Genomic DNA, 129,281 nt, shown 5'->3' on the forward strand with positions numbered 1-129,281 from the left:
TGTTGTTACAGCATTGCTGTTTTAAAATGAGCTGCTTTGGAATCTGTAGAATAATAGAGTCAAGCAGGATACTGAATAAATATGCACAAAGTTCTATGCAAAACCAGTATATAAACTTTCATTCTATTACAGTAATCCCCAAACTCTGGGCCAAGACCCACTACCAAGCCTTCAGCCTTTCGGAACTGGGCTGCAGAAGTGGCAAGTGAGCAAGCAAGCAAGCATCCCCACTCACGCAAGCAGCAGGCACGCATGGATGTGCACATTTCATTTGTGCAAGTGGCGGGCGCGCATGCCAGCTGCTCACACAAATGGAATTGCACACATTTGCCCACTGCACACATGAAACCACCACCCCCCAGCCAGTCTGCAAAGCCAAGAAAGTTGGGGGACACTGTTCTATTACATAGGAAGAAGGCTGTGAAAAAGCAAAGAGAATGTGTTCAGAGAAGGTGCAGAATATAGAACAAGTACATAGAGAAAAATAGAGGTATATTGTAATGCTGGGGAAAACTTTAGATTCAATGAGAGAAATGTGGTTCAGAGCTTAAATAGGGATGCATATAACACCAGTCAGAAACCCCAGTGAAACACACTCAAGCGTATTTTTCTTGTAATCATGTAGGACTTATAAAGGGCACAAGTTGAAGAAAAATGCAGCCACCTTTTATAACTGTGCATGATTTGAAGCACAATTTTCCCTCTGAATCTCAAGCCCTGCATGTACAGGTTTCATTAGTGCCTTGAAGGAGATACGCTATTTCTAAAAGTGAACAAAGGAAGCAAACTTTCTTAAACAAGGTCCTAGTGGAAAAGTGTGCAGTGGGAAATGAAGCACTACCACTAAAATGATGAAGAAATGATGAAAAAAGATCCATAATTCATTGGTTACAACAGCTGTTACACAAATCACAAATACAATATAATTCCTAGGAATCCTAGGCTGCCTCCTATCTGAATTTTGGAAAGCTTGCAGCACTCAGTCTTGGCAATACTGACAAAGATGAAGAAATGGTATAATAATTTCATATAATTCAACCTTTCATCTTTAATTTGATGGGAGTGTGTAGAAAACGGCCTCATTCAATTATTTGGCTTGCACAGTATAGTGCCCAATTTCTCAATTGGAATGTAATATTTGCTGATGTTGAAATAAATCTATGTTTTGGGGACCCACCAAACTTATGAAACCAGTAATTGTCTTTTGAATATATAAAATGATCAACTTCATTATACAACAGATTTAGATGTAATAACAGACACTAATATTTTCCAGACCTTGCTTGTTTTGCTTTAAGCAACCAAATAATAGAGAGGGCAGGACGCCACCTAGAGGTTTAATCCAAAGCATCTGCAGAGTATCACGTTCAAAAACGCCAGCCTCAAAGTAATAGCAGTAATAAGCAATGTATTCATGGACTGCCTTTAAATGCTCAGATTAAACAGTTTCAGATAACCGCAAGACAGAATACTTTCTCTTGAACTCCTCCCACCCTTCTCCTAAAACATCAGCATTAGTGAATCAATTTAGTAAGCAGCAAGCACTCTGCAACTAAAATGGAAAAGAAAAGCAATGCAGTTCCTGCAAGCCTTCTTAGGCCACAGGACATCACCTATCTGCACAGACAATATCGCCATCAACAGGCCATTACAGTTAGTTACACACATACACAGCAAGGACTCCTAAAATGTCGCCCTGCTTAATTAAATTTAAAAGGCATGGTACTTTCCACCCCCACTTTTTTAAACTGCTGAAATCTGGTAAGACTCTAATTACTAAAGACTTCTTTTTGCCACAGATAAGACAGATACCTAACACATATTCTCCCTTTTTCATATGCAGAAGAGGACATTTCTTTTCTTTTAAAAAAAAAACGGTATCTATTGAAGCTTTTTCCTCTTGCAACATTAGTCATTTCAGAAACTTTGTCCTACTGTAAATAAACTCATAAAATTACATTAACTCTGCAACTAGGACAATTTTTAAGACAGATTGCTAGTTGGTTTTTTGCAGCAAAAACAGGTAAACAGTCGTGCCATCTTAAAGAACACCCATTTATTATTGCCTGAGCTTTCTGGGATTATAGTCCACTTAATCAGGTACACAGAGCATAGCTTGTCAGAAATGTGTGCAGGCATATGTATGTCTGACACAGTCACAGAGATGATTGGGGACGGAGGGAGGAACTTAGAATGTCAGGTATTGCATAGATATTTATGAGTGTTTTCAATTTTCTTCAGGTATTGTATCCTATGATATCCCTCAGCTAATTATTAATTTTTCATATAGATCATCAAAAGACAGCAGAATATAATTTAAAAAGTCCCAGGAATGAAACAAAGAGACTGCATCATGGGTGAACAATAAAACACTCTAAGGGAGTATTTTATTGTTCACCTATTCAACCTTGGCAACTTGAAGACTTGTGGACTTCAACTTCCAGAATGGCTGGCTGGGAAATCTGGGAGTTGAAGTCCACAAGTCTTCAGACTGGCAAGCTTAGACATTCTTTACCATATTATAAAGAGGAGGAAATACATTCTTCCAAAAGGCAAAGTGAGCAAAAGACAATTGCTGCCTTAGAAACACATAGCAATTTGAGTAGCACTGTTACTATCAAGAAATGGTCTAAGGTCTGGTTTTGATATCATACATCTTGACTATTAGGAAGTATGTCTGGAGGTGGGGTAGGAGCCTTAAGGCCATAAAGCAGAGGTGGGTTCCGAATTCCGTTGCAACCGGTACGTTGTGACGGGGCTAGGTGACGACCACATGCACGTGTGCTGCGCGCGCTTGCACACCCACTGCCCATGACGTTCCAGCTGCTCAGCGGAGCGCAGGCACCATATGCACCGTGTGCATGCACAAATGGCCTGGTTGGGTCAAATACAGGTAAGGATGGCTGGGGGTCGGCCCTCCGGAGCACCGTACAGAAATGGTACCTGGTGCTTCCGCAGGCACTGGTACACCTATACCAGGGCATACCAGCCATAACCCACCACTGCCACAAAGTACTTGATTCTGTTTTAGCATCAAGCAATATTTGATAAACTCAGGATATGGGAAGAATCGTAGATCTGTCCTTCAGAATATTATGGGGAAGAAAGTGACCAAATTTGAAAAACATTCAGCCAGTAAAATTCCGGCTTAGATATGACTCTTCTTTATTTTCTCAGGCAGTTTACTGTTCTCACCTAGGCTGCCCAAGAGCATGAAGCAAACTCCCTATTAAAAAAAAACCCTTTTATTAATTTACTGTGAATTCTGTTCCTTCACATCCAGCAAAGTCTTTCAAGGGAGGATTTACAGTCACAGACCTTATTTGGCTTGGAGAGCTGCCAGGCCATATCTGCAAAACTTGGCAAGGAGTCTCAGTCACATTCCCTTTCACTCCTCCTTTATTTCCACTGACACGAGCCATTCATCATCCACTCCCAAGTTGACCCCTGGCAACTCTGCGCATGTGTGCACTGGAAACAGGCTCCAGCTGTTCATCTGCCTCACTCATGTCTGACTCTGAAGGCATCTGATAATTGGCATACAGCTCTGGCTCCCTCTCTGCCTCCGACACAGCGCCCTCATCAGAGCCTTTCCCAGACTCAAAGACTGGCCCATGTTCCTCCCCAACCTCCTCACTGTCTGACTCTGCTGCCAGCTCTGCCACACTTACTTTCCACATTTAGGTTTGCAAGTTCTAACAGATTTATACTCTGCACTGCTTTTGTGACCAGGCAACAGATAAACCAACAGCTGGAATTAAACTGAATGGTGTTAAAGTCTCCTAAGAAGCAGCTATTTAATAGGTAACTTATACTTCTCTTGAGGCATAACAAACTGCTTTCTAAAATAATCTTAAGCATTGAATTAGCATATACCATATTTGTGGATCTAGAATGATAGATACTCTTTAATGTAGCTAGCTTTTGGTCACTTTCATACAGTCTTGTTCTCTTTTATTCTGTAAATCTGGACTATGCTAGCAAACAAGAGAGGACTTTGGAATATCTATTCCATGTCACTAAAAACTTTTACAATTTACTGGTGCACAGGATTTCATCTTTCACTATAGCACATAAAAGCATATGTAACTAGCACCTGAGAACTTACACATTTCATTTGCAAATATGAGTAAAAGCTAAAATCTATTTCAGATGTTAAAATACCATAATCTTACAAGTGCTCTTCATTTATGATATCTTGAATATACAGTGTTTCTCCGAAAATAAGACATATCCTGCTAATAAGCCCAATCAAGCTTTTCAGAGCATGCGCCATAATAAGCCCTCCCCCGAAAATAAGCCTGCCCCCAACTATTTGACTGCATGTGCAACCGGTCCCCGCCATTACCACTGTAAACCTACCGGTACAGCTTGCGGGGGAAAAAGACGGCCTGCCACAAAAACAGGGAGGCCAAGCAAAGTGCTTCCACCCCCACCCTTCCCTCCCACTCAAAAAGAGCCTGCCGCAAAAACAGTGGCAGGCGAAGCAATGTGCTTCCACCCCTGGCCCTTCCCTCCCGTGCAAAGAGCCTGCCGCAAAAAGAGCAGCAGGCCAGCAAAGCAATCACCCCCTCCCTGCCTGTTCCTTCTCGTGCAAAAAACCACCACCCATCCAACCCCAATGGTAAAGGCAGCCTGCCTGGTTCCCTTCTCCACTGTCCCTTTAGTGGGGGGTGGCAGGTGTGGGGGGGAGAAGCGAGGCGTGCCTCTTACTTTCCAGGTCATATTTCATGGGGCAAAAGAAAATAAGACTCTGTCTTATTTTGGGGGAAACACAATAGAATGTGGTGAAGAAATATATTAAAATAAGATATTTATATTGTTTTTTACAGAAGCTTCCTGGGTTCAAATTTTTATCAAAATATAAAATACAGAAATACAAATACAAAATGGAAACCATCAGAAAATAGGGGTGGAGAAGGGAAAGAGCAAAAAGTTAGGGTAAAGGGAAAAAGAAAAGCATTGACTTCTGGGTTTATTTTGGATTTTTGGGAGGGCAGTAGAGTAAGGCAGTAACATACAACCTCAATGTTTTACTTTTAATAATAATATATACTAGACATTTCTATAACAACAAACCTACCTAATGAGCAAGCTTTTTCCAGAAACTTTAATAGCTTATCTCACTATGCATAGAACCCCAAACCACAGTATTCCATTTGTTAACCTGCCCTAGAGCAACCTCTCCTAATTTTCTAGCAATAAGTGCAATCATAAGTGTATTGCTTTATGAGCTTCCAGTAACTAGATTAATGTTAGAAATGGCTTATTTTTAGATTTTACATAAATATGATTTATGGTACTGTGAATATGCAGACTATCATTACTAAAGAAACCATGATTTTATGTGTTATGTCAACCATGTCTGCTTATAGTACAGAAATAAAAAACTAGGCTAGCTTAATACAACCTGAAAGGATAAAATTATTCAGATTCCATTATTGTTCAATCTGAGATTCTCAAACCAATGGTAACCTTTCACCGGGGTTCAGATTTGGGAAATAAATATACGAGTCATAATAAATACATTTTACTTCATATATCAGTTTTTAAAAGTCTCATAAAGGTGGGTGCCAATAAATTTAGTAGTAAGAGGAACGTTGCAACTTTAAAACACTGGCACCAGAAATAAATACTGAAAAAACTATATAAGAACATCGGGGGAGGAGGGGTTGAGCCAGCAATTTCATTTCTTGCTCCGCATTTACATTTCTATTATTTATAATCAAAACTTTCATATTAGAGCAACAATTATAGAACATTTTGACTTTGCTTTGAGCTTGTTCAATAGAGCAGGAGTATGTTCTGAATACCAATTCAGCCTTAGAAATATAGCGTATGTCAAAGCCAGAGCTGTCAACTTGTTGAGCTATAGTGAGAGTGAGTTTTAGAAGAATCCTTCTCTGTCAGCACAAACCCACCCAAAACTTCACCCATCGTTAAATTTTCCTTATGACTATTTATCAGGTTGCAAGCTACACTTGGATAATCCCTAGTTTAATCCAATACTGAACAAACATTCTTATTTTTGTGTTCTAAACTAGATGAATGTCTAATTTTTCCTATTCATTGTAATAGAAAAAAAATCAATCATAATCTACAAATCAAAAAATTTATCTCTGAAACATCAGAATCATAAAGACGTATCTCCATCGGATAGATAAATAGTAGCAAAATTAATACAAAACAGCCAAGATTAGAAATGTCTGTGTTCCAAAATCTGAAAAACAATACACAATTCATAATACCCGTGTTACCCTGAAAATAAGACCTGGTTTTATTTATTTATTTTTGCTCCAAAAGATGCATTAAGGCTTATTTTCAGGGAAACTCCCCCCCGGCCTGCCCATTCTGTCCAAGCATGTCTTTGCTTGCCTACAGCTGTGCTTCCACCTGCTGCTTGGAGGCCCAGCCCAGCAGTCATAGCACTTAGACTCAGTTGTGATGTGTGGGCTGTGCAGCCTCAGAGTCTACACACCAAGTGGATGGTGGCCTGTGGCTGATGCCGGATGCCATTATCTTACCTGCGCTTGCTGCTTCCAGTACTGGCCCCTGCCCCCCACCAGGACTGATGATCTTAACTGGGGTTTATTTGGGGGGTAGAGCTTGTATTATGAGCATCCTAAAAAATCATGCTAGGGCTTATTTTCTGGTTGGGTATTATTTTAAGGGAAACACAATACCATAATTCTACACAGTCACTAACATATTTCTGCTTAAACCAATATCTGCAAAGAATCTTTTTAAAATGTGAGTAGCTGCAATTTCTGCAACGATTTTCAATTTCTGCCATGGAAATGATCTTCTAATACAATGCCTCCTACTTGTAGATATTTACAAGGGTAAGCAGTCGGTGGCAAAGTGCACTATAACATAAATATTAATACAAACATACATAACTATTTTGCCGAATTTTAATGTAGTAATCAATCTCTGAAATATCTCTAATAAGGATCAGTGAAAATCCAGAGTTTTCAACAGTGACTGAACTAAAATGGAACCACAATTTAAAAGTATTTCTGCTACCTAAACATAAGGAGAAAGGAATTCCCAAAGCACAATCAACTTCTGAAAGTTACATTATATTTCCCTGATTAAAAGATGTAGTCTGGACTGAAATTAAGCACTACTAAGTGTACAGATACTGTTAACCACAAGATTCATTATTTTTAAATAAATTTTCCCTCCAACTGATAATTTAAAACAACTCAGGGACAAAGTCTTAATTCAAATTAACTTTCTGCTAGATAACACGTTAGTTACTAATGAACAAGAGAAGCATTACAAACTTACCTTAGAGAACACTGCTACAAAATCCATTTTGTTCAAAATGTCCAAGCAATTCCAGGAAAAAAAAATTAACTGCTAAAGGTATGTATTTCTCTGTAGATGTTTCCAATTCTGAGAATGAATATTTTTTTCCTCTGTAATAGAAAAAAAACATTTTGTCAGTGGAAATATATGGACTGCACAGAGCATGCATTGCAGTGTTGTTATCTTTTACACAAAATTTTAAAAAGGGCAAAATTTATGAAATGAATTTACAAATATGCATTTGTTTGGCCAATACATGCTAAATACATGCTAAACCAAAACATAATATATTTGTGGCTTAAGTGTTGTCCAAACTCAGCTAGTGTGGCAATTAAAATCATGTATACAATTTAATGTATTTTGCAAATTCAGTTGTAATTTATTCCCTAAATCAATTATAAACAAATTGTGGCTTAGTATATTATATAAACACAGCTACCTTTGTTACAACAATCCTTATAGCATACATACATGCATGCATGCATGCATGCATCATTTATACCTGGGAGAGGACAAAGGTAAAGAACAAAATAGCTGCCCCGCCATTCTATATATTTGATAGTAACTAATGAAGTTAGCAGCTGAATCTTCCTTCACAACTGGTAATAGCTTCCACAACTGTGGATAACAGAAATGTTTGTACACTTCATATGGTAATTGTAACTCTAGTCATTTTTGGACTAGGCCACATTACCCAATAGTTTTAATTTTGCCTAATGATAGAGCCAACTCTGATCCCTCAACTTTTACATGTTCTTTCTGCCAACTAATCACTATTGTGTCAGGCACAAAATCCATCCTAATTGTTCAAGATCAAACTTTATACAGCCTTCTTCTTGGAGTTATTTTCATACCCTAGATACATCTTAAATTCACCGTGCATTTAGTACATCTCCCTTTTGATCAAACACACAGAATACAGCTATAACTTGCTAGTGATTTGAGTTTAAAGAACTACTATAAGAAATTGGAGTAAGAAATCAGATACCTGGTTTTCATGCTGTAGTTTGAAAACTGATTTTAACATTAAGCATGTTTTAGGGAAGATTATGTTATCTAACACACATTGAGAAAAACACAGTAGAAATATGAGTAGAAACATGAGTCTGCATCCCTACTTCCACATTGCCCATTCTATTCCTCAAGAGTCTGGAGTGCTTAATAGTATAAGGCACAAAAGATTACACATGGAATATTCATGCAATCTGCATAGAGAAGTCTCAAAATAGTTATATTGTCTTGAAAGAAGAGGCTAAAATTTCAAACAAATTTTAGCCTAATTTATATCTATGCTAAACTATAGTTTGCTTTAAGAAATTTGCTCTTTAGCTATTTGTTCCACAAATTCAATTGCATCTTGTTTTTATTTATTAGAGATGAAATGTTTCATAACCTCAGTATCTTAATAAAATTAATCTTTGGGCACCATTTTTCCCTACTATCAATAACTTGACAAAAAGTGACGAGAACATTTTTGGTTGCTAGCCACTTCACACTTCCAACAGTTCCTCCGTTTCTGCAAATTCAAATATTGTATTTCCAAACTGGAAGCTCTCTCAATAATTTGTATTAGAAATTATGGAAGTCAGTCAGGTATATTGAAGTGTTCCAGGTGGGAAAATTGCAACAGATGAGTTTATTTTCCAATTGTATCCAAGATTAGTACATAATTTGCTTGAATAACAAATCTACTGTATGCCTTTCTTCAAACAGTAAAATATATATACAATAGAAAGTATTATTTTTTCAGCAAAATCAATGTCAACATAATCTTTTGCTAATGCATGTAATTTATTCTTGATAATTGTTTTATATTTGAAAGTTGTTTTTATTCTAAGATGAAAATGGAATCAGAAATGTTAATGTCCAAATAACTTGGCAAAATAACTTTTCCTAACAGTAGATTATATCAAAATGAACATACTTAATGAAAGTATGAGACCAAAATATTTGAAATACAGTAAAAAAACCTTAACTAAACTAAGATTATAAAATATATAATGAATGTATGGCCCTGATATTTGTATTTCTTGCATTCCCTGCTTTATTTCATAAATATTTTTAAATGAGAAATAAAATATTTAAGGACATTTATAAGAAGCTTATATAATGTAAACTACATCATCAACATTCCATAAGATTATGCTAACATAATCAAAAATACCATACCCATGTGAGAAAGCTACACCAAGAATTCAATCAAAGTTTACAGTCTTCCTTTAAATGTCTATCCTCTTTATATAATTTTTTTCTAATTGTTATACATGTACATGTAACAATTTGTAAGTATTTAAAAATATTTTGCTACTTTTTTCATCTTCTACTGTTATAGGTCTAGTTATGTATATTTGTTCAAAATGCTTGGGTATTTGTTGCCCTTTTCTCCTAATGTGCAGTAAATTAAAAAAAATTGCACCCAAGGAACAGATCACTTTGACAGTGTAATGAAATTCACTTTCTCTTGTTTATTACTAAATTACTTTCTGTCAGGAGCGGATATGTAATAAAAGAGAAAGGTTTGTTTCTACAAATCAGTACTTTTAAATTGCAATCTTATGCACTTTTATTAAATAGGCTCTATAACACTAGCAACAAATGGATTGTTCTTTTAGCTGTTCTTTTAATGTTAGGGTTAGGGTTATTATACAGCTGAATTTTTATTTGACTAGTATTTTCATTCTGTTTTCCAACAAATCTCTTTAAAAACATGCATTGTCATTTTCTTTCAAAAATTGTTTACATATACACAACCAGTGACGTAATGCAAATATGAGGGACTGATAAAATACTTAAAGCAATCAGATTTATCTCATTTTAAACATATGAGATATTTCTATTTTTGGTGATATTTCAATACAGCCCAATTACAACAGAAAGATACCAGCTAATCCCATCTTTTTACAGTCATTCTATACCTTCCCCTATCTGACATTTATCATCTGCAGCCAACTTATGAATGTTAGGAGTCATAAGTCTAATACAAGACCCAAGTTTTCTCCGCTTTCCTTCCTGCTCCTGGCATGAAATCAAGAGTCCAAGCATCCACTTCTCCATATATTAACTTCAGCCAAACTCCTGTTTAAATCCCCACAAATATGACTTTTTGAAAAGCTTATGTATTCCCAGCAATATCATTAGCAAGAGTCGGGATCCTGAGGCCCTATCCCTACAAAAGGGATGTCTGCACTTGGTCAGTATAGAAAGACATTTACCACAATCCTATATCTTTTAACTAATACCAACCCCCGCATAACTTATACTTCTGGGAAAATATGTACAAATGAATGCTGTCACTCTGTATATGGCTCTTATGACAGAAGTGATGAGCACTGCTGTCGCAAGGGGAAACAAATGTGGGCTATAGTCCCGACCCAAACTAGAAACAAGCCCAGTCCAAAAATCCAGGGAGGCAACGGGCAGCATTGCCTTTAGATAATCCTCGCTGCTAGAGATTCCCTGAGGGGGACTGCTGGGCCTTGTTTGACTCGCCATCGTTTTCACTTGCCCGTACCAATATTGTAGACGGTATATGCGGGTGGGCGGAGGGACAGAGGCTGTTCCGATTGTTTTGCTTTTCGCAAATCAACGAGAAGAACTTCCAAAGTTCCGATGCCTTGGATTTTTGACAGCCCAAATTCACTTCTGAGGTGTTCTACGGAGGTATCCTTCAAGCCGTAATAACCTTAATTCTGTCCCCTCCCCAACTCCGATTCTCCTCCCTCCCTCCCTCCCGTTCCTGGCCTGTCCAGACAGTCTCCGCTACAGCAGTTGCAAAAGCTCGGCTGGGCAGCGTCGCCCCTTCTTTCCCCATTTTCCTCCCGCTCAATCAAAGTTGAAGGAACGGGGCTGCCCAGTTAGTCGGCCTGCAATCTACGGCAGGAAAGGAGTGTACATGTGTGTGCGTGGATGGGATACGGTGGGGGGGGGGGGCGCCTCCGTTTTCCAGCCACATTCCTCCTCGGCAGCATGCATCTGCAACGTTACGCCCCCACCCCATTTTCCCCCATTCCCACCTCTTCACCTGCCTCCCCCCCACCCACCCCTTTAATCGCCCCTCTGTTTTTGCTCCCTCCTATTTGCACCAGCTGGGGAAGCTACTCCCATACCCCCAACACCTACCTGCACAGCTCAACCAGCCTTGAAGTGGGTGTGGGAAGTCTTCCGCCCTCCTCCCTCCTCATTGGCTTCGCAGAGGACAGAGTCAGCCGCGGTTGGATGGAACATTGTCGGTCACAGATAAGGGGAGGGGCCGAAGGACGGTTGGATGCTGATACCTCGGGTTTATCCCTCCCTTTGCTTGTATTTCCCGAAGGTTGTGGGGGGGGGGGGGAGTGTAAAATTGTGGGAATACCTAGCAAGGCAGGGCCCTTGACCCGATCCACTAGTACAGTATTTCTTTACATCATACTTAGCCATACACATCATTTAGTCTTTTGATTGTAAGCATTTCAGGAGAGCCACTGAAATGCAACACTGTCAGGAAAGCATTCCAATAGGATACTCCCTCAGATAGATGGGGAAGGGGAAGAAGATGACTTCTGGACAGAAAGAAGGGAGTGCAACGCGATTCACACACATACACAATCCACGACCACATTCTTTTTTAAGAAAAAAAAAGAGGAAAAGGTTGCTTGTTCAACTTTACCAGTCAGACAGAGCTTGCTTGCAGTACAGAAAGAAGGCAGAATAGGGTTTTTAAGAGATTTGCAAGATCCAGTGTGGTGAGAGAAGGTGCAGGGACGTGTTAGCTGCTGTCACTGGCAAGGATTTTTTAAACTTATTTTTTCATTTTATTTTATTGTTGTATTTTAATCTGGTGGGTGGTCCTCTCTAATATAGTTCAAAAAGAAAGTAGTCTAAGAAACGTGATGGATATCCCTCCTTTATTTTTGTTGCTACATACATATCCATTGGGCTATTTTTGTTGCTACATACATATCCTTTGAGATAGTTAAATAGTTAAAAGTAGAAATTAAAAAATAAAAAATAAAAAGAATTGGATAATTTATATCAACATTGTTCATTTTCCATAACTCATTTTTGCATCCAACATATTCATACATTGCTTCATAGTTTCCACTCCTTCCACTCTTCTTTCATACATTTGTTTTGAAATTGGATTGTTTTTTTTCTCTCTGTATGGCCAAACTGCCTCAACCTACTTCTTTCTTAGTAGTTTTTCATTTTCAAGCCACATTCTGCCAGAAACCAATAATTTCTGCTTCCATCTCTTTTTTCACACACACTTAAGTATACCATTCCCACTTCACTCATTTGTAATAATTTGTCAGATTTATGATATCTTGAATATAGAATATGTCAAATTTACAGATATTAAACCAGAATGAAGCAATAGCAGGATACATACATATTGCATGAATAAGTGTCCCCTTGTCTATTCTATACTGCTTGTATAATGTTGACACTCCTTTAAAAAATGTAAAGTGTTTAATAAATGTAAAAGTACTTTTGAATTAATCCTCATAATAGCATAAGAAACAGATTTCATGTTTTTTCAAACTCTTAACCCATTAATTTGTTAATATGAAAATATTCCAAGCCCCTATTCCAGAATTATTGCATCTAGTAACACTCTTTAAAAGCAGTACTCTCTTTAAAGTACAAGTATAATCTTTATTGCCATTGTACTTAAATACAATGAAATTGGTTGTATTTATTTATTATTTATATAAGTTATATAATGATTTATTAAAAGAATTGTAAAATCATTCAAAATACGTACCATTATTCACAGCAATTCATGAGTTTTAAATGCTAATGTATCTGAATCAAATTGCAAACAACTATATATACTGTGATATTTTAGTTTGAGCCAATCTACATTCCTCCAGTAGTAACTCAATTTAAAATTTGCTATAAATTAATCTTAGATACTGATACCTGCATTTGCTCATGACTTCTAGGAGAAATATCTGCAGCTTTTAGACTAGGATCAGTGAGTGGAAGTTTATCATGTGATATCATGATATAGCAATAGCAATAGCAGTTAGACTTATATACCGCTTCATAGGGCTTTCAGCCCTCTCTAAGCCGTTTACAGAGTCAGCATATCGCACCCACAGTCTGGGTCCTCATTTCACCCACCTCGGAAGGATGGAAGGCTGAGTCAACCTTGAGCCGGTGAGATTAGAACCGCTGAACTGCAGATAACAGTCAGCTGAAGTGGCCTGCAGTACTGCACCCTAACCACTGTGCCACTTCGGCTCTTTTTTCTATCATTTATGATTCTATCCGAAAAAGTATTTAATTCAAAAACTGAATAGTATTTCTAGTTATTTTTGTTAAAACAAGTTTTTAAAAACTTGGCTAAAAAGAGAAAAACCTTTGAATATGGTCTTCTCATATACTTTGATTTGTTTAACTCCTACAGCTGCCTATTGTAGGCAGTCAAGTAGGTATACTGTTTTGCATTTTACATAACAGTTTCAATCAGGGGTGGGTTCTGGCAGGCACTACTGCTGGTTTGCTCATGTGCACGCTGTGTGGGGAACCTGTTTGAGGGCATGGCAGGCCTGGGTTGTTGCCTGTTCCAGCGACCCAAGCTGCCAAATCACTACCGATTTGGCCAAACCAGTAGGAACCCACCACTGGTTTCAATAAAGAATTGCCATATTTTGTTAGAACCATTCATACATAATCTATGTAAGTAATATCAGTACTTTAATTCATTTTGATTGTCCAACTATCATTTGTCATCTAATAGATATGTATGTTAAAATAATATGGAAGTCTAACAACAGTAAATCATAAACCATATCTCAATTGAATAATATGTATAGTAATTTGTGTGTTTGTGTGTGTAAACAATTTTAGGACATTGCAAAAACAATATTTAAACAAAGCATTATTCTTCCTATTATTTTTTATTTTTTTATTTTCATTTTCATACACTCACATGTATACTGTACATTAAGGTGACCAGACGTCCGTCCCGCTTTTGGCGGGACACCCCCGCTTTTTAATGCATTTTCCCGCGTCCCGCACGCTTTTTTAAAAAGCACGCTTTTTTTGGCGCTCGCAGCTCCCGCCCATCAGCTGCTAGCTTGCTGGGCTGGCTCATCGTTCTGTTCTATCTGCTACCTACAAATTTAAGCCAGCCCAGCCTGCCACTCACTGATTTAATTGGCCAGGACTCCAGCCAATCAGTGAGCTGGCTGGGTTGGAAAATTTTCCATCCCAACCAGCTCACTGATTGGCTGGACTCCTTAGCCTGAGGACGCCTGCGTGAGTCTCCATTTTCCTTTCGTCTTTTGGGGTTGCAGCTGCGCTTGTTGGTGAGTAATCTAATCTAATTCTAATCAGAGAATTTTCCGCTCGCCGGGGCAGGAGGAGAGGGTGGGGGCAGCGGCAGCCGCCCGCAGAGAACTTCCTCTCACTTCCGGGGCTCCCGCTGCCCGGCAGACTCCCCTGAAGCGGGTGGAAGTTCTGTGCGGGCGGCTGCCGCTGCCCCCACGCTCTCGTTCGTGCAGAGAATTAGCCTCGGCTGCTGAAGGGATCAGGCCGCCACTTTAACTTTCTGCTCCTCCTCCTCCTCCCACCCTCAGCAAGAGAAATGGCAGCCTGCCCGGGAAACAGACACTTTGGCAGGGCTTGCACAGCGCTGTGGAAGCCCTGTCAAAACGCACGTTTCCCTCCTCGGCTGCTGAAGGGATCCGGCCGCCACTTTAACTTTCTCCTCCTCCTCCTCCCGCCCTCAGCAAGAGAAACGGCAGCCCGCCCGGGAAACGGACACTTTGGCAGGGCTTGCACAGCGCTGTGGAAGCCCTGTCAAAACGCACGTTTCCCGCCTCGGCTGCTGAAGGGATCGGGCCGCCACTTTAACTTTCTCCTCCTCCTCCTCCCGCCCTCAGCAAGAGAAACGGCAGCCCGCCCGGGAAACGGACACTTTGGCAGGGCTTGCACAGCGCTGTGGAAGCCCTGTCAAAACGCACGTTTCCCGCCTTGGCTGCTGAAGGGATCGGGCCGCCACTTTAACTTTCTCCTCCCCTCCTCCTCCTCCCACCCTCAGCAAGAGAAACGGCAGCCCGCCCAGGAAACAGACACTTTGGCAGGGCTTGCACAGCGCTGTGCAAGCCCTGTCAAAACGCACGTTTCCCTCCTCGGCTGCTGAAGGGATCGGGCCGCCACTTTAACTTTCTCCTCCTCCTCCTCCCGCCCTCAGCAAGAGAAACGGCAGCCCGCCCAGGAAACGGACACTTTGGCAGGGCTTGCACAGCGCTGTGCAAGCCCTGTCAAAACGCACGTTTCCCGCCTCGGCTGCTGAAGGGATCGGGCCGCCACTTTAACTTTCTCCTCCTCCTCCTCCCACCCTCAGCAAGAGAAATGGCAGCCCGCCCGGGAAACGGACACTTTGGCAGGGCTTGCACAGCGCTGTGGAAGTCCTGTCAAAACGCACGTTTCCCGCCTTGGCTGCTGAAGGGATCGGGCCGCCACTTTAACTTTCTCCTCCTCCTCCTCCCACCCTCAGCAAGAGAAACGGCAGCCCGCCCGGGAAACAGACACTTTGGCAGGGCTTGCACAGCGCTGTGCAAGCCCTGTCAAAACGCACGTTTCCCTCCTCGGCTGCTGAAGGGATCGGGCCGCCACTTTAACTTTCTCCTCCTCCTCCTCCCGCCCTCAGCAAGAGAAACGGCAGCCCGCCCGGGAAACGGACACTTTGGCAGGGCTTGCACAGCGCTGTGGAAGCCCTGTCAAAACGCACGTTTCCCGCCTCGGCTGCTGAAGGGATCGGGCCGCCACTTTAACTTTCTCCTCCTCCTCCTCCCGCCCTCAGCAAGAGAAACGGCAGCCGGGCTTCCGCCACGCCCCCGCGCCGCCGCTTTTTCTTCTTCCCCGGCCTTCCCAGTTAGCTTGCTTGAAGCTCCGAGGAGGCGGGAGGAGGGTCGCAGGAGTGGAAGTGGGGGGAGGTCTCCCCGGCCGGGAACAGCTGAGAGGCTGCCGGCCCCTTTCGCAGGAAAGTTAACTTTTCTTGGCGAAATCCTGCCCCCCCCCGCGTGGTTGAGTGGTCCGCTGTCCTCTTCCCGTAAGCCGCCCGGAGTTACCTGTGTGTGAGGTGGGCTGCCCTATGCATTTGCGTGTGTGCGCTGGAGAGAGAGTGAAAAAGAGAGGGAGAAATAATTATATTAATTAGATAGATCAGTCTTTCTCCACCTTGGAGACTTGAAAGTGTGTGGACTTCAACTCCCAGAAAGGGAGTTGGGAGAAAGGGAGAAAGGAGGAGAGAATGAAAGGATGATGGAAAGAAGAAAGAGGTAAGGAGAGGAGGATGGAAAGGAGAGAAAGAGGGGGAGAGAGGGTAGAAAGGGGAAGAGGAAGAGCAGGAGTAGGAGAAAGGTAAGGGAAGAAGGAAGGGAAAGGAGAGCAGGAAGGAAGAAAGTAGAGAAGGGAGGAAGGGAGAAAAGAAAGGGAAAATAAGGTGGTGTTATAACAGGAGGAAGGGATGGTAAACAAAGCAACCCAAACTGTATATTATAACCTATTAAATGAAATAATAAATGTATAAGAATGATAAATGTTAAAACACTTGTAACCAAATGACATGCTATATGTGATGATGGGTTTTTTTCTTTTTGTTTTGTTTTTATTGTTGTGGGTATGTGTCGTCTATGTAACAAAAAAAAATAAAAAAAGTTGATAGGCAAGAGGAAGGAGGAAGGAAGGAAAAAAGAAAAAGAGGGAGAGAGGAAAGAAGAAAAGATGGAACTAGAAAGCAAAGAAGGGAGGGAGGGAGGAAAGGGGAAGACAGGGAAAGAGTAGAAAGACAGAGAAGGTGAAGGTAGATAGGCAGAAGGAAGGAAGAAGGAAGAAATAGGAAAGGAGGGAAGAAGGAAGGAACAGAAGCGAAGAAATGGAAAGAGCAGAAAGACAGAGAAGGTAGATAGGCAAAAGAAATAAAGCTGAAAGAATGGAAGGAGGAAGAAAGAGAAAAAAAGAGGAAGGGAGTGAGTGAGGAAAGAAGAGAGGATGGAAGGAGAAAGGAAGGAAGAGAGGGAAAGAGCAGAAGACAGATAAGGTGAAGGTAGATAAGCAAGAGGAATGAAGGAAGAAGTGAGGAGTCTCGAGGAGGGGGAAAACATTTAGTGACCAAAGTTACAATGGCATTGAAAAAAGTGACTGATGACCATTTTTCACACTTAGCGACCGTTGCAACATCCTCATGGTCACGTGATCAAAATTTTGTTTGGCAACAGATTCGTATTTATGCTGGTTTCAGTGTCCTGGGGTGACCTTTTGACAAAAAAAAATTTTTTTAATCAACCCACCCCCCCACCCCCCGGTCAAGGGCGTCCCTCTTTTTCAATCTGAAAATCTGGTCACCTTACTGTACATAACCAACGCCATACAGCATTAAACAATAATTGCATCAAATCCTCTTGTCAACAATGCCCCAGAGAATAGAAACCCAATATAACTCTTCCACTCTCCATACACCAGTTTCTTCCACCACCCTCCAACTTTCTATCTTCCCTCCATCATCCCCCTCTACCCTACTTCCCCTCCCCCTCTACCACTCCTCTCCCCACATCAACTCCCCCCCTTCCTTCTCACCTTTCCCTCCCACCCTCTCTCCCATCCCTCTCTACCCATCTTTCTTCTTTCCCACTCCTCCACTCCTTGGTGTATTTCCACTACATATCAATATACTTGGCTATCCTATTTTTAAAGAGAAATTTAAAAAAAAAAACAGTATACATGTGAAGTCACATTACATTGAGATGTAACACATCTTGTCTAACCTAATATAAATCCGTCCCTCCCCCCACCCTCCCCCCACCCTCCCCCCCAACTCCCCACATCCTCCCCCCCCCCCCGACTTCCCAGAACCCATACACGGTATAGATTTTTAACAAACACAGTCTAAAATATATTGAAGAGAAAAGAATAAGAAATTAATAACATCTCTACATTGAGTTTAGCTCCTTCTTGCTAAACTAGCTTTAGACAACTTAAATCATTCCTGGTCTTAAGCATAGGCTATCTGGAATTTCTTAGTCCTGTATTTATTTTGTATATAATCAATCCATTTTTTCCAGTCTTGTTTATATCTCTCATTTGAGTGGTCTTTAAGATATGCAGATATTTTAGCCATCTCGGCTAAATTTGTAACTTTCAATGTCCATTCTTGAATTGTAGGCAAGTCTTCCTTCTTCCAATATTGCGCCACCAACAGTCTTGCTGCTGTTATTAGGTGCAAAATCAAATTAATATCTACCACTGTAAAGTCCATACTTATAACTAACAAAAATAGCTGAGGAGTAAACTTTATCCTTCTTTTAAAAATATTTTGCATAATCCACCATATTTTTATCCAAAATGCCTTAACCTTTTGGCAAGTCCACCATATATGGAAATATGTAGCATTGAGAGAACCACATCTTCAACATTTGGGTTGTAAATTCAGATACATAGAAGCCAACTTTTTAGGATCTAAATGCCATCTATAGAACATCTTGTAAAAATTTTCTCTCAGGTTTTGAGCTTGTGTAAATTTCACATTTCTTACCCAAATTCTTTCCCATGTATCCAACATTATGGGTTCTTCAATATTTTGAGCCCATTTTACCATACAATCTTTAACTAATTCTGTTTCCGAATCCATCTGTATTAATACATTATATATCCTCTTTATATGCATTAAACTTTGGTCTCTTATTTGTTTAAGTAGATTATCCTCAACTTGGATAAAACCAATTTTTTGATCTATTTTCCACCTGGCCTGTAATTGCCAATATTGGAACCATGTTTGAACTGCATTCTCCTCTTTCAATACCTCTAATGATTTTAGTTGTAGTGCCCCCCTTTCCAAGATGAGGAGCTGTCTATAAGTAATTCTATCCTGTTTTTGTGCTATATTCATATTTTCAATTGTATGTCTAGGAATTGCCCACATGGGTATCTTGTCATTTAGTTTATGTTGATATTTTTTCCAGACCCGCAGTAAAGCATTTCTTAAAATATGACTTTTAAAATTTTTGTCCAATTTTTTGTTGAATAACAGGTAAGCGTGCCAATCATATACCAGATCATATCCCTCAATATTCAATATCCTATCATTGGTTAGATTGATCCAATCACTAATTACGGACAATACCACTGCATCATAATATAGTTTTAGATTGGGTAGTTTCAAACCTCCCCTCTCACGTGTATCTTGCATTATTTTCAGCTTTACTCTCGGCTTCTTTCCTGCCCATACAAATTTATTGATACCTTTCTGCCATTCTAAAAGATTCACATCCTTTTTAAGTATAGGTAACATTTGGAAAAGAAATAAGAATTTTGGTAAGATATTCATTTTCACTGCCGCGATTCTTCCCAGCAAAGATAAATGTAACTTCTCCCATTTTTTCATCTCTATCTGTATACTATGCCAGAGTGGTTCATAATTATACTTGTATAATTTGCCATTTGAGATTGAAATATTAACTCCAAGATATTTGACCTTTTTGACTACCTCACATCCTAACATTCCTCCTAATTCTTCCTTTTGTTTAGTATTCATATTCATGGCTAATATTTTCATTTTCCCTAAGTTTATTTTAAAGCCAGACACTTGACCATATTGATTAATCGTATTCATTAAAACCCTACTGGATTCCTGCGGTTGTTCCAATATTATGACCAAATCATCCACGAAAGCCCGCACTCTGTATTCTTGCTGCCTAACCTTAATTCCTTTTAGACCCTCCAGGCCCCGTATTTTATTCAATAATACTTCCAAAGTTATAATAAACAATAGTGGGGACAAAGGACAGCCCTGTCTTGTACCCTTTCCAATTTGAAAAGAGTCTGTCAAACTTCCATTGACTATAATTTGAGCTGTTTGCTGTTGATATATTGCTTTAATTGATTGTAAAAAATTATCTCCTATCTGCATTTTTTGCAATATCTTCAGCAGAAATTGCCAATTAACTCGATCAAAGGCTTTCTCAGCATCCATAAACGCAGCAGGAATTTGATTGTTCTTTCCCAAGTATTCTAATGCATTAATAATTAATCTAACATTACTTTTCATCTGTCTCCCTTGTATAAAGCCTGTTTGGTCAGCGTGTATCAATTGTTGAATAACCAGCATTAACCTGTTTGCTAGTATTTTAGTAAAAATTTTATAATCTACATTAAGTAATGAAATAGGTCTATAATTTTTTGGTTGAGTAGTATCTTGATCTTCTTTGGGTATCAAGGATATAAATAGGCTGTCTTCCATGAAGGAGGCACCTTACCTTCCGTTTGAATCTTATTAAATAATTCTCTAAGAGGTTCTACCATTTCTAACAGTAGGTTTTTATAGTAAGCCGCTGTCAAGCCATCTGTGCCTGGTGCCTTCCCTGACTTTAGCTGCTTAATTACCGTTAGAATTTCCCCTGAGGTTATTGGTTGGTGCTCTTCTTTAGCTAAGGGTATTTTCTCTTTATCTAAATATTTGTCTATATCTAAACCATTAATTTTATCCCACTTATACAACTCTGTAAAAAATTCCCGAAATGCCTTTTGAATCTCATCCTGTTGAAACACCTCCTTCCCTTTGTAGGTCAATTTAGATATATTTTGAATTTTCCTTTTTTTCCTAATCTGATAAGCTAACCATCTGCCAGGTTTATTTGCGTTACAGAAAGTATTGTGTTTTGCTTATAACAAACTAGTAACTACCTGGTCAGAGATCAACATATCAAATTGAGATTTTAATATGGCAATTGCTTCCTTGACTTTTGTATCGCCTGGATTCAATGTTAACTCCAGCTCTTTCCTCTTAATTTCCTCTTCCAATTCTATTCGTTTTACCCCTTGTTTATGTCTATGTGCTTTATTTATATTTATCAGTACTCCTCTCATATACGCTTTGCTTGCATCCCATACAAATTCCATAGGTGTACCCTTATTCATATTAAAAACAAAGTATTCGGTTAGCAATTTTTTATAATCATTGATATACTTTTCATATCTAAATAAGTTTTCATTCAATCTCCAAGACCTTCTTGCGTGTACCACCCCTCCCAATTCCATCCAAACTGGGTTATGATCCGAAAGGACCCTAGCCGCAATCTTTGTCTTCTTTACCCTAGAAAGCAAATCATTAGTGATTAGTATGAAATCAATCCTAGAAAGGGATTGATGTCTATCAGAAAAGAAGGTAAAATCATATTCCTCTGCATTTCTTTCTCGCCAGATATCTCTCAGTTCAAAGTCATCCATCATGTCAAAAAAGGATTTAGGTAGCTTTGCTCGCATCTTAGTATTTGGGCGAGAAATCTTCTTGTCTCTCTTGGTATCTATAACGCCATTCCAGTCACCCAATAGTATACAAGACCTATAATCCCACTGTACTAATTTAGCATAAAGATTTCTATAGAATCCGTCTTGCTGTTGATTAGGAGCATAAATTCCTAGAAGCAATGTCTTTTTCCCTTCTAGGATTAGATCTAACGCGATGTATCTTCCATAGGGATCTGCTTCAATTAATTCAGCTTTCATGTCTTTTCTTAAGTATAAAACTATACCATTTTTCTTTTCCATAGCAGAAGCTACAAAATGTTGACCAAGTTTTGGGTTAATCAAATATTTTTGATCGGTTGATTTAATATGAGTTTCTTGCAAACAAATTATATCATTCTTAAACTGTTTAAGATAGTGAAATATTTTCTTTCTCTTCTGTGGAGAATCCATTGACATTCCATGTTAAAATCTTAGTTGTCATCTTTGGTTATCTGAAGCTTTTTTAGAGCCTCCTGCATGGCCTGTTTAACCTTTGGCCTAGCTCCTCCCACTGCTTCTGGACTTGCTCCTTGATCGATGGCCGGTGATTGTTGAGGTTGTTGCCTTTTAGCTTGTTTCTCCATTCATCTAGTAATCATACGGCTAGGTCTTTGTTTCATAACACCTTGCGCTTCTAGGAGAGAGATATGATCCATCTTATCTGGTAGTTGTGTGGTTTGCTGTCTGTCCTGTCCTTCTTGTGGTCTTTCTCCGGGTCCAGTTGGTGCAGGATGTCCAGCCTTCAAAATGTTATGGTAAAAATCTCGGGCTTTCCATATGGAGTTGAGACGATATCTTTGCCTATCAAATGTAAGTATAATGCCAAATGGTGCGTCCCATTCGTACTGTATCTGGCGGTTTCTAAGTTCTTCAACTAAAAAAGCATAATCTCTCCTGGCTCTTAGCATTTGAGGTGGTATCTCTTTCAAAACAGTCAGGTCTTGACCCCCAATTTGGAGCTTAGTGTTATAAGACTCTTGTAATATCGTGTTTCTGAGCTCTCTTGTAGTGAAATATATAACAATGTCTCGAGGGAGCTGCTTCTGCTTTGCAAGCCAAGAGTTAATGTGGTAAACTTTATTGATTTGCCAGTCAAACTTAGCCCCCGGTCTTCCCACCAGACAATCAAAAGCTTCTGAAAGAATCTGTTTCAGGTTCTCCTGTTTTTCTTCACGCAACCCCCTTACTCTTAATGCCAGTTCCATTTGCCTGTACTGAATCATAATAATTTCTTTTTCAGCATTTTCAACTTTTTGTTGCACCACCTCTGTTTTCGATGTCAAGTTGATATTAGCTTCATTAAGATCCTCTAGACTATCTTCAATTCCGGAAACATGTTCTGTCAGTACAGTTACAAGCCCCAGCATTTCATCTTTAATTTTAACAACCCTGGCATCAATTTTATCATAAAACTCCTCTTTAAGTTCTTTTATTTCCTCTTTTATCTCCTGTTTTATCTCCTGTTTTATCTCCTCTTTAAAGTCTTTAAGTTTGTCTTCCATTTTAATTGTCTGGGTGTTGAGAGCCTCATTTAATTCCCTCAAGAAGAATTCTTTCATTAGGAAATCTCCAGCAGGGGGCATGGAGAGCGGAGGCTGCGACTTTGTGCTAGGTATTGGAGATGTGCTTCTGGGGGCTGAGGGGGGGTTTCAAATTAGGATTTGGTTTTGAGGCCATTCCAAGTTTTATCTTCAAGCAATTAATAAAACTCTACTGGCCCACTCTACAGCTATGGAAAAAGATACTGAATCTCCCCCTTTATTTTGAAGTTTTGAGGCTCGGTAGGACTTTGCAAAAGGTTTCAGAAAATAAGCATTGTAACGAGACAGTTCAGCATATTCATCACCATTTTAAGTGTCTCTAAATTAGCAAAATTAACGGAAGAAAGAAAGTCTTGTAAAAGTGAAACTAATTAGTAAGACTCTGCTGGCTGGCTGTGAGGCAGAGTAATAAATCACTCCTTTCCTTTGAAGTTTTAAAGCTCTGTAGAATTTAACAAGGAGATTAAGAAAATAATCATTGTTACGGAAGAATCCAGCAGGCTCGTCGCCATTTTAAATGCCTCTTTAGGTAGGTAAATTTACAGAAGAAGATCTTGTAAAAAATGAAGCTAGGATTTGGATAAACAATTAAAGTCCTCGCATACGAGCTCAGCTCGTGATAAAATCAAATAGTTCAAACTTTGATCTGAGTGGGAGGATTCTTACTTCGTACTGCACAACAGCAGTTGGAGATTCCCAGCACGGATGCCGTTCTGCCTTCGGCTGCCCCCCTCTCTCCGCAGACACAGAAGCTGCAAAAATCAAAGGACATTTGCACAGCAGAACTAATCTTCTTCCCTTCTTGCCCAAAGAGTAAGAAACCTGTTAGATGTCTGATAGATGATCATCTAAACAGATACGCGACCAGGAACTCGGGAGCAGCTATGTTAAGCTGCTTCCATCAGTAAGCCCCACCCAGGAAGTCATTCTTCCTATTTTTTGATGCAGACTTTTATAGGATATGCACTTAGTAAAATATAGTGGGTTCATCTATTTTGCACAACAGATTGAGACAAACCAAACCAAGTCACAACGTCAATGTGTGAAAGCCAGAATTTAATTGTTAAGACATATTATTAGCACCATGCCATCAAATTAAAACAGATTATTAAAAGTAAATAAATAAGCTACCAGGTTACAGTTCAAAATACCTGAACTTGCAGAATATGCAAAGTCCAGCCAATCACACTAACTCTTTGCCTAAAACTTGAAAACTAGTTTCATATGCTTAAGATCAGGGAGGCAATGCTGAGGTTGTTAAGAACTGGAACTGCCTAGCCTTGCAGTGACTGTAAGAAGCCATTTAGTGATGTCATTGGAAGGAGAATAAAGACCATTTTCTTGGACCCTTTTCATGGTATAGTAGTTAAAGTGCTGGCCTAGAAACCAAGAGGCTTGTGAGTTCGAGGCATGAAATCAGCTGGGTGACTTTAGGTCATTCACTCTTGCTCAGGCCAACTCACAGCATAGGGTTGTTGTTGGGGAAAGAGGAGGAGGAAGGAATATTACCTATATTCGTCATCTTGTATTACTTATAAAGTAATAAAGGTGGGATAAAAATTTAATGAATAAATGCATCTAGGGAAAAGTTAGGATGGAAACTGGAAACAAGGTGCTTGTAGAAATTCACTGTTCTTAGCCTCATTCTTTACTGCACAATTCCATTACAAAAAAATAGTATTGATTTGAACTTTAACCATTCAGCCATTTAACTTTAGCAATGAAATTAGGAAGGGGGTTGGATAAGGCATATTCATTTAAGACATATTGCCAATTACATTAACATTATTCCATTTACTCAATGATAAGAGGCCTTGACAAATGCAATTATAAAATGTCACTGAGTTTTTCGTTCATTTTGCTTGCCTTTCATTGAGATATTCTTGTCTTGGGAATCTAAATCACAGTAACAAACTTGTCTCTCAGGAAAATCAAAATCAAAATAAAAGCTCTTATGAAATCTTAAATGAATCATGCCATAGCTTTCATGAATTGCTACCAATTGATCAAATGCGCATGTATCTTACAAGTATTATTGTGATTATAAATATACTTTTCTGTCTAAATAGCATTGTAGGGAAATTAAAGGAACAGAGTGACCATTATTTTTTAATTCTTTTATCATTCACAAGATATTTGCTACATATAGGAGAAATTCCTGTGCTGGTAAATAATTAAGATGGTTAAATAATGTACACACAGCAATTGACCCTCTATAGCCTGCCAGATGATGGAACAAACCATGGCAGTAATGGTTTGCAGGTCATTTTGGCCAAATTTAGCCATGTTCACAATAATTGGACAGCTAATATTTCTTTTTATTTAAATTCTATAAATATATATTAAAGAAGTAAAAATACATCAGAACTATTATTAATTGGATGGGGGGAAATTAGCCCACCACCCATATGTCTTCCTCCCTACCAGATTTGGGTTGCAATTATCTGGATTGCAGATCTTGTAACTCTACTTTCCAAACTTCTTATACTTATTTCATCTCTGTAGAGATGGGCATGTCAAATTCTTCAACTTTTAATTTCCAGACATTAAAGATGCTCAAAAGTTGTGACATGCAGATTGTAAAGAGATTTTGGTTACTTTAATAGAATTTTGATATGCTTGGTAAGTAACTGCATAAATATCCTAACTTTTTAATATTTTGTTTCATTTCACAGATTCAGCTGTCTTTCTCTTTTTGTAAAACATTATTTTGTCTGAGAGTGTTAATACTGTTGGCCTCATTTCCTATGTGTGTTATAACTGATCTGTAATGGCTTCTAAAAAAGAACAAGACTGGGAATATTTATTCATATGAGCAACCTAAGTGGTATTAGTAGAGACTTGTTGCGATGCGACATTCTCCGATATGGCCTGCTGTTAAGAGAAAAAAGGAGTGATGACATTAGAAACTACCCAGCAGCCAGTCTTGCAAGAGACATATATCCCAAAGTGCTTGAAAAGTGGGAATGAAAGAACAGTTCTTTTGTGACCCTTATTGTAAATTCATGAGTGCCAATCTTGAAAAAGATCTGAGAGCTGGGATCAAGCCAAAAACATATCTCTTGGTAAAGCTAGATATCAGAGTCTTTCTCTATGAAACTTGATAAACTGTTTGTCATCCTCAAATGCAAGGGTCAAATTGTTTTGTGTGCCGAATTCAGCTGTTCTGCTGGCTGCAAAAAAGCAGCTCACATTAACTGTACCTGCCCTAAGGAGACGAAGATAACATTGAAGGAACTTACTTTCATTAAAGGTCAGAGAGACAAGACTGGTTCTTTTGGATCACACCAGACTGGTTTGCCAGATGTGCCCAAACAGAAGCAACTAGGCAAAAGGCAAAAGTGGCAAGACGCTGAGAGACAAAGGCTCCCTAAATATAAGCAAAGAAGTATTCCACACATTTCAATACTGACAAAATTTCACCTTGATGCATAATAAGCTGGTCCTTTGCCTAGGACCTTTCCATGTATAGTAGTTTAATTATACTATTAAACATGATGCAAAAATATTGTCCTAAATTCCATAACTGTATATCACTTTAACTGCTGATTATCTCTAATTTAGGTTGGTAGAAGTTCAAGAAGACTACAGAACAGAAATGGTGATATTAGGAAGAGTAGCTTTTTCTCCCACATTAAACTAAAATGCATTTTTGCATATTAGTAGCCTGATTCACATATCCTCCCAGATTTCCTTAACAATGTTTTGTTGAATTATATTCTGATTTGCTGGACTCTTATTAGAGGCAGTACATCATCAAAGTTTAATACATTGATGGATTAGTGTCATATATAAGTAGAAATGTGTAGTTATTGTTTCATGAACTGGCACTCCAAGCTATCAAATGCTTTGAATATGATGAAGAGAAATACAACAGATGTGTCTATTTGGAAGGAAAAGCCATAAATAACTGAAATTGACGCTACTTAACATTTTGATATGTATCTTAAAATGTTCTATAACTGCTGAGATAAAAAATGAATACAACACTGATTTAAATATATTACCCCTCTCTATTTGCTGCTTCTTTAATTTGTTTAAATCTTCAAGCCAATAATCCATGATAATGATAACTGGATGATAATTGTTCCTGCTGAACAATTGTGTGCTAACACACTTTGCAAAATGGTTATGGAAAAAAAGGAAGATTAGTTGTGTCTTCTAAGCTTTTAGAAGTATATCGAGATATGACTACACTAAAGTAGCAGTAAATTCCTTTTCTGTAATCACATCAGAAGTGGATGCTTTTTAAATGAAGAGTTGAATAGTCAGCAACAACAGTAGGCACAGTATATCAGAATTTTGTAAGAACCCATAATCTGCTGTGTTATCATTTCGTAGATATTTCCTTACCAGATTCCTCAATGCCTTCAACAATGACAGAATTCTAATGTATTGCCTTCATTGGAAAAATTCTCAAAAATTCAGGGAAATATTCAGAGATCTTTGTCTTGAAAGTAGGCCATGTTGAATTGTGTAGAACCATCACACGCGAGGAGTTGATCACAGAAAATGTTTTATGACATTTTGTATTATAAAATGCTTTATAAAATTCCCCAAATTTCAATTCTACAGGAATTATGAATTCCAGATTTTTGATGCATTCTGTAAATTACCCCATTTTAGTTATCTTGCTTGACAAGTTTTCCCGTATGATGCATTGTTTCACCCAGTTAAGTTAGTCATAAAAGTGTTAGTATTATATAGGTATTATCTTCACCTTTGAAAAGCTGCTAAAATGCAGCTATTACAACACTGGTGTGGGGATCTGCCCCATAATTGGCCTGGTAAATTAGCTGAGATCAAAAGAATAATAAACTGTTTGAATTGATCCCAGTAAACATTTGCCAAAAGCCATATGGAAAAAACAGTCCTGGGAAAGCTTTAGATAAGAGAGAGTCGAATTCATTTCAAGTGTTTATGTGAATAGCAAAACACAAATACACACAGGAATGAAAGGCCTCTGTTATCTGAGATATAAACACGCAGAATTAGCCTTGCATCCTTTTGCCGCCTCATGTAACAGATCAGTCACTCCCATATGCCTAATGTAGCTCTCTATGTGATTTACAATTCTATACCTCCTCATTTCCCCTTATCAAAGCAACAGTAAAACCTTTTGTTCCTCCTCCCTGCCCTCTTTATCAGGATGTGGAATGATAGAATGTGAAATCCTTTTATCAAGAAGTGATTTGTAACATACTGTGAAATCCTTTGTTTGTACTAACTGCTGATGATTTAGCTTCTTTGAACTTTCCTAATAAAAGGTACTTTGGGAAATCCAGAGATTTACCATTTTCACCCAGACTGCAGTGTGTGTGTGTCTCATTACCAAAGCAGCCTAGGAATTAGAATTCGTGGAATGGTCCATCGGATTGGGGGAATTCTTGCATTTTCATTGCAAGCTTATTCCTTCAAGTGGTGACCCCGACGTGATTCATTTTACAACGCCAGGAGTCAGTCGAGGTGCGACGCAGGGAGGCCCGGACAGGTCGGACGGACCCACAGCGTGCCCAATATCCCCATCTCTTACCCAGCGCATTTCGTAAGTATGGGGACAGGTTTGTCTAAAGGGCGGGCGGCCCACCTTAAGGAAACAGGACCCCTGTCCAGAGAGCAGAAGGCTCACCTTAAGGAGATTGGACAGATAATTGGAGCTCACAAAATTACATTAAAGAATAAAAGTGAATTTCCTACAAAAACAGGAGTTCAGGTGGCAAGTAGCAACAGACACATAGACTTAAATGATTTAGAGACGATGGCTGCTTTTCCTGTTGACTTTGCAGGAGCAAATCCCATTCACACACCCCTATCATTTGATGTGTTGAAAAATTTGAAAACGGCAATATCAACATGTGGGCTACAATCTCCATATGTGCAAGGTTTATTGCAGAGTTTGTCTGAAAATTATGTTTTATTGCCAAATGAATGGTACTCAGCAGCGAAAATACTTTCCACTTGGCAGATCGTCACGGAATGTTTAAAAACTCATGAACAAGCCGTGATGGGGGGACCAAACACCCCCCGCTATATTTGAAAACCTCTTTGCTAAATTCACACTCTGAATCCAAGGCTTTCTTTTCCCTTGTATGCATGCCTTTGTTATCTTCAGCCTTTGAAGCTCCTCAGCATTACGCTTCGGGAGACTAATTTTGGGGCATTCAGCTAGCCCCACACAAAAGGCTGCCTTTTATTTTCCTTCTCATTTCAATCTCTTGGCAAGTGAATCTGCCAGGCTTTTCCTATTTTCCTCCGGTGATTCCGGCTATTTCTATTTCATTATGCCACTTTTAGTCTTTCCTCATCGTGATTTCATGTCTCAAGGAGTTCTTGCTTACTGATTCTTCTGATTTCTCTTCTGATTGCTTTGAGCACATTTTTCTGCCTGAGCACCTGAAACTTTTTCACAGATGTTTCATTTCTCAGAAACCTGCACTTTTTGCAGCTCTAATTACAAAAGCCCGTGTCAGATCTGAATTGGAATGGAGAAAAAATGTTTTTGTGCGTGCATGAATGTGTGCCTAAGTTTTTGTGCACCCTCAAGGTAATTGTAGATAAGATATTTTCAATCCAAAAGACAGGGATTTTAAAGTGTTCAATTTTATAACAAATTTGCTGACTTTCTGGCCACCATCAGATGAAAATTGTTGCAGCTGTAATAGTTGTCTTTTAAAAGAAAAGTAGAGCTCGAGCCCCACCCAGATGCAAATGATGTGCTTAAGGAGATAGAATGGGCATAACTTCGAGCAAAAGTAAGAAATTTAGTAAGTAATGAGGTAAAGCCTGACTGAATGGGAAGACCTAGGTAATTGGACTTGATTACTTTGACGTAATGTCTGTTAAAAAAATTCTTAGGTGTCCATCCCAGGTTCTATAATTAAGGCACGTATTCGACCGGTTATTTTAAAATTGCATGTTAACTTGTGGGGGAGAGATTTGTTGTCTCAATTTGGGGCAACCTTAACTTTGGAATGAGAAATAGAGTAAAGAAAGAGTGATAAAAGAGTGAGAGAGAGGTAGAGGGAAAAAGAAAGTGAACAGAGGTAAAAGAGAAAGAGGAGAAGTGAATTGAATTGATGTTTGATCAGCTAGCTAAGTTTAAAAATGGGTTTGGGCTTGAAGCCGTGAGGGAAAGAAGAGTAGTTAGGATTTAAACTGCTCTCTGAATTTCCCCGCTGCTTGAAGAATGATTGAAATGGGATTTTTGTATGTGAAATTAATTTACACAGGCAGTAAGAAACAGTAAATTGCAAAGTTGTTTAATGGTATGTGTGTGTATGCTTGTGTGTTATCATTTCCAAATTTGTTGAGAGAAAACATGTCTTAAAGAGCAGGATAGCTGTCTGTAGAATCGTTAAACCCTGAGCTAAAGTTGATAGTTAACTTAAGTGATTGCGTGCGTGAGTTCCACCCCCCTCTTTCCCCCTGAGTCATTCTTTGGAAGGAAACAGGAGAAGGGGGGAGAGAGCGTGTGTGTGTAATTGCTTTCAGACCTAGAGGGACATTGAGAAAATAGAGCTCATTGGCTTATGCACAGCTCTTTGAAATGATGGTAATGAATGTTTTGTATTAAGAATAAATGAAATGGATCCCTTAATGAAGCTTACACTAAAAGATGACACTCCCATATGGATTGATCAATGGCCACTTCCTATTGTTAAATTAGAAGCCTTAAAAGAAATTGTGCAACAGTTGTTATTAGATAAAAAAATAGAATTGTCAAATAGCCCTTATAATACTCCTGTATTTTTAATTAAGAAGAAATCAGGGAAGTGGAGAATGCTTCAAGATTTAAGAAAGATAAATGAAGTGATTCGGCCCATGGGACCCTTGCAATGCGGTCTGCCAAATCCTAACATCATTCCTCAGAATTATGAATTAACAGTTATTGATTTAAAAGATGCCTTCTTCTCAATACCCCTACATAAAAAGGACAGAATATTATTTGCATTTACAATTCCTGTACTAAATTATAGTGAGCCAACAGTAAGGTATCAGTGGAAAGTTTTACCCCAGGGAATGCTAAATAGCCCAACGCTTTGTCAATATTACATTAATAACATTTTAAAACATTTTAGAGCCAAGTATAGAGGTATCCTATTTTACCACTACATGGATGATATCTTGCTAGCAATAGAAAAGAATGCACAGGATGCACATTCACAAGTAATAAAAGAAATCATACAAGGATTTAATGATAAAGGATTTAAAATTGCTTCAGAAAAAATTCAAACAATGCCACCGTATTTGTACTTAGGACATAAGATAATGACAACTCATGCCTCACCAGTAATTCCAAAACTGCCTGAAATGGATAAATGTAGTTTGGTGCAGTTACAACAATATTTGGGTTCAATTAACTGGGCACGCCCTTACATGGGATTAACTACAAGTCAGTTACAACCTTTATTTGCACTTTTGGCAGGGGGAAAAGAGCCTGCTGCAGTTCTCACGATAGGGAACCAAGAGAAACAGTGTATTCAGGTCATTGAAGCGGCCCTAGCAAAGGAATGGGTAGATAGGATGATTTCACACGTTCCTATTTCAGCAGCTATTTTCAATACTAAAAACTTGCCCACAGGGTGTTTGTTGCAAACACAACAGAAAAAAGTGTTCGTGATTGAATGGATACACTTACCAAACACCCCGGGGAGAACAGTTTCAACAAAACCTCTATTGTTATCCCAGATAATTATAAAGTTAAGAGAGAGAGCTCGAGCTGTAGTGGGAATGGATCCAGAAACTATTTACGTTCCATACCCACTACCTTGGTGGGAGAAATATTTTCAAATATCAGATGCACTTCAATTGGCCTTAAGTGACTATTTAGGGACAATTAAATACCACTATCCCACAGACTATAGGTTTTTGTTACTGAATCTACAAAATTTACAATTGACTTCCTTACAAAGTAAATTGCCAATTAAAAATGCAGTTACAGTTTTCGCTGACGGAACTAAGAATAGGGGAGCTTGTGTGTATCAATTTTCAGGACAATGGGTGACTTATCACACCCCCCCTCAGAGTTCAGCCCAGCGTTCTGAATTGGCTGCCTCTATATTAGCTTTTGAGAAATTAAAAGACCAAACATTTAATTTAATTGTGGATTCATTGTATGTTTACCAAGTGATTAATAATTTGTTTGATGCCTATCTTTCACCAGCCTTAGATAAGCAATTGTTAGATATGTTTTTACAGTTACAGCAATTAATTGTGGATAGAAAATTTCAATATTTTGTGGCTCATATTAGGAGTCACCAGTCACTTCCTGGAATATTAACAGAAGGGAATGATTATGCAGACAAAGCCGCTAGAGAAAGTTTTATTGGATTTGCAACTCCATGGGAAAGCCATGAGTATTTTCATCAAAATGCAAAAGCCTTGATGAAGATGTTTGGAATTTCAAAAACAGAGGCTGCCGCAATTATCCAGCAGTGCTCAACCTGTAGCAAGCAAGGTAACGCAATTCCTATGGGAGTTAATCCCCGAGGAATTAAGCGTTGTGAGATATGGCAGATGGATGTCACTCAATATCCTCCTTTTGCACCCTGGAAATATATTCACGTTATGGTGGATACCTTTTCAGGTTTTATTTTTGCAAGCCCACAGCGGGGGGAAACAACCAAACAAGTGATCAACCATTGTATGCGCTCTTTTTCAGTTTTAGGAAGTCCCCTGGAGATTAAAACAGACAATGGACCCGCATACAGTAGCGCTGCATTCGCTACCTTTTGTGATCAATGGAAAATTGTCCATAAATTTGGCATCCCTTACAATTCCCAAGGACAAGGAATTGTAGAAAGAGCAAATTTAACACTAAAAATGATGCTTGATAAGCAGCAAGGCCCCTTTAAGATAGGGCTGCCTGAAATTCAAAACCGTTTAAGTAAAGCCTTATACACACAGAATTTTTAAAATCTTACAGGCTCACCTATAGCCTCCACAGCTGGGGAAAGACATTTTCAGAATAGTGTAGTCTCTCCCCGCCCTCTTGTTTATTACAGACAATTACCAGACCCTCAGTGGAAGGGCCCCATGGAGCTCGTTACCTGGGGACGTGGTTACGCTGCCGTACAACTCCCGGACAGAGTGTTGTGGGTTCCTGGAAGATGCATACGACCGTTTCATGAGAAATCAGTGGAGACGGGTAATACAAAGGATCCCGAAGCAAGCCTATCCCTTTTGTTTCAAGCAACAGACGACTAAAATTGCTATTGCGACCAATGTGCTGGTTCTGCCCTTGCCCCTGCGAAGCCTGTTGCTGCTCCCACTGTTATTCCTGTGAACTTTGCACTCATTGAAAAATCCCGTGTGACATTGTGATAATTGAACAGTTCTTTGAAAAATATTTTAACTACACCGATCCATCCCGCATCACTACTGAACTTCATATTACACCCACAGTACAACAAGCTATCGATAATCCTTTTTCTAACAATTATCACGTAAGATCTATTGATTCCTCTTTTGACGTCTAGTGCTAAAAATGAAAATCCGTCCGGAACAGGTCATTGGCCGGTCATATGTTCCCAGAGTACGTCAGCCCCGATGCCCATTTTTCAGAGGACCGTCGCCTGGACAGGAAATGGGATTTTGGGATTTTTGGGCTCTTCCGATGTCTTGTAAGCATTTTCTGTTGCACCTTTTGCTAATGATGTTGGGGGTGGGAATTGTGCTTTTAATTATATGGGGGGCATGTGAATATGAACGCAAAAATAAGAAGGGAATAGTGGGGGATATTCAAGAAATTCCTTTCACACACAACCGTTCAAAAAGAGCGATCATTCCGTACTCCAATGGGGAAAACTGCAATTCTCAAGGGATATGCATCTACCCTCACAATACATACGGAGAAGCCAATACACAAGTTACTTTAACTTGTTATTTGAAAAATCCAGCTGCAGCGTGTTTAATTACATGGCAATTTTTGCCTGCAAAATTCAAAAAGGCATTCCAGTATGTGAGAGGTATCTCACACCCGAAAGAGAATAGCTGTTTATCACACATTAAAGTAAAAATTACAGAGAATTCTATAGGTTGGTATCAATGTATACAATATCAAAAAGGGTTACCTAATAAAATGATAAAAACAGAAGTAACTTCAAGAGCAAGCATAAAATTTCCCCCAGTTAGTGAGTGGTTCTTAACATTATTGAGTTATCAACAAGAGATAGGAGGAGGCAGCTTTCGCCACCTTACAAAAAGAGAGATAAAAGAGGACATTTGCACAGCCTGTTTACAAAAAACCAAACAAGGCACAAAAATTTCTATGACCTTAATATATTATACTATGAAACCTGAATGCAATGGAACTTTAATACCACCATGCACACATAATAATACACAATACAATCAGTGTTATACACCAAATGGGATACAATGTTATGAACCAAAAGCGGTAGGACCTATAACGAGTAGCATCTATGTTTATGGCTATAAAGGAGGATCTAGTTTAAAACATCAATTTCATACAGCACAAAGATTATCAGGGTACATAGCCCATAATGTTTCAAAGGGAATAGCACCTGTTATTGTTTGTTTTGATACATGTTTAGCAATTGATATAGGGCAAGGAACAGGATCCGCGGGGGTAACCTGTGGAGGACAGTCATGGGAACAATCATATATCCAAAACCGTAGATATTTATTCACTCGCTCGACACTTTCATCACATGGAGGCTATACCCAACCGAGTGTATATTGGTATACAAGTGGCTATGGACCTAATAATTTTGATCTTTCTATTACTCCAGTCACTACTGATTGTCAATCCCATCACTGCACGCCACTCTGCCTTTCTGCGCAGGTAGCAGGTACTTTAGGTACCCGATACTATCATTATGGTATTGGTATAGATAAAACAGGGAAGGATCCTTATGGATACATTATTGTAAAGACTGAAGCAACAAAATTAACAAATCAACCTGTAAAGTTTTTTTGGAGTTATGAGCAGGAGATTGCTAAACTTAACGATCTACCTACACCTCCAAAAGCAAAAAATATGTTTATTAATTTGGCTGAAGAAGTTGCTACAGAACTTATGTTAAAAAATTGTTTTGTATGTGGAGGAACCACTATGGGAGATCGCTGGCCATGGCATGTACAAGAAGCAAATTATACTGAGATAGCTCAATGGAAAGGGAATTTCACCTTTAATAATAACTTCAATGAAACCTGGCAAGTTACCTCCCATATAATAGGTCATATATGTTATACCAGAAATAAAAATAATCAGACTAAAAGAAATAAACCTATGGGATTTCTAAAATGTTCTAATGAGTGGGAAAATAATACTTGGGTTTCACAAACTAATATGACCCAACCTGAAAACTCATTGCTGAAAGTAACTAAGTTAAAAGGGCTTTCAGACCCTGAAAATGATACTATTGTGTGGAATTCACCTGATGGATTATATTGGATATGTGGTAATTTTGCCTATGTTACCCGCAGGTTGGTATGGCTCATGTATTCTGGGGGCAATTCAACCTTCTTTCTTCCTAATGCCTATAGAGAAAAAACAAATTGGGAGTCCCTGTATATGATACTCTTGAAAGACGAAAACGATCAATAGATCTCTCTAAAGGGATAAAAATAGGTAACTGGAAGGATGATGAGTGGCCCCCTGAGAGAATTATTGCATATTATGATCCTGCGACGTGGGCACAAGACGGGTCATGGGGATATAGAACGCCGATATATATGATTAATCGAATTATTAGATTACAAGCTGTATTAGAAATAATTACAAATGAAACTGCATTGGCGTTAACTAAGCTTGCAAAAGAAAGTGTATTGTCAAGAACTTATATTATGCAAAATCGTTTAGCCTTAGACTATTTGCTTGCTGCCGAGGGCGGAGTGTGTGGTAAATTTAATCTTAGTAATTGTTGTATACAAATTGATGATTCTGGAATTGTAATAGAAAAAATAACGCGAACTATGATACAAACTGCACATGTTCCTGTACAAACTTGGAAAGGCATATTGGACACTGATGGATGGCTTGGAGGTATATTTAACAATTGGAAGCAAGGATTATTTTTTATTGGAATGATATTTTTGGGATTAACTATGTTGCCATGCATAATACCATTATTGAGATCCACTATGCAAAGTATTGCGGACGCTGCAATCCAGAAGCATAACGCATTATTAATAAGTGTCAACACATCAGAATTAATAATTCCTGGATATCCAATGGAAGGGGGATTTGTGAGAAAGAAACAACCCATGGCAATTGCCCCCCCCCCTCTTTAAGAAATAAAAAAGGAGGAAATGTGGGGATCTGCCCCATAATTGGCCTGGTAAATTAGCTGAGATCAAAAGAATAATAAACTGTTTGAATTGATCCCAGTGAACATTTGCCAAAAGCCATATGGAAAAAACAGTCCTGGGAAAGCTTTAGATAAGAGAGAGTCGAATTCATTTCAAGTGTTTATGTGAATAGCAAAACACAAATACACACAGGAATGAAAGGCCTCTGTTATCTGAGATATAAACACGCAGAATTAGCCTTGCATCCTTTTGCCGCCTCATGTAACAGATCAGTCACTCCCATATGCCTAATGTAGCTCTCTATGTGATTTACAATTCTATACCTCCTCATTTCCCCTTATCAAAGCAACAGTAAAACCTTTTGTTCCTCCTCCCTGCCCTCTTTATCAGGATGTGGAATGATAGAATGTGAAATCCTTTTATCAAGAAGTGATTTGTAACATACTGTGAAATCCTTTGTTTGTACTAACTGCTGATGATTTAGCTTCTTTGAACTTTCCTAATAAAAGGTACTTTGGGAAAGCCAGAGATTTACCATTTTCACCCAGACTTCAGTGTGTGTGTGTCTCATTACCAAAGCAGCCTAGGAATTAGAATTCGTGGAATGGTCCATCGGATTGGGGGAATTCTTGCATTTTCATTGCAAGCTTATTCCTTCACACTGGAAGTCAAATTCCCCTATATGTTTTCAAGGACCAAAATGTGAAGTAGCAAATGAATAACACACATAATTTACAATAAATTATGAGTAGGATACCTGTTATCTTGTGTAAAAGTAATCATTGTACCAAATCTCTATGTAGATAATATATCATACTGTGTGTGTGTGTGTGTGTGTGTGTGTGTATGTATGTGTAATCCTAACTCAACAGACTGATCTCCTAGAATTTATATCAAAGGTGTGATGTTTCTAATTTACCAAGTCAAAGTACACAGTAATCAAGATGATGAATCTAACAATCAAGATGAGGAAACCATCAGTTCAGGAATTGTGATAATATAGTCCTAGACTTTTGTACTTGCATTCCAGTAGTAGCTATTTGGTAAGTCAGAGGGTTTATGTCATCACATACATCTCACCACTTCTGCAGCAGATGCTTGGGCATAGTGGAAATCAGGGATTGGGGGAGCTGAGGCAAAAACATGTCACAAGCATCTCATTCTCTCCCCTGGCTGCAAAATAATTTAAAACAAAACCAACTAAGCAGCCAATTAGTTAATCTTCTTCCAAGCTTTAAAGGACTAAAGGGACTGTCTTATAGTTACACTTAGACCTAATAAGAACAAATGGAATAGCTGCATATGACATATTATTGAAACATTATTCTTATCCATTAAAACATTCCTTAAACTGAAGAAATTCAAGGAGTCAGGACGGCATAAATTCTAGATTATTGAATGAAATAAAATTGGCTGAGTATACACAACATCCAACCAAAACTAAACAAACCATATTATGGCCTATGGGTTAATGAATGGCCTAATTGCTCAGGTTATCAGTGTCTATTCCAATGCTAGCTATATTGTGTCACTAGATTTCTACTGTTAAAAAAAACAATATTGTAAAATTGCACACATTTTCCTTTTATCTAAGATCATGGGCTCCTAATTATGTTGTTCACAAGAAAATTCTAAGCTATCCTGCACAGCACGTTCTCCAAAATTTTAGTTTGCATAATCAACATGCTTTATAGATCCCCTTTTGAAAACTGTCAAAAGAACATCACTCCCCATTTTTGAAATATTGAGCTTAAATTGTAAAAATCTGTTTTGAAGATTACGTATCATAATTTAACTTCAGGAGCCGTGCTGATAAACAGGATAGTTTCCAATTTGATAACATCATATGACATGGCATTTCTTAAGCCAAGATCCTATCCCTTTTCTTGTTTACACTTCTGAGAATTCACATTCTTTCACAAGAACACCTTGGAGCTTCCTGAATACTATAAGAGAGAGAGATAAGAGAGAGAGATAATTCTACCTAGGGAAGGCTCTGCTTGTAATGGAGATTTACTTTAATTAGAACTTTCATCCTCTTGAGCCAGGCCTTGACCATGCATTTTCTCTGGAGACATAGGCATTCACAGCTAGCCATGATGCCAAAATGAGGAAAATGTATAGTAACACACACACACACACACACTTTTCATGTCACATGCAAATAAATAAGGAGTGCATTTTATGTCATGTCATGGAAGACTCCTAGGCTTGGGGCCTGTAACTATGCAGGGATGTGCTTCTTGGCTGTATTAGTGATTTGTATTTGCTTCTCAACTGCTTTGTAATAATGGAATCTTCCCATCCGGATCTGGATGCCAGGTAGCTTCTGAAAAATAGCATCTCAGACTGTCATGTATTCAGTTTTTGTTGTTTCCTCCTATACTGGCCCTAGCAACCTCCAGGCAATGGGTAACAACTCCCTGAGTCAATCCCCAGTGGCTTTATATATCATCAGCATATTGAATTTACCATCTTACATTCTAAACCAATGAACTATTCCAGCAAGTTCTTGATGATGTTAAATAATAAGAGACAAACCCTGCAATATACCAAATTAGAAACCATTTGGATGATTTTTATTTCCTCCATTATCACCTAACTGGGAATGCTAATATATGTAATAGTGGAGACATCTGGCTAGAAATTGGGAAATTGAATTATAGTCACATCTTAGGCATGAAAGTAGTTGGATGACCTTGTTCAGTCAGTTTCTCTCAGTCGTGGGAAGAAGGCAATAGCAAATCATTTCTTTAAAATGTGCCAAGAAAACCTTAGGGACTTATCAAGTTAATTTCCAAGAATTGAACATAATTGAAAGGAAAAATAGTAGCACCATAAAGGAATGAATGGGAGATTATATAACTCTACAGTGGGCCAAAAGCAATCTAGAAAAATATAATTATTGAATTACCTGGCAAGCATCAGAAAGGACCAGGAAGGATACATTCCCCAATCTATGTCTCAATACATGTAATCCATGAAGGAAGCTTCTGTCCTAGCTATTGAGCTTGAATCCTGACTGAAAAGGATATGGTAATCCATTCCACCTAGGATAGTCTATAACTGTAGTTCCACCACATTATCAGGAATCAAAAAGGAAAGGTTGGCTGTAGCTGCCACAATTTGCTGAATCTGAAGAGAGCCTTGTTTCAGGTTAGACATAGCATCCACTTAATACATTTTATGGCATCTTTTTGCTAAAAACAGCAAAAAAAATTGCAAATTGTAGACATGTAACTGCAGACATGGAACTGGTCATAAATTTTGGACACCTGGAATGCAGACACATGACCATTGGAGGGGGAATTTATATTCATAAAATTTTATGGGTCATAAGTAGTTGTTTTTTTTAAAAAACTCCATTGTAACTTTTATTTGTAATTTACTAGCTTTATGTTTAGTAGTTGAATGGGACTAGAATGTCAGTTAAATAGGGATAGGACAGTGAAGTACAATTACAGTCAAATAAAAGTTTACCCTCAGAATAAGTGTTGGAAGGGGAGGGGTCTTCTAGTCCAACCTCCTGCTCAATCAGGAAACCTATACCATTTCAAACAATTTCTTCTTGAAAACTTCCAGTGTTGGAGCACCCACAACTTCTAGAGACAAGTTGCTCCACTTATTAGTTGTTCTGTCATGAAATCTCTCCTAGTTGGTTCTCTCCTTGATGAGTTTCCATCCATTGCTTCTTGTCCTGCCTTAAATTGTTTTGGAGAGTAGCTATTGGAACACTGCTGTCATGTTCCCCAGTCCTTCTTTTCATTAAACTAGACATAGACAATTTCTGCAACCAATTTGCTATGTTTTAGTTTCAGTCCCGTAATAATCTTTGTTGCTTTCTGCACTTCTTCTAGACTCTCAACATCTTTTTTATATTGTGGTGACCAAAACTGAATACAATATTCCAAGTGCAGTCTTATCAAGACATGATACCATTCACATCATCTTGATTTCTCTGTTAATGCAACCTAGGACTCTATTGGCCTTTGTAGGCTGCATTAACAAAGGGAACAAAAGGTGAAATATTCAGTGTCTAATTTTCAAGTCTTTCCATTCTTTCGTACATTACAACTCCTCAGATTGCATCTTAAACTTCCTTAGCCTGGATTTTGGGTAGCTGTAGTGACTCTTAAAAATAACAATAACCGTGCAGCCCTGACGTTTCTACAACTCTGCTCTTACCCCCTCTAACATGTGACGTTTGCATTTTAGCTATCAAAGAGCCAGTATTTAGACAATCGTGTCTGTATTAATATTTATTAATGAAGGCCTTTTAAAAATAGATTAAAATAAAATATGCAAAAACTTACCACAATACAATTTTATGAAATTTAAACCATTTTATTGTGCATAATTTTCTCTTTAGCACTGTAAGGTTATCATACACTTTCTTGATGGTCTCTGCACAAAAGCCAACCACCTTTGTTGCAGGAATGCTACAAAGGAGGAGAAAACTGGCTTTGGTAATACAGCCTAGCTTCTTTCCTCAGAGAAATAGCCATCTGGGGGTCTATATTCCTACAAGACATTATAGAGGAAGTACTCAAAACTTACAGGATAAAAAAACCCTAACCCAACCGCCCCCTCCCAAAAGACAGATAATTGCACAATTTTTTTTGCATCTGTTCATTCAGACAACACTTTACAAAATAATTTTTGAAGGGGTCACTGCTGTAAATAGATGGGGGATGCACCACCATTGTAAGGTTTGATTGGATTAAGGCTTCCATTGTCATCTTGGCATTCTGTTATTGTGAATTTATTTCATTGCATTTTTCAACACTGCAAATCTACACATTTATTTCTTTTCTAGGAATTGATAATTGCAACAGCATTTTGATTTTTTTTTTTTTTTGAACTGTCAGGTGCAATTGCAAGGAGCACATGATGAGCAACATCATGTTACTGATCTGAATGGTATACAAATACAAACAACTGATGCTTTGGAAGTTAGCCTGATGAAGTTAACTTCTTGGTGGAATACTAATGTATTCTGTGGAAGTCTCTATTCTGGCATGTTGATAAATCTAAAGGAGGGACATTGGATTTTATATTTTCTGTAAAGCGTTCACAAGAGAAAATTTCATTTTAAGGTCATTTATATTTTCTGGCATTTAATTTACACTCGAATAATATTCAGAAATGTCTTCAATACATTCCAGTCCTGTACTTCCACAATTATCTCTGAAGAGTGTGGAATGGAGAAGCGCAGGTCTCTGCTTCTTGGAAAGAGCCAAACTAAGACTCTTCTGGGGACAGAGCAAGTAACTGCTTCATCAGTTACTTTCCCATATCTCCCAGTTCCTGTACAGCAAATTTCATCTTCCATGATAGGTTTGTCAACAAAAAGGAGATTTTAGAAAAAGTATTTCCTCTTTGAAGAATCATGTTTACAAAGATGAAGTCAATAATTCAGACTAAAATTATGACCCCAAATACACTGCCATTAATTCAGAATTAATTAAAATCTGATGAATGATGCGCCTGGGGTATCAGTGGAGCATTAAAACAATGCTGGCTCTGTGGCAGGGAGGGAAAGGAAGAATCCAATAGAATGAGTCAGTCAAACATCCAAACTCAGAATCCACTTGGAAGTTAAAATTCATCACTTTCTACTGCATGGAGCTGTGTGTCATCTGCGTCAGTCATGCTACTGGCCTGAGACTCATCTGTGCCAACTTTTGAAAAGAAAAATACACAAGAATAAGATTTATTTATATTATTTGCATATCTCACAAGCTACAAAAATGACATTCTATAATAGGAAGACTACTTTTCCATTATACTTTTTATATCTTATTTATACATTGTTCCAACCCAGTTTTTGGAGAATTATATATAATTATGCATTCAAAATGTACCCTTTTCTTTCAAATCTCAAATACTATGCAATTCCCAAACTTATGTGCAAAATCTTAGAACCTGAATTGTGTTTGAGTGAGCTGGTCCTATTTGAATTCAGTCTACATAGAGAGCTTCAGGTTCAATTCTATAAAGCAGTTTTTCAAATAGTTTTGATATATGTAGTAATTAGATCAAGCATTTAGCATTTAGGCAGCACAAGAATTGTAAATGATTTTCACCATAAATGATTTTTGTTATAAACTACACAATCAACCTGTAAAGCTGGTTAGATTCATAATCCCCACAAGATAAACCTTGTGGTAGGGGAACTAATAGCTTACTTAAAGCTACCTGGATAGTTAATTTATTACAGTTTTATTCCTTCCTTCTTTCACCTCCTTCCCCATATAACTTCACAGCAGCACATTTAGAAAGTAGTATTAGATTTATATTGGAATTACTCTAAGCTTTTCTTTCCCTAAACCAAGACTCTGAACATTATATTACACCACATCAGAGAAGCCAAATTTTAATTAGTGTTTCTGGATTCATAGCTGGTTTTCTAGTCCCTTTAATGTGCCAGCAACTTTAATGTGCCCAGCAACTTTAGTTTTTTTTTCTATACCTCTTATATGAAGTGAAAAAAAATACAGCCTGGTAGTCACATATGATCTACCATCGTCTCTTTTGTACCACCAGAATCCCTCTTAAGTGGGTAGAGCCAAGCATTGAAAACTATTTTTATTTTCCATTTTTAAAGTTGCGTTTAAACAGCAAAAATGTATTTTAATATTTGCAAACCTTAGGGTACTCATCTCATGCTTTTAAACTCTTCAACCCTCTTTCTAAGTGAATCCTCACCAAGTCCACTTTTAAAATGCCCTCAACAGACCACACAAAAGTTTGTGCAGCTATGAGACTGATATAAGTTACATATCCTCATCTTAAATGATCATCTCCCAAATTTTTAAAAATGCCAATTTTTAAAGGATAAGCACTAGTGATTCTAACTTTTCCAAGCTTGGTGGTATTGTGCTTAAATATTGTGTATTATTTAGTAAAGCCTTATGCAAAAACTTAAGATAGGAGTTCCTTTTAGGAGATTGATACTTCAGACAGCTCTGGTGCTGCTCTTATATGTTAGGTTTTTATTAAGCAATGATCAGATTGCTTTACTAGTCCGAAGTGTTATAATTTGCATGCCCAGCTACATAGTTATACCCAATCAACCAAACTTGGCTGATCTCAAAAAGCTAAACAAAGCTGATCCTAGTGAAGAGAAGACCACAGAAAACACCAGGGCTGTGGGCTAGACTGGAAAGTAAAAAAAAATATTCATTCCAATGGAAACCATTTCTGTAACATTCCCAAGATGACCTCATGGATGCATCCATAAAATCAGCAAGAATTCAGCTTTATTCAAGGAACTGTAATTTTTATCATTTGTTTAAATGAGTATTTACTTTACAATTGTTTTAATTAAGAGAGGCAAAGAGAATAACAAGAAAAAGAATGTTATGATATTCAAATAAATTTGCCTGCTATAGATAGGATGGGGATACTTAATGTTCAAAACTTCTTTTCAGACTTAGAAAAAAAATAAGGAAGCATTTTCAATTATTTCCAGTCATGAGATAGAGTGACCATAAAAAACCTGCACAAAACTAGGGTCTATGCTATATAAAATAGTTGCAGTGGTAAACTTCAGGATTGTTGCTATGACAGTATTTTCAAATTACCCAAATAGAAGGTATCTCTTTTTACCTCAAGAGAAGAACAAATAAAACAGCCAATATAAAAAAACAACCTGACTCATATGGACAGCATTCACTGATCTGTTCTTCTTGTGTTACAGGCTCTTCATCATCGGGTAGGTACCGCTTGTCAATGGCCTCTTTGATCTGGTTATTGGCGCCTTTTGGATCCAAGTCCATTGCCCAGGAAAAGTTCATCAGTGCAAGATGGGTCTGCCCCAACTTTTTATAAACCTAACCAAAAAAAGTGTATACTTAACTGGGTATGAATTTTTACTTCATATATTTTATATCTGATAGTAGTGCTCTTTATAGGCAGTTTTTACTTACATAATTATCTGTCATACCCCTACGTGGCACTTATTCCCCTCAAAGATTATAAACAATAATAATATTTTTTGAAAATCAAACATGCCAAAAATGGAGAAATTGCTATATCTAGTAAAGAATACTAATACTATACACTAGTACCTAGCAACTGTCAATTCTGGATGAAGTTATACTCCCCACCAATCTACTAAAATAAGGAAGAACACAGTACACATTACATATGGGATTATCTTTAAATATTAATCATAATTCACATTTAATTTGAAAATAGAGTTCTGCATTGCTAAGTAGGGTTGAAGTAGGGAAAATATCTCACTAAAGTAGACCAGACGGGAACACCAAAATCATGAATGTTAAAACTATATTTATCACAGGGTTATAGTAACAGAATCTTGCAAGTCTATGCCTTTCTCCTTCCTGTCTTTATCCTAAAGAGAATTAGTGAATGTCCAAATTGGGATACTTTCTCAAATTCCATTCCTGCCTGGGCTGAGATTCATCTTATTGATGTCCCAATGTCCCTTGACTTATGATAAAAAACTGGTTGTTTCTCCTCTTCTTCAAGATTATTTTCATAGTTCACTATAGATCCTTGAACAACATTACTATGTTATAGTCTATCTTTGGGTTCCATTTAAAACACAAAGGTTTGTTTTTAAAAGTCTTTCCAACTTGAAAGAATCAGGCTGTCTCAAGAATTGCCCATTATGTGGTCTCAACTGAAAAATCAATGGTGTCAATTTTCCAAACAAACTTCACCTCCTACTCTTTTGTTTTGTAAAGCAATGCCATATCAAGCCTACATAATCAGCCTGCACAATCAGATAGGCAGCATAAATGTTCAACCATTCCCTTACTTTCTCCACAACTGTACGTGGGACCGAGAGGTGATTTTAAAGTCAGGAGGTGAACTAATGCTCATCACAGTTGGCAATACTGCTGAAACACAGTACGGTACATTTGGTGAACATTGCATAATATTATTATCAACATTAATCTTGTATGTTTTTACAACAATCATTCAGAAAATAATATTCAAAATTGTTTTTACCTTTCCTATCAAAAAGTAAACAAGAGACTCTTTGGGAACAATTTGCTTCAGTTCTTCAAGTTCTTGCAAAGCATACTGAAAGGAAGAAAAAAAACCTGAGTATCTTTTTCAAGGGACTGCAGTAATATAATTTAAATATATGCTTCAATGAAAAGATCTATTCTAGTGATGGAGAACCTTTTTCCCCCTCGGGTGGGGGGAAGCACAAGTGCACATGCTATTGTGCACGTTTGCGTGCCCAACCCCATAACTTAGTGCCCCCCCTCAGCTGTGTCCCCTGCGCATGCGCACGTGACCACCACCACACCACTGCCCCGCACATGGCTTTCTTGGAGCTTGGGGAGGGTGAAAACAGCTTCCCCCTCCCCAGAGGCCTTCCAGAAGCCAGAAACACCCTGTTTTCCGACTTCTGGTTTGTGTGTTGGGCCTTTTTTCGCCCTCTGGAGGTTTCAGGGAAGCCCCCTGAAGCTTCTAGAGGGCAAAAAATGCCCGAAAATGAAGGCCGAAATCAGCTGGCCAGTGCAGGCCATAGGTTCACCATCACGGGTCTATTCAATACAATAAAGTCAATTTTAATATCAATGTCTGATGCTTTGTTATTGTTTGACAAATATATTTGTTGTGGTACACATATAGACTTCGCTTACTGACTGCCTTGTTTAGTGAAATTATAATGGTGTAAAAAAGAGTTAGACAATCCACATGTTTATGACCATTACAGTGTCTGTAGTCATGTGACTGCCATTTAGGTGCTTCACTTCGCACATTTACGACCAGCACCACATCCCACAATTATATGATTGCCATTTAGCTGCCTTGCAACTGGTTTGTGGTATCTAAAGTTAATAAGGAATGTGGATTTAAAATAATAAGGGACAGTTATGTGACGTTTCATTTAATGACTAATGCTTCACTTAATGACCAATGAGAAAATGAGATTGTAAGCCCACCATAGTAATGTGATTTTCTGCTTAAAAACTGCAATGCTTAGTGATGGAGTTGCCCGTTCCAATTGTACTTGCTAAGTGAGGACTACCTGTACAATTTGGTTACAATGGACCTAGAAAACCAAGAGTTTAGTCTACTGTTCACTCCCAAATTTGAGATAAAATAATAGATCAAGGAATTCAGGAAATTCTTGAATAGAAGATATATTCCATTTCTCTATCATTTAGGTAAATCTAGAAGTTGTAAAAATATTCAAAAAATGAAGTGGCAACAAACAGAAAGTCATCATGATTATAACTAAGATAGAATTAATGAACTGCTGGAAAAGTTTCAGATACTTGGTCAGCTGACTAAAATCCTAATAGATTTTTTTAAAATTCATCTTATTATATTTTGATTGCAGGGATTTAAAATGATTCCTATGAAACTACTTTTTATTTAGGACCATTATAGTAGTATATTCTCTTTCTCAAAGTAGGAGTAATGTTTAATCATAAATCAATATGATATCAAACAATATTCTTTTTGACAGAGCAAAGGTGGCGCAGTGGTTAAATGCAGCACTGCAGGCTACTGCTAGATCAGCAGGTCAGCGGTTCAAATCTCACCGGCTCAGGGTTGACTCAGCCTTCCATCCTTCCGAGGTGGGTAAAATGAGGACCCAGATTGTTGGGGGCAATATGCTGACTCTCTGTAAACCGCTTAGAGAGGCCTGAAAGGCCTATGAAGCGGTATATAAGTCTACTGCTATTGCTATTGCTATTGCTAGCTCTCCTGGAGCAGTGAAACAAATTTTTAATCACCAGCAGAGAAAAAGTGTTCTTACGGTCCTCAAAATCTAAGGCTGCAAAGAATGTTCTGTGGAATAAATCTTACTAAACTATGTGAAATATATTTACAATTGTTCTGTATGCATTTTACAATTGGCTTAAATGTATATGGCTAGTATTCAGTTTTCCCAAAGGAAAAAAAATCATTACTCACTTTGTACTTCTCATTGGCGAATAATACTGAAGCTCTGTGGAATTTGCAGAGGGGGTTCTTGGGATCAATGTTAATGGCTTTGTTCAGTGTATCCAAAGCTTTCTCAGATTTCTTCAGAGCATGCTGAACCTGGAAAAAAAGGAATATATTCATTCATTCATTCGTTCGTTCGTTCATTCGTAGATTCATTCATTCGTAGATTCATTCATTCGTAAATTCATTCATTCGTAGATTCATTCATTCGTAGATTTTCACCGGTGTAGGTATGCTGGTCTTGTTGTATTCGGGTCTTTTCCCAGGTAAGATTGAGATTGTCTTGGCAATGTTTCAACGAGGTCTCACTCGCCATCTCAATCACATACATACATACATGCTGGTCAATGTTCATATTATACATCAAACCTATATTAGATATGATTTACTTACAACTCCAATGTGGCACAACAAGACAGAACTCTGAGGATTAATTTGAAGTGCTTTTTGGAAATGCATTTCTGCAAGGCTGAATTTCTCTTGCTTGTAGTAAATCATCCCCAATCCATACCTAGCATTGAAAAAAAAAAAAACATCAAAAACCAACGATGTATATAATATTACTACTAAAGATCAAAGAGATCAGATTTCCAGACAAATTGACTTATGTTAACATTTAGGAGAGCTTAATGACTTATTTCACAAAATGTCTGCTATGATAGATATGGTTAAAAACATCAATTTAATGAAAGATAAATTGTCAAGGCAAAATTTTAAATACAAAACAAGAATGCAATCTGAATTCTATGTGGATATTAGTGATACACAAAAGATATATTAAAAACACTACTAATACATCCATAGAACGAATACATCAAGTGAAAATACAAGTATCACAGAGACCTATAATTTTCTAGCCTTCAGGAGACTTTTTCTCCTGATCTCAATTTACTTTTTTCCTGTTTATACAATAATACTGTCACAAGCAATATTATAGTACAACACATGTAACACCAAACTTGCTTGGTTTTTCTAAATTAGAAAAATAAAATAAAATCAGGAGGGACTGCATGCCTTATAATCAAAGAAAAATTTTATGTTGACAGTAGCAAGAATCTTATATGCATAAAAATGAAAAGACATATTAATTTCTACAATGGAGGAGTGAATGGTAATGGTGATAGAATTAGTGAACATGGCAAAACTCTTTTAATTAAAGAGAAGAATTTAGAATTCATTAGAATTTATCTAATTTTGTTTCTACTTGGAAACTGCTTCTGGACTTCTTGCCTGAAATTGAAAAAAATGAAAATTTGATTTTAGGTTTTGATGTTTAGAAATATTTTGTTATTATAGAAATGACCTGAAATGTGAAATGTAAAGCAAAAGATTGAGGGCAACTTGTTTGTGTGTGTATATGTTTTACTGCACTGAAAAAAAAATCTGAAGCTCCCACTTTTTCTGTTTCTTTGACTTTTCTCTTAGTTTTCTAACTTTTGTTTTTCTGTATTTTTATTTTATTATGAAACTTAATAAAACTGTATTCAAAAAAGGAATTTTGCAGATGTAGATATATCTTAATAAGATAGTAAAATATGGGGTATATAACACAATTATTTGGATGAAGAAGTTGAAATGACATTTATCACATTTACAAATAACACAAAACTGGGAGGTATGGGTAATATTTCCAAAGTATAAAAGGAAGTATTTTCAAGAAAATCTAGACAGCCTTGAATAGTGCAGGAAAATTAAGAATTTAAAGGAAGTTCTACATTTGGATTGGAAAACTGAGAGGCACAAATATAGAATGGGGGAACAATAATACATGTGGAAAGGATTTAGATATCCTTGCTGACCACAAGCTAGAAAAACAAATACCATCTTAAAGTGTCTTAGAATTCTGCCTCTGTTATACAAACAAAGAGGATTGAAACATTGCTTAAATTCTGGAAAAGATAGATAATATTTGGAAAAGACTCAGGCAAGTTCTTCCCTGTTTATTGGGGTATAAGAGAGAGGGAGATAAAACATAAGCAGGCTTGTGAGATTCATGTTAGCCCTCTGGGGCAGATCAGATCAGGAAACAGCTCTATAGGAACTGTTTATTATGTATGTATGTATGTATGTATGTATGTATGTATGTATGTATGTATGTATGTATGTAAAAAGCTATAATAGCAGAAGCATATACATATATTAATATACTACTTCTCTCTTCAAGAATTAAACCTTATTAAATGGTTAACATGGCTGCAGTGCAGACTTTTCTTGATATTATCAGGGTGTCAAAATGTCCAAGATTATATATGAAATGTACCTATAGCAGCATTCCTACATAATTAAGAAATTATTGCCTCACATTAAAAGATAATAAAATGTAACTGCAATGTTATTTACCTATCACCCCTAATTCTTACTGACGGCACTCAGTCTCAACAAACTCTGAGATGGAGTAGTGGAGGCAAGAATGCTCTTTAGAATCTGAAACAATTTATCAGCTTGTGAATCTGCAGATACTTCAAGTGGCATCACCTCCAGAGATGCAATATAGATGTAGATATATCTCAAGCAATATTTTTGAAGAAGCTTAATTAAGCTTCTTGGACTAGAAGACCTTTAAGGTCCCTTCCAACTCTGCTATTGTATTGTATTGTATTGTATTGTATTGTATTGTATTGTATTGTATTGTATTGTAAGTGCTGATCCGAATATGAGGAAGGGTCACCTAACACTTTAGTAGATGATGCCATCCTTAGTTTACTTCTAGGCTTTAGGAAGAAGGAACTCTACCAGTGTTTTTTCTCTGCATCAAGAATGTTTTTCCTTATCTGATGCGAACTGGTAATCCCTTCTGCCTGCTGTGCTTTATTCCATATTGTGGAATATTATTATTTCAATTAGCTGATATATACTGTATATTGGTTGGCAACCCCCTCCTTCCAGCAGTCCCTCTCCCACAACTCCATTCTTTGATGATCATTTAGTGCTGGGCCACCTGCCATGACTTACTGTATTTTTAATTGTTTTTACTGAATTCAGTATGTCCCTTGTTCAGTCCAATCAACAAGAAGTGAAATGTCTTCAAAAATATCAAGAAAATGTTAGCTGCCATTTGGCAGTTCAAATCTCACCAGCTCAAAGTTGATTCATCATTCCATCCTTCCGAGGTGGGTAAAATGAGGACACAGATTGTTGGGGGCAATATGCTGACTCTGTAAACCGCTTAGAGAGGGCTGTAAAAGCACTATGAAGCGGTATATAAGTGTGCTATTGGTATTAAACAATGAGGTGGATGAGTGAGAACCTCCATAGACATCTCAGTTCAATAGTAGAATAGTGAAATACAAGCACTGACAATTTGTTTGCATGTTTAATAGGTTCAGTAGAAAAAAGTGAAACACTGATCCTTTGTCTTGACATGAGTTCTGCCATATTTCACCTTCAAAGAGTCATTAGATTATTGGTTTCTATCATCGGAGCTGCTCTGCTGCCTAATACAAGCCTCCGACGATCGCTGACAGGAAAAAAGCCTCTGTCACTCAGCTGCACAGCTAGGTCTGCAGCGAGTGACAATGCTCCTTGCTTAATATAAGCACTCCCCCTGCCTGCAAGATCTTAAGAATGGCATGGGTTGAAATATGAAAGTTTTAGTAAGGAAGAACAATATAATCAGAGAAATACAACTACACGTCCAGCCCAGAACTGGCTGAGTCTAAAAACTGGGGAAGAGCAGCAAGGAGGAAGGCTTTATAATCTGTAGACTCAGCCCTATTGGTTTCTGGACAGAGTGAACCCTATGTGACTGCTGTTGCCACCAATCGTGGAGAAAAGTAAATATTTTTTTTTACTCCAGAACTAAGTTATATCAGGGAGGGAAATGAGATTGTTAAATATTATGAGGGGTAAATATATTTCCAACCTTCACCCTTTTTATTAATCAAAAATATTTCTCACCAAGCATTGTAGTGCCTTGGATTCATTCGAATTGCATTCCTAAAGCAGGATAATGCTCTCTCAAGTTCCTCTGTCAGCACAAATTCATGTCCCAGGAGTGTATAGGCATAAGCATAATTTGGATCAACTTGAATAGCTCTCTGGAAAAACTTGATAGCAATATCATGTTCCCTTTGCAAACTGAAGCAATTTCCTGCAGCACACCATGCCTAGAAGAATGAAAAAGTAGAAGATATATCACAAAACTATGATTACTCCCTCTTTCTACTTTTAAGTGGTATAATAAGAGGAATAAGAAAATATTAATAAACTATTAATTAATAGTTACCATTTAAGTGCTCAGTCACATAAGAGTTTGCAAAGTAAAATACAGTAATTTCAACCTCAAATTTGTTTATTTAAAATTGAAGGAAAGAATCAGAGGCTAAACTGTAGTAAAAAAAAAAATGCCTGCCTCAAAATAGCCAGAAATGATACCTCTGGTGAATTTTTATCCATCTCAGTCAAGTCTTTTGAAAGAACTGAAAGAGCTACATCTTTCTGCAGATGCCACAATGTGGTTGAATAGATTTCCATGCCTTCTACTCTGTAGTTTTCAATCCTTCTTACTTCAGAGAATATTCTCTCAGCCTATGACAGTAATGAACAAATACTATTTAATCAAACATGATCCGTTTTTGACATAACATGGGTACATTTAGTTATATAGCTTTAAATGAAACAGTTGGTTCTGATACAAGGGTATAATTTGCTTAATAAATTAAATGTTTCATCTTAAGAGGAGTGTGATTCATTCTCAGCAAATTGTATTTAATAAAATGAGACAATATCCATCCCCCCCTTTACATAGAACCACATAGCCAAAAATTGTTTCTGTATTAATTGACCCATTTAGAGAGTATCTAAAAGGAATTCATGGGGTACCCTGAAAGCAGGGCATGGTAGGAAATGAAATAAAATGCAACAACACTTATAAACAGCCATTTAAATTTTTGTTTTTATTTTGCAATGCCACAGCGGTTATATTTTGGTAAATGCTTGTAGGATACGGAAATTGGTGGCCCATCAGTAATAACTAGCTGGCCAACTGTCTAGGCTGTTCTGAATAGCATTGATACTGGATTAGAACGGCACTGTATGAAAGAACTCTTAGTATATTGACCCCCATCAGATAGATAGATAGATAGATAGATAGATAGATAGATAGATAGATAGATAGATAGATAGATAGATAGATATACATACATACATACATATATATATACATATATATATATATACACATACATACATACACACATTTGTATGTGTATATGCATGTATGTGTATACACACACACACACAAACATCACTCTGATGGGGCTAATATACTAAGAGTTCTTTCAAGCATAAAACTTCTCATTAGAATTGCTAAAAGGTACCGTATTTTTCAGAGTATAAGACACACCTTTTTTCCTCAAAAAAGAGGCTGAAAATCTGAGTGTTTCTTATACACCGAATACAGCAATTTTTGCCTCCCGAAGCCCCGCCCCTTCACCAAAATGGCTGTGCAGAGCCTTATGGAGGCTTTCAGAGAGCTCCTGGGGGCTGGGGAGGACAGAAATGAGCAAATGGACTGTTCCCCCCCCCCCCCCGCAGCCCCAGCAGCACTCTATAAGCCTCCGTAAGGCTTTGCATGCAATTTTTTTGATGAAAAAACGGGCCTTTTTATCATTTCCCCCCCCCACCCCCTAGGAGCCTCTGCAAGCCCCCCCACAGGCTATTCATGCCTTTTTAAAAAAAACGGGCAATTTTTGGGAGGTTTGCAGAGTGAAAAACTTTTTTTTCCCTTTTGGAAAGCTCTTTAACTGATTGATGAGAATTAGATTAATCAAGTGCTATGCCACCAGAAACAAAGTCTTAGGTGCTGCAGATTGTCAGTGATTTCCTTCTCCAGCACATGGATAAATACACCTGGAAACATTTACCTACCTACCTACTCTCTCTTTCTCTCTCTCTCCCCTACCTACCTACTGTATTTTTCTATCTCTATTTCTCTCTCTCTCTCTATCCCTTTATCTACCTACCTAACTACCTACCTACCTCCTTACCTACCTACCTACTCTCTCTCCCTACCTACCTACTGTATTTCTCTCTCTTTCTTTCTCTCCTCTCTATCCCTCTATCTACCTACCTACTTTTTTTAAAAAAATTGCATCTTCAAAACCTTGGGACGTCTTATACTCTGGTGCGTCTTATGCTCCAAAAAATACGGTTATAGAGCAAAGAAAATTTGAACTATTTTCAGTTTATGTTTTGGGGTCAATTTTTGTACAATTCACTGCAAATACAGAATGTAGTATCCCCCAAAATTATTCTATGGCCTCTTTACCTGCATATATTCTGCAAGTTCAAAGTAAGCTCTTCCAATATGGCATAGCACCCAGCCTGTGTTGTAGTGATGAGAAGGCAAATGACTCAGTATATGAATGGCTTCTTTACAATTGTAGGAACACAAGGCTAAATATCCTTTCCCCATATCACGAAGAAGGCTCATCAAACCTTCTAGGAAAAAAATGCAATAAATACACAGGAGAACAAAGAGATATACTTGCTTAAAACTGCCACTGGTGATAAATGTGACACATATGCTCAAGAAACCTAGATAAAATGCCAACAGTTTGAGTTAACAGAGCATAACTGTGTTCTTCCAGTGAATAAGGTGCTGAATATAACTAAAGAGATCTGGTCCAAATCCAAACTTTGAGATATAACTTCATACCCAAATATCCTCTGGATCACTCCATGTTATCTGTAAAAATTCATGATTATTACCCACTACTGTTGAATTTTCTTTCAATTAAGAAAGAAATTAAGATTGTGAACATCATGGCAACTTAATTAGAAAGAATAAGAATTTTAGAGGAACTTGCACTGTTCATTTTAACTCGATTCCAACAGGTATTTTCTATATTTTTCTTGCTTTTGAATTTTACACTATCACTGTCTTTTACTACTACTCTTTACGTTTACTACTCTGAAGGAATTCTCAGAAATATTCTACACACCTGCTGCAGCTTTCTGTAATGTAAATGCCTGGATTTGTGGCGTTACTGAGGTAATCTTTCCTTCTGAAATAATGGACGAATCAAGTTTGGTGATTTCCAAACTGTCATTTATGTTTGGCTGTGTGATCCCTCCTTTACTGGTTTTACATTTTGTCTTTCGGTTTGCAATTTTTGTTGGAAACTTCATTTTTAACTTTTTACTATTTTCCTATGAAAGAAGAAAAAACATTTTAAAGAATCTTTCCTAGCAGCCAAATAGCAAAGTATATACCATTTAAAACAGAAATTTGAAAAGCAATTCACGGTAGAAATTTAGAACTTCATTTTGGTTTGGATGGGGAACCTCAGCCCAATTAGGTTTCATTTAATTTCATGTAGTATGGTATTGAAATATGTACTACATAATTAACTGCACTCATTTTGGCTTTTGCCTGATTAATTTTACCAAGGTTTTGTGATTTTTGATGAAATTTGAACTAATTATGTGATTTTATACAACATATATAATGGGACGAGACACCAAAACACATATTACCCACTTTCTATAATAGCATTACTTAAGTTTGTAGAATAAAAGATGCCCATGATATCTTTTCATCCAGTTTTTAATATTATAGACTCTCAATTCCACTCAAGAAAACTGAACTGGAGCTGTTCTACAGTACATCAAGAATATAATTTAGTATGGACTGAGTGATTATACTGATGTGAGAGAGGTGGATGGCTCAAAAGCAGAGGATGAAATGTTACTGAATAAAGTTTCTTCAGAATGTTTGCAATTATAGCTTTACTAGACTTCATTATTGGTTTAATGGATTTTGGTATTTTTACCAGTGATTTCAATATGAAAGATGCTTTGAAAGGATGATAGTTCTTCAATATCTTCAATTGAAATATATCTAAAATACTTACAAATTTTTTTAGAATATTTCTCTACATCTGAAGTAAACGATAATCTATCATATGAAACATTTGTAATGGAGTTGCATTGCCCTCATGTTGAAAGTACTGAGGCACTTTCAGATTGAAAGGATTACTGGTGACATCATCTTTGCCAGGGGGATGCCCAATTAAGGGCTCCTTTCATGTCCCCTGGCAGGAACTGGAGCGAAGGACGGGAGCTCATCCTGTCCCATGGCAGCAGCCGGGTCTCATATGCAGGCTTGCTGCTTGTCAATCCAGTGCCCTAATCACATGAGCCACCATGCTCCATTGTAATAGAGTAAAAATAATGGTTTGTTTTACAATGAAAATTAATAAATTAATTTGTTGTGATATATGTTTTCACAGCCTAAGGCACAGGTGTTGTTTTTCCCATTCGTGGAGCTGGGGTAGCGTGGCTTACACATGATGCGTCTGGCCCACAGACCGCCAGTTTGACATCCCTGGCTTAAGGCAATGTTGCTTTAACATATCTGGACTTCAACTTTCAGAATTCCAAAGTCAGGGAATTCCAGTTCAAGCCACACACCTAAGTTGCTGATATTGGGAAATACTGTTTTAGAACATACTTGAAATCAATTCTGCTTAGAAAAAATTGATATCAATATGAAAGTGAGAGTCCTGTTTTAATTGTGTCTGTAGCCCCATTAAATATTTCTGCTACTGCCTATTTAGGTTCTGAATTTCTTAAAAAATATTAATCAATGAGAGGGCACTGACCTTCCTAACCTTCTGGAAAAGACTAAGGACCTAGCTCTGCCAATTAAGTTGGAGCACCAATTGGGGATGAGAGTATCACAATGGAGATGGTTGATCAATTAACAACAGATCCCACCACCCTACATCTTGCTACCACCCTCTTTTAAATGGGACATGGTCTTCTGGATTTTATATTTTAAGTACCGTATTTATCGGCGTATAACACGCAGTTTTAAAACTAAAATTGCAAGCTTAAACCCTGCCTGCGTGTTATACGCCGATACGCCGGGTCCCAAACTGCCTGCTCCAGCTGATTCACCGGCGCCCATGAAAGGAAGTTTTCTTCCCTACTGAAACAGAAGCCGCAGCAGGAGAGCGAGGCTGCTGCCAGCCGTTTCACCTTGCGCAGCGAATTTGACTGGGTCCCGGGGCTTCTGCCGGGCGGCAGAAGCCCGGGAAGGCGAAAGGAAGTTTTCTTCCCTACTGAAACGGACGCTGGCCGCAGGAGAGCGAGGCTGCTGCCAGCCGTTTCACCTTGCGCAGCGAATTTGACTGGGTCCCGGGGCTTCTGCCGGGCGGCAGAAGCCCGGGAAGGCGAAAGGAAGTTTTCTTCCCTACTGAAACGGACGCTGGCCGCAGGAGAGCGAGGCTGCTGCCAGCCGTTTCACCTTGAAGGTGAAACGGCCGGCAGCAGCCTCGCTCTCCATGGATACTTTGACCTTCCCACAGTTGCTTTTCTGAGCAACTGGGAGACAGAAGGGACGCAATCTCCTTTCATTCTCCCTCTGCCTTATTCACTCGTTCGGGCAGCAGAGAACGAAAGAAAATTGCATAGCCAAGGACAAAGGAGCCTGCAGCCTCCTTCATTCAAATGTTCAGGCAGCGGGGATGGGGGGGGGGGGCTTTCTCGCATGCCTTCTTTCTCTGAAGCGCTGCAAACCTTGGGATTGTGTAGCAGCCAAAGATCGCCTGGTTAAAAAGGAGGAAGAGGAGGCTCCACTAGTCCGGAGCCCATCCGCGGTGGCAGGGATCCCCCACACACATACACACACACACAAGGAGGGAGGAGAGACAGAGAGAGAGACAGACACACACAGAGAATGACAAGAGAGACAGAGAGAGGGAGGGGGGAGATAGAGGTAAAGAGCCACACAGAGAGTGAGAGACAAACAGATACAGGGAGAGGGAGGGGGAGAGGGAGGGAGTGTTTATGCACAGAAGGAAGATTTAAAACTTCGGAGTGAATCCGGGAAGAGGGAAGAGATGGAGGACTGACTTTTCACTCCGATTTCTGAGCCCCCAGCTGTTAGTGACGGAGAAGGACGAAGGAAGAGATTGCATTTTTGTTAGGCTGAAAGAGCTGTGGCGTTTTAAAGAAGTCCCGTTCTTTTTATTTAAGCACGAAAGGAAAAATCTCCAAAAAGCCCGGGGAAATGTTCCTTGCAAAGCATCACGGTCTCAGAGAATGCAAATGAAGGTGCTTATCTCCCTGCCCGGCTCGGAGTCATGCTGAGTCCTATTCAGAGGGCGGAGGGACGCTGTGCTTTTTTTTTTTTTTTGTTTATGTTCTCACAACCATGCAAAGGTGGGTTTTGTGCTACAAGGATCTTTCTTTCTTTCTTTCCCTGTCTGCGGTTCCTTGCAGTTGCTTCTGTTTAAAGCACCGTTTCTCATTCCTTGCAAAACTGGGGCAGGACTGCCTCTCCTTGCAGCAGGCTCGGTTGCAAAATGTTTCCCTGATTTGGTTTATAAGTTCGCAGCAAGGCAATCCAACAAATAGGAAAGTTTTAATAAGATTTTCTGACTTTATTTGGTCTCTGCTGCCACCCCCAACCCCAACCCCTCCCAAGGAGAGAGTGGGAAGGAGAGGAAGGAAGGAGGGAGGGGGAAGGAAAAGAAGGGAGGGGGGAGAAGATGGAAGGAGAAAAGATGGAAAGAAGGAGGAAGATGGAAGAAGAAAGGAAGAAAAAGAAGAAGGGAGGGAGAAAAGAGGGAAGGAAGTGGGAAGAAAAGGGGAAGAGAGGGAAAGAGCAGAAAGACGAGGAGGATGAAGTTGATAGGCAAGAGGAAGGAGGAAGGAAGGAAGAAAGAAAAAGGGAGGGAGAGAGGAAAGAAGAAAAGATGGAACTAGAAAGGAAAGAAGGGAGGGAGGAAAGAGGAAGACAGGGAAAGAGCAGAAAGACAAAGGTGAAGGTAGATAGGCAGAAGGAGGGAAGAAATAGGAAGGAGGGAAGGTGAAAGGATGGAAGGAGGAAGGAACAGAAGCGAAGAGGAAGAGAGAAATGGAAAGAGCAGAAAGACAGAAAAGATAGATAGGTAAAAGAAAGGAAGTTGAAAGAATGGAAGGAGGAAGGAAGAGAAAAGGAGGAAGGGAGTGAGTGAGGAAAGAAGAGAGGATGGAAGGAGAAAGGAAGGAAGAGAAGAAAGTTTGCCTTTTAAGAGGAGTTAATGTTATAATTCATGTTCTAATGTTATAAATTTTAATCCAACATTAAGTTCCGAGCTTCCAAGTCATTTATTTTTAATGAAAAAAAATTTTACTCAAATTTTTGTGTTAAAATGGGGGGTGCGTGTTATACGCCGGTGCGTGTTATACGCCGATAAATACGGTATATATAGGCTTTATTTTTTACAATTATAAGCCACCCAGTGTTACCTTGAGGCAAGATAGGTAGCAAATAAATAAATAAATAAGCAAACAAACAAATAAAGTAAGTAAGTACGTATGTATGTATGTGTATACGTACGTATATACATACTTTGTAGAATTCCAATTTACCTTGGCTGTAGAACTATCACTGGAGAACAAACGTGAACTTCTTCGAGGCAGCACATTAGGGGGAGCAGCAATAGTTGGGCTCAATACCTGAGGAGTTGTACTGGAGAGAGAAATCAAATTTCTTAATATAATTTATGTGGATAGGGTTTCAACTGTGTTTCTTAACCAGAAATACAGGAAACATGACAACAGCAGATGCAGCCTAGGAAGGAAAACATATATCTGGGAATAGGAAGAAAAATTATACACCAGGTTGGGAAAACATTGCATACCTCGTCTGTGCACCTGAACTTTGGGTCTGGGCAACAAGGATTGGTGTTACTTCCCGACTATTACCACTTTGTGAGAAGACCGACTTTGTTCCAGCTTGATTTATTCTGGTAACAGTCTATACAAAAAATGTATCATAATGTTAATTATGCATTATATTTATAGCAATTGCAGACTATGACATGACTTTCACTGGCAGAGATAGGGTAAATCTGCTAAATATATTTATTTTATTAGTTCATTATATTACCTAGAGAGAAGAATGTTAAGTAGAAAGTGATATGCATTTATTGCATGGTTAACACCATAAAATAACCCATTAGCTTTGACAAACATCACACTGTTAGAAATGTTCTTTTCTTCGTATAGACCCACAACTATGGCAGACCAATGAAAGATAATTGAATTGTGCAGTACACTCATAAGAAGTGGGCAATCCTACATACTGTCAATTTCAGTAAAAATCCTGAGAGAATAACTGTATGATGGATTATAAGCTTCTAAAATAGAATAATCAATTAATCTATTTTATTAGAAAAATGTTACTTGCTGATGAGCTTGAATTTATAAAGGCCATCTTTACAATTGTGAAAACATAGTGAAGCTGATTTCAATTTGTTATTAACTTCACCAATCTATACATAAAGTAGAAGCATCCATTTTATAGAGCAGGAAAAATTAATTAAGGACAAAAGACAAAAAAAATGGTTTTACATTAATTCTGCCATTAAATAGTTTTCTCTACCATATTTTGAATACTTGCTATGAATTCCTTTTATGAGCTAGCATTTTAAAAAAGCAGCGTAAACATGAAAGTTTACAAAAGATTCTATGATTTGTAAAGATAAGCATCTTAATGAAATTTAAAAATAAAATTCCAGTTTCTACATCTTGGAAAAATGTACATTAAAATATTTCCAGATCATCTTTATAAGGTGTCTGCATATTTCCCCTAATATTATGTTTACTAGGAAATAATAGAGGGGAAATACACAGAAACTAAATATCACAAAATGACTTTGACATTTTTTTTCTTGTAAGGAACAATTAGCCATAATTTTACATTTCCTTCAGCAACTTTAGATGCACATCCATTGAGACAAGATACCTTCTTGGAAGGGGCTCCTTGAGGTGGCACATCAATTACGGAAGAAGAATTTGTGCAGTTTTGTAAATAAGATCCATCTCCGGGGCTAGGAGTTTCCAATGGCAATATTCCAAAACTGAGGAAACAGACAAGAGCATTTCAATATATATATATATATATGTGTGTTCCTAAAGAAAGAGGGAGCAGGAAAAGAGCATTTTTGAAAATAAGAAAATTTTGCATCCTAAGGCTTGTACATGCACTGTGAACTACCTTTCTTTTAAGAATAAAAATTTACAAAGTTCCAGGTATATATGCATTAAAAATATAACTTTAAGAAGATAATGTTCAATTATATGAATCAACTCCATTTTTTGTTTGTAATCAAAAGGGGATTTGTTATTTTTCACTTTTGGATTAATGATTTAAGGCTATAGAATATTTTGTAGGAAAACAACCATTCTAATTAAAATGATGAGAGCCAGTCTGGTGTAGTATAATGGTCAAGGCATTAGGCTAGAAGCCGGGAGACTATGAGTTCTAGTCCTGCCTTAGACAAAAAGCCATCTGGGTGAACTTAAGCTAGTCACTTTCTTTCAGCCTGGGAAGGAGGCAATGACAAACCACTTCTGAAAAATCTGGCCAAGAAAACTGCAGGTACTAGTCTAGGCAGGCTCCAAAAAGTTGAACAGATTGAACGGAAGATTGAATAGAAGAAAAAAATGAAAAAGATGTAACTTACTCATTTTAAATAAATGAAATATAGAAAAATAAAAATTATTCCAGCTCTGAATAGAATTCAGATAAATAGCTAATTTATTGTCATTTATCTTCAAAATAATCATATCAAGTAATTTCGCTGTGGGGAAAAGCAAAATCGAAATTTGCAAGTAGTCTCTGGGTGATTATGAAGCTTGTCAGCAAGAGTTTCTGATTTCCACATTTAATCACAGCAACAACAAAAATATTTTCCCACCTAAATTAGGTTGCTGAAATGAAGAAAGCTTGGGGGAATCAGGAATGGGCTATGTGTTCAATTCAGCTCTGGTTCTGAAAACAAATTTGAAGGCTTAGAATATGCTATTTCCAAAAATTAGGTTTCAGTTAATAGGCAAATTCAAATGAATACTTGGAGGTAGTGTATATACCTGGGAAAATTTGAATTGGGTTGCACAACTAATGGGTCATTTATTTTTGTGTACTAGAGCCCACATTAACAAATCATTAAACACATTTATAAAGGTTATTTTCAGACAATGATTTGTTTGTCATATGCAGAAGGAGAACAACAATAATAAATAACTGACTTCAAATTACAATATTTAGAAAGCAACTGAAGTATACACTGCATATTCTAAAATATTAAGGTTAAGTAAGTTCTCTATAAAAGCATATGCCAGTCTATATTAATTAGCACACAGATCTCTCCCTACCAGGTCTCTACTATTAATTCTTTTAGCAATGCTTCCTAAAAGAAAATGGAGAAACAATTTTCAAATTTTTTACCTTGGTGTTAAAGGGCTCAGGGCAGCTGGTCCACCTAGAAGACTCCTGCCAGTTTTTTGTTTGTTCTGAGCCTGTTTTGTTAAAAAGGCAGTTCCTGATCCAAGAGATACAGCATCTGGTGAAATTACAGCCGAGTCAATATAAGAAATGGAGGAATCTGTGTTGGAGGAATATTTAGAGTTGGAGGACTCCAGGTTGAGTCTGTTTAATTCCTGAAACAGAAAAACATTTTTTAAAGACAATACACATTTTTCTAAAGAATATGAATAGTATGAACTATAAATATGGTGGTGATTAAGTATGACTGGTATAAACATACAAGTGTGTCCTGTGGTGTTTCCATAAGAACGGTTTCTGGCTGTCTGTGAATTATGTTGTGATTAGACACCACTGTTGTGCATGTGTTAGGCAAGCAGCTGCTGAAGTTCTGTATAGAAGTTAACTTGAACGTTTGGTCAGGGTCTGGCTTCTCACCTGTAATGAAAATGAAAGGGATTGGGAGGCACAGCAAGATACAAAAAAGAAAAAAAGGAATGCTTTAGACTTATCCTACTTAATACCATAGCATGGAACATATATTGCTATTAAACATTGTAACAATCAATAGTTAAAATAAGAGAAGGTAATATAGCATCAATCAGACATTTTGGACTATAGTTCATATTACCTCCCCATTTTTGTGCATTCTAGCAGATGAGGACTACAATGAAGGGCACAGTTGCTTACTTTTGCCAGACCTATCCAATTCAGACAAAGGTAATACATTTTTAGTATAGTTTCTAATGTTTGATCTATGGTAGTTATATCACTGATAAATAGATGTCTAACTAGAAAACTTTTTAACGTAACAGTCTAGTACTCAGTAAAGCGAATGGCTAGATTTGCAGCATTTATATTCTGCCCATTCAAATAGATAATAGTTAACTACAAATAATATAAGTTAATGTATTCAAAAACTAATATAGTCAAAAATAGTTTAAAACATATACTATCAGCAATATAACATAAAGAAAAATTAAAATAAAATGAAATTAAGCTAACAGGAAAAAAAGTGAAATGCAATTAGAATTAAGATAAAGCAGAGTTAAAACCAGGAGTACTCATTAGATCACACACTCCAAATACCCTGCAGAAGAGCCAAGGTTTTTCCTGCCTTTATTATTTTTATAAATAGCTCAGGGCAGTGAACATATTTAGTAAGCCTTTCTCTTCCTATTTTCTCTACGACAACAACACCGTGAGGTGAATTGCGGAAGCCGGTTGGCTCTTATGCCTAGAATTCACACTTGCCTTGTTTCTAGTTTTGTGCCTTAACTACTACACCAAACTGGCCCTATTTCTATTCGAAAAGTTTTGAAATTTTGTAAAAGTCATTCCCTTTACTAAATAATAGGCCATTATTTTAAAAAGTTCTATTCTAATCTGATATCTACTTATTTTTATGTTCTCAAATAGAAATCTATAAATGATGAAATTTTTTGTAAACCTATGGCTATAGTTGCTTCAAATTCAATTGTGAATACAGTTCTGATGGGAACAACTTTTGCCAAAAGCACCAAAAACTGGTTCAATGGCCATGGGATTACTGTGCTTGATTGGCCTCTCCATTCTTCCTCCATACTCTGGGTCCTTGGTTTCCAAATGAGATGCAAAAGTTGCTCTCATCAGAAAAGAGGACTTTGGACCACTGAGCAACAGGACTTTGGACCACTGTGCTTCATTAAGTCCAGGGTCAACACAGCCATCTACCAGGAGATTTTGCAGCACTTCATGCTTCCTTCTGCAGACGAGATTTATGGGGATGCTGACTTCATTTTCCAGCTGCCCACACTGCCAAAAGCACCAAAACCTGGTTCAATGACTGTTTGATTACTGTGCTTGATTGGCCAGCAAACGCGCCTGATTTGAACCCCATAGAAAATCTATGGGGCATTGCCAAGAGAAAGATGAGAGACATGAGACCGAACAATGCAGAAGAGCTGAAGACTGCTATTGAAACATCCTGGTCTTCCATAATACCTCAGCAGTGCCACAGCCTGATAGCTTCCATGCCACGCCGCATTGAGGCAGTAATTGCTGCAAAAAGGGCCCAAACCAAGACTGAGTACATATGCATGCTTATACTTTTCAGAGGTCCGATATTGTTTTATGTACAATCCTTGTTTTATTGATTGCATGTAATATTCTAATTTTCTGAGATGGGGGATTTGGGGTTTTCATGAGCTGGCCTACAACCATAGAGCGTACGTCCAGAGCAGCCACTGCCGGAAAACTTGTTTTGGAAGCCGCAGAGGTGGCGGCAGTGGCGGAGGTGCCCTGGCTCTGCGGAGAGAGCTGGGCCAGGCATTGTTAGGCTGGCAGGTGCGTGAGCGAGAGCAGACCAGCTGCTCGTGCAACCCCCCCTCCAGCTGTGCAGAGCGCCATTCACTGCCATTTTGAAGGCGCCAAGCTGCTGGAGCCGGGCGGCGGCGAACAAGCACTCACGTGGCTTGGCAATACCCCTAGGTCAGTGAATGGTGCTGTGCCCGGCTGGAAAGGGGGTTTGCCGGGTGGCTGCTCATGAGTGTGGTTGCTTCGTGGCTGCTGTGTTATGCTACTGCGACAGCACAACACAGCCGTTCGCCCATGAGGCTGTGCCCGGCTCTTTGGGAGCCCGCTCGCAAGAGATCAGCTGCCCGGAAACCCCAAAACAATAAATCTTCCCCTCATAATAAGACCCAAGCCATATTTTGTGTGTAAAAAGAAAATAAGACCCTGTCTTATTTTCGGGAAACACGGTATAAATTGTCATAACAATTAAAAGCTTTTTGTTTTTTATTTTGGTCTTTGCCCTGTTTTTTCCTATTTTATTATTTTAAAAAAAGTTTTACTTATTTTTCTGGTGCTCACGAACATGCACCTTCCCCTCCTTAGTGCAGCATACAAATTGTCTGCAAAATGTTTTCATCTGTCTTTTAAAATATATTGCAGCATACATTTTCTAAAACAATAACTCACATTTTTGTTCAATTTTAGTTTCAAGTAAGGCAAATCTCAAAGAAAAATATTTATAAACATTTGCATTTTTCCCAGTTCATAACAGAAGACATGAAATTCTCTCTTTCCCATTCCTAATCAGAATAATTAATACAGATGACAAAAAAATTGAATTGAACAATACCTACCTATTTCACATAGTGATTCAAAAGGAGACCAGAGGAAGGGATTTAAACTAAGGCTCTTTTGGTAACATTCAGATCCTTTGGCAAGCCGATCTGTCTTACTGTTAATGAAAAAGAAGACAGAAAACACAGAAGGAAAAGAGTTCAGCAGAAAAGTAAGAAGTACCAACCATTTTCCATAGACTATATATTATTAATTTTAGAATTCTCCGTTGCACTTGGTTAGCTAGATATTGGAGAGTTAAATATATATACAAAAATCTGTACATTTCTTACTTACTAACTTGCATATGTTACATAAACTTTATGCAAACTATATACTCCTAAATATTTGCCACATTTGTTAAGTGAATTGCCGCAGTTGTTAAATTAGTAACACCATTGTTATGAATCTAGCTTCCCCATTGACTATGCTTGTCAGGCCACAAAAGGTGATCACATGATCCCAGGACAATGCAAGCATCATAAATATGAACTGTTGACAAGCAAGTAAATTACAAGTAAATTACATGATCATGATGAAGTTGCAATGGTCATAAGTGTGAAAAATGGTTATAGGTCATTTCTTTGAATGTCAATGTAACTTCAAATGGTCACTAAATGAACTGTGGTAAGTTGAGGACTACCTGTATTCTATATACATCGGTACACATCCACATGTATATATGTTGTTGGTCAACAGTTCTTGTTTTTTGAAGAACTGGAAAGTTCCTACATGAGGAGTGCACGTCCACAGAATTTGGAAAAATCTAAACATAATAATGTTCCAATAAAGGAGAATATTTGTAATTTAGGGTTGAAATGAGGGGTCCTTGGTGCTCTCGGAGCCTGATTGTTTTCTCACAGATATTTCATTACCCAAACTACATACCATAATATCAACAATGCTAGTTTGAGTAATGAAACATCTACAAGAAAACAACCAAGTTCAGATAGCACCAAGAACTGCTCAATAATAAATTTCTAAGAGAAACATTTCTGTATTACTTATATATATCCAGATCGCTGAAAAATATGTTGAATGTTTCTTGCATAAATGGATGGAAGGAAGTGTCTATATCTGGAATTTTACAATAGAGGTAGAGGTGATTATTTATAAGTAAAGATGTTTCTTTTTAGCTAAACAAGCTATGTGACTACAATCCACAGAATAAAAGTGGGACAAAATGTAATAATAAACACCATTGGCATTGACAAATTAACTGTCAACTGCAAAAGGCCACTTTACTTTGAACACCTTACAACCTATGACAATATCTCTAACAGCATTAAATATTAACATCTGTCTATTCCAGATCCTTTGAAGAACTTAATAGGTGGATAAAAAGACCAAATGCAGTCTGAACATCTAACACTGCAACGAAACATAATAAAGCAAAGATTCCACCAATAGTAATAGGCAGCTTGGATGCAATCTCAAAACATCTGGCACATCACTCGAACACACTTGGCACATCAACATTGACAAAATCACCATCAATCAATTGCAAATGGCAGCTTTAAGTAGAACAGCTTACAAAGAACAACGTCTGCCTACCTCAGGTCATTGGGAAGAACTTGGTAGGTGGATAAAAATGCCCAATCCATTCTAATCTGGTTGGCTGACTGTGCAACAAGCCATAATAATAAATCTACACACTTGTAAGTTCTCCATATTGGGTGAGGATAGTGGAACAACAATTTATCCCAAAAAAGTAGAGAAGCCATACCAGTACACATGGCCCAGAAGGGATAGTGTGAAACATGCAGAATCTCCAAACTCAGTTACAATGTCCTCATGACTTTTCTGTTTGTTAAAAACTCCACCAGACAGAATCTGTTCTCCTTCTGCGAGTCTGCATGAAGAAAATAAAATAGAAATTAAGACAAATAAACAGAAGAACATAATGAAATAAGAGCAATGAAAATGAGATGAATAAAGGTTTACTTCTCAGTTTTCTTATTGACCACATGGAATCCTCAGCTGTAGTTACTGGAAAGGAACAAATCCTCTCTCATGGAGTTATTATGAGTTTATTGCTTTACATTTAAATAAATATTTTGTCTATCCTGTATTGAGCTTGCAGAGAGCAACTTCTCTATGCCTTCTTTGTTAAATTGTATCAGTAAGCTATTCTCTATTGCTGCCACATTCATTTCAAGAAGGCAATAAAACAGCTCCGTGGTAACAGAAATTTGCTAATAATTGGATATCAAAACATAATCATTACACTTCTTCTAGGCTTTGGAGCAAGTGGAAGTACTCAGACATACGTCAGCAACTGCTTAGACTAGTTATATTTTTTCTTAGCACTGTGCTGCTACACTTCAAAACTCCACAGAATAGAGCTACTCCTCTTCTCTATGGAGTTGTCAACTGGTGCTGCATGAGTCATCTCGTCATTTTTCCTTTAAAATCTGAACCACTTCATAGGCTACTTAATATTTTCAGCTCACCTAAAGCAGCACTGTAGAAATGTGAGATGTATATTTTAAGATTGTACCATACTAATTTTAAGAGAATATTTCTATTTCTTCACTTTTTCTTTTACAAGACTTTTGTACTTTGCTTTTACACCTCAAAGTGAATGCATTCCATAATCTGAGTAACCCACAGCTGAAAAGCCACAAAATGATGACACATATTTTATAAAGAGAAATGCATATTATACACTGCTAACAAACGTAGGGACAACTTACTTGCCAAGATCAATGCAGCACTTGGCAAGCAAATATTTGCACTGTGGGGTGGTACAACTGTGTCCTTTAAGGAGCCTGTATGCCTTGTAAGCTTTTCCTGAGCGATAATAACAGGTTGCTAATAAGAAGAGTGCATCTTCTGAATGTACTGAAAAAATAAAAAGGAAAGAGAAGAATTATCAGTTCCATGCTCCTGAACTTCTGGATGCAAACAGTTAAGATGCATAGTATTTTGTGGCAACTTTCATTCCAAACTACTTTGACGGTCTACTTAATTTTTTGTTTTACATAATGACAATAATTTTGTTGGCAAGCATCAAGAGTTCTCCATAACTTTGCAATTCATGAGAATAATATAAGAGATAGTAGTATGAACAATCATGAATTTACTCTATTCTGTTTGATGTTAGATATTTCTTCATTGTTCTTGAAATACTAGCCACGCATCTCTGAGTTACAGAAAACTATGCCAATAGAGGTTGCCTTTTCCGTTTTCCCAGCCCTATCCTATAACCTTTGTTTCAAATCACAGCAATTAAATGACTTCTCTCGCGGCTAATGGGCGACAAGAGTCTAACACATTTTAATACTTGGAGGCTATCTTTAAGCAATAAGAGGAAAAATATTAATACCAGCACAGCTAAAAATGGCAAGTTTGTATCATCCATGAATAACATCATGGGGTCAGGAATAACAGTAACAAAAAATCCTGCTAGGACCTATTTATGCTGTGTATAGATGGAAGTGAGGAAAACTGTAGATTAATATTGACCAATGTCATAAGTAAAGAAGGAAAATGTTTTCTAGGCCAGCGTCTTTCCCTATGTCTATCAATCATCACCTTTATCTGTGTACATGCTCTATTTTTGATTGTATAAATATGAAATAATGTAACACAAAAGTATGATTCAGCATCTGTCAGTATTTTCTAGATTTAAAATATTGCCCAGTTTTCACACATTTAGATTACAGAGTATAACCACCTTCCAGCTGAGAGCTGATCTGTCAAAGGAGCCTATATTTTGGCTTTAAAAATGTCTTTACAATCACTAACTATATATTTAGAATGCTATCTACTAAAACTATTTTTTTCAAGCTTATATACACTACTCTGCTCTATACAGATTGATCTATTGATTAAACCACATTACCATTTAGATTTCATGGATAATACTAGAAAAAAGCTTCAAAGTATTTTAACAATTTTGTAAATAGTGCAAATATTTATATCAGAGCAGGTTCATACCTTCTGCATACAGTCTCTCTGCCAAAAACACAGCATCCCTATAAGCATAGTGGTTAAGTGCTTGCCATATAGCAGCCTATAAGAAAGGAAGAGAGAAGAAAAGAAAAAATATTATTTGTTGTTACTGGATGCAAGCAAAAGGTGAACAAATGTATTTTCAAATATATTTACATGTCAACATATTTATCTGAAATTATATTTAATTTGATTTTAAAATTAATTCTGTAATTTTTTTGAAATTTATGGTAACTAATTAACTAATTAGCCTATTATAATTTTGTTACTTTAAACCACTTTGAAGACTGATTTGGATGACAAGCAGTTTGGAAAGAAAGTAAAGTTAAACTATTTTGTGAAATACAGAAAAACATTTCAACCAATAAACATAATATGAAACACATTTATGTGGATACAACACACATTATGTGAGTAAGATTAACTGCTAAAACCATGGGCTTGTTTTGATTGCAAGCCTTACAAATCTGGCTATATACAGGAAACTTGAACAAAAGCTGTTATTGTTTTGTCCCATTTTTTTTTTCCAAGTGGCAGAAAAGTGGCAAGTGAGAATAAGTAATTCTCTAGGACATCGCACCATATTTTTCTGACTCTACAAATAAAATTATAACAAATAGATAAACCCTAACATGCCTGTATTTTCTGAAGTCTATTTTTTGCTCAAGTGGGAGTGCTTTCCTATCTACATATCTCTTGTCTGTCTGTCTGTCTGTCTGTCTATCATCTATCTTATATAGATTTGCAACAATATTCATTACATTAATACTATATTAAATAATATTAAATATTTGCTTCTCTCTCTTAACATATCTTCTATATTTCATTAATTTTTTTCTTTCATTTCCATTTCTAACTTCCATTTTTCTTACCTAATCATTGATAAAATAAGTCCCATGTCATATATTTAGTTTGTTCTTTCTCCTTAATTGCTAGCATTAGTCTATTCATTTCTGCACATTCTAATATTTTCCTGATCACATTCTCATGTGTGAGGAGCTCTTCACTTTTCCAATTTTGTGCAAATACAATTCTAGCTGCAGTTAACATATAATTAAATATGCATTCCCCTTACTATATTTTTCGGGTAAAATCCCCAATGCCATATCAATCCCTTGATTGCTCAATTCCTGTTTAGTTTTGAGTTCCCCCTTTTCATTCAGAATATCATTCACTTGGGGTTTTGAAGTATATTTATAAAGATTTTATTACTGAGCTTTAATTTCAATTATTTATATTTTATTTTAAATTTATATTCATCGAGCATAATATAGAAATGCAGGTTATAAATTGAAGTAATTAGTCAAATTACTTGTATGATTACGGGAAAAATGTACATGTATCTAATAAAGCTAGGATAAATAAATATCTGTTAATATAAAACTAGGGAAAAAAGCTTCCTTAGTAGTTTGCTTATCTTCCTTAAAAAGAATTGTCTTGTTTTCAAATATTCAATACTAATTATAAACCAACATATAGTCAGAAAATATTACATCTTTTTAATAACAACATAAAAGATGACTCAGTCGTGTCAGATTCTTAGCAACTTTATAGGCAAGTGGTCTCCATGCTACCCTGTCAAGCACAGCTTCTTTCAGTTGGTGGATATTCATCTTTGATGGTATCAAGCCAGCAAGTTCTTTGCTTGCCCCTTCTTCTTGACCAACTATTCCTAGCATTATTGACTTCTCCAATGAATTTGCATGCATGACATGCCCAAAGTAAATCAGACGTCATCTTGTGATTTTGGCTTCTAGTGAATGTTTCTGGTTTTATATGATTCAGCACATCTCTGTTAGTTGTTCTGGCTGACAGTAGTATATACAATATTTTATGCCAGCATCACAGTTCAAAATGATAATTCTTTTTTGATCAGCTATTTTTAGTGTTGAACTCTCAAACCCATACATCATTATAGGAAAGACTATGGTTTTAACTAGCCTGCTTTTTGCATTTACATTAATATTTCTGTTTGTCCAAATCTTATTCATGTTAATCATTGCAGTGTGGCCTAAGATTATCCTGTATTTGATAGCAGATGGAGAACTACCATCGTGAACTATTTTTGATCCAAGAAAGATAAATTCTCAAACTACTTAAACTTCCTCCTTGTTGCTTTTAAACATCTCATGTCTGTTTCAGCTGTTGTCATTATCTTTAATATACTAATATTAATACAGTGCAATATTATAAAACAATACCATAATATTAAACCCTCTCTATAAACGTTCTTAATATTAATGCTAAAACTAAGATTACTTAGTCCTTTAGATTAAGTCTAAGCTGGGGTGAGGATAAGGGGATGGGACTTTGAAGGCCAGAAAAAAGATGCCAGGTTTGGCCCCAAATTGTTAGAAGTGCAAAAAAACACCAGGCACCTTTTTCCATATGTGGTGGACATGCAGTGAGGCAAAAAGATATTGGGGAATGATACAATTATGGCCGGAACAAATGGTAGGAGATCAAATTCTGCTCAAACCAGAATTTTTCCTCCTAGGCATAATACCAGAGGGGTATAAGTAAGAGGTGCTTTATTTAGTTATCCATGTATTGACTGCGGCACAAATAACCTATGCGCATATTGGAAAAAAGAAAGTATCCCATCAGAGACATAACTAGGAATATTTTAGCCTGTGCAGAAGCAGGTATGCTTACCCTAGAATTAAAAAATAAACGGGAGTTGGAATATTATGAAGTTTGGAATAGATTTTATTACTGGTATAAGACAAGATGACAAGACTGGAACAAATTATAAATAATGTGATTGGATAGAAGGATGGATAATGTACTAAGTAGATCGACAACTAATGGATGAGGCTATGTATATATACTGTGTTTGTATGGCCATAACCGCTTTGCTGCGCTGCACGGTATTAAATGCAAAAACAATTTAAAAAATTTAACGGATAAATATTAAAAGATTAAAGAGGGATTCCCTCTATTTAAGGATGAATTCTTAAATTTATTTGTCAACAATACCATTAATTTTCTGTTTACACATTTTAATTTAGATCAAGCAAAATCTATTGACATTGTATATAATAAATGGTTCCTTATCTGAGAGGAGAAAATAAAGAAGAAAACTTTGTGTAACTTTCTGTAACATAAAGAAAGAACAATACTTTTTCAAAATATTAGTAGCCTTTAATTCATGTCAGCATGTTAATTTCTTCTGACTTTAGTATGGACAAAATGGGATAGGATTTAAACTACATATAATCACAATGAGCCTCAGTAAGTCCATTCTTGCTGCAATAGTGCCTCTTTAAAAAATCAAGAAACTGCACTTGGAATCTGTGTAAATTTTTAGTTGCAAAACAAAAGTTCACCAAGTTGAGGAATATATAAAGAATAACAGAAACTGGAACACAGACAAGTATTTCATCTTTATTAATTTCATGTATATTTCTCCCCTTCTGATAATAAAAATAAATTGGTTTTTTTCTTAATGAGAAATATAGTGTAGGTTCTGCAAGAACTACCATATTTTGTAATTATGTAAATAATAATACAGTAGTTAAAAACAAAAAAGGTTTTAAGAGTTATATTATGGTGCCAAAGTGATATTTCCATAATTCCATTATTATGCAAATACAATTATGCACTTGCATTACAACAGATGACAAAATAACTAAGATATGATATTTGTGCAATGACATCATCAGGCACCTGTCATCATTTGCCATCCCTTATTGCTCCTGAAATACCCATGTTGGGCTGACTTCGCTGGAAATAAATGGGTTACAAAAATGTTAAACAAATAAATATTGCACAAGAACTGTTAATTCAGTGATTGATTACTATAACTATGTTTGCAATATCAGTGGACATTCAGTCAAAACATAAGATAAATTTTAATTAAGAGGATAAAGAGATAGAGTCAAGTCTACTCCCACAAAATAAGGAAGAAAGGTTTGGGGAAAGCTTGTGTAAAACCATATTCATTAATAATATTCTTGCAATATTTTAATAATAATATTGCCCACTTTAAAATGGACCCCTTATTTCCATTTCATTTCTCTTCTTAGTGTAACCAGGTAAATAAAATAGCAATAATTCATTTAATGTGACTGGAATTGAACTCAATAACAAAAAAATTGGTTTGTAATTGTTCCTACTGATGGATTTCAGTTATTTTGGCTTGTCTGCGGAGTCATATCAGGTATAAGCACCTGGCTCACCTTCCTTCGGCCCCATATTAAATAAGGTTAGATGTGGGTAGAATTTGGATGCAAAACCTATAGTGAATACCACATTAAAGCTAACATTGAAAAGCTAACATTGAAAAAACACCCCAGGAAACCACTTCAGCACTTTTGCCAAATGTGATCTATCACAAAGAGAAAAGAGGGAGGAAAGAGAAGGTATAACTGGAGCTATTAAGAGAAATGGGTAAGACAAACCCAGATAAAAAAGTGAAATTATCTATATCTAGGGAAATTACATTCTTATGTAATAAAGCAGTAAAACTCTTTGCTACAAGCATCAATAAGTAAAGACTGTTCAGTTGTGCCCAACTCCTGGTAGCTACAAGGACATATCTACACAGTTTTTGTGACAGTAATATGGAAATGGTTTGCCATTGCGTTCTTCGTGGATATTTTTGGGTTCCTATTCAAAAACAATTTTACGAATATTTTGTCTATTGCTCCACAAGCCTAGAATCTAAAGAGTTTGAAACTGTGTCTTGAACTTTCAGCCTACAGACATTACCTCTGAAAATAATTATTGAGTTTGAAATAAACAGATACAGGTCTCTAAAACTAATAGAGGAAATCTGATTTATTGATAGAGAAGAAAATCTAGTTCTATTTTATTGCAGAGTCCATCAAATCTTTCTGTACTGGCTCTGCAAATATAATTTAAATGCACGACTATTGGAAAATCACGTAAGTTTGATACAGAAATATACGTACTACCAACCTTTCTAAATATCTAAGGGAAATATATTGTTAGAAGGTGATCCTCTTATTTCAAGAGACATAATATATGTTACAGCCAATCTCCATCTCAACCCAACCTACCTCACAGGGTTGTTATTGTGGGGAAACTAGAAGGAGGATGGTGTACTGAATATATTTGCCATCTTGAGTTATTTATAAAAATAATAAAGGTAGGATAAAAACAAATAAATATACCAACAAGAACAATATTAAAGAAGGCCAGACATTTTAACTGTAGTGCACCTGAAATCACAAGAAAAATGCTTATAATTGTAAAAAATAGAATACAGGAAGTTTTTGACTTACAACCAAAACTGAGCCCATAATTTCCATTGCTAACTAAGGCAATTATTAAGTGAATCAAACCCCATTTTTCAACTTTTTTGCCATGGCTGGTAAGAGAAAAACTATTTAAGTGACTCATGGGGTTGTTAAATGTATCTGGCTTTGTCAATTGATTTTCCTTGCCAAAAACTGCAAATGGCAATCCTAAGACTCCAGGAAGCTGCAGCCATTGCAAATACATGCCAGTTGCTAAGCACCCAAAATATGATAATTTGACTATAGGGATATTGCAACAGTCATAAGTATGAGAACTACTCATAAGACACTTCTTTCAGTGATGTTATAATTAATCAATGTTAATCAAATGGTTGTAAGTCGAGGACTACCTATATATTATTTGGCTCACAAATTGATCTTACTGGATATTCCTGGTCTTGGCATAAATAGCAAATGTATTTTCAACTTTCTTCTGATCAAAAGAGTTTTATTACTTTTTCAATATCCATGATACCTAGGTCCCTTAACCAGTAATTTATGTATGTCTGTCAAATAATACAGTCATTGATAGCTAAAATGTCCGTATATATTGCTAGCCATTTATGATATGCCATACATTAAATAAATACAGTCATGTATTTATAATTTGCTACAAAATTCCAATAAGGTACTGGGGAGGGGAGAAACGAAAGACCTGAGACTGGAAATATCTTGAAAAACATCTACTACTTCTTGCTTTTTCTATCATAGTAGAAAATAGGAAAATTAAGATTTTCTAGAGAGAATTCCACAAAACTTGTATTGGATATTAGCTAATATGAGTTGGAAGTATCAGTCTAGGAACTTATTTGCTGCAACCATCTTTTTCAAGGACAAAATATGAGTAATTGCCATGTTATTGTCTAATGTGATGAAATCTGGTTCCTTCAGCAGAGAGCCACTATTTTCTAACTAAATAATATAAGCAATAATCACCTCAATCAATTGGGCAATTTCAATGGTTATTTTAATTAATCAAGAAGGATAAGTTCAAATTCACAACTGTTCAGCCTTATACTTACAAGAATGATGTTCACATTTTCATTCAATACTAAAAACAATCCATAAAATGGAACAATTGCCAACTGTATTAATTAGTTCTTCTAAGGTGAATTCTAAATCAGTATTATTGCAAGCAGTTTATCTCCAAGTGTCTTAAAACTAGCTGGATGTTATAAAGCTAATCCTACAAAAGTTTAAGAATCTCAAAATTAGAAGTAAATTCAGTGAAAATATAACAATTCTGAAAGAAACATGGCATTTAAAAAATCTTCAATGTATCAGTCATGTAAAAATAAGTTGGTTAGTTTTAAAAGATAGCACAACCTGTTAGGTTTTTTCCTGCAATACATTAATATAGACATGTACTGGAAACTAATGGAAAAGTAAAATTTATTCACCATTATTTGTACCATAGAATAAATATTACAATTATTTCAAACACACATTGCTTAGGTTCAGTCAGATGCATCACAGGTTTTTCGCCATTGTCATCATAGTTGTCTTCTCCCTTGTTTTGTTGTCCTTCATTTCCTAGAGATCAGAGAGTCATATGATTCTATGATCTGAAAATGGACACCTGGAAATTTGTGTTTACTGCTTTACTCCAGTTGTCAACCAGGATTCAGTTGTCAACTGAATACTGAAACTTTTAGATGGTACTTACAATTCTAAATGGGGAAAAAGAGAACCCTTCAACATAATGTTATGATTTGATTTGCTGGTCCTGGCATTACACATCAACATATTTTCTTTTTGTTTTCAATTTTTAAGAAGCTTTAAGCTTGCCTTTGAGAAAAAGATGACAATGAACTCTAAACAAATGAAAATGGTTCAACAATCAGTAAGCACAGTGGTTGTAGAGCACAAATAAATGATATTGTAAAATACACAAGTTGAGAATATTTAAGAAGCTGAAAATATAAATATGATTTAAAAAGAATTGGATGGACACAGAAAACTGCATTGTAATACTAAAGAAATAGAAAGCAACAATAACAAATGCTGGGATATTGCAATAGTCTGATCTGCTAGGCCCTTAAAAACATTTGATGACCCTTGTAAATTTTGCAAAACTCGTCGGTTCCATTCAGGGATGGCATTTGAAGAACTAATACTGGTTTCTAGATCTGAATAATGATTCAACGCTAGCCAATCTTTCTACAACAAGGCAGAAACTGAAAATATGGGCTTCCTCAGCTGGAGCCACAAATATAATGGAGAATCAGAAGGACTATAGTGGTAGAGGGCCTTCTTAGCAATTAGAGAAAAATCAGATAGCATATAATGTCTTGAAGTGGCAGAATGGACGATACAAGGCACAATCAGATTACATATAAATAGACAATGCAAATGTAAGTCCTTCATGGAAAAGGAGAAGCTGACAGGAATTGTAATGATTACAGAACATCCAATGCTGCTAAACAGGCATAGATTTATTTAGTACCATGGACTGGATTGAAACCAGCAGACGATCGTTATTCTGTAAAAGCCAGATATTAATTTAAGTGACTATTTGGTTTGGTGTTTGTATATGTGTGTATTTAAGGTAGTAATAAAAGGGAAGCTTTCAATGGGAGAGGTGGGACAGGGATTTAAGAAGCTGAGAGAGGGTTCGTGTAGGGAAAGATGCTTACACTACAGGTGTCTAAAAGAGGACGAAAAGCAAAGTGTAATCCTTGAAGTCTTTGAGAGTTAAGATAATGTGTTTAAGTTAAAAGGAGGGGGGAGGGAGAATTAAAAACACGAAAATGCACAAGGCGATTTTCTTTTATAAAGACACATCGTTCCTTCCAAAGAAGAGAACTGAACTGATTTCCTGGGGCAGGGAGAATCCAGATGCGAAAGCGGCATTCAGAAAAGCAAAATAACATGCTGTAAACTAAGAAAGTGGGGTTACAGAAGATTCTCTTGCACCGCCATCCTCCACCCCCACCCCACCCCGATCCCCTGTAGGGAGCAAAGGGAGTTTGGTAAAGGAGTCGTGTCTTGTCTTATACCAGGAGAAAAAGGAGAGGAGCAGGAACCCTTCTTTCTCCTTAGGCTCCCTTCCTCTTTCTCCTGCTTTCGTTTCTCCCCTCCCCAGTACAGGCCTTTCGCCACCGGTGTCCGTACCTGGACGGGTTCCTGCAGCACCGTCATCCTGCCCCGGCTCCCCACTCAGGAACAGGACCCGGATGAGAGAGGTGGGGGGGCGCCCCTTTTTTCTTTTCTCTCTCCTCCCTCCTCTTGCTGCTCCTGACAGACTCAGACACCGCCTCAGGGTGTGGCGCGACAACGACCCGGATCCCGTCTCATTTAAACTGGCAGCGACCGTTAACCGGGCCGTGAAGAAGGTAAGGAAAAGGAAAGGAAGGCCCCAGTCCGTCAGGACCCGAGTGTTGCCGAACAGTTGACGGAAAGTGACGAAAAGATCCGAAGGCAAGACCTCTTCCGCTGCTCCTTCCCGAGCGGAGACGGAAAGGACGCGAACGAAGTCGAAGGCCAGGCTTCTTCGTTCTTGACGGAAAGTGCCGAAAGAAAGCGAAAGCGGATCGGACTTGTACTACTCGTTTCATTTAAGTCACCAAAGCGTTGTCCCGTCTCGGATTTATCGTGACGGAAAGAGCCGAAGTGATCCGGAAAACCATATTAATCAAAAGTAAATTGCGTCTCCATCTTATGTGTAGTGTAAGCACTATATATATAAAACCTCATGAAAATAACATGTTGGGGGAGATTGTAATATCAGAAATTAACCGATAAGGTTTGCCTCTTATTTCGGAAATAAAGGAATGTTAACCGGAAATACCGAAGCTGCCGAAAAGGGAGGAGGGTTTCGAGAAGTTTTTGCTCCCATTGAGAGAAATGCTCAAATCAGAATAGATCTGGACGGGACCTTGGAGATCTTCTAGTCGAGTCCCCTGCTCAAGCAGGAGACCCTATACCATTTCAGACAAGTGACTATCCAGTCACTTCTTAAAAACGTCCAGTGATGAAGCACCCACAACTTCTGAATGCCAGTTTTCCACTCATTAATTGTCCTCACTTTTAGGAAGTTTCTCCTTAATTTCAGTTGCTTCTCTCCTTGTGGTGGGGATGTAGAAGAGTAACAGATTTAACATATTAACAGAGTTGGAAGGGATCATCTAATCAACCCCCCTCCCATCCAAGCAGGAGATCCTACACCCGTGTTGGTGAATCTATGGCATACATGCCACAGGTGGCACACAGAGCCATTTCTGAGGGCAAATGAGGCATTGCTCTGTCAGCTCTACCTGTGTGCTGGCCAGCTGATTTTCGGCCTTGATTTTTGGCTGTTTTTCACCCTTCTGAGGCTTCCCTGAAGCCGCTGGAGGGAGAAAAACGGGCCAACGGGCAACCCGGAAGTCCATTCCCAAAACTTCTGGTTTGCATGTTGGGCCATTTTTCAGCCTCCCCATGCATCAAGAAGGCCAAGTGCATATGCACAGGGGGCACAGCATGGGGGGCATTAAATTATGGGGGTGGGCATGCACATGCACGCAATAGTGCGCACAGACGTCCTTTTGGCACCCGAGGCAAAAAAGGTTCTCACTACCCTACACCATTTCTGACAAATGAGAGTCCAATCTCTTCTTGAAAGTCTCAAGTGATGAAGCTCCCACAATATCTGAAGGCAAGCTGTTCCAAACTCAGGAACTTTCTTGAGGGAAAAGTATTGGATAAAAGATAACCTGTTACAGGATACCCTGTTTTTTATTCATTAAACTTGAGTGAGTGCAGGAAGACATCCAGAACTGAATATGGCATCCCAAATTAAATGGGAAGACTCAGATTAAATTGGGCCAGCTTTACTTAGGTCATTAGGAGAGAGAGGTGTGATCCAGAGGCAATATGTTTGTTTATTTAAAGGATGTACAGAGCCACCCATCTCATAAGATTAAAACCACCATAGCAGTTTAAACTAACAACCGCCTGATTAAACAATAACCCAAAACACATCAATAGCCAACAGAAAATTACATCACTAACACTAATGAGGTCACCTAACTACCTGGCCCAAAAGCCCAGAGCATTGTTTCTCAACCTTGGTAATTTGAAGATATGTGGACTTCCAGAGTTTCTCAGTCCTAGGGAATTATAGGAATTTTTTTTTAATTAAAAGTTTTTAAAAAGTTTTACAAATATATACTTCCCCCCCCGAACCCCGCTCCCCCCCCAACCTCCTCCCCAACCTCCCAGAGCAAATATAGGGTATAAACATTAACAATCAAATTCTAAAATAAACTAACAGACTTTAGCATCATCCCTCACTTGTACTTTAACTCCCCTTTTATAAAGCTAACTTTAAACAAGTTGTATCATTCCTTGCTCACATTAAGCTATCTGGAATTTCTTAGTCCCATATTTATTCTGAATATAATCAATCCATCTTCTCCATTCCATCTTGTATTTCTCATCTGAATGGTCCTTAAGATATGCTGATATTTTAGCCATCTCTGCTAAGTTTGTTACTTTTAATGTCCATTCTTGAATAGTAGGGAATTCCTCCTTCTTCCAGTACTGCGCCACCAACAGTCTTGCTGCCGTTGTAAGATTCAAACTCAAATTAGTCTCTATAACTGTACAGTCCATAATTATACCTAACAGAAATAACTGAGGAGTAAACTTTATCCTCTTTTTAAGAATATTTTGCATAATCCACCATATTTTTATCCAAAATGCTTTAACCTTTTTACAAGTCCACCATAGCATCAACACAATCACATCTCCAGCATTTAGGTTGTAAATTTGGGTACATACAAGCTAATTTTTTAGGATCTAAATGCCATCTATAAAACATCTTGTAAAAGTTCTATCTCAGGTTTGGGCTTGCGTAAATTTTACGTTTCTTACCCATATCTTTTCCCATGTATCCATCGTTATTGGTTCTTCAAAATTTTGTGCCCACTTTATTATACAGACTTTAACTAATTCAGTTTCAGAATCTATTTCTACCAATATAATGTATAACCTTTTTATATGCATTTCATTTTGATCCCTAATTTGTTTTACTAGATTATCCTCATTTTGCGTAATACCAATTTTCTGGTCTTTTCTCCATCTGGCCTGTAACTGTCCATACTGAAATCATGTTTGGATTACCCTTTCCTCTTTTAATACATTCAGAGGTTTTAGCTGTAATATACCTCTTTCTATGGTAAGAAGCTGTCTGTATGTGGTTACATCCTGGGAAGCTGTCTGTATGTGGTTACATCCTGGTTTTGTTCTATGCTTATATTCTCTATTGCGTGTCTGGGAATTGCCCACATAGGTATCTTGTCATTTAATTTATGTTGATATTTTTTCCAGACACGCAATAGAGCATTCCTTAAAATGTGACTTGTAAAAGTTTTATCCACCTTCTTGTCATATATCAAATAAGCATGCCAACCATATACCAAATCATACCCTTCAATGTTCAGTATTCTATCCTCTGTTGAGTTGATCCAATCACTAACGATTGATAAAACTACTGCTTCATAATATAATTTTAAATTTGGCATTTTCAAACCTCCTCTCTTGCATTGTTTTAAGTTTTATTCTCTGTTCCTTCCCTGCCCAGACAAATTTATTAATGCCCTTCTGCCATTCTACCAAATTTGCATCTTTTTGAGTATTGGTTATCATTTGAAAAAGAAATAAAAACTTAGGCAAAACATTCATTTTTACTGCTGCTATCTTTCCCAACAAAGACAGTGGTAATTTTTCCCATTTTTTCATCTCTACCTATATAGCAATAGCAGTTAGACTTATATACCGCTTCATAGGGCTTTCAGCCCTCTCTAAGCGGTTTACAGAGTCAGCATATCGCACCCACAGTCTGGGTCCTCATTTCACCCACCTCGGAAGGATGGAAGGCTGAGTCAACCTTGAGCCGGTGAGATTTGAACCGCTGAACTGCAGATAACAGTCAGCTGATGTGGCCCACAGTACTGCACCCTAACCACTGCGCCACCTCGGCCCTATATTCTATGCCATAATGGGAATTATAGGACTTGAAGTCCCAGGAATTTTAAAATTGCCAAAGTTGAGAACACTAGCGAATAACAATCAGGATTTCAGACCCTTAGGACAGGTTAACAGGCAGGCCTATCCAATTCTCAGGGGTGGGGGGAAATGCTATTCCATAGAGTAGCTGCAGAGAAAGCACATATCCAGGGTAGAAAAAAATGGCATTGTTTAATAGAGAGGTCTCAGAGCATGCCCTCCATGCTAGACCTATAGTAATCCAAGCAGGAAGCAACCAAGTCATCAATCACCATGAGGAATGGGTACAATTGGTTCACAAAATGAACCTATGCAAAGGCAGAAGTTGTGAGCTCAAGACCTCCAAATTGTGTTCCAATCTGATTAGGCAAGTACATCCCATCATCGTTGTCATCAGCCATTCAGTCGTGTTCAACCCTTTATCACTTTATGGATCAGCACTCTCCATGCTCCTTGCACCACCACCTGCGGATTTACCATGGTCATTCTGTCATCCTTTATGGTGTCCAGCCAGCAGGTACTGAGCTGGCTCCTTCTCCTTTTTTCACTGATCACTCCAGGGGTGGGTTTCTCGCCCCGTTCCAACCGGTTCGGTTGGAACGAGGCCGGTGGAGTTCTCGCGCATGCGTGCGGCGTGCGCGTGCACGTGTGCGGCGCGCGCATGCATACTAGCGTCTGTGCGATGCTCCAGCTGCTCCTGGAGGATCGCGCAGGTGCTGTATGCGTCCTGCGCATGCGTGGAAGCGCAGAATTCGGCAAAACCGGTAAGGAGTGGGTGCGGGCGCGCGCGGGCGCAGGGGGGGTCTTCGCCATTCCCGGAAGTTACTTACTTCCGGGTTCGGCGACCAACCAGATCGCAGGGACCGCCGCGAACCGGTTGAAACCCACCCCTGGATCACTCCCAGCACGATTGACTTTTGAAATGAGTCAGCTTTCATGACATGACCAAAGTATGATAGCCTCTGTTTGGTGATCTTGGTTTCAAGTGATATTTTTGGTGATGTTCGATCTATTTGTTATTTTTGAGACTGTGGAGTGCGTAATAGTCGTTTGTAGCACCACAGTTCAAAGACATCCACCGTTCTATCTGCCTTTGTCAGAGTCCACATTTTGCAACCATAAATAGCAACTGGAAAAATTATTACATTAACTGATCTGTATTTGCTTGTAAGGTTGATGTCTTTACTCCTCCAGATGTTATTCATACCAGACAGTTCTTCTAAGTGCTATACTTCTGATCTCAGAGCTGCAGTTATCACTTCGGTCAATTTTAAAGTTTAGAAAGATTAGTATATTTACTATTTAAATGGTCTCATTATCGATCTGCACTTGATCTATATTTTGACCTATGTGGAGTTATAATTATCTTTGTGTTTTTTTAATGTTAATATACAGTCCAATTTTTTCACTTTCATCTTTGATTCTTAGAATTAGTCACTCCAGATCGTCCTAGCTTTCCACGAACAATGTTGTATCATCTCCATATCTGGAGCTGTTGATATTCCAAGCACCGATTTTAACCTGAATGGTAGATTCCTCCAAATGTGTATTTCTCATAGCTATTTCTGTGTACATGTTTAATAGCATAGGTGGCAGTATGCAACCTTGCTGGATGTCTTTTTAAATTCTGAACCATTTTGTGTCTCCATATTCCCTTCTTACAATCGCTGCCTGACCAAAGTACAATGACTGAATGAGCTGGATGTGCTGTGGTTATATTCCCAGTTTTTTGAGGCAGTTCCAGAGCTTGTCATGGTCAACACAGTCAAAAGCTTTATTGTCAGTATATAAGAATTTATAAACTGGAATAGCCATAACAACAAGTCAGACAATGGGAACTGTTTTGGTGACTGAGACACAGGATTTGTTTTGAGCCATGTCAGACAGCTCAGAGTCTGGGTGTGGCTTAACTTAATTGTTCTGTGTATATAAATAAGAGTTTGTTTGTCCTTACTCCTTGCTTTTAGTTCTGATCCTTGTTTCTCGTTGTACTTGCTACCACGTTATAAGAGCTGCATGGGTATTATATACATGCATCATGTTTTATATTATTGTATATAAAGACATTTCTTATATAAATGAATCCTGCTGAATTATTTATTTGTGTGTTGACTGCACAGCTACAGACTCTGACATTTATGTAGTCAACGAAGCACATTTAGAAGTCTGTTTGATATTCCTATCTTAAGCACTACTTTGTTGGCAGTAACAATACACGACCACACACACACACACACACACACACACACACACACTTTAAACTATGTGTAACTAAGGTAGTCATTTTAAACGTGAATATTAGTTCCACAAACAGTTTGAAGGGCAGTAAATTAGATGTGGGTTATCTTTCTTCCTCTAGATCAGGAGTATCAAACTCAAGGCCCACGGGCCAGACCTGGTCCACAAGATGCTTACATCTGGCCTGCATTGGGGACAACTTTTTTGGGAATGGGATGGCAAAGGATATATTACAGGGGTGGGTTTCAACATTTGTTCAAACCTACTCGGTGGGCGTGGCCTCCTTTGTGGGCATGGCTTGCCACCCATGTGACCGGATGGGAGTGGCTTGCTAATGTCGCTGCCACAGCCACTAACACCACCCCCTGCCTTTGGCCGCGTAGCTCGCAAAAGGTAAGCCGCCGCCCCCCACTTCAGCCGCCACCGCCGCCGCTCCCGCCACCGCCGCTCCCGCCACTCCCGCCACCGCCGCTCCCACTGCCCCCCAACCCGCCTTCGGCCACGTAGTGCACGCGAGCCCGCGGCTTTTGCAAGGGAAGGCCTGGAGGCCTTCCCTTGCGAAAGGTAAGCCGCCGCCCCCCCACTTCAGCAGCTACCGCCGCCGCAGCCACTACCGCCACTACCGCCGCCACCGCCACTATCGCCGCTGCCGCTGCCGCCACTACCACCGCTGCTGCTAACGCCGCCCCCCACCCGCCTTCGGCCGCGTAGTGCACGCGAGCCCACAGCTTTAGTGAGCAAAGGCCTGGAGGCCTTCCCTCACGAAAGCTGGGCCGCCGCCCGCCACCCAACCGAAGCCTCCCGAGTCCTGCTGCTTGAGCTTTGTTGCTTACCTGAGGGGGAAGCAGCAAGCGAAGGCCAAAGGGAATTTTCAAATGGAAGCCAAGCGCGAAAAAAGCTTCGCTTCGCCTCCAGCCCGCTCACTGATTGGCTGGACTCTAGCCAATCAGTGAGCGGCAGGCTGGGCTTAGTGCGGGTGGGCGGGGGAGCGAGGGAGCGAGCAGGGGAATGAGGAAGTGAGCTGTGATGCGCCGGCAAAAGGGCGCTTTGCAGCGACGGGGGCCAGGACCGGTACCGGCGTTCCCGGAAGTTAATTACTTCCGGGTTCACCGACGAACCGGTTCGTGCGAACCAGTGCGAATCGGGAGGAACCCACCCCTGATATATTGCCTCTAATGTTAAACTGTATATCTGCTAACGTTAGAGATTAAGCAGAACTACAGAAAAAACAATTACTGCCAACCTATCTTCCATTGAGGACTGTACACTGCACAAGTCAAAAAGAGGGCTGTGAAAATATTTACAGACACCTCGCATCCTGGACATAAATTGTTTCAACTTCTACCCTCAATATGACGCTATAGAGCACTGCACACTAGAACAACTAGACACAAGGACAGTTTTTCCCCAAACACCATCACTCTGCTAAACAAATAATTCCCTCACCATTCACTAAGGCTGCATTACTACTACTCTTAGTCTTCTCATTGTTCTTATTACCCATCTCCTCCCACTTATGACTATAACTTTGCTGCTCCTATCCTTAGGATTTATATTGATATTGTTTCCTGATTGTTTATTTGTACCCTATGACACATTAAGTGTTGTACCTTATGATTCTTGATGAATGTATCTTGTCTTTTTATGTACACTGAGAGCATATGCATCAAAGACAAAGTCCTTGTGTGTCCAATCATACTTGGCCAATAAAGAATTTTATTCTATTACAGAATATCCTAGTTTCCTACTGAAACTATCCTACATATTCTACAGAACATCCTAGTTTCTAATCATTTCTAATCCTAACCCCAACACTCTTCTGAGAGATCCAATCTTAAATCTGATGAGAAGGTAATAATTGCCAGAATATATAATTGACTTATTGAAAAAAGCTAAGCAATTGATAGCATACATTTAAGTCTTGCTTCAGCCATGAAAGCTAGCTGGGTGATTTTAGACCAATCACTCACTCTCAGCCCAACCCACCTCAAAGGATTGTTGTAGGGAAAAGAGAAGGAGAAAGGTGTGTGGGCAGTGGTGGGATTCAGCCGGTTTGCATCGGTTCAGGCAAACTCATAGTTAACTTTCAAGCAGTCCGGTGAACCAAACTCTCCTTCCAACAGTTTTTTCCCCCCACCTTACATGGTTAATCCTGTCAGGAAGGCAGGAAGGAGGCATTCTGATATGCCTGTGTTGTTTCTAGCCTGCTTAAGTGTTTTCAGAAACTGCCTCTGGGTTAAACTTTGTTACATTACAGCATCCCCACGGTCATGAGAGGTAAGATGATGTGCCCCCTTGACATGAGTCAAGTCAAGATGGCCATGCCTACCCAGTCACATGACCACCTAGCCACACCTATCCATTAGGACAGAGTATCAGTTAACTTATTTGAATCCCACCCCTATGTACGAGATATGTATGTTGAATTATTTGTAAAAATAATAAAGATGGGATATAAATAAATAAGAAAATAAATAAATAATTTAAGTGAAAAAAATGGTCTATTGTGTTATTGTCAATACAGTCTGGCAGTGACTCTCTGAAGGGTGCTTTTTTAAAGAAGGGTTTTAACTCTCTTAGTGGTCTATTCCAATCTTCAATAACTTTTACTAATGGGATTTTTTTTCTGATTTTCAATTAAAATTTATTTTCTTGCAGTTTAAAACCATTGTTTTTAATTACACTCTGCTATCTTCTACAACAACTCTGAAAAATGTTTGCCCAAACTTCTGTATGAAATCCTTCACATATTTGGAAATAGCAAATATCTCTCTGTTGCTATCTCAAATTCCAATTTATATCAAGATAACATGTCAAAAGGAAAGGGTTAAAAGCCAACCCAGCTCTGGCTGAGTTGTTTAATAGGCATACAATTTAAATGGAATTTAGCAATATGGATCAATTGATATAGATACTAGTACTGTATTCACAATCCTTTAATCTAGATCACTATTAAAGGATTAGTGAGTTTCAGATGAAAAACAATGTAAAAAGCCTAACTTTAATTGTTGGAAAGACAACAATATGCTGAATCCCTATAATATTGAAACTTCAGTATTTGCTCGCTTGTTTTCTGTCATTTTACACACACATTTCATTTTATTTATTTATTACATTTGTTTGTTGCCCACTGCAGACTGAGCAGCTTACATCAAAATAAAACCATATACATAAAGATACACAACACACACACACACACACACACACACACACACACTTATATATATTAAAATGTATAAAAATTATCATAAATTCACAATAAAAATACAGGTTATAATTCAAAGATGTGGGGGAAGAGAGTAGAGTATAGAGAGTGGGAGTAAAGTATAAAGAGTGGGGAGATAGAAGCTACTATTAGTTGATCAACCACATCCAGTGTGGTATTATCCCACTAGGGCTCCAAATTAACTTGCAGAGCCAGGTCTTCAAGCTCTTACAGAATATCTGGAGGATGAGAGAGCCAATCTCACCTCAGGGCAAGATGTTCCAAAGAGCTGGGGATCGCAGAGGAAAAGGCTCTTCTCCTGGATATCATCAGTAAGAATTCCTTGACTGATAGGATCTGCACCTCCTCTGCTGGCCCAGGTGAGGCAGCCCTGTCCCATAGGAGTGAGAGGGTTCCTCAATTAATCTGAATCCATGCTATGCAGAACTTTATATAGATAATAACCAACACCTTGAATTGCACCCAGAAGTAAATCAACAACTAGTGCAGCTCTAGAATAACAGTGTAGAGCCAAGGTGGCGCAGTGGTTAAATGCAGCACTGCAGGCTACTTCAGCTGACTGTAGTTCTACAGTTCGGCTGTTCAAATCTCACCGGCTCAGGGTTGACTCAGCCTTCCATCCTTCCGAGGTTGGTAAAATGAGGACCCGGATTGTTGGGGGCAATATGCTGACTCTATAAACCACTTAGAGAGGGCTGAAAGCCCTATGAAGCGGTATATAAGTCTAACTGCTATTGCTACTATTGCTATAGTGTAACATGGGCCACTCCAGGGTCTCCAAAGACTGACTGTGCCGTTGCCCTCTGCAGCAATTGAACTTCTGGATGCTTTTCAAGAATAGCCCAATTTAGAGTTCATTGCACATGTCAAATGATTGAGCCCTAGACTCACTCTTGATCCAGCAAAGGTAGCAACTAATTGCCACCTGCTCTTTGATTTACACACACACACACACACACACACACACACATACTTATTCACAAAATAGTAAAATCAGGGAGTGTTTGAAAGAAAAAGCACACTGTTTAGTGGTTCTTTTTTTATTTACTTGCATTATAACTTCTAAGTGTATGCTATGGATAACCCTAAATGTTTTCTTGGTCCTTGATTACAGGGCAACTTTACAACTTATAGAGTATATAAATTAAATTTCTTTTTATTTAATAATTGAACAATATTTATTCTGAGATGGGGTAAAATTGATTTTACATTTCAGTTTATATTTTAAAAGTTAAAGCTTGATCATTGGTAATTTCATGCCCTATTCTCTTAGCTTTCTTTGGTCTCTTTTTTATACTTCTTCATTGACTAAATTCATGCTGCCATTATCAAAACCATCTTTGGTATGAATGTTTTTTTAAACTCAAGAAATGCCAGCAAAGGCTCTCCTTGAATAGCTTGCTATTTTTATTTCTTTTCAAGCATCCCTGCCTTCTAAGTCATGTACTATCCTAGGAGCTAAAGAAGAAAATGCTTCCAAACTTTAAAAGGAAACAGCTGAGTGTTGGCTATTGTCCTGGGAGAATTCACTCCTGTTAAGTTTCTATTTATATTGTCCTTCTTCAGTTGTGACAGGAAGTTTTAAAGGAGAGGGAGACCGCTGATGCCAACAAAAATGTGTAATAAAATATACTGTGTGTTATATGGTCACCTTTCCTTTGGAAGAGCCTGTCTGAACAGCGAACTCATTATGAGGTTTAAGGAAGGCATAAAGAATTGAAGTGGGCCAAATTTATATAAGCAAGTAGAGGGTAATCCAAATTAACCATGATTTTATCCTAGAGAATTTCTAACTATTGATATTCAGGAAGTATAGTTTCAATTTGAAGACATATCATTATCATACTGTGTGTCAATTCTATAAAAACTTGTCTGCCAACAGAAATTACTAGTGATTTTAAATTTTATTTAGAATAAATAAATAATTGAAAATCTCCAGAGTTGTTTGAAAACTCCTGTAAGGAAAATCATGTATCTTCCAGTATTACCAAAATAAACGCTGGAATGTTGCTACTGATGATGCAATGCTATGAATTAATCTTAAGTTGTCTTGTATCCATGGAGCAATGATCTAATATTGGCCTGTTATCAGGATCTATCTTAATTTAGCAATTTTTCTCTCATAGTAGCTGACCGATGCTTCAGGGATGTTTGAAGCAACAAGGAGAGCATTATTCTGCTCAGTTATTTTGCTGCAGTTGGTATTTGGAAGTGGGCTGTCCCACTCCTTGGTAGACTTATCTTCCATAAATATATTCAACCCCCTTTTAAGTTTGTCCAAATTGGTGGCCATTACTACATTTTATGATAATAAATTCTTTATATTAACCATGCCTTGTAAAGAAGTCATCTTTATTATCTGTTCTAAATCCCTTTTCAGTCATTTTTTGTCTTTTGACCAAAAATGTTGGCATTTTGAAAGGGGAATATCCCCAATTTTATATTCCTTGAGAATTCCTAGATGGATGACATTGTGATTCAGCAATTTATTAGTGCAGTTGGTTAAATATTTTAAATATCTTTTGTTTCTCCAATATGCTTTAATTGTTCGAATTAGTCCCTTTGAGTTGAGAAAATCAATCCAATCTCTGATGCAAGGAATTCTTTAAATTCCTCTGCAGTCTCCATATCCTTTTAGGAATCTATTTTAACCCTTTGTCATCTAGTTCAAATATATTTCAATAAATTTTTTTTGCCATGTGCTTTTCAAAAGTTTTGCTTCATTCCTTAAAATTCCTTATTATTTTACACTTTTTATGCCATAGTGCATAAATTTTCATTATTTTTCCATCTATTCTTATCTCTTAAGAGTTTCCTGTATGCTACTAGAATGTAAGTAATGCCGACCCCTTCCTAGGTTCCTTTGTTTCTTCCTTTTTATTCATTAATATTATTTATATGGCTACCTAACTTGCAATAGTAGTCCTGAGTGCTTACATATGGTTAAAAATTAAACAAAAAGGAATTTAAAAATGAAATGCAGAAATACTAAATAACCCAGGCCAGCCATATCATATTCTCATTTAAATCACTTCATTTCTAGACAAGCTCATCCAGATTCTATCCAAGACTTAGAGGAAAAGCTAGATTTTCAGGGCCTTACTAAAAGCCAAGGATATGACCATCCAAATCACAAACTGAATGCTTTTCTATATGGAATGTGATAGAGAAAGCCTCTTTGGTCCTGTTAGGTTAACATATAGTACTTTGATAGAAGGAACGTGATGCATGCTTATTGTGCCAGATTTTGTGGGATGAACAGAGAAAGTTGGAGATTGGCAGTCATGCAAATAGCTCTTTACCATGAAAGGTTTTATAAATGAAAACCAGCACTTTAAATTGCATCTAGAAGCCTGCCTACATTTGACAGTCAAAGACCATCACCAAAGCCTATTCCAGCTGGACTTTTGCTAGATTCCCCTGACCAAAGATTGTTATTCTAAACAGTAGGGTATAAATTGCAATAAATATACATGTGTTTGTATTTCTATCCTCATGTTTTTATATTTATGTAGTCTGTAATTATTTTTACTTTATTTTTATGTCTGCCTTGTGTTGGTCATAAATTACCTTAAATGTTTTTTTCTTCAATTATGTGGCAGATATTGAGTAACTATACATAGTTGTCATGATAGGGGGCAAAAAATGCATATATTGATTATAAATTGCCTTTTCTACAAAAGCCGAATGGTTGCTGCCTTACATTTTCCTTAGGCTGGTGCTTTCCAGATATCTTGGATTGCAAGAACTGTCACCATTAATCAAGATGGCCAAGTGTCAGCACTAAAACCCCACAAGTGTAAGTGTATATAGCATCAATTTGGGGAGAGTGCTTAACACATAGCAGGAAGAAAATACATTGAAATGTTTGTTACTTTGGCAAACTATTAAATTGCCAATGTAAAATTAATCATTAATTATTAAAAACTAGATTTCTTTTATATATTTTAATAATATATATATGTGTTTGTGTGTGTGCATGTATATGAATGTATATATATATACAGACACATACATACATACATACATACACATACATACATACATACATACATATATATATATATATATATATATATATAAAGTCACAATCCCTGGTATGCCCCAATTATGGGAGGAAGCTAATTGCTTCCATTATCTGTCAATCGGCTCGTCACAAGAGTCCATCACGACAAAAACCCAATATTTTTACTGTTGCCTTTGTTATATTTGTGTTATATTTATAAATAGCTTGAAATAGATCTATACTAGTCTCCCTTTATTTATTTATCAGCACAAATATAACATATATATATGTGTGTGTGTGTGTGTATATGTATGTATGTATGTATGTATGTATGTATATATATATATATATATATATATATATATATATATATATATAAGCACACACACACATATATACATATACATACATACATACATACGTATATATATATATATATACACACACACACACATACATACATACATATAATATATATATAGGCATTTAAGCTCAGTCTGCCTTCTATAAATAGTTATTGTACAGTTCCATAACAAAAAGCTCAGAAACTGTATGTTCCTCTTCTAAAGATCTCATAGTTTATTATCCATTACCAAGAATGGAACATTCTGCAGTTGATTGAAAGATAGAAACAAACAAATCTTTATTTTTTCATACAGCAACATTCTCCAATCTGATGTGTTCCATACCTGATTAATTATAACTCCCATTATCCCATATCAAAATAACCAGGAGTAGAAAGATTATGAGCTATCACATGTGTACACTATTTTCCCCTTCTGGCCTTTTTTTTAACCAAATAATTTGTGCATCCTGCACAAATATTCATATTTTAATTTAAATGTACCAGATGCAACAAAAAGAAGGAAGAAACTATTAAAAAAAATAAAATTTGAAATCGATGCAAAGGTGTTTAATGCAGTGGTTTTGTTATTGTAATGGGCGGTCCCTTTAATGTGGCTTGTGGTAGATTCATTTCCTACAGAATTTTAAGGGGGAAATAGTATGAGGAAATTTCTGCCGAATCACTTTTTTACTCATTTGAAGAATCTGGAAAGGAAGAACAAGATAATTGAATGACTTCTTAGTATTTAAAAAAAACATGAAATGTGTGTAACTTAATCATGATATAGCTAGTTATATATTTTAATTCAATGGAGCTAAGATCATTTCCAATAATAATAAAATAGTGCAAATGCTATTATTTATATTTGCAACAAAGCAGAACTTTGTTGAACTCAGTCTTTTGGAAAGGTCCAGTTTGGCATCTCTTCCACTTCAAAAAGTCACAAAAGGAGTGCAGTTTTGAATTTCACAAATAGTTATTAAGTCAATTAGAAGCTCAATTAGTACAATCAATTAGCATCGTTCTATTTAGTTTGTCTCAGTGAGGAATTCCCCAAACGTATTCATTTACTTCTTATGAAAAGAATTGCCCAAACGCTTATGTTATCTGTAATATTGTAATTATTAGTTGATATGTGTTTGTGTGCGTGTATGTGCCATGTTGCCCTATTACCAGTACCTATTCCCAGTACAATGACTGTATGACGTTTATGAAAATGCAAAAAAAAAAAAAAAGGCAAAGCAAAATGTATCTATTAAGGAATCCTTATAATTAATCCCTGTGTCTTTCTGTCTGTTTATCTGTTTATAGCTCAATTGCATTTTTACTCCTTAATTCTCTTCCTAGTTTTGTCAGTCACCATCAGTTTTGCAACATCCTGAAACTTCCACGTCATTACTCTCTATTTAACTTCATCTCCCCCAACCTCTTCTCATTGCTATTTTGAGACTTGCTAATGTTAAAATATTTAGGATTAGCATCATCTTCCACACCTACTTTCAGAACTAACGAAAGTGATAATATATGCCAGAAATTTTCCTAATCATACTATACAACAATTCAAATAAGAAATATTGAAAAAGGACTCACTTTAAAGATTCTAGCTTCAGCCAGACATGATATGCTTGACAAAAGCTGAGGAAAATAAAATGAGGAATTTAGAAATAATGCAGGTTAATCTCTAGATTATCAGAAAGGATATTCTAATAATAAAAAATATTTTGCAGATTTAGTCAAGTATTAAGTCTTATTATAGCACAGAGCCTTAAAAATTCAGTTCACCTAATCTAGATCATTAAGTATATTTTTTTTAAAGAAGGATTTGAAAGAGAGTTCCAGATGGTCTGAACTATAACGCAATTCTAGAAAGCATATTTTTTCTTACATTAATTCAACATAAATTGATAATTCATACATTTCTATCAATATACAGTATTTAAATGGGACACTGACAGGGAGCTTGGAAATCAGTCTTCCTCCTCTTCAGCTGACCTGTGAAAATGCCTGCCACTTTGCAGGGGGGGATGGGGAATAAAGAAAGTACCCCAATTTCCCATTCTGGCATGTCCCCAGGGAGGAAAAGAACTCATCCATCAAACACCAGCATCCCTCATCCATCTATAACTTTGCTAGCAGGCATCTAAGCCTCTCCTTCCCTTACTGCCTGCTGCAGTTAAGAAATTTCAGTCTTTGTTCCAAAGCAGCCAATCATATCTGTAAGGTCTTGCTACTGGCTTATTTGATACAGGGGCCAGAGAAATGGAAAGAGGTCAGGAAAACAGTTCTCCCTTCTTCCCTTGTGCCATTCAACCTACAGGTTTTTGGAGAGTCTGGAAAACTTAGTAAATGCTGAAGTGGCCACCACTTCCCCAAATTTCATTCTTGGTCATGTGGGTCCTGGCAGTCTGTAAATTATCCTATTTAAATTACTTTGTTTTAACAGTTATTACCCTTCCAGTTTTTCCCAATTGAAGGTTACAAACTGACATAAGATTTTTACACATACGTAGACCACAATTGAATGTTTGCTTTTGTTCTACATTTCTTGCTGTGTTGTATGCTGCCCAGAATATGCAAATTTTTGTAGATAGCAAACATTTTGTAGATAGCAATAACAATACCGTATACTACTTTATAGTGGTTTACAGCCCATTCTAAGCAGTTTACAGAATCAGTATATAGTCCTCAACAATCTGAGTCCTCATTTTACCAACCTTGGAAGGCTGAGTCAACTTTAAGCTGGCCAGGATCGAACTGCTGACAGAGTTAGCCTGCAATACCGTGCCACCATGGCTCTCAAACAGGTATTGACGTCTCTCCCTCCCACCCCAAATTCTATCCTTTGATCACCAAATTGATGACTGCTGTAAAAACAGTGCAGGTAAGTAACTGAAAAAGAAGTTTTGATCCTAATTTTAAGAATTACTTTTTATAGGAAGTTAAATGGCATTCAAATTCTCAGGCCATTCCAACTCTACCACTAACAGGGATAGTCCTTATGTCCCAAACAGAAAGCAGCCAAATGGAGTGGAAAGCCTACTCAATCATATTCATAGAAAGCTAGGTGACTGCAGTACCAATTTTTATTTTAGTGGTAACTTCAACCACCCAAACATTTCAACATTGTTCCAGTTCTATTTCCTTCAGGGGGCCAATGTTTATTCCTGACTGATTTATACCCAGACTTCTACGAAATAAAATAGCAGTAGAAACTTTGCAGCATTAGGCAATTTTAGCAGCAGCTCTATCTATAAACACAAGAGCAAAGGATTCTTTTAAAGAGACTTTTTAAAGTGGGCTTTATCCACTTAGAATACCTTCATAGTTGATGCAGCCATTGGCATCTTCTTGACCAGCCATCAATTGTTCAACTTCGTTCTCTGTCATCTTCTCACCTGTACAATAGAAATCAAGTGAGTTTAATTTTGCTTAAGTATGGATCTCTGAATGCAGCAGAAATAGGAACTACTTAAATAATAAATCTGGTTGTTAATATTAAATAAAATGTAACAGCCTTTCTTAATCTGGCAATCTCCAAATCTGTTTGATTGTAAATCACAGAATGTCTAGCTAACATGGACAAAAGTATTCTGGAAGTCAGGGACAAGTGATATAGACAGATGCTTAGCACAGCAGAAGCCTCCAGTTATGCAATGATATCCTGTGATAAGTAGCTCCTGATGCAGTTGTATGTGCAACAATAATCCCAGAAATAACAGTAGTCACAAAAGAATTGCCAAATGAGATAATGAATTCTTGCAAGAAATGAATGTTCCACTTGTTTTACATATGAATGAGAGTTGTGACAAAAATGGAGAAAATTAGAAAACCAAGTAATACAGAAATGTCTTCCAGCTCCATATGGGCTGCTCTGCTTCCACAATCATCCAAGTTCAGAGGTTGATGTCTGCGAGGTGAAGTTTACTCTGACATTTTTAGGACCAGGGATGTTTCTTTAGTATAAAATATTACTGATATTCACTTTAACATTTGGGCCTCATTATAGGTATTGATCTTGCACAATCAGCTGGGGGCAGGGGATAAACCCTGAAATGGCAGTTCACAACACATTATTACTATAAAGACTCACACATGGTACTTGTGGAAGCGTCACAAAAAATAGCCTGCTTTAAATTCAAATCAACTGTCTGAACTAATCATAGCAGTGTGCTATATAGTGCATACATGCTGAAGTATGGATGAACATATGGATGATTTGAAAGACTGCAGACAGGTTGATTAAATGCTAATTATTCTGGAAGGTCAAATTTTGCCAAAACATAATTTTTGTCACAAATTCTACAGATGCTCTACTCCCTTCAACACGCTATGGCCTAAATTTCTTCCTGTACCTAAAGTTGCAAGGACATGACGCAGTTCAGCTCCCATGACAGTGCCGTTTCCTTCCTTGTCAAAGACACGCAGTCCTTCCACAAAGTCCTCAAAAGTCCCTTGGTCCTTGGATCGTGCAATATGTTGTAACATTGGGAGAAAGGTCTCAAAATCCAGCATTTTTGAATTCATTTCTGACAAGAAAGAATATGCTGATGGTGACAAATACCAAAAGTAACAATTCTGATACAGCAACAGGCAATTCCAATAATCCACTTAGCCTGCTCCACCCCGCTCTCTCTCTCACACACACATACACACTTTCCCATGTGTTTAGCTACAGTTGCCCCATTTCATCAATGTAGCTTTTTGTAACAACAAACTTGGAAACTGATTCAAGCAGATGTGAACTTGGAAAGGATAGATTACAGCTCAGAAGTTTGGCAATTGCTTCTAGATCAGTTATTGAACATGCAGATGTTTAGTTTTATGATAGGCTGGAAATTTCTGAAGTAGGATATGAAAAGGGCTGAATCTCTGTATATATGTACCTTCTGCCTTTGGTTTCCCTAGCACTTTCAAGACCTCTGCATTGGTTGGGTTCTGTCCCAGGGCTCGCATGACATCTCCACACTGACTGTATGTGATTTTCATTTCTCCAGTTGGGGTCTTGTCAAAGAGCATGAATGCTTCCTTGAACTCTGGACAAAAAACAGAATTTCATTAGCTTTTTGCATTAGCAGGAAGTTTTGTAGAAATCGTTCCTAACCAACATGTGAAATAGTTAAAAAAAACAGAAATGGAGGCCTATTTTTATCTATATGTGGGAGTTTTGGAGAGATTATATTTATCTGATCTCAAAAGAAAGGACAACGGCTAGACTAGGTAGCAAACAAATATTATAATTTGTCTCTTTTCACGTGAGAAATTGCAAAGCAGAAAATGATTTGGACTGTTGTTCTATGGACATCAGAATGGCTTTGGCTGCCTGGCCATGCCCATTTCATCCTGGGCCCTCCACCACAGCCGACTTATCGGGGGCATGCATCATTGTCTGCTGCCTTCCAGATATTCCACACTGTTGCAGGGTGCCCCTTGGCTGAATGCTGCAGATTCATGGCAAGGCAGCAAGCAGGCAAGCAGAGATTCATGGTGCTTCTGAAAGGGAGAGATTGGCTAATAATACACTTCCTATAGCACATCCAGAATCAGGACCTTATTTCCTTTCCTCTGCCAAACTAAAAAAAAATCCCTTCCTGGTCCAACTATGCAGTTCCTATCTCAGTTCCTCTAGGATACTCTAGTATTGTGAGGAGGAGCTGGGTGCAGAATGGAGCAAGGCAGGATGTTACGGGAGGTGGTAGCCATCTCCTCCTTAAAGGCTGGTAAGGGAAAATCCCTGCCCCTGACTACCCCTCCCCATGGGCCCCTTTGAGAACATTGGATGGCTGAGTATATTAAAAGAGAAACAATTGGGCACAACTGGAAAATAATAAATATACTAAAAATGAAATCCACCCAAAGAATGCAGACTTGGGGTGTGTAAATGGTGGGAGATGCCTATAGTTTCCAAGAGAGGCCCACATGAAGTTGGGAGTGAGGCATCCTAGTAATCCTTCCCTGGAGAGAAAATTCACCTGGTCTTTTTATTGGTTGCAATCTGTTACTCCTTTTGCCTGACCTATAGCAGCTGTCAGTAGCCACGCTCTATAGACAAAAACAGGGGATTGCTGACTGGTTTTAATCTCCTGGGAAGGATTCTTCAGTTCTTCTAATCTTCCTCCAATCTTCCTCCTCCCATCACTCACAAGTACTTCAACAGAGTCTCCTCAGCTGACTTTCCTTCCTTCATTTTCCCCACCTCATCACTAGCTGGAGGGGCGGGCTGGGGCTGAAGGGGAGCTGGCTGGCCAAGGTGAATTCAGGCAGGGCCAGGCTAGTTGTGATGATGTGAGTTTTTTTTCCACTCACTATGTCAGAGTCTGAGCATAGATCAAATCCAAAACATTTTGAGCAATGTCAAATTCTGGCACTAATCCACCACGATATAAAGAAACTAATTTAGACCTGTGATTGGTAAGCTTATAAAAGATAACAAGAACCCCAATTTTAACAATAGCATTACAGTAGCAGCATTTATTTATTTTTAGTTTGGCACAGGAAAGGAAGAACAAATAGGGTACAGCAAGGTAGAGACTTTCAGCCAACTTCTCCTCCCAACTAATCCAACTGAAATGGATTCAGTTCCATTTAGAAACTGAAAACAAATCCTGATTTCTGGATGTGCTTGGAAGGACTCTATTATTTCAGAAGCATCACAAATCTCCACCTGCCTACCTGCTGCCTTGCCATGAAACCAGCGTTCAGCAAAGGTGCTCCTTGTTCCCAGGATGGAACGTCTGGAAGGCAGCAGCTTGCAGGAACCCACTGAATCATTCCTTTAAGTTCCTTTCTCCCGTCCAGTCCACCATGTCTATACATGCTCTCTCAACATCTATATTCATAATGGCCCCAGTCCACATGGCAGCACCAGGGGAGATGGAAGTAGCAGCGGTGACTGTGCAGTGCACAGTGTCACCCATCACAAGGCTGAAAGCCAGGTCTTCCAGCACACTGTGGGCCAATTTTTGAGCTTTATACAGTTTCTCACTTTTCCCAACCAGAATAAAAGTGGCAGAGATGTTGGCTGCTGGCCTAATCTTGCTCATAGTGTTGTTGGTGCTGCCATCACCACCTTTCTGTCACTTGCAGCCTGCTGTGAGCTCACACTTTGTTGCAAATTTACTCCCACTCCCACTTGCACGCACACAAAGCGCAGTGGGTCAAGAAGCAATGCTTCTTGCCAGTGGCAAAATTTGCCTCCCCCCCCCCCCAACATTTCCAGTTTCCATTTCGGGAAGCTAGGATGCACAGCTAATTGGCTGGGGACAAGTATCCTTTGCCAAATTGACTGGGACGAGGCGCAGGGGAGTAGCAACAGGGACTGGTGGTGGGAGAGGAGGACCGGGCGGAGGGTCAGGAGAGGATGACTTCCCATGGTAGATCGCCTATGATGGGGGGTCCAAAGGTGATTTGGGTGTGGCCAGGTGACCGCAGACAATCTTTCTAGATTAGTGATGGCAAACCTTTTCGACACCGAGTGCCCAAACTGGAACAAACGTGCATGTGCACATGCCGGAGTGCCGGAAACCCAAAGACCAACTGGCCAGGGCACACATGCCTGTTTTCAAGCCATTTTTCGGGCTGTTTTCCGGCACTCTGGCACCCACAAAGACCAGCTGACATGCATGCCAGAAACCAGAAAAACAGCTGGCGACAGCACATGTGCCCACAGATAGGGCTCTGCCTGCCACCTCTGGCACGCATGCCATAGGTTTGCCATCATGGTCCTAGACCCTCTGGATGCATACTTAGAACTTCAACATTTCAAAGCTCTTGCAGAATAAAGGGGAGGAAAACAAAGTTAAATATTTTAGCATAAAAACGAATAATGCTATTCAAATATGTTGTATAAATAAAGCTGTAATATAAAAGATGTGCCAGGCATGTTATTTGTTCAACTTATTAATTTGGAATAGATTACAGGAAAAGGAGAAAGTTGGGAAAACCGAGTGACTTTACGCCAGTCACTTTCTCTCAGCCCTAGGAATATGTTAGTGGCAAACTGCTTCTGGAAAAACTTGCCAAGACTAGTCCAGGCAGTTTTCAAGAATGGAACACAATTGAACAGAAGAAGAACATTTTTAGTTAAACTTCAAAATAAAATTTCTAATACTAAAAAGTATAGTCTATTTGCCTCTGAAGAGATATTTAAGCAGAAACAAGAAGCCAGTGTATTCAACATTGCATGTTGAACAGATCAGAATCATGATTTCCAATAATTTTTCTATTTTTATACTATTTTACTACTATTCCATTTAAAGGAATTATATTTATTGGCTTTTTTGGTTATTAAGTCATTTTAAATCTATTTCTGCTTAGATAATTCCAAAATAAACTATCCAATGTTTTGAATCTACTGTTTTATTTAAGTTGCAGAAAGCTTTTGTGTGGCCATCTGAAAACAAAAAAAATGAACTGAAATCTAATTAATAGCATACTCAATGTAAATTCAGAAGTACATTCCACTAAACTTAGTAGGAATGATTAACTTTGATTTCAAACAGTATACTCATAGTATAACTATCTGGATCTTCTAAACTGGGTACTACCTGAAATGTTCAATTTTAGTTTCAGCCGATGATATTACCTTCAGGGATGGATATTTCTGAAAAAATCAGAATTATGTTATTTTTGTACGTGATAGTTTTTAGCTTCTTAACTTGCTGCATTATCCTCTCTTTATCCTTTAATTCTGCAAGCTGAGTAAGAACAGTCCTGCTGCATTGTTTTGCATTTGATTTCTCCCTTTTCTGTGGTAGTCGATAGGCTTTTTCCACCACAATGGTAGGGACTCCTAATTTCACAATATATGGCAACCATTTTTCCATGAAGGCTGGCAAATTGTGGCCCTCTTCTTTCTCAGGCAAGCCATGGATCCTGAGAGTACGCAGTTGCAGCGATTTCTTGATCTGTTTCATGTGGCAACTGAGGTGTTTATTTTGTCTAGCTGAGCCATCCAAATCCTGTCTACATACTTGCTCATGCTCAATTATAGAGCTAGTTGCAGCTATTGACTGGGCCAGGCTGTGAATTTGCTCTTCCAGCATATCCATCCGTGAATTCAAGGCTGAAATTTTACCATCAAAATCCTTCACTACCTCTGAGGCATGGTCTACTTTTTTCTGGATCTCAAACATCATCTTTTTCATGATTGTATCTCTACCATTGAAATATTGCAAGAAGTCAATGACAGTATGCAACCTCAGGGAAGTGGAAGCCCAAGAACCTTAAGCTTCAGAGAAATCCTTGGGCCACAGCAATAGATGTGTTGACTAGTTATTAGGTCATCAGTGGCATCACAATGGCTAATAATATATCAAAGAATTTATAAACTGGATTGAACTTCAGGACTGAAGTTCAGACTTGCCATGGCAATTTTTCTGCCTTCTTCAACCTATGGCTTGAGATTTAGCCAATAATTGCCAAAATGTGTAAATAACAATGTATTTTGCCATACTATCAACCCAAATATAATTCAGTATATCCAATCTTAGGTTATGCTTCAATATGTCTCTTCCTCTGAAAGAAGGGGGAATAGCTAGTGCTCAAAAATACAGGTTGAAACTATTGAAATATTAAAAATAGCATAGCTGCTCATGTAATAGCTTTCGGGTAGTACTCAGTTTATGGACAAAAGTTATTATACAAGGCTATTGTATATTTTCACCTGTCTTCATGCAAAAAAAAAATACATTGCAACCTACCAAAAACATAACCGTAAAAGATAAACTAGGAATACAAATTGACATAAGCAAGAAAATGGTGAAAGAACAGGTTCACTCTAAAGAAGTTCAAATGACCAGGACCTGGCAGATTACATCCCAGAGTTCTGAGGAATCTGGCACATATGATCTCAGAACCACTGAACCATATTTTTCATAGATCCTGGAGTACTGGGGAACTACCAGAGGACTGGAAAAGAGCTGATGTAGTTCTCATCTTCAAAAAAAAAGGAGAAAAAATAGATCCAGGAAACTAATCAGTCTGACATCGATACCTGGGAAGATCCTGAAAAAGATAATCAAGCAACAGATCTGCAAACACCTGGAAGCAAGTAAGAACCCAACACAGGTGTGTCAAAAGCAGATCATGCCAAACAAATCCTATTTCATTATTTGACAAAGTAATTAAATTAGTGGACCAGCAAAATGCAGTAGACATAATATACATTGATTTAGTGAGGCTGAAAAGTAGTCCACAACCTAGCTAAAAAAATGTGGGATTGAAAGCATCACTACCAGATGGATTTGTAGCTGGCTGATAAACCACACTCAATATACAGTTCTTAATGGAACTTCATGTACATGGAGAGAATGTAGAGTACCCCAAAATTCTGTTTTAGGCCCAGTACTCTGCAACATCTTCACAAAAGATTTAGATGAGGGAATAGAAAGAGAACTCATCAAATTTGCAGATGATACTAAACTGGCAGGAATAGCCAACACCCAGAAGATAGGCTCAAAATCCAGATGGATCTTGACAGATTTGAACACTGCACCCTATTTAACAAATAAAATTTGGTATAGAGAAATGTAAGGTTTTACACTTAAGCAAGAAACGCCAAATATACAGATATAGATTAGGTGAAATGTGGCTGTGAGGGATTTTGGAGCCCTAGTGGACAATCACTTAAATGTGACTCAGCAATATGCAGCAGCAACCAAAAAAGCCAATGGAATCTAGGCTGCATTAACAGAGGGGCTGCCACAAAGAAGATGGGTCAACCTATTTTCCAAAGCACCAGATGGCAAAACAAGAAGCAAAGGGTGGAAATTAATCAAGGAGAAAAGCAACTTAGAACTAAGGAGAAAGGTCCTAACAATGAGAACAAATAACCAGTGGTTCAGCTTTCCTTCTGGGTGCTCCATCACTGGAGGCTTTCAAAATGAGGTTCTCTTCGGAAAGAGTGGAATACTGAAAGAGGAATTAAATGGAGGGGAAACCTACCCCAGATGAGAAGATACAGAAGAGGAAAAAAATAAAAGAATTTATGGATTTAAAGAGAGAAATCTTATTAGCAATAGTTTTGATAACACCACTGACAATCAAAGATAAGCAGATTAAGGAAACAGAAAAAGGGCATCGAAATTAGATGAGAGATCTTATAAGCAAAGAGTTGCTAAGAGGAGTCCATACAAAGCTGATTAAGGAGATGATTAGAGGACTGATGCCACAAAGGGCAGAAGATATGACACTTTGTTACTGGAAAGATACAGGTTGATAGATGGAAGAGTATAATTTAAAACTAGCTAAACTTAGCGAAATTTAGTGATAATAGATATAAAATAAATAATTGATAATGATAATAATGTATACAATGTGTAGTATTATGATAAGTAATAACTGGATATGAATATTGAATGGTACCCATGAAAGGAAGATTAGAAACCCTTTTGGATTATATATAAAGGTTAATAATAATAATAAAAAAAGAATTAAGTTAGATTCAGTTAAGTCTTGATTACTAGGGGGGAAATGATATGATGCAGGATATAGTCAAATAAAGGAGGGATAATGATAATAATTTATATATATATACACACACACACACACACACACACATATATACATACACACACACACACACATAATATAAGGAAATGAGATGTGAATTGTAAACAGTGATTTGGAAAGAAGGATAGAAAACTTTGTTATTAAATATTATGGATGTCTAGTTAGAATAGTATATAAAGATTTAGTGTCATTGGAGGATTTTAGAAATAGTAAATGAAATGCCAGTATGTGGTTATGTATTAAATGTTTGTATATTTTATGATGAAGGACGTTTAAACAACTATAGTCAAATGAAAATGGAGGTATGATGACGGTAACATGTTTAAATATCTGAGTGAAAATACTTGAGTTAATATGAATTATGCTTGATGACTGTGGAAGAGATGCACGGAAGTCTTTTGTAACCAACTGATACCCTTTCTACAGTATGTAAAAAAGGAAGATTTTATGTGTTGTGTTTGTTTTGAAAATTTAAAAAAAAACTAAAAAAAAACCTAAAAAACAAAATGAGGTTCTTTTGCTTGAGCAGGGAATTGGACTAGAGGACATCCAAGGTCCCTTCAAACTCTGTTATTCTGTTATGGACTTTTATTTTGTTCCGTTATGTTATCTATAATTTTTTTTGCAAAAAAAAAGCCACTCTAATTTGTTTATAAAACCATCATTAAAAATCTTAGTTAATATGCAGCAAATATATTTGATCTGATACTAACATAATAACTTTTATCATAAATCCTGCTGAATTTAATGGCTTTCATAGTTTATAGTTTAGTGTACTTTGTGAACTCAACTACTTGTGATTTATTCACTAAAATAGAGGGGGGGAGTAGCATACATATTAATACAATGGTTTTAAAACAAACCATTACTTACCTTCAATCTGATCAGCACTGAATTCAATCTAAGGGAGAGAAAGGGAAAAGCTATTATTTGTATTTTCCTTTTACACTATGACTCAACTTGGGTCAATCAATTTCTTAGCATGTACTAGTATATTAGGTTAGCAATGAATGCACCATTCTAAGACTGAAAGACCAAATTAGGGACAGATCATCATGGAGAAAATCTACAAGGTCACTAAGAGTTGACACTGACATGATAGGACCATGATGGCAAACCTATGGTATGTGCACCGTCGCCGACTGCTGTTCTGGATTCCGACGCACCGGCCTTTCGGTCCTCATGGGCACTGGAGTTCTGGAAAACTACCTGAAAACAGCCCAAAAAATGGCCTGAAACTGCCTGAAAAATGGCCAAAAAAGAGGGCATTTGGAGGGGGCTTTTCAGGCAAAAAAATGGGCCAAAACAGGCCTGAAAACAAGTATGCACATGTCAGCCAGCTGGTCTTCGGGTTTCCGGCAGTCCAGTGTACACACCTGCATGCACATGCACGTGCATTCTGGTTTGGGCACTCGATGCTGAAAAGGTTTGCCATGACTATGATAGGACATACAGTATTTTTCGCACTATAAGACGCACCGGACCATAAGACACATAATTGCTTTAGAGGAGGAAAACAAGAAAAAAAATCTGCCTCTGCCTCCCAGCATCCATCCAGTATTCATCTGGCTAACGTCCTTGCAGCAAGCAGCCTAGTCAGCTTCAGCACATCATCGCAACCCCAGCACGTGGCTCGTCAGGGCTCCACTCCACTGCACCCATTACTGGTCAACTGAGCTGAGCTGTTGCCACCACTGGGGAATACTGGAGCCTTCTCTGCTGAGCAGCTGATTGGTGGTTGGATCAGCCTGCTGAAATATCGCCGATCAGCTGTTCTAGGCAGCAGTGATCACTGCCACCCGCTATTGCTGCTGCTATTCGCTACCACCAATTGCTACTACTGCTGAGCGGCAATTGGTAGCGGTGGCAAATGGCAGCAGTGAATAGCGGCAATCCTCATTTCCTAGAACACTGTTTGGCGATATTCCGAGAAGCTGATCCAACACCCAATCAGCTGCTCAGCAGCAAAGCTTCCAACATTCCTGGTGGTGGCAAACAGCGGCAGCGGTGACAGGCTGCGGTGACAGGCAGCAGCAGTGAATGCTGTGGCCACACCAACCCCACTCCCCTCTGCTGCAATATTCACTCTATAAGGTGCACAGACATTTCCACCCACTTTGGGGGGGGGGAGAAGAGTGTCTTATAGTGCAAAAATATAGGTATTTAGTCAAATTATTTGAATAATTTGAGGTATTTACAAGCCTTTTAGTACATCTATAAACAAGACTACAGGTAGTTTCAACTTATGACAATGGATTTCAGAATTTCACAAGTCATTAGGGTTTGAACTTCATGGATTGGGTTGGGCATAGTCAACTCAACATCATTTGTGTCGGGAGTGCTTGTGGTGGCCCGAGTTCTCTGTCAGTGAAAACGGATTCATGAACTCCATTTTTGGCTGCAACAGCCTCCTCCAACCCTCTGCCAGCGAAAACGGAACTCGGGAGAGCCACACATGGCCCTCACTAGATTCGTTTTCACTGACAGAGGCACCACAGGCCGATCCTTTGCTGTTTCCAGGGCAACCCCACAGGCCAAATCTAAGTACCCTGTGGGCCAAATCTAGCCCCCAGAGCTTGTGTTTGACACCCCTGCACTAAATGACTGGACATTTTATGACCATTTTTACAACAATCGTGAAATTTATTCAAGTCGTTAAGCAAATCCAGCATAAGCAATCAGGTTTTTTTCCATGTTCTGGAAAATGGCAAAAAATATTGCAAATTGCAGTCACATGATAACAGAACACTGTCACCAGTCTTAAATGTGAGTCAGCTGCCAAGTACCCAAAATGTGATCATGTGACCATAGGGGGAGAGGCAGCAGTTATAACTGTGAGAATAGGTCATAAGTAGCTTTTGTAAAGTCTGTCATAATTTTGAATAATTGTTAAACAATCGGTTATAAGTTAAGGCTTACTGTAGATAATTTCACTTATTATCATTTTTTAAACCTGGTCATATGCTCTAGAGAGAAGTCAATGATAAGAAACTATACTTTTATATTTGGTGCATTTTTCAGGTTGGATTCTGTAGATAGGTTCACATAATGCTTATATAATTTGGATTTACATATTGCTCAAACCTAATGAGCTATGATTTTTCAATAAACCTTATTTAAGCAATCTATGTTTTAGAATGAGGGGTGAATTCTATTGTATTTGTCCAACTGTATACAGAATTGCATGAAATTGCAATGGCATAAAAATATCTTTATGTTAGCTATGCCAGCCAAACACATGTATTCTTCAAATTGAAATGAAAACTTATCCTTTCTTCTCTAGTTTCATCTCTCATTGTTCAGAGTCTATCTGAACTATCCCCCTTCCTTCAGTTGTTTTTTTTCACTCTGAAACTTAGCTTGTAATTATTGTCAGGCAGCAGAGTTTATTTGTTGCTTTTATAAAGTACCACAAAGTGATGTTAAGCATAATTCTTAATCAGAAATGTTTCTCTAATATAAAATATTCATCTGCTCATAAAGAATTAGACTTTTAAAATTATTGATAGTGTTATTATAGTCAGGATAGCAATACTTGGTTTCTAGTTGTTTTCATAATCTAATCATGAAATCACAGTCACTCACAACCCTGTACAGTATGTATGTGACCACCCACATGTCTCTGTGTCTTCCAGTTCATATCTTCCAAAGGTGATAAGGCCAGTTAGACATTCTTGAAGCTTGAGCACTCAACCTCAGTGTCCCATTTCAGCTCCAATCCTATCCCAGTTAACTCACCATGCACTGGCTTTATGTAGACATTAACACACTCAGTACAACTATTTACAGGAGCTGTGTGCAAAGTGCATAAAACTGTACTGACATTACCTTGTCCAAAAACCAATCAATGTATTGTACATACACATTTTACATATGAAGACTTTTCCCCCACATGACATGAAAGAATACCAGAAAAAACCTGTAATATGGTTGATTGGATTGAGGTGAGACATTCCCCTCCAATTAGCAAACCAGGATGATTTGACTTAATTAAGAATATACTGCATTAACATTTGAATTAAGCACTATTAAGAATACACTGCATTAACATTTGATTGAAGGAACATAATCTAAATAAGGACTATTATGTAGAAAATATTCTTAGAATTTTTGTAGAAGGTAATTTTTTCTACAAAATCATCTATTTTATCATTATATGTAGCAGGTTAAATCTCAAGAGAGAGGCGAAATTAAGCATTTTCATTAGTACGGAAACACCCGTCAACTGATGAGAGAAGATAAAAATTCAGAAGGACTCTGTTACAAGAGATAGTGATTATTACACTGAAATAGTCCAACAAGAGCCCAACAAGAATGCTGATTTGTGGTGAAAGATAGAAAACTAGATTAAGAAAAGAAATAGACTGGAGTGTAGTATCCTGAAAGAGAATATGGTTGACTGAATGGAAGAATAAAAATGAACACTATTGCAAGTTTTCTTGCAGTCCCACGATTAAAACAACTCCCTATTTTCTGATAATATCTCCTGGTAGCTTCTACTTATTGTCCAGATTCTCCATACTTTCCTGAACTGAAGGAAAATGTAATCAGGTTATCACTGTGAGTGGAGAAATATGTAGAAATATGTCAACTTCATGTTTGTTCCTGTATATTTCTACATCAATGTTAAAAGTTCTATTCATTTTCATGAACATTTCTTATCATTGTATGTTCCTTTCTTAGAATATACATTTTTTTGCAAATGGTTTTTCTTTCATATTATTTGTAAGATTATTTCCTTCAATTATTCTAGTTTTTTTTTTAAATTCCCGCAACGTAAATTGGGCTGTGAAATAGTAACTGGTTCAAAAGTACCCAGTGAATATTCAATACAGACTTAAACTGGATTTCCATGATCCCATTTCAGTCCTTAGCCATCCTGCAGTTTTGGTGCCTTTGTTTGCACACTTTGCAAGTAATATGTGCAAACCCTTAAATGTGTGCTTTGATTTCTACCTGAGACGAATATTTTAAATGGTGAAGATTTCAGTAATTCTGACCTAATTATAGATTAATGTTGATTGGGCAAATTTACAAAAAAAAAAAAATCATAGCAAGCCCTAACCATAGGAGCCGACGTAGATTGGCAACAATAGGCTGAGTTCACATAATAATATATATTTAAAAAAACCTACAGTGTGGCTTAGGCTAAGCATATAGAGCATATATAGCATATATAGCATATATAGCATATATATATAGCATATATAGCATATATATATATTAGCATAAGTCATCTTTCCGAACACAAGGCTCAAATCTTTTCCATTCTGTTCTGAAGCTATTAATAATTCAATTGCAAGAGCTATCTTACAAGAATGTGCCACTATCAAAGGAGAGGAATGCAAAAAGTTTTTCCCTTGCCTGCCTGATAACTTCAGAGACCAATGCTTTGAGTGCCTGTGGAAAGCAAATGATAACAAGAAATACATGACCCACTGCATGTGTTAGACAGCTCAGTGTGTTTTGCTGTTATTAAGTTTTACTGACACTTAAATATTAAGAGAAAATATTAATATTTAAGGCTTAATACCTCTAAATACCAAATATTATGGTCAAACAAAGGAAAACAAGTTGACACATTCCTCATAAGCTTTTTCAGTTATATGATCATTTTTGGAAATTGGATCCAGAATTAGGGGGAATTCTTTAGGATACTTCAGGATAATACACCTTTCTTTTTATACATTCAGAATTTTAATGCCAAATTGAAAGGTGAAAGATTGACTCATTATGTAATGATTTAGATTAATGGCACTTGGGTACTATAGAGAAATGAGCTGAGAATAACAAAACTTTAAATTTTAAATGTCATTTCATTTTTACATGAAATTTAATAGAAACAAATGCAAAAAATTTAATTTAACAAACAAAGTATGCATCTAGAGGATTTGGTATTAGTATTGTGAAAAATACCTTGGAATGCTAATCAATCACAAACTGAATATGGATAAACATGATAATGTGGTTAGGAAAGAGGCACTTTTAAGCTGTGTCAGCAGATACATAATTTCCAAATCATCTTCTTATTCTATGCTGATTAGCCCACAGCTTGGTTGAGTTCAGTTTTGGACAACACTCTTTAAGAAGGATTCAAAGAACATGAAACAGGTTCAGAGAAGGGCAAACCGTATGACAAGAGGATTAGGAAAATACTGTAGTTCTATGAAGAAATACTGAAGGAATTAAGAAGGTTTAGCCTTAAAAAGAAAAGGTAGAGGGGGAAAATTTTAGAACTTAACAAAAACCTGAGTAAATGGTACATAGAAAAAAAAGGAAAGATTATTATTTAGGATTGTAGAATGCTACATTCCTATAAGGACGAGTTTGATAGTGGAACCAATTTTCCACAGGATGATAAGCTGCATTTTTCTTTTTTAATTATTATTTATTATTTTTTCATAAAAATAAAATACAAAACAGTAAAACAAACAAACAAAATAAAACAAAACAAAAGCATGCATTACATTCAACCCTAATCACACACACAAAAAAATAGTGCACAAAAAGTGATCAATTACATTTAATAGTTAACATGCAGGACCCGCCTTGCCAGGATGCTGAAAGAAAAGCAGTAAATTCTCCTCCCCTTTTACACACACACGCACGCACACGCGCGCGTGCACACACACATGTTGTTATATTTAGCACATAGAAAGTCCACCAACAGTTTCCAGTCTCTTGTAAAGCTGTCTAATCCATTATCTCTAATCAAAGCAGTTAATTGATAAACTGCACCTTTCTGAAAGGGTTGAGATACAAGCTAGGCAGCCATCTGTCTGGAATGTTTTACTTTAGATTCTCCTACTGAGGAATCTAAGAAGCTGGCGTAAGTGCCCTTCCTGTTGTATAACTTGATGGTTCTGCACAACTTCAGGGAAACCATTAGGCTTTGGGGTATTTTTGGCAGATACATTAACTATTTCATGTATCTATCATCTATCTATCTATCTATCTATCTATCTATCTATCTATCTATCTATCTATCTATCTATCTATCTATCTATCTATCTAGCTAGCTAGCTAGCTAGCTAGCTAGCTAGCTAGTAAGTATATGGCATATCATCCAAGGACTAGGAATATAAATTACCTAAAGAAGTTGTGATGCAGCTTGTTTAGTTTGGGTTTATAATAAATCCAGTCTGTGGGATCTGGCAAATCCAATCAATTGTGGTTTATTTGATTAATAATTATTAAACATGCTATTGAATTATGTATAAACCTAGTTATTATGTTCAACAGTAAAACAAGTGGATCCAAAAGGATGTTATTTCTTAAAAAAAAGAAAGGAAATAAAGAACTTTATAAGTGTCTTGCTTTTTTTATATTGTCTCATATAAACAATATTTATTGTTTATCAGCTGAAATTCTTATCAACTGAAATTATGAAATCATGCCATAAATTATGATGATATTATTTTCTAATGTGCTTCTGGTATCATGAGTTCAACATGACTATACACACATGTTGAAAACTACATCTTTGATGTTACTTTCTGCCCATTCTTCTACAAATATTATCAAAGGAAGTTTCTACCTGGAAAATGAAAATGGAGTCCATAACCATTAAGAAAGAAATTTAGAAAGTTGTGGTGTCCATCATTTGACACCATTACCTCTGCCATATTTTCTATGCGAAAATTCATAGAGAAAAGAGATAGTGATGTCATCACAATCTAACATATCAAGAAAACAAGTTTTGGAAAATGTGTTGTACACTAATGATATCTTCTGCTTCTTCAGAATAGTACAATATCATAGAAGGGATTTATACCAAACTTTTAGAAATCCAAATTTTGAAATTTGGGAAGCTTTTGGAAGTCTTTTAAGCTAGATGAGATGATTTCTTCAAATAGTTGAAAACAATATTAAAAGGCGACAGATATTTATTTTGTGAACATTCATTACATTTTCAACATGACTTTTAAACAAGAAAGAAAATATGTAGAATGTATTTGAGCACAATGACAACAGCAGAAAATAAATAAATAAATAAATATTTTATGGGAAATTAAACATTTTTCAACATTTTCAGGTGGGGGGTTTTTGGAACAAGAAAATGAACATATATATTATAATATTTATTCCTTGGAATCATAATATATTTGATGAAAAGGCATTACAAACAAATGGTTCTACAATTAATTTCAAATTAAATACAAATCTTATCAAAACTTTCAATACCTAAGAATTATTTCTTATTAAGTACCAGAAATATTAAAAGTTACAATTAACTTGAGCTACCCCGTTTCTGCAAAATATATTTATATTCATTGAGCAGAAGCTGATTTCCAAAATATCTATTCACAGTAGATCACATTATTTAATTAAAATAAGTAATGAATATTTAATATTACCTGAAGCTGAATATGGAAGGAATGCGAGGCTGATAAACTAAATTTCACAGCAGCCAAGTGATAAATTCAGAATAAAACTTCCACTATTTAAATTCACTAACTTGGGTAACTCTGTCTGAACATAATCATCTTTTAATGTATCAATGGCAGAATTGTATTCCGTGCTCAATTATCTTCCAAGGAAGATAATGAATAGTTATGCTTCTCAACCTAATGCCCTTTCAGATGTGCTGGATCTTGCTATCCACAATATTTTCTAAGATTGTTATCTGGAAATTATAGGAGTTATCGGACACATCTGAGGGCAGCAGATTGGCAGAGGCTGGAACAGGAAAAACTGAAGCTCCTACTTACAGTCACACTTTTGGGATCAAAAGCAGGTTCTTTAGGTGGTTCTGGAGCTGGAGCTGGAGCTGGAGCTGGAGCTGCTTTGGGGGCTTCTTTCTTGGGGTCAGGCTTTTTAGGAGGCATGAGTCTGGATTTTTTGCCAAAGTGCTTGGTTGAAAAAAACCTTAAGGGCTTCAGGGAACAAAAGGCACTTCTTACATCAATGGCTTATATACTCAGCTGTGGGTCTCAAACCAGGGGGTGGGTAAATTGCAAAGACAACTGTTTACTATAAAAGGAAGGGACTCCAAAAAAGTACCGTGTCTCTCAATCAACAATTCTCCTTTGTCATCCACAAAGGCCTGGCTTGACTCCATGTCCTATGATAGAACATGCAGGCTGGTTTTGCACACCTGAGCTGGGGAAGCTGTAGAAAATATTTATTGAAATGGAAATGCTTTTTTTAGAGGATTATCCAGAAAAAAAAAATACAGTTCTTTGCTTCTCAACCTGCCTCTATTCTCAAGGGGGGACAAAGTGTGTCTTTTTATAGGCAAGCCTTACAAGTGCAAATGCCACACATTCCTTTCAAGCTCTGGATTTACTTTCTGACACTTTCCCAGTGGGATAGTTGACTGCAAGCTGTTTTATCAACAGGTGTAGGTGTGTGTGTGTGTGTGTGTGTGTGTGTGTGTGTGTGTGTGTTTCAATAGCTGATCGTGTTGGAGAGCCTTATTTGGCTTTTTGTTTCATTTTATTATCAATCATATCTTTTGCAATCTTGCCTTTTTCCTGGAAAATCAAATTATTTTTCAAAAATTTATTATGTTGCATATTGAATGATGACACCTGGGTTCTTCCACTGTACTAAATTTTGCATTGACTTTTGTTTAAACAGGGTGTGCAAGCCTAGCCAGCTGTAATTTATTCAACAAAGCATGTCTACATCATTATAGTTTTTAGCATAGTGGATAAACTAAACCAAGTTTTACAAACCATAATGGCTAGGTTTGGATATCATGCTAAGTCTAAACCAAACAAATCACATTATGGCTTGACACACTAAATATCCATTCAATGGTTTCATTCTGGGGGTGAAATTCAGCAGGCTCTGACAGGTTCTGGAGAACCGATAGCGGAAATTTTGAGCAGTTTGGAGAACCGGCAAATACCACCTCTGGCTGGCCCCAGAGTGGGGTGGGAATGGAGATTTTGCAATATCCTTGCCCTGCCACGCCCACCAAGCCACGCCCACCAAACAGGTAATTAAAAAAATGAATTTTACCACTGTTTAACTATGCTAATTTAAACATAATTTGCTCAATTAACCCAATTCTCTGGGTGTGTATAATATATTATACTAAATCATGAAGTAACAACCCAGATTAAGTCTGCAACATGTTAGGCCTAAATTTAACACGGGTGTCTACAGCAATTTTTATAAGGGTGATTGCAATTTACAATAGATTATTTATTTGCATGCATACATTACTACTAACATTGTACTGTAAAACTGTACCCTTATGGACTTTTTGGTTTAGCATCATATTACATGAGACAACTTGTGATCTGTTGAGTCATCTTTTCAGAGATATTTCCTTTCTTAAACAAATAAAACAGAAAGACCAAAAGCAAGCAAAAAAGCAGTGGGAGTGAGCCCACCATTTGCATTCTTGCCAGTTCCCACTGCCCAACTCACCACAAAAAGTGTCCTTCACACAAGTTGCAGCTTTCTTTTGAATCACAAATAACCAGATCTACTTAGACTCAATAAGGAGAAAATTTGGATGATTGGATAGGGTTTTTTAAAAAAATTCTTCTTCAATGGCTGGGGCAGACAGAATTTTATTTAACAAAACAGAAAAACATATTACTAAAACTATACTTTAATCACCCATACTACCCCACCTTGGAGAGGATATTCTTTAGTTGGATTTCATTGCCTCTTCATATTTGTATGTTTTTGTCCATGTATATATGTATACAGCCTCCTATATATCTATTGTCATTTTCTACAGAACTATACCCCTTTTCCTGAAAACTTCAGTCTCTTTTTTTATCTTTTTCTTTTCAATTTTCAATTTTTGTTTTACCTCCTCTTCTTCTATTCTTCTTCTTTTTTTTCTTGGTTGAAGGCTCATTTTTCCTGAGTCTTTGCTCAATCCAAGGGAATCAGCTGGAATAATTTTTCCTTCATGCAAGGTCTGAGGTAAGAAGAAAAAAGCCTTTCTCTTCCTAATTGTTTTAGGTGTGCTTCATTTCCTGTTTCCTTTTTCTCAGCTGGGCTGCCTATCTTTTAATTTTAACCCTTTTGAGCTTTGGCTCTGATTATTTAACCTGATGCCTGTCTGCCAAGTCCCTAGGCAGCCATTTTGTCCTTCTTGCTCTTTCCTGACTGCTCAACATGCCATTTATTGGGAATGCTGGGAGTGAGATGAAAAGAGAGAAGAAGAAGGGAGCAATAGTGCTTATGTTATTATATGCTCTGGAAGTCTGTCCTTCTGCATAGTTCTACAGGTGGCTTTCCTGATGCTGCAATACCTCCAAGCAACTGCATAAGTTCAAGTTACCCACAGTGGTAGGCCCTGAAATAGGCCTCATGACAAACCAGCCCACCATCTTCCTAGTGCATGTCAAATGTAACCAGAGGACCTATGCAAAGGCCTCTCTCTGATGTTATTGGTGTCATTTGCATAATGATGGAAAACAACTAAAAGGAGACTGGCAATATTATTGGCTTGAATCCAGAATGTAAAATATTGAAACACAATTCAGGCAAGTTGCAATATTGCAACTGCAATATTTAATTTGGGACTTAGACAAATTGATTTTTAAGAAATAAAGAATGATCATTGCTGGCTATCACACATAAAGAAGAGCTCCCAAAATATGAATTGGCATTTCCTGGATCTGGAGATTTGCACTGATAACTCTGGCTATTGTATATTGAAAAATATAAGATAAACTTTCCTCATTTAACATGAATGTTATGTCCTCAAGAATTTTTAATGCTAACAAGGCCATGCCTATACAGGTAGTCTTATTCTTTTAAAATGTTCTTACAAGATCATTACCATAGTCTTGATCTTGGAGGAACCTACACAGTGTTTTGTACAACTAAGCATTAAAAAAACTTCTATAGCACTCCTATAGCAGTTTCTTAATGAAAAGAAGTTATTCTTTCTATTATGTCAGATTTAACATATTAAAGAAATCAATTTCTGGACTGTAGCATTGGTAGAATTCCTCCTAAACTGAAGTAAGAGTATTCCAGATCATATTGGACAGTTTCTATTAAAATGGCTATCTGTGTGCCTCCTCAATGTTTTATGCTGCAATGTATGGATCAGTTTCTCAGAAACCATTCTTTCCCATGCTTCTTGTCCATTACATCCAACACATATACAAACAATGTATTTCTTTTAACTCTTCCCTTAATTGACTGCATGTGAATTTTTTTTTGCATAGGTATAATACTGACAGTTTTACATTTTTAATTTCAGTACTCTATGACACTGAATGAAACTATATTTTTTGTAATTTATGTGTTTCTACAAAACAGGGATGACCACCTTTTGACCCCATCCTCCTTGTGCTGATATTTGGCTGTAATAAATATTTGATTTGACTTTTTTATGCCAAGATTTGAGGAATTTGAGTTGCTGTAGATTGGACAATTATGCTAAATATGTGGGGGATCTATCATAGACAATGTAAAGCTGGGATTATCATAATTTTCCAGGTTGCTGGGTGGTTTTTCATTCTCTCCTTTTTAAAACACTTTTGTTTTAAACATATTTAACTTCAGATTATTTTATTTTTACCATATGAAGCTACTAATTTTCACCACTGAAAGTTGGCAGTATACTATGAAGGGCAGTGCTTGGCATTAGGGCAAAACTAAATGTCTATGGAGCTTTACTGTCATCCAAGTCATAATTGTCCAAAAGGTGCTTTTTCAAGAGGTAACTGGACATTCTAGTTTTTCTTTGAAGATGTTTTGCTTCTCATTCAAGAAGCTTCAGTTGTCTCTTGAAAAAGCACCTTTGGGATATTAGGGCAAAAGTTACACATCCCTGCCATAACAGATCAGTTCCTTGAAGCATTTCAATTCAAGGGAGAAAAGTCAAAATTTAGAAATGCAAAACCTGTTTCAAAAGTTATTTATTTAATTATTTTATTTCATATTTATTATTTTATACATATCTCAAAGTGGTGAATATACATAATGCTGCCTCCTTCTATCCTTATTTTCCTCATAACCACCTTATGAGGTAGATTGGACAAAGAGAGAATGACTGGCTCAAAGTTATCCAGCAAGCTTTCATGCTTAAGGCAGGACTAGAACTCCCAGTTTCCTGGTTTCTAACCTGGTACTTTAACCACTGGATCAAACCAACTATAAATTGAATCATTGGAATGGTCTCCTTACCTTAAGTTTGAACATGAGCACTGGTGCGGATTCTTCTTTATTCGTGTCTGAAGCACCTTCAAATTATAAACTTACAGCCTTAAATATTGAACAAATAAAATTTATATAAAATAGGTCATAAAAGTATAGCACATGTAAAAAGCATATAAAATAAATAGGAACGGAATGACATTTGGCCAGTATCAGGCCACACCAACAGCATTTTTTTTACCAGCATGATGTCTTCCTGCGTACATGTTGAAGGTCATTGTATGCACCATAGCACATGTGAGATGGATTGTTCTCCATATTCACACAGACTATCTTCTAGGGAAACCCATTTTTTTAGATTGTCCTTTGATCTCCTTACCTTGGTGCCCAGTCTATTTATTGATTTCCATAGAGGATAAGATTGTTCTTGATCAGGTGACAATTGTGTGGTTATGCTCAGTTTCCTAGTAGCTCCTTACTTGGCTTCCCTAATTCCAAGGTGATATGTGGTGACCGATTGTTAGGAGAGACAGAAGTTTTGAGGAAACTGTTTCTTGATCTCACTCTCGGCCTGGGAAGTTGATGGCCTTATAATAATGTATTTCTTTAAATGTCATTTTAACTCATTCTTTCTGCATAGCACTTTCCTGGTGGAATTTTGAAGGAGGGATATTAGCTAGATAATACACCTTTTGTATTGGAGTCAATATTTTCTGTCTGGTTTTAAAACAGTGGTTCTTAAAGATAAGTGAGCAGACCAGAATTACTGCCAGATACTTTGGAAAAACACAATGTTCTATTCCATTCCATCATACCTAGAGTATTCTTAATGCCCTATGGTTTTTCAAGTGGAAAGCACAAAGTTGTGTCTTTAGGCAGTTTGTCTTCAACTGGATATCCTTGAAGTATGTGACCAGAGCCTTGGTCATTTTTTTCTGTTTTCTTTTAAAAAGTTTTTATTTTTTCCTTTCAAATACATTCATAAATATACATTCTTATAAGTACTATTAACATTTATCTATTAGCATTTACATTTATCAGTATCTTCTTACAAATATAGAAACTATAGTTTGGGTCACTTTCTTGTCACCCCATGTCTCCATCTTATTTTGCAACAACCCTGCATCTTTCGTCTTAACCTCCCTTCTCTGCCTTCTTCTTTCCTCCTCTCCTTCCTCTTTTCTTCTTCCCCTCTCTTTCCCCCCCTTCCTCTTTTCTCTTCCTTCTTCCCCTCTCTCCTACTCTTATTTCCCCTCCCTTACTTCCTCTGCTTTACCATTTCTTCCTTTCCCTCCTCATCCTCCCTCCTTTCCGTTGTTGCCCTTGCTTATTTCCTTTCTCTGATGGATTCTCGGGGTGGCATTTCAGCAATCCCAACTTTGTATTTACATTAAAAAAAAATCTTAACAACCTTGAAAGTTATGCTCTACACTGTTATTGCCAGTTCATTGATGTAAGCAAACTCCCAATAGCTTCCAGCAGTGGTTCATCATTGGTGTATACATTAAACAGCGTAGGAGCTAACACTCCTGCACTTCTGCCCTGCAGAAGGGTTCTCCATCAATAGTGTTGTTCCTGAAAATTGACATAAATCTGTAGTATCTATGATAATGGCATCCTATAATTTTTGTGAATTTAAAATCCTTCGTAAAGTGAAGGACTTTCTTCAACAGGGCTGCATAGTTGACTGTATCGTAAGCCATGGTGAGATCTATGAATACCATTCCTGTGATTTTCTTCAGTTCAAAGCTATGTATTGTGTTAGGTTGAGAATTTGAGCTGCAAAGATTTTGCTGGCTCTGAAGCCAACTTGTGTGGTGTAAGCAGGCACTCTACTACTGCAGATAATCAGTTCAGGATTAAACATTCAAATACTTTATATATAATAACTGAGAAACAATATGAGCCATGGCTTTTTGGATCGCTTGTCTGGTTAAGTATGGCTATCACTCCATATCTTGGGTATCTGAACAATATTTAAACATCTGTTTTAGAGGTTGAGAAAACTTTTTTTTGTTTTAGGTCAAAAATGTTTAATCCGCTCAACCCAAAATTCATCAATACCAGCTGCTTTGTCATTCTTAAGTTTGTCTTTTGCCACTTCCAGCTCTCCTATAGTAAAGAGGAGTGTCAGATTTCTCGTCTTCCATTCTTTGTTCCTGACTATCCTCTTTTATATTTTTTTGTAGTTTGAAATCTAGTTTTCACAATTTGTGGTAAGCCAGCCGCACTAATCTCACATTAGATAGGGTTATATTGGCATTCCTATTGACTTTAAGCATTAATGCGTTATATTCTCACATAGGAAAATAAGGTTAGGGGTGTAATGTCTCCTCCATCAACCACTGTTAAAGGACACTGGTTGTTTGATGGATAAGTGATAGTTGGTCAGATTCCACCCATTCTACTATGGTCTCTTTGTTTTCATTGTTATCTTCATAGCCCCACAGATTATTATGATAATTGAAGTCACCTATTATAAATTTAACTGGTTTGTTACGGATATTTGGTGGTTCAGTGAATGAAAACTTTATAAGTAGTAGTTTATAGACAGATGTCACTCTGCAGTCACTGAGCTGAGCTATTAATATTTCTACATTATTTTCTTCCATCACTGCCATAACCAACATATGGAGATCGGTTCTAGCAAACTCTGTGCTTCCATATTGCTGGTGACATTGTCAATAAGTAATTGTGTTGGAAGAAATATCAATTTGGTTCAATTCCAAGCTGGGAGAAAGTCACTGGAAACATGGAGGCTGATTGGAAAAATGGCTTAATGATGAACAGAACCACCAGCGTTTATGGTTCTGGTGCAGCTGACAAAATGGAGTTGAGAGTGGGGGGATTTTATACCTTCTTTGGGCTTTGTATTTGATCTTCCTGTTCCTGTGCAAGAACAAGTCCTTTAATATTCTATTGGCTGTTGTCAGATTCCTATGGGGTCGTGTAGGGGTTATGTAGGGGTCATAGCTGGCTCTAAAGGCAAAAGAGGAAATGCAAATCCTAGATGTTTGTTTGAGCTTATCTTGGTCAACCTCTGGCTTATTGTTTATCTGAGTTCCTGAAGACTGGACTGCTTTGGAGTTAGTGCAATGAAGGGCCTTTGGACTCTCCAGGCTGCTTCAAATCCTACCATTCTGCCTTTGCTTCAAAATACCTGTCATGAATGGATTACCAAATCTGTATTTCTAAATAGTGGCCTCCTCAGTTTCTGCTTAGGAGCAGGGAGCCTGGGACTGGTTTCTGAATAGGCTGCCCCAATCTTTCTTAATGGGCACAAAATATCTGCTGGGGCCTATTAACAAAGACTTAGTCTGCTTCCTGTCTTTAAAAAACACATTTCTTCATTTCTCATCTAGGGAAATATAATATTCTGCCTTTTTAATATTCCTCAAAATATTTCATTCTTCTAGTTTTTAGTTTAAAGTTTAGTTTAGTTTAAAGTTTATTTATAGGCCGCCCTTTTCCCTGGGGGGACTCAGGGCGGCTTACAACTCATGGGGAAGGGGACACAAACAGTGACACATAAGAACAATACATAATTAAAATAGAACACAACATTCATACCATTCGGGTGGGGGTGGATTACAAACTTTAACCCCAGGCCTGACGGGATAGCCAGATTTTGAGGGCTGTGCGGAAGGTCTGGAGGGTGGTGCGGGTACGAATCTCCACGGGGAGATCGTTCCAAAGGGTCGGAGCTACTACCGAGAAGGCTCTCCTCCGCGTAGTTGCCAGTCGACACTGACTGGCAGATGGGACTTGGAGGAGGCCTAATCTATGTGATCTAATTGGTTGCGAGGAGGTAATTGGCAGGAGGCGGTCTCTCAAGTATCCAGATCCACTACCATGAAGGGCTTTATGGGTGGTAAGTAGCACCTTGAAGCGCACCCGGAGATCGACAGGTAGCCAGCGCAGCTCGCGGAGGATAGGTGTTATGTGGGTGAACCGAGGTGCACCCACAATCTCTCGCGCGGCCGCATTCTGAACTAGCTGAAGTCGCCGGATGCTCTTCAAGGGCAGCCTCATGTAGAGCACGTTGCAGTATTCCAGCCTAGAGGTCACAAGGGCACGAGTGACTGTTGTGAGGGCCTCCCGGTTCAGGTAGGGTCGCAACTGTATTTGTATTTTGTATTTGTATTTATTGTACATTTATAGGCCGCCCTTTTCCCTGAGGGGACTCAGGGCAGCTTACAATAAAAGGGGAAGGGGAGTGTAGGACAAATACAAAAAGAAATGTGAACAAGAATAAATTAAACAGTAAAACACAACATTCACTCAACATTCGGGAGGGGCGAAAGTAAAACTTATCCCCAGGCCTGACGGGCTAGCCAGATCTTGAGGGCTGTGCGGAAGGCCTGGACGGTGGTGAGGGTATGGATCTCCACGGGGAGATTATTCCATAGCATCGGAGCCGCAACAGAGAAGGCTCTCCTCCGAGTAGTCGCCAGTTGGCACTGACTGGCGGATGGAATACGGAGGAGGCCAACTCTATGTGATCTGATGGGACGCAGGGAGGTAATTGGCAGAAGGCGGTCTCTCAAATAGCCAGATCCACTACCATGGAGCGCTTTATAGGTGGTGAGTAGGACCTTGAAGTGCACCCGGAGATCGACAGGTAGCCAGTGCAGCTCACGGAGGATCGGTGTTATGTGGGCGAACCGTGGTGCGCCCACGATCACTCGCGCGGCCGCATTCTGGACTAGCTGAAGTCTCCGGGTGCTCTTCAAGGGCAGCCCCATGTAGAGCACATTGCAGTATTCCAGCCTGGAGATCACAAGGGCTCGAGTGACTGTTGTGAGGGCCTCCCGATTCAGGTAGGACCGCAACTGGCGCACCAGGCGAACCTGGGCAAATGCCCCCCTGGTCACAGCTGCAAGATGGTGGTCAAAAGTCAGCTGTGGGTCCAGGAGGACTCCCAAGTTGCGGGCCCTTTCTGAGGGGTATAAATTTTGTCCCCCCAGCCTGAGTGATGGTACGTTGGTCAAATTTTTGGGAGGAAAACACAACAGCCACTCGGTCTTGTCTGGGTTGAGTATCAGCTTGTTTGCTCTCATCCAGTCTTTAACGGCCTCAAGACCCCGGTTCATCACGTCCACCGCTTTATTGAGTTGGCACGGGGCGGACAGATACAACTGTGTATCGTCCGCATATTGATGGTATTTTATCCCGTGCCTCCGAATGATCTCACCCAGCGGTTTCATGTATATGTTAAATAGTAGGGGGGATAAGACCGACCCCTGTGGCATCCCATAAGTTAGGGGCCTCAGGGACGATCTCTGCCCCCCACCAACACCGACTGCGACCTGTCCGAGAGATAGGAGGAGAACCACTGCAAAACAGTGCCGCCCACCCCTATCTCCCGCAGTCGTCGCAGAAGGATACCATGGTCGATGGTATCGAAAGCCGCTGAGAGGTCAAGGAGAACTAGGATGGAAGCATGGCCTCCATCCCTAGCTCTCCAGAGATCATCGGTCAATGCGACCAAAGCGGTTTCTGTGCTGTAACCGGGCCTGAAGCCAGACTGGAAGGGGTCAAGATAGTTAGCTTCCTCCAAGGTACGCTGAAGCTGGAGAGCCACCACCTTCTCAACAACCTTCCCCACAAAGGGGAGGTTGGAGACTGGACGGTAGTTATTAAGGACAGCTGGATCCAAGGACGGTTTCTTCAGGAGGGGTCTCACCACCGCTGTCTTAAGCACGGTGGGGAAGTACCCCTCCCGAAGAGAGGCGGTAACAACCGCCTGGATCCAGCCTCGTGTCACCTCACTGCTGCTGGCAACCAGCCAGGAGGGACACGGGTCCAGTATACAGGTGGAGGCACTCACAGCTCGCATAGCCTTGTCCACATCCCCAGAGGCAACTTCCTGAAACTCAACCCAGAGATGGTTTGCCAAGTCTTCCCCTTGTGTCCCAGCTGGATCTACTGGAGTGGAGTCCAGGTCCGCTCGAAACCGGGCAACGGTTTCGAGTGGTGCACCAGGCGAACCTGGCCAAATGCCCCCCTGGTCACAGCTGACAAATGATGTTCGAAGGTCAGCTGTGGGTCCAGGAGGACTCCCAAGTTGCGGACCCTGTCTGAGGGTGTAGTGTTTGACCCCCCAGCCTGAGTGATGGAACACTTGCCAAATTAGTGGGAGGGAAACACAACAGCCACTCGGTCTTATCCGGGTTGAGCACAAGCTTGTTAGCCCTCATCCAGTCCCTAACAGCCTCAAGGCCCCGGTTCATCACGTCCACCGCTTCATTGAGTTGGCACGGGGCGGACAGATACAACTGGGTATCGTCCGCATATTGATGGTATCTTATCCCGTGCCGCCGAATGATCTCGCTCAGCGGTTTCATGTAGATGTTGAAAAGTAGGGGGGATAAGACCGAACCCTGCGGCACCCCATATGTTAGGGGCCTTGGGGTCGATCTCTGCCCTCCAACTAACACCGGCTGCAACCTGTCCGAGAGGTAGGAGGAGAACCACTGCAAAACAGTGCCTCCCACCCCCACCTCCCGCAGTCGTCGCAGAAGGATACCATGGTCGATGGTATCGAAAGCCACTGAGAGGTCAAGGAGAACCAGAATGGAGGCGTGGCCTCCATCCCTGGCTCTCCAGAGGTCATCGGTCAATGCAACCAAAGCGGTTTCTGTGCTGTAACCAGGCCTGAAGCCGGACTGGAATGGGTCGAGATAACTAGCTTCCTCCAAGGACCGCTGGAGCTGGGAGGCCACCACCTTCTCAACAACCTTCTCCACAAAGGGGAGGTTGGAGACTGGACGATAATTGTTAAGAACGGCTGGATCCAAAGATGGCTTCTTCAGGAGTGGTCTAGAAGGTATGATGGTGACTTCCCACAATTGTATTCCAGGAACCACTGGTTTACCTCCCTATGAGTTTCTTGCAAACATAATAGGTCACATTTATGTTTGTCACAAAATTCTTGGAGCAGGATTTCTTTGACTAAAGATATTCCTTTCATGCTAACTGTGATCATGTCAATTTCAGCCCTGAGAAAGGGCATATTTTGAGGTTGCTCTTCTTAGTAGTTATCTCTGACTAAAGAAGCTTCTGAGTTGAAAGGATTTGCCAGTGACAACATTGTTGCCCAGGGGACGCTCAATTGCAAAACGTCTTTGGGGAGGCCCCTATCATGACCGCCATTGGTAGGGATAAGGAACTACTAAAAATATCCTATCACTAAACAATGTGCTTATGTGAAGGGTTTAACTGCCTTGCCTTCATGTACATCTCCCTATTGCTGTAGAGAACATGTACTTGTAAAGTACATCTTTATGAGAGTGCATATAATAAGGCGAGATGAACTTATCTTGTAACTTTAACATACCAGAGGACGAAAGCTCCTATTACTGAACAGGATCAATCTTTCATTTTAATATAAACAACAGATGTACTTCCAATAGTTTCTGAGTCTTCAGCACAGGAAGACAGAAGTTAAAAGCTATTTCTTGGCAGGATTCCTTGCCTTCTATGCCTATTATTTCCCATGAACAAAACCTCCTCTTATTTGACTGTAAAAAGAGCATATATTACAACCAGTGGTGGGATTCAAATAATTTAACAACCAGTTCTCTGCCCTAATGACCAGCTGGGTAGGTGTGGTTCGGCAGTGATGTGACTGGCTGGACGTGACCAATTCAACATCATTCAGGTCGATGGGCGCTTCACCTTAACTGTTACAATGTAACAAGGGTTAAACAGAGAGGCAGCTTCTGTAAGCAGGGCGGTAAAGATTAGGCTAGAAACACCACCAGAATGTTTCCTTCCTGCCTTTCTTACAGGATTAGCCCTGTGAAGTAGAAAAAAACAAAAGGGGATTTCTTCCAACAACCGGTTCTCTGAACTGTTTAGAAAGTTAACAACTGGTTGTCCCGAATAGGTGCAAACTGGTTGAATCCCATCACTTGTTACAACCCCATGATGCCTTATTATTGCTGTGGAGAAAATGGTTTGTGAATCAATCCTGAGCTCTATTTCCAAACCTGCTTCCACGTCTATCCTTTTTTAGATTCACTTTTCCTTCTCAGCTGTCCTTAGCCAGCTAAGTTTATCATAACACATCCTGAAGTGGGAAGAGCTGAACATCAGTACAGGAGATATTTTGACTTTGCAGCCTCTCAGGGGGATGGTCAGGTTTCTTAAGCAGGTGCTGTGTAGCAAGTACACTGGGATATGTGCAAACCTTAAAGCTCTTGGGGAGGTGGAGTGGAGATGGATGGGCTGAGCAGCTGCTGAAATTGCTGAGTTTGTGTAAAGTCTCCAGATTTGCTCTCCTGCCTTTCTTACATGCTTCACTGCTGAATCTGTTGATCCAAACATAGGAAGAAAAGCCATTTCTGCAGCCTTGCATGATTACTTATTCTCATAAAATATGTTCCTCATCTTCTTTAGTCTATTTCCTTCCAAATATTTTCCCTTTGTCCAAACTATAAACTATACATTGTCCAATATACCTAAAAGGTGCAGAACCACTTAGAAGAGTCTCCCTTAAGCCAGGGGAAAGTTTTTGAATCTAAATTAAAAACAGAAGGAATTGGAGTATGGGTGTGATGACATAATACTCTGCAACACAGGAATGTATAGGAAAAAACTGAGAATAGCATTCCTATTTCTTTTATCTCATTTCTTTAATTTCTTTTGCTTAGTCCTTGAATGTTTTCTTTGCGTGTTAGTTTCCATGAAGGAAAGCAGAGCCCACTGGAGTTAGGTGGCTAATTAATTAAACAAATAAGTAAATAATAAAAAGAAAAGTGTAAAAGAACTGTTTTAGGTTTTGTTTGTTTAGTTGTTTCCTTGTTGGTTGGTTTGTTTTTCACATTTCTTCCTCAAAGTGGCATTCTGGTTGTTGTACAATAGAATATTAAAATATAAAAACAATATATAAAATTAAGCTGTTACAATTAAAATTTTAGAATTAAAATTTTGGAAAGAGACAAGAATAATTAACCCCATTGAAAAGGTGAAAAGAATCTTAGGTAAGATGTCCCTTAGATGTCCCGCTTTTGGCAGGACAGTCCCACTTTTGAACAATTTGTCCTGCGTCCCGCAGCGTTTTTTAAAAGTCCTGATTTTTTTAAAAAATAATAATAATCATGAACATCCCCCCCCCCGTCAATGGTGTCCTTCTTTATCAATGTTAAAATCTGTTCACCTTAGTCTTAGGGCACCACCCAGCCCTGCAGCTTGCATGCTCTTTTGAGCTTCCCACACGAGGCTGCAGAATTATGTCTTAACTCCTTTTTGGAAGGCCAGAAGGGAGGGGAGGGGCTGCCTCACCTCTAGGGAAAGAATATTCTGTAGTGCAGGAGCAATAGGAGAAAAACAATTCTCCTACATCCTGCCAGTCAGAGTTCTTTAACTGACAGAGTCCACAACATACTTTCCCTGCCTGACTAGGTGGGACAGTCTGATGTAATGGAATGAAGCCAGTCCCATAGATAGCCTTCCCCCATGCCATGTAGAGCTTTATAGGTCACAAACCAGAATTGGACCTGGAAATGAACAGGCACCCAACATAATTCGCTTAGCAATGATGTTACATGTGTTCTTCTTTGGCACATGTAGCTCATGTGCCTACATTCTATACCAAGAAGAAGCTTCCAGATATTTTTCAAAGTAGAGTGCATTGCAGAAATGCAAATGAGAGATGACCAGGGCATGAGTGATCAAGTAGAGAGCCACCCTATCCAGGAAAGATCATAACTGGCGCACATTGAGCTAGCCATGATTGCCACCTGCTCTTTGGGCAGGAACCATAATTCCAAGAGAACCATAGATTACACATTGTATCTGTCTGAGATGGTACCTCTCCATTCAAGACCAAAGATGACAAAACACCTGGACATAGAGAAGCCACAGTTACTCCATTTTACCAGGGTTGGTGAACCAGCTGAAGTCTATTGTTCCTCATCCAGGCCTACAGGCATTATGAAAGAACATCCACAATATCAACTCATTTCATTCAGGATGGAGATATATAATTGTGTATCCTCAGCATACTGGTGATACCTCATCCCATGGTAATGGATTATCTCACCCAGCAGTTTCATGTACATTTGAAAAAGTAGCAGAGAGAGAACAAAATCCCAAAGTCCCACAAAGCAATGGCAGTGTGCTGAATGTGTCACTTCCTACTAACACCAGTTTGGGACCAGCCTTGGAGGAAGGAAGTGAACCAGCATGAAATTCCGCCACCCACTCCCAACTGGCCCAAAAGGATTCCATGGTCAATAGTACTGAAAGCTGGTGAGAGATCAAGAAGTGAAGGATGGATGCACCACTTCTATACTGCTTTTACCAGTGATCATTCATGAGTGAACTAATGCCATGTGGATCCCATACACAGGCTTTAACTTAACTGAAAAGGATCCAGGCAATCCGTTTCCTCCAACATCCTCTGGAATTGCATCACCACCTTCTCAACCACCTTTCTTAAATTGGAGAGGTGTGAGACTGGATAAAAATTATCCATAATGGTAGAATCCAATAATGGTTTCTTGAATAGGGGCCACACTAACACCCCTTTAAAAAGAGCCAGTAACATCCCCTCCAACAAGGAAGAATTCACTAATGTTGGACTCATCTATATGACACCTCTCGAGTGGCCTTAACCAGCTAGAAGGGACATGGATCTAATGTGCAGGTGATGGCATTTACAGTTCCCTGTCTCAGGTCCAACAGAATCAAACAGTTCCCAGATATGCACAAAGGTCTGAGTTTCCCTTTCCAAGGAGAGTCTAAGTGACCCAAAGGCAGCATTCTGGAATAAAAGTACTTCGTGGCCTTAACTTGTATTTGGTCAAGTTCATTCTTCAGTGCTCTTGGCTCCCTTAACTCCATGAACCACGTGAATCACTCCTTGATCCGGTAGGGCTGACCTTCCAGGTGCAGGGCTGCGGAGATCTTTGAGCCAGTCATGGTTTGGCTGACATTTACATTTATCAGGCAGGGACACAGCAAAACAGTCTTCAGCCCGCCACTGTGGCCGGCGATCCTGTTGGCGGCAAGGCTGCGCCAGCGGTGCAACCAGCAGCTGCAGGGCGGTAGGAGCTGGTAGTGTGGCCCAGCAGACCTGAGCAAAGGGCCCTTTTTTACCACAGCAGTGGCAGACGGAGGCTTTAAAGGGGCAAACAGAGTGGCTATGTTTGCCCCCACAGCCCAGGCAAAGGGAGGTGGCAGGGCCAACAGGCTGAGATGGCAGGCACCTCGGCAGGGCATGGAGCAGGTCGACCTGGTCATAGTCAGGCTCGTCCGACGGAACGAGCTTGTCTATGAGGCAGGCACAGGCGGAAGGTGGAAGAGGTGGTTGCACCCTCTGCATGTCAGCCGTGGACTGTTTGGAGAGCTCCGCGGCTCTGGTCTTGTCCACGGCCTGCTGCAGGGTGACCTCCAGCCGTGCCAGTAAACGGCGTCTCAGGCGAGGATCCTTCACGCCGCAGACGAACTGCTCCACTAAATTGTCATCCAAATCAGTAAATTCGCATTGGATCGCCGCTGTATGCAGAGGCTGAAGAAATTGGCTGACAGTCTCTGATGGTTTTTGGACACATTGCCGAAATGCGTAATGGCGGGCGATCCGTGAGGGAGTGGGAGCATAATGATTTCGGAGTTTGGTCATTAAGGTCTCCCAGTTCAATTGGTAGACAGGTAAGGGAGAGGCTAGGGCTCTGGCTGAGGCAAACATTGCCGGACCACAGCAGCTGAGGAAAAAGCTACACATCTCCTGAGGCGGCAGGTTGTGGTTCTTCAAGGCGATGAGATAGCACTTGAAACGCTCCAGGAACCCGGCCCACGACTCGCCGGAGGTTCCAAAAGGGGCGAATGGAGGCAGAGCTTCCATCTCGAATCTCGTGAGGCGTGGAAGTGAAGCGAAAAAATGGAAGGAATTTTTTTTTCGCGGATCTTCACGGCCTCTCGACTAACAGTCTTTGGCTCGTGGCCTTTCAGTGGAATCACCGAGATCCCATCCTCGTTGCCAGTTTTGTGAGTTCGGCGAAGGACGAGGCAGGAGACAAGACTGCGGTAGGAACAATTGCTTTATTATTAGCTAGAACGATATACAAGGCGATTGAACACCTTTTCCCTGCTTGACAGTTATTTATATGGAACTGTCAAGCAGGGAAAACCAATAAGCACGTCCCTAGCGGCCCGTGCTTAGCCAAGCCGCGTCTTAGCCAATCAGGACGTGGCTTGGCTTGTTGCTGGCCGCTAGGTCATAAGTCGAGGACTTTCTGAGTCCTCAACAGCTGGCAAGACTAAAAGTATCCCACCCCAGCCTTTCCTTTTACTCCCTGTAAAACCAAAAAGGATCCCTTCTGAAACATTTCTCACAACATCACTCCTTCTGTGGAATAAGACCAGTGGTAAAATTCTTTTTTTTTTACTATCAGTTCTGTGGGTATGGCTTGGTGGGCATGGTAGGGGAAGGATACTGCAAAATCTCCATGCCCACCCCACTCTAGGGCCAGACAGAGGTGGTATTTGCTGGTTCTCTGAACTACTCAAAATTTCCGCTACTGGTTTTCCAGAACCTGTCAGAATCTCCTGAATTTCACCCTGGATAAGACATTATTTACATGCTGGATTTCCTATCTCCCAAGGTCTTTTCCACATATCATTACATTCACTGAATTAACAGAATAAGACATCCAGATGTCAGACATCGTTAATTTTCATGTGTAACCCTTGTATGTTTTCCTCCTTGCTTCTTTTCCAGCCTTTTTTTTCTCACCATAAAGCATCTCCTAACAAGGGAAAATAGGAATAATTGCAGGAAATCGTTTGACTAGGGAATGTGCATCTTTAAGCACCCTGAAATCTATGCAGAGAAGATTTTTTACACTAAATAAAAATATATAAACAATCAGCTGGTGTAAAACTGCAATACTTAATAGTGAACACCAAGCGGAGCTCAAATCTGTATGGGAGCAGGGATGCTGCTCATGATTCTGAATATTAAATCTGCTTACAGATTTCTATAAACAGCTCAATTGTGAATCTTGAGTTTAAAAGGCTGTGATTAGCGGGGAAAAACCCTGACATTTTCGAGGATGACGGTTGGAAATTATTCAGGGACAGACTAATGCTATGAATGCAGTAAAAAGCAACAAGCAAGTGCATTGCTGTAGGCAATCAGGTCAGAGTCTGCTGAAAATCCTAAAATGGCAATTTAACAATCAATTAAAAAGGGGAAATAAAGACATGAAACATATTTTTTAAAACTTAGAGAAAATATAGCAGAGAGAATATAACATATTCTTTCCTTTGTGTACATTCTTTTTTGTATAGGACAAGTTTATCTTTGCATTGGGAAAATTTTCCCTGGGATTCCCTGGAATAAATTTTCCTGACATAAAATACATGTAAAATGTATTTTATTAAGCAAAGGATAACCTGATAATGATAACAATACAACAATGCAGATATGAAACACATATATCAGCTGAATCTTTTGGCATTTTAAAAATATAGATATAAATATATGTGATCTAAATTAGCATTTAACACTGGCAGAGTTTGCATATACTGTAATTATAGGTAATCCTCAACTTACAACAGTTCATTTAGTGATTGTTCAAAGTTACAACAGCATTAAAAAAAGTGACATAACTATTTTTCAGTTACAACCTTTGCAGCATCTCCATGATCATGTGATTAAAATTCAGGTGCTTGGCAACTGATTCATACTTAGGACTGTTGCTGTGTCTCAAGGTCATGTGATCACCTGACAAGCAAAGTCAATGGGAACTTTTGCGAACTTCTGACAAGCAGTCAATGGGAAGCCAGATTCATTTAACAACTGGGTTACTAATTTATCAATTACAGTGATTCAGTGAATGTCCCACTTAACAACAGAAATTTCTGGTTCTATTGTGGTCATAAGTCAAGGACTACCTATAAAAAGAAAACAATCTTTGGAAATATGTG

At 38.3% G+C, this 129,281-nt stretch overlaps 3 protein-coding genes across 5 annotated transcripts in view; all 3 read right to left on the reverse strand.

Annotated features, from left to right (window-relative positions):
• KANSL1 (KAT8 regulatory NSL complex subunit 1) overlaps positions 1-11,449 on the reverse strand; it is a 161,911-nt gene extending 150,462 nt beyond the window's left edge. The window contains exons 1-2 of one of the 2 annotated variants that reach the window (XM_032236872.1): positions 11,434-11,449; positions 7,294-7,424 (exon numbers count right to left, since the gene is read on the reverse strand). The gene's annotated coding sequence lies outside the window, so the exon portion shown is untranslated. Of the gene's footprint in view, positions 1-7,293; positions 7,425-10,825; positions 10,974-11,433 lie in introns of those variants that run through there. The other variant, XM_032236871.1, reaches the window with a different exon arrangement.
• Positions 11,450-41,152: 29,703 nt separating this feature from the next.
• Positions 41,153-77,395, reverse strand: CDC27 (cell division cycle 27). 2 transcript variants are annotated; one of them, XM_032237055.1, is made up of 19 exons: positions 77,058-77,395; positions 68,665-68,740; positions 67,419-67,566; positions 66,449-66,574; positions 64,743-64,840; positions 61,898-62,052; positions 61,579-61,790; positions 60,094-60,208; positions 58,988-59,103; positions 58,716-58,815; positions 54,296-54,503; positions 53,620-53,789; positions 51,726-51,878; positions 51,249-51,457; positions 47,745-47,862; positions 47,319-47,447; positions 45,387-45,461; positions 44,059-44,239; positions 41,153-42,085 (listed from the first exon to the last, which is right to left on the reverse strand). In XM_032237055.1, exons 1-19 carry the CDS (start codon positions 77,082-77,084, stop codon positions 42,003-42,005), a joined length of 2,499 nt encoding a protein of 832 aa, XP_032092946.1. In that variant the 5' UTR covers positions 77,085-77,395; the 3' UTR covers positions 41,153-42,002. The 2 variants fall into 2 exon arrangements, with proteins under 2 accessions (XP_032092946.1, XP_032092945.1); XM_032237054.1 differs by having other exon boundaries at positions 53,620-53,792.
• A 13,906-nt stretch (positions 77,396-91,301) lies between these two features.
• MYL4 (myosin light chain 4) lies at positions 91,302-111,185 on the reverse strand. The gene is made up of 7 exons (XM_032237382.1): positions 110,969-111,185; positions 103,131-103,158; positions 95,633-95,782; positions 95,102-95,275; positions 94,067-94,144; positions 92,340-92,384; positions 91,302-91,453 (listed from the first exon to the last, which is right to left on the reverse strand). Exons 1-6 carry the CDS (start codon positions 111,083-111,085, stop codon positions 92,356-92,358), a joined length of 576 nt encoding a protein of 191 aa, XP_032093273.1. The 5' UTR covers positions 111,086-111,185; the 3' UTR covers positions 91,302-91,453; positions 92,340-92,355.
• Positions 111,186-129,281: the final 18,096 nt, after the last annotated feature.

This window comes from Thamnophis elegans, chromosome Z, assembly GCF_009769535.1.
Source record: "Thamnophis elegans isolate rThaEle1 chromosome Z, rThaEle1.pri, whole genome shotgun sequence".
Lineage (NCBI taxonomy): Eukaryota > Metazoa > Chordata > Lepidosauria > Squamata > Colubridae > Thamnophis > Thamnophis elegans.

Bases quoted from the DNA above. Each gene is read 5' to 3' on its own strand.
- CDC27 (XM_032237054.1), bottom strand. From the start codon at position 77,084: ATGACGGTGCTGCAGGAACCCGTCCAG. The intron at 62,053-64,742 runs GTAGGTATTGTT...TTTTCATTACAG, and splicing joins TGAATCACTATGTGAAATAG to GTGAGAAGCCAGACCCTGAC. The intron at 45,462-47,318 runs GTGAGTAATGAT...TCTTCCTTTCAG, and splicing joins TCGCCAATGAGAAGTACAAA to TATGCTTTGCAAGAACTTGA.
- MYL4 (XM_032237382.1), bottom strand. From the start codon at position 111,085: ATGCCTCCTAAAAAGCCTGACCCCAAGAAAGAAGCCCCCAAAGCAGCT. The intron at 103,159-110,968 runs GTAAGTAGGAGC...TCTCTCCCTTAG, and splicing joins TTGATCCCAAAAGTGTGACT to ATTGAATTCAGTGCTGATCA. The intron at 95,276-95,632 runs GTACATATATAC...CTTTCTTGTCAG, and splicing joins AGGGAAACCAAAGGCAGAAG to AAATGAATTCAAAAATGCTG.